The following is a 121896-nucleotide window of genomic DNA, read 5'->3' on the forward strand; positions in this document are numbered from 1 at the left end:
GGTGTGCCTCAGGGGTCGGTCTTAGGACCCATTTTGTTTTCCTTGTATCTGCTTCCCCTTGGACATATTATCCATAAATATGGCATTTCTTTTCATATTTATGCTGATGACACACAAATATACTTGCCCGTCAGATCCACAGACCCTGGAATGCTGAGTTCACTTAACAACTGCCTTTGTGAACTTAAAAAATGGATGTCAAATAATTTCCTCCAGCTGAACTCAGACGAAACAGAAATCCTGGTCATTGGGTCCCAGCAGATGGCAAAACAAATACTGCCATCTGCTGGTTCCCTAGTAAATCACATTAAGCCTGTGGCAAAGAACCTTGGTGTTTGGTTTGATAGTAATTTAAATTTCGAGCAGCAAACCACAAAGCTTGTTCAATCATGTTTTTATCAACTTAGAAATATAGCAAAAATTCGATCTATGTTAACTTTTAAGGACACCGAGACCATTTTACACGCCTTCATCTCATCACGCCTGGATTATTGCAACAGCCTTTTCACCTGTTTAACCAAAAATCTATTGATCGACTCCAGACTGTCCAGAACTCAGCTGCCAGTCTTTTAACCAGAACAAAGAAATATGACCACATTACTCCTATTTTAGCTTCACTACACTGGCTCCCAGTATGTTTTAGAATTGACTTTAAAATTCTATTGATCACTTTTAAAGCTCTTCATGGCCTCTCGCCTTGTTATATTTCTGACCTTTTAGTCCCATACACATCAGCACGTACCTTGAGATCCTCGGGCAGAGGTCTGTTGTCTGTTCCAGAGTCTCGACTGAAAACTAAAGGGGACAGAGCGTTTGCTGTCAGGGCCCCGAGGCTCTGGAACAGCCTGCCCGAGGAAATCAGGTCAGCTGAGTCAGTGAACTCTTTTAAGTCCCTTCTTAAAACATACTTTTATTGGAGAGCCTTTCCCGATCTTATTTGACTTTATTTTATCCCTTTTATTTTATTGTATTTTACGTGTATTAACGTGTATTTTAGTCTTTTCAATGTTTTCATGCTTTTATCTTGTATTGTTTTTATATTATTGTCTCTCGGGTATTATTGTCTTTACACTTGTTAAAGCACTTTGTAACTTGATTTTGAAAAGTGCTCTACAAATAAAGATTATTATTATTATTATTATTATTATGAACACATACATTTCTGACAAGATATAAAAGATTAGATTTAGATTTTTAAATTTAGGCCCAAATATTTAAAAAATCATATTTATCTCAGTTGAATTGAACAAGGAAACCAGAGATATCACTGTAAAAGCTAAATGTAATGAAATCTAAATGAAGCCAGCAGCTGTGTAGACATTGATCTACGATTTAAATAAATTTGATGATATAATGAATAAATGTGCACACATGTATTGCAACTGTAATATCAATTACCTTGCATGCCTGACTTTGTGCAACACATGACGTAGGTTTTGGGATATTTATGTAAGGTATCAGTCATCTTGATTTGTGGATCGATGTGTATTACCTTCATGTTCACAGTAGACAAACAGAGAAAAAAACAGCTAAAAGCATATCATAAATGCTCATATCGAGGAAACTACAAAGCCACTGAAGTAGAACGCTAACAGAAATTCAATTCAGAGGCAAATGTTGTACTTCTTATTCCACTACATTTATGTAATAATTTTACCTTGTAGATTCAGATTAATAATACAAAATATAATCAGTCAATACATTATGATATATAATATAAACACTATATAAAGTAATTAAAATTAGCTCACAATGAACACATAAAAGCAGCAATATTTATAATCAATTAATAAAGTATACATTATTCTCAAAGGGGCCTTTCTGTATAATGAATACTTTTAGTTTTGGATTTGATGCTAATACTTTTGTATGATTCTGAATTTAGTATTTTAAATATATGAGCACTTCTTCCACCACTATGACCTTGTCAAGCACATTGTCTTCTGTGAATACAGTTTTTACTCATTGCTTGAACACTATAGGCACATGCTTAAACCAAAGTAACATAACTTGAAGTTGTTGTTACTTTACCTTAAACAAAGTGTAACCATACCTTAAACAAAAGCGCTGCTTTGCACTTTAGTTGTAATTCAGCAACATACTTGCTCCTAGACATTACACACTACTTCATACATAAGACACTTCAAAAATGAAATCTCGGGGTTCCATTGGGAAAACACATTTATTCAAAATACAACACACATTGGTTAATTGAAAAAATGACACACACCTAAAAATACTTACAAAATTGAACACCAAACAGCCAGCTACAAAAAGGCCTCAGTTAAGCCATTTTGAGAACTTTGCAAGCATGGGTCCAGGGAGAGCTAGAGGCAGAGGAAGAGGAAGACAGAGAGAGAGAGACAGAGAGAGAGGGAGAGAGGAGGAGAAGGAAGTGGTCAAAGAGGCCATGCAAGGACCATTATTTCGGATGAAGAGCAACTGTGGTGGACCGAGTCATAAACCATGGCCTCTCCATGAGGGAAGCTGGGCAGAGAGTCCACCCTAATCTAAGCCATTTCACAGTTAAATCCATAATAAGGACATTCCGACTGGAAAACAGGTATGTCTTCAACTCTCTACTCCACTCAGACTGTACATAGAGTATTTACAGTACTGTACCATCACGTCACCGTATCACATGTTGTATTGCAGGGTGGCTAATGCTCCTTTTCCAATAAAAGTGGTAGTTTTGTGAAAAATACCGTGATAACGTGTTGAGATGTTTCAGTACTGTAAAAAAGAAGTAAACAAGAACATTTTGTGGTAGCATTTTTTCTACAGAATGGCTAGAAGACCTACTGGGGGTTCACCCAACAGCAGGAACTTGCCATAGTGAACTTAGTCAGAGCAAACAATGCAATCCATCTCCACCAGCTACAGCAACAAATACTTGCAGATAGGAAAGTATTCAACAACATTAATCGAGTAAGCATTACTATCACTATCACTATCAGACGCATCTTGGTAAAGCACAGCATGACCATGAAGCCATTGTACAGGGTCCTATTTGAGAGGAACAGTGTCAGGGTCAAAGAACTTCAACATGAATATGTACAGGTGAGTGTTTCAGTCCTTTACATTTACAATCCAGAATGGGTGCAGTCCAGTAACAGATGAATATGTACCACTGGATTAGTACCACATAGATTCATTCAGAAAGCTACACAGGTACCTGTATGGTGGGGTGGGTCGGTTCTGTATGTGTAGTAGTGTAGGTGTGTGCTTTTAGTAAAGCCATCCACAATATGTATTTTTTGTTACAGAGAATCTTGGACATGGATGGAGCTGTCCAGCCGCATGAATGTATTTGCATTGACGAGGCTGGATTCAACCTTAGCAAAAACAGACGACGGTGACGTAATATAATTGGTCAAAGGGCAATTGTGCACGGAAATATCACATTGTGTGCTGCCATAAGTCTTCGAGGGCTACTGCACCATCATGCCAAACTGGGTCCCTATAATGAGCAACACATAACCGCATTTCTATATGCACTTCATGATGCAGTTGTACAGGACGGACCAGTTTGTTTTCCATCGGGCTGCTCTGGTCCAGAACTGGTTCACCAACCATGATCAATTTGAAGTTGTGTACTTGCCCCCTTACTCGCCATTTCTAAATCCTATAGAGGAATTTTTTTCCGCTTGGAGATGGTGTGTGTATGACTGCCAACCACATGCCCGTATGCCTCTGCAGGCAATGGAAAAGGCCTGCGGAGACATTGAGTTAAGGTCAATCCAGGGATGGATTCGGCACACAAGGGGATATTTTCCCCGATGCTTGGCGAGAGAAGACATTGCTTGTGATGTTGATGAGATCCTGTGGCCAGACCCCAACAGACAGCAGGATCCATAAGCCCACTTGCGTACAATTGTGTTTTTCTGTGTTTACAGCAGTGTATTGTTTGTTTTATTTTTGCTTTCACTGAATTTACTGTACTGTAAAATACACTACTGTAGTGTAATGATTTTGAATTTTGAAAACATGCCCTCTGTGGAACTGAATAAAAACAGTGAAAACGAAAGACTGCAGTGTTTTATATAAAGTAGACTAGTGTGTTGCTGCTGAAAGTGTATTCATATGATGCACGTGGGTATCATTTTGTCATCACAGTGACATTTTGACAAAGGATTGTTAGGTTTTGATAGCAGAGTTTCAATTTGACATAGATGTGAACGGTTTATTTCCCAGTGTTGTGTCTTACTTGCTTGTGTGTAGATTTTTGACACAATGTGCCAAGTTTTGCAAAACAATGTTCAAGCAACGGGCAAAAACTGTAATAATAGCTATAGTTTGCCTTACAGTTGTAACATATGTACATTTTTACATATATTTATATTTAATTTTCTTGACCTTTTATCCTTTCTATTTCTTTACTCAATGTTTTATTTTTCACACCAGTCTTTTAGCGCAGCTTTGCATTTCACCTCACATTTAGCTTGTACGTGTGACCAATAAACCTTGGAAATGAGATGAATTTCTCTCCTTAGCTTATATATGTGTCATGATTAGATTATAGATATTTCAGTGTAATGAAAAAACAAAACAGTCAATACAAAACAGTATACAACAGTATTCATATATAATATTCCTATAGTGGAAAGATGGCTGTAGTGCTCAATTTCATATATTTATTGCACCATATCTTATATTTACAGGCACCGTTTCTCTTCTGGCTTTACTATAATATTTCATACTCCTGCAGACACTTGTTTCAATATTAATTAATAATTCCACCCCACCTTCGTCAGAGAAATAAAGCTGCAGTTTTGTATTTAACCACCAGATGGCATGAGTGAAAAATCCCAGCAGAACCGTCAGACAGATCTGTTTGCAGAATGGTTTCCTGCTTTTGGTTCAATTTAAACGTTTACGTCTTATATGAATGTACAAAATTTTAACTATGACTACATTGTAACTATGACTAAGTTTGCCGTCTATATGAAGATAAAGAATATAGATAATGAAGATAAATGACATGATTCACTTTGACACTGACCAAATACTCATGTTAGAGGGAACGGAAAGTGGAGTAGGGACTTTTTGAGATGACGCTTACTGTTTTGTGGTCTAGAAGACTAAAGCAGGGGACAGGAGGGAGCAAAAGGAGCCTTATGGATACAAAAGAGCTTGTGCAATAGAACAAAATATAGAAGCTATACCATACAAAAGACAAACCACTTACAGTGACTAATGGCATGTGGTTAGCAGTTGTCAAGGCAACTGGCCAGCTATCCACCAAGGGCACAGAGACAAACAGGAAGTAGAGTGTGAACCGAGAACAGCAACTGAAACTGAAACAGCAGTTAGTGCTCTGGTTTAACTGAATGAGCTGTGTGTGTGTGTAAATCTGTTTACACTGTCACATTGTGGGGACTCCCCTTTTGTAGTCCCCATAGAGTAGATCATTTCCATTTTAGGGTGAAGACTTGTTTTAAGGTTAGGGTAGCTTTAAGTTGGGGTTGGTCTCCAGGAAATGAATGTAAGTTAATGTCTTGTCCTCTGAAGTGACAGAAACATGACTGTGTGTGTAAAACAAAGACAAAAATCTGAACCATACACAAGTATTTTCCACTCTGCACACACACCCTTGATATTCTTGTGTAGTCATTACGTGCAAGGCCTACTCATTTGCATATTTCCTATCAAACTGAGCTCTAACCCCATTTATCCAGTAAGGACAGGCAACATGTCCCAAACATGGAAGACGTTTTTACAAGACTTTTTTTCTTCATAACAGCAACAGATATGGAAGAGTCTCAGAGGATCTTATAAAAGTACAAAACTGGACTCTGAACTTTATGAGGGCACAAGATAAAACTGTCAGCAATATGAATTCCTGCTGCATGTCATAAAGCACGTTAAACACCTCAGAATAAATACAAAAACAGTCTTTATTCAGATGTTGATTCACATGTAGTTTTCATAATGTACACAGAATAAACAGGTGCGATGTGATGCAGTTAAAACCTCTTCGCTGCATGGCTAGCAGCCGAGCTAATCACTTCTGTCTTTGTCCTTTCAACTGACTGGTAATATTGTCCTTTATGATGCGCGCTGAGCGCAAGATGGAGACTCGGTTTTAACTGAACGGTAATTCAGTGGCTCTGAATCACATAAAGCAAAAGCAGGTTGGAAAGATCAACAACTAGATGACGGATCAATTATTGATAACATAATTATATTCCTCCCGACATACAACTTTCACTGTTGACTTCTGGCTGCAATGACATCCCTTTATACACATAACACAGAAATGGACTTTACTTAGAAGTGCACTTTAGTTATTCCTTGCTAGACCTCTTTATAATAACATGATCAGGGTTTTGAGGCAATGTGAATTATAACGAGGTCTAAATATTTCATTATTCAAGTAGAAGTCTTGATCATTTTGAACTCAACCCATGCGTCAGTTTTGAAAAAATGAAATTTAATGTAATGTTTGCACTGGTGTTATGGCCTAATATGGATCATGCTGTTTAGGTCAGGCCACCGTCAAGTAACACACATGTAAGTTTGCACAACAGCATCTGATTTGGTCATTACAACGACAGGGTTGTACAATTCCCAACAGCTATTTTTAAATATCACGCTCATTAAGGATGTGAACACTATGACGTTGCTGAAGATGAAAAGACTCACATAGACAAATGCGTTGTTATAAAGGCAGGTGTTTGTAATGGCTGTTGACAAAATGCACACATTGCTTTAAATATTGGCCGTGTATTGCAGCCTGTTGAGCAGCCTTACCATCGAGAACTATCATGAAGTGTAACCATGCAGAAATAGAAGCAACCTTTCAGTATGTGATGCAAGTCTCAAACAATAAAAAGGCACATGGAAGAAACATTTGGTAAAGCAAAGCATATTCCGCGTCTGCTATGAAGTAAGGCCAAGCCTGTTTGATTCAATGAGAATCTTAAATAAGTTCACCATGATAGTAATGTGCGTCCAGTGTAAATCTCTAGTGGTTTAGTTCAAAAATCACGGCAGATTCCTATTCGTCCTATTGTTTTCCTACAGGAACTTTTAGAGCTGTTCCCACTGGAGCTCTGCTAAAAGGCAGGCTGGGAATGAGGACTGTGCTTTAGCCTGCTAGCTGGAAATTACATTTCTTACTAAATAATATTGAAACCATTGAGCTCGCTCCAATAATGGCACGTAAAACAGACATTAATACAAGAAATGTCTTCCATTTACAGCCATAGTGCATCATTCTGTGCATGCATTTGCACTTTAAGGTGTGTCAAAATAAGGATTTCATCTTTAACACATGAGGATTAAGGCTAGTGGCTATTGTACTCTAAGCTAGGGAAGACATGGACCGCGACATCTGTGCACTAAAATCAACAGGGAAATAGGATGTTATGAGCTGTGAAGAAACTGTAAAAACAAGTGTGACTTAAAAAAAAACAAAAAACAACAGAGCTCCACCTCTGCGGGAGAAGCAGTCTTCTGGGATGGCAAGATATTCACTTTGAATTTGCAGAATTAACTGCAGATTGCACACTTCTGTGAAGTGTTAAGATTAACCTCGGAGACTCGATTCTCTAGCCCAATGAGCTTAAAGAGAAATATTCTGACATATGAGGATAACACGTTACTCAAAGACTGTGAGTGCATAGAAATATGGCCACACGCCGCCTGCGCTCAATCCATGTTGGGCCCGAATAAAATGTCTGAAAGCTACCTACATGTGATCCTAGCAGACTAAAGCACAGAGCCAGCCGCACTCTATCAAAGGCACATGTCTTCAATAAGGCTTTTTTCCTCTCTCTTCTCACACACACACACACACACACACACACACACACACACACAAACACCAGTGCTGTCTGTAAGGTGCTGAAGCTGCTTGCAGGCATACATACATAAGAGCTATGTACATTATTAACACCAAGAGGCTGAAGAGAGGAAAAAACATGAATACATTTTTCACAGTCTGTCTATCAGCGAGTCTGTCATTCTGTCTGTCTGTCCGTGTGTTGGTGGGTTCGTTGTCCTGAGGTCTCCAGACAGACAGACAGACAGACACACGCCTGCTTTCCACTGCAGGGCAAATCAGGGCTCGATGAGGATATTATCATTCTTTATCTTGACAGAACAACATGCTTTTGATTCTATTTGCAACTTGCTGCCGGTAAAGCTGGTTTGCCAACAGAGACGGAGTTTCCCATATATTGTCGTGTGCATCGCTTTGTTATGAACGCAGATTGCTTCTGGTAAGACACAATCTTTGTTCCATCCGTGTGTCCAAGTAAAGCATTTAGTGCAATGTTTCCTGCTGACCCCAGAGCTTGCACTGTTTTGAGACAGCAGGTCACAGGTTCTAATGCTTCATAGTGAGTAATCTTTAAATGGCACGCGGCGATCTCGCAATTTTATGAAGGAGATTCAAACAATGTATATGAAATGCAAAAGGAACTTCCTGTGATCAACTATTAAGGGACTGTTTCACATAATAAGTGGCTGGAGACTCTATACAACTTAAAATTACAACACACTTGGTATGAAGACACAGTTTCAAACGTACAGCTAGGCAATACCGACTGAAAGATAATTCATTAAAAAAATAAAATAAAATCACATATGTGCTGGAGGTTGTGCAATAAAAATTTGTTTTTCTTTCATATGATAAAACTGGTGAATTTCATTCATGTAGGCTAAAATGTTAGCGCAAAGAAGCATAGAATATTAACTACCAGTGACACACGGATGATTCTGTTGTCTAAGAGGCCAGATGTAGTCCGAAAACGGATGTGGACATGGACAGGCACACAATGTTCTATTTATTCTGTCGTGTGTGTGGTCTCCGTGGTTATACATCTTGAGCTGCACACGGATGGTCCGCTTACCCTTGCAGACATGGGCAGATGATGAACTTTACATCACACAGAACCTCGCATCCATGCAGATGCAGAAATAATAAATTGGGCTCGCCAATTAGTGGACAAGTCAGCATTTTCTCCAATTAAAAAGTAAAACTGAGAGAATTCATGGCCCAGACAGAAGCTACAATAGAATCAAAGATTTTGAAGCTCGCCCTCTTTAGACTCCACGCTGCCCTGATGGAGAAAACTCTCCATTGTTCTGATGCCCTGGAAGCAGTGATGATAATCCCTCATCTGGGGGTTCAGAGGTCAGGAGGAAGTGACATCAGAGGTTTTCATGATGACACTTGCGCGCATCTCATGGGTGTGGCTGCTCGCCGCAGACAAAGGAGAGTTCTGGCTGTAGGCTGGCGTCCAGCCGTCGGTGTGGTAGCTGATGAGGGGGGCCGGGTCTCGCGTGCTGGTGACCCTGAAGTTGGGCTTGCTCGCACTGACAAAGGTGGCCATGCCAGGAAGAGAACATGTGGGAACCCTGAGAACTGATGTGTTATAGTCCCGCCTCCAGACAGCACCGACACCCTGTCAGTTAAAACAATGAAAAAAGGAGAAGAAGAAGAGGAAGGTAACACAACTGCATACACAAAACTACAGTCAGAGCCACAAAGGCTGTGGTTAATTTCTGACGTATGTTGTGGTGAAAATGTGCTGGATTACTGTGTAAACACAACATCAAACACACCACCGCAAAAATTATCATCCATCTGAATCAACACCTCTGTGACACAGTCAAAACATCTGTACATTATAAGCTTCACAGGCTGTTGTTATGGAATGCATTAGATATAAAAGTGCCAATGTTACTGTATCCAACAAAGACTGCACAGAAAATTCAGATTAGATTTAAAAGGATGTTTTTACATTTCTACATATGTTTAGTGAATAGAGTCTGGTGCCTTTGAACAGGTATATAGCGACTGTTACGGGTTAAACAATTTGGATCTTACTCTATAAAAAAAAGTTAACTCTCTGTTGGGATCCTTTCCACACCGCTGTCAAACACTTAAAAAAAAAATCTGAGCTTTAGTGGACATCCTTTTTACGATGCAGCCCTGTTTCGCTGCTGCAGACTACAGCGCACTCGCTCAATACTGGACCACTTTCAAAAAATGTTTTCCCAGTTAGTCACAAAAAAACATGGGAAAATAAGAGCCAGGCTGAAAAATACTCAAGACTGTACTGTTACTAATGATGAGAGGTAGAGTGCGTGCGTACACTGTGGGCACAATGTACTACAAAGGGCAACCTCAGATGTAACTGTTAATGTTTGACAGCCACAGTTCCTGACAGGGCCCTCCCTTTTCTCAGTGTCTCGCAATATTACAGGAAGACACACACACACACACACACACACACACACACTAGCAGTAATGGTTGAAACAGGTAAAAACCTGTTTATCTGCAGATCAGAGCAGTTAATAATTGATGCATCACTCTCTCCTCTGTGTATACATGTTTATTAGACCCACCTCTTTAGTGTCCTCTGTGTCACTGTCTGTGTCGCTGCCTGTACAAATAAAGACACACAAACAGTTATTATACAGTTCAGGAAATGGCAATTTTGCAATAAGTCGTCAGTACAAGGAGGAAGAAAAACAGGCAGAGAGAAATATATGGAGAGGGAGAAAGAGGAAGAGTTCAATAAAACCTTGAATTTAACCAGAAAACCATCCTGTCAGGCTCAAAGCCAACAGAGCATTTTCCTCTGTTTTCAAAGTTCAAAGAGTGCAAACATGTGCACACAGTAGCAACATGTGTATGTTAAAGTCAGTCAAGTAAAACTCATTTTTGGGGATTTTAATTTGAAAACCCTGGTCCCTAACTCTCCAAATCATGGCAGTGATTGAGAAAGAATAAAACAGTAAGGAGGATGAAAGTGTAAACTGGTAAAGCAAACTCTTCTTGAATGACTGGTTGGGAAAGAGAGAAAATGGATACATGCAGGGCACTGAGACACACAGACCTCAGGGTGGTAGTGAAACGATTCTTTTCACTACACTTTTTTGAACTGTTTAATTAGTAATTAAATAGTTTTAAAAAAGTAATTTAATTCTAGAAAAATCCATTCTGCTGCCGTTTCAAAGTTGAACAACAAGTCAAGTCAAATGAAATTACTGTCTGAAGTCATGATCGTCTTTTATGTTTCACATCTATGGTTGGTTATTGTTAACATTCAGCTGGTTTGCTGTTCCCTGCTTAAGATAAGATCTGGTAACTGCAGACACTTGGATGATGTAATAGGGGATGACGTAATGACATGAGATTAACAGTTGATGGGGAAACCATCTGAATCACAGTTTTGGGTGTTTTTTGCTGGCTACTCAAAATGAACACCAGAATGAATCCAGACCCAAAAAAAAACAACAACAACAAAAACACCTCTTCTGAGCCCTACAGCCAGATTTAGCTGTGTGTTTTAAACACACGTGTACCTTTAACCACACCCTCATAAGTTGTTCCACTCTGTGTGTGGTTACCACCATGTTCCAAAATGACTTGTTGATCTAAACTGTGTTTCTGAAAAACATCCACAGCTACTGCTTCTACAAACCTGGTCCCCATGTTAACTAACCTACTCATGCTTTTTCTATTAACAAAATGTGGTAAAGCGTGGTGTGTGAGCATGTGTGTGTTGTCTCACCGCAGCATGAAGACACAGGAGAGATCTGGAGCGGATAGGAGTGGGAGGAGCTAACAGTCTGCTCTTCGTTCTCTGTGGTCACTTCAATTGTCTGACAGACGAACGGCAGCTGCTCGTTGGTGATCACGTAGTCTTCTACTGAACTGTGAATGGCTATGAGCGGACAGACATGGATCTGTTATGACAGGCTGAACACATGAATTCACTCTCACGCAGTAAATGATTTACTACTCAAAATGGCTTAAGTGTGTCGCAAGATCTAGTTACACATCTAACCACTGTTGCGAGATAAAGTGCACCCGTCTACTATTCGTACACATCAAAAACCCACATGTTATTCAACATTTATAAACTCAAAGAACTGCTTTGATATATAGCTCAATGCCACTGTGGTTGCATGGCAAAGCTTTTAATTGCAATGATTCCTAGATGGTGGAAAACATACCTATTACCAATACAGGAAAACAGCAGATCCTGCATGTACTAGTACTCAGTTAGACAACCAGACTGCCAGAAACATTGAAATGTAAATAGCAATATGTTTTCACATGTCCATATGTAACACATCCCAGCAGAAATATAAACATAGGATGGACCCTAAAAAGTTACAAACTATTAATAAAGAACACACTGGTGTAGTACCTGACGCACTGTCAGTCACTTTAAGCTCTACAGTTTCCTGCTTAACCGCTTCCTGTTTGGTAAAGTCAATAGGTCCAACATGAGCATCAGGAAGAGTCCTGTCTGGAGATGGAGAGGCTACCTGATGGTCAGAAGTGGAAAAAGAGAAAGACAGTTAGCGGAAAACCTTTCATTCAAACTTTCTAAAACACAGAGGTTCATTTCTACCAGTCACACACACAGTATGCACAATAAACTGTGTAATTTAACTGTGATAGTGACAAACTCTACTAAGACAGGTGGGATGTAGTGACCCAGGGCAGAGACTTGTTCAGGTATTAGGCTATAAAAGTGTACTTACTCCAACTACAGTATCTGATGCAACCTGATGTCTGGAGCATGTCAGGCATGTAAACGCTCAAATGATACTGACCAAAACATACAACTACAAATAATCAACCAAATATTAGACAAGCACTCCTCATTCCTAAAAACCTAACTAAAAAAAGTTGGCATCTTGTACGTCAGCATTCCTGTTTAGCAGACTGAAAAGTCTGAGGGGGGAGTGTTGGGATTTCATGCTCCTCTAACTCCTATTACTGATTTCCATCCATTTACATCTTCATTATTTCTTACATTAAGTATATTTAAGTATATCTTATATTTATTATTATAATGAATAGGAACATTAAAATAATTTAATTCAACACAATTATAAAGCCTTTAATGTAATATGCCTTTCGTAATGCACAATTCCCATATGTAAAATTATATTGAATTGACAGAATATATGTCATATAAAAATAATACTACTAATAATTGATAATAATGTCAGATTAACAAAGGGAGGTAGCAGCTATTTGTTTTTCTTGTGCACTGCTTGGAGAGACGGAACCAACTCCCTGGCAAACGTCTGTGTCATGTGGCAGCCGGAGCCAGCGATGACTGTTCATGTTAGATACTCAGGACTGAGGAAGACTTCCAGAAATCCTTTGCTATGCTTCGACATGCAGTCAAATGTTTCTGTGATGTCATCAAACTAGTGCACAATTCATTTATGAGACCTGAGTGAGAAATCGGAAACTCTTCTTTTGTGCAGTAATTATTCTCATCATGCCGTTGTTCTTCCCCACTTATTGTGAGCAGAAATAAAATGTTGAATGAATTTTAAAAACTGGTTAAGTCACATGTGAACAACCTCTTGACTATCCTATCTTGCAAATGTTGTGTGTTTCAAGTGTAAAGTGGCTTTTACGTGTGTAGCTACCTCTTTGTTTCCCTTGGGCCTCCCCTCCTTATCTGTCTTCTTCTTTCCTAAATGGACATTCAGACAGAAACACTGTCTTAACACAGGAATTATCAAATTATAAATATGTTCTTTCAGGAGACATATATCAAATCTAGAAAACTGAGAGTTCTTAACACTGAGGATCAGCTGTAGTACTCACCTTTCTTCATGCTTCTCTCTGAGGAGGAGAGCATCTTATAGACTCTGAAGGCATTAGTTCCCTTTTTGATGCTTTTATCCTTCACCTCCTCGATGTCTGGCAGGCTGTTCATGGCACAGCGGAAATTAGCCTTCCACGTCTTGGGATCTGGACGGTCTATGCCTGGCTGGTATTTACCTTCACAGAAACAGAAATCAACAAAGACTGACAAAGTGCTTCTTTATTACTGCAGATGGCCTACGTCACAAAAATAATATTTGATTTATGATTTTTATTATACATTAATCAGCTTGCATTTGCTTACGATTCTGCTTTCTGTACAGCAGTTTTACATAGCAAAAGTTCTATACAAATAAAGTTAGTATTATTTAGTTTGACAAACCTAAACTATTTAGTATGATCAAACCTTTTTTGATTCAAACAAAACAAATGTTTAAAAAAAGCAAGCAAGACTCTAGCTTAGTAACATATTTACTGATGCAGCAAGAAATTGTGGGATGTTCTACTCTCACAGAACCGCTGTGTGCTTCCTAACAAAAGGTACCTTAAGGGAAGCTTCCTGTGGCCTAACAGAAAGGGACACTCCCACATTATTTTGCTTTCTTACCTAAAAATATTATGCAAATCAAAAGTTTGTTTAATTTCAGAAAGAGAAATGGTGGGGGGGTCTGGGAGACATGAAAATGAAAACCACTGAAAAGGAGAACCACAGAGTACATCATTAGATCTGTGTCTTACCAGTATGTATGGCCCATCTCATGAAGAGCGGAGCGTCCTTCTCCAGGTCCCAGCCGTGACGCGCAGCATGCATCCATGGGATCTGGAAGATTCTCTTTTCCTGGAGATATTTACAATTTGTCAGCTCATGAACCATAATATAAGTGTGTGTGTGTGTGTGTGTGTGTGTGTGCATCAGTGTGCACTTACTTTGTTTACCCATTTGAGCCCCGGTATCTGACAGGAGTTGATCTGTTCCTCCAGCCACGGTCGCATCCTCATTCTCTCTACTGGCATGGTGTCCTGTGAGCCAGACAAATTCAGACACAAACAAACTGTCATATATATATATATATATATTTATATCAATACAAGGATAGGTAACGGTGGAGAAACTAGCAAGAGACTGCTAGATTTTCAGACTAAATGAAATGATTAGCTGGTCTTATTACAGCCCTGTTACAGCCACAGATACCATCCTTTTCAATTTTGTGGCTGAACATTGGATTTATTGATTGCTGTAGGGATGTAAAGAGAATTTCATAAAATACAACTTCTAAAGCTAAACTGCCTACCCCAGCTTTAAATTTTAACAGACAAAAAGGGTTGTAATTAGCACAGGTAATGACACAAATACCAAAACATAATGGTGTGTGGCCTACTCTGCCAACCGATGTCAGAGGAAGCAACCACTTAAGGTCATTTTTCATACAGCTGTCATTCTTTGTGAGCAAATCAAAGGACACAGCTGAGTCCACTTTGTCTGTGTTGTAAAGATAAAAACCTGTTCTTCCCAGGTTTAATTTGTTTTATTAAGGACAGGTGTCATAAAATCTGCAAAGAAACCTGTCAAACCATGTCTGTAACTGCCACCACGTAGGCCGCTCCTATCCACAACCAAGGCCAAGATATTAAAGATAATATTTTAAAGGAAAAGACAAGAGTAGGGGGAGGGGCAACAGAAATAATTAAATGACGATAATAAATGTAGGACGGTTATTTCAAAAAAGGGTAAAGCGATCTTCAGCCACCCCGCTGAAGATCGCTTTACCCTCTGTTCTGAATTTCAGTTCAGAACAGAGGGTACGATCCCTGTAGTCTAATGTGGTCGAAGTCTGGTGGACCAGATCGGCCGGTGAGCGCAACACTCCCCATGCCTGGTACAGTGAGCCACACTGCCTACTGACATGACAATGAGTTCCCAAACAGGTCAAACAGGGTGACATGGCACAGCACCAAATACAAAATATTATCCCTTGTGAGCCACAGGGTTGAAACTTCCAGCTGCATCCTGCTTACTGCTCGGTGAAACACTGCATAACAGTAGAGGCTGGCTGCAGTACAATACCATCTACTCTATATTACTCTGGCCAACATAAGTTTACAAAGGTAGTATTATAAATAGTGTATGGCACGGTAGTTAAGTATGTTGAATTGGAAATGTGTATGGCTGTATTAGTGATAACATATGTAATTAATTTTAGGGTTAAAATGCAAACAAGGTAAGAAATCATGAGGGTAAGGCATGAAGTCAGCCTAAACTAGTTTCAGACCAACCCTGCTGGTTATAAAAACTGTGTGGCAATGTGTTTTTTCAGAGTGCACAGTATTTACTATCCCTGATTTTCTTTAAAGTAGGTAAATGACATCCGTGGCCAGGCTGTATGAATTCTATGAATATTGAATCATATGTACAATGGCTTCATGATAGCTCAACCCTGTGATAACTCACACAGTTTAGTGGTTCCTACATGCACTCCAAATAACAGACTTCAAAGGCCTGAATAACGTTACAACATGAATAAGTCCATTTCTCCACGCATAGCAAAACACAAATATAGCTTTCAAAATGTCAAACTAAACAAAAGCAGTCCGTCCGACACTACACGTTACCGACATTTAACAAATGCCTCTGACTTTCAGTAAATCCTAGCAACAGGTTTAACGTTATTTGGGATCAAAGTTTGATTTCGCTAACAGCGTCGTGTCAAAAGTTAACGGCGGTCTATTTGTCTGCTGTCTGCCAGCGCGCTGACCCTAAAGCAACAGAGCCAAAAGTGAAAATAAATGCCATAGCTAGTCAACAAACGCAGAGAAAAACTACAGTACTACTTTCACTTACACAGCAAGCTCGGGATCCGTCATGTCGTCCTGTGGGAAGCCTGTGTGTGAGCGTAAGTCAAAGGCGTTAATATGCGGAAATAAAATGTTACCTGTTCGGTTTGGACGGCCTGTAGCTTCGCGGTCCTGCTGTCACAATAATACGCGCAGCTGGAGTTGGACGTTAATTTATTTGTGGGTTTTAAGTGGAAAAGGGAAAGTGTGGCCGTCGTTTATTTCTGTTTCTGTGTCCAGACCGAAAGCAAAACAACGGCTGCTTCGGGAAGTGGGGGCTCGAGCTGGAAATCCCCCTCCTGCCTTCGTGCTCGCTCGCTTTGGGTCGTTCTCGAGCGCCGTCGCGGAAGTCTCTTGGCTGCGTGCGCGCTCCCAAGGAAAAACCCATCACGAAGAGTGCTCACTCTGCTGTGCTTCTTGGTACCACGAAAATCAACACAAGCCTCTTCCCACGTTTTATTTATTTAGTTGCCTCGTGTACCTGTATATATATATTTGCTACATTATACTCTCAATACTCATTTATGCAATTCAAACGAACCAACTTCCCAATGTACATTGGATCGTCATTTTTTCCACCCGTACCTTACAGACTCTGGTTATATCAGGTTTAGGAACACGGTGGATATTACACCTGTACGCAGATAAAATACCGTGCTAATTACTGCAAATACTACTAAATAGTCTACCTACCCTTAAAAATATATATGGTTGAGTGAAACAACTTAAGAGCGTGAACAACTATTGATAAAGTAGGGGTGTATGTTGAAACTTGACGGCCACTTTTGAATCGCTTTCTTCAAAAAAACATAGACGATCTTTGGGCTGGATTTCATTTTCACTTCCTTCGTCCCCCATCACAACCCTCAAGTCCAGTTCTGCGCGGTTGATGCCAGAAACGAAACCAGAAACTTTAAGCTAGCAGCCGCCTATGTGTGAATAAACATCCCACCTGCAGTTATTTGGAAAGGGTTTTCCCTTCATTTGCCTGCGCTGGACTGATGTCCTGCAGTCAGAGTGCTTTTGATATTGTACGACTTTCAATCAGGACGCTAAAACTGCACCTTTGCAATTTCTGATGAAAATGTGCACATTATTAAACATGCAATTGTATCTAAATAGTTTATTATGATATTGGTAATTAAATCACGGTTAGACTGACATTAAGCATTTTAAAAGGTTTAAACACGGCAGCGTACAACCTGCCTAATATTATGACTTTATTTACATGTGTCCTCTTTAAAATAGAGATATATGAATGCATGCAGCTCTGAAAGCGTCAAATCTAAGTCAAGGTTAAGTGCTCTTTTCAGATGAATTTATGACCATGAAATTAATAATTTCTGCCACTGTTCGGTCCTAACATGGCTCTTTCTAAAATGGGTTTTGAAGATTAGGCTACAGGAACAGATAATTGGTTGTTGTTTTTTTTGGGAGGGGGGGGGCGTTATTCTATCTGCAAACTAAAGACGTGTAGGCTAAACTGCTCGGGCATGAGCAGCAGAGATCTGCATAAGGTCTGGGTTATCTCTTTCTGACACACACACACAAACATGCGGCAGCTGGGGAGGTGTCTGATAAACTAAGACAGACAAGTTTATACTTAAACAGCAAGACTGATGGGCCATGACTGAAAGCAGGCATATAGACAGGTAAAAGGACAAAGCCATACTCTACATCATACACACTGTGTGTGTGTGTGTGTGTGTATGTGTGGTAAACATACAGGAGGGTGTTACCCCCCTTGTTCAAATTATTGAGAAACACATAAACAAGAGTGACAGCAAGAATCAAACACAGCACAGACAGAAGCCATGGAGAAAACCTTATTTATCTGTATTTGAACTGTTTAACCAAATGGTCTGCTCTGTGCAATCAGGGGTTAAATTTAGAGTTTCAGTTCCTGCAAGAGTGTACATTTGACAGACTGCTGATTCATTAAAGGAACTCAGAACTACACTAAATGTTTCTCGGGCTTCCCCTAGTGGTTGAAACATGCCCACATACCTGCCACTACCATGCAAAACAATCCCATGCTGTTAATCATTCATATAAACAGTATTTGACAATTTTCCAAAGCAAAGTACATTCTCATTACATTTATCAGTCTCGATAACAGGAACTCTTGGTAGTGAGTTGATATTTGACAACAAGGTACACAAAAGTTAACAATGATAACAAGACCCAGATTGTCAAGTCTATGACCTTGGAATTAAACCATAAATTTTTTTGGACAACATTTGGAATTAAATAGCCCCCCTTCCCAAAAAGATCTTTGTGACAGTATCTGAGACACTTTTAATTCCAGACCTCCACTTGTCAATAGGCTAAAATAGCTAAGTCCAACAGCTCTGCAACAGACTGCAACATTTAGCATTCTTGCTTGGGCTTTAGTTCAAGGACACATTGTTGTGCAGCCACCTTTCGATACACAAGTTCACAAATCACTAAAATGTGAGCTTATAATGGGTGTGTATCTCTGTACACACTTGCAGCTGGCACATTCTCAAAGATTTTCTTTGGAAAGAAGAATTCCTTAGGTGTCATTTACAAACCAGAAAAGAATGCGGTTTCCGGTTACACAACCCAACTATTTCAGTCATATCAGAGATAATTATGCAATAACAGGTAGCCAAGTCGAGCAACTGCAGCGTGGCAGGGTTTTTTGGACACTTTTGGGAAAGAAACAGTTGTGAAATAGTGAGTTCAGTTTGTTTTGTCTTGCCTGACTTGTATGTTGTTATATTTGTCTCAAAATCCTGAGTATGCAATGGGACATTCTGAAGGCGGACAAATGTTTTTGTTTTTGCAGACACAAGAATAATATTTATCATGTAAGGAATAATTTAATTTAAGCAAACCAAAAAATTTAGTTTTTACTCAATAAATTAATTTCTGTGTTTGCTATAATCTACATACTGCTATAACCTCCATAGGTGCTTCCTTTCTATGAGACAGATTTATCGCAATATTATTTGTGTGAACAGATTAACAATTTGTGTGTAACTGTAATCTGTAAATATAAAACACATTCCACAAATAAAAAAACTGTAAACTAAATCTTGCAAACATATAACAGATCTGCAAATACACAAACAAATTGCAGAAAAAATATCTGTGAATGCATTAAATTAGTTCACAAATAAATGAAAAGCATCTATGAACATCTTCCTAACATTTACAACTGTCAAACAGGCATTTGTGAATCCAGTTTTGATTTGTGAATGTCAATTCTACACTTTTTGGATTTGCATTTTACTCCATGCCATTTTCAGATGGCTACAGTGGACATTTATTTGTACATAGAACAAATAAACACACCCTTATACTCACTGTGTCACTTTTACATGATAAAATAATGAATGCACGTCACATATCACAGATTTTTTTTAGACTGATAAGACTGCATGCTCTTATTTTAAAACACAAAAATTACATTGTCAGCAGGCGGGCATGGCCTTGTGATACAAGTAGTTTTTTGTTCAGACTGGCATAAAGTTTGTCTCAAAATGCTGTGTGTGTTAATAATTTGCCAAACCTAAATGTCACAGTTCTAACCCTGCATTGGCTCAAATGAAATTATACTTCGGATGATAATTTCTTAACAAAATGTAATTCATAACTGCAAAACTAATTTCATAGACTTGAAGATCTGTCATTTGTACTGTTTCCCTTGTAACGAGGACCACACTGGAAATACATTTTAGTTTATGTAAGGACTGGGTGACTACAGTTTACCTTTATTTACCTTTATCATGTTTTAATCCCCAAAGGTGGAGTAAAGAGGCAGTGAAAGTAGGAATGTAGTAATACATGAACACAAAAACTACCACCCCTCCGGTAGATCTATGATCATCTGAAAGGGAAAGAAATTCTAGATATTCTGCAACAGGACTCCCATTTAGATTATTCATTCTTAGCATTATCATTTTGTTGCTCAGCTCAGTATAGGTAGCTTTAACTCATCACACGGCTACTTAATAATTACCACATTTCTGAAGAGACAGTGATCTGTTCCAAAAGCCAACCTTTTTTTGGTCAAATACTTTGTGATTAGTTTTTTTTATGTGACAGCTGATTAGAGACTCGGAAGCTTAATAACCTATAAGGACAAATCACAGTGATCCATTTGTGCTTGTGCATTTATTGCATACCAGAACTGGTAAAAAGCAACAAACTGTATGTAGTAAACTAACTGTTTATCCTATAAATGTATTCAATTTTATTGATATAGCCCGATATCACAAATCACACATTTTTCAGCAAACAACATTGCCCTTGATTCAAAAGAGGAGAACTCCCTAAAACCTCTTTTAAGGGGGAAAATACTACAGCAAGAACATCATTGGATACCCTCTTCCAGGACAGACATGCAATAGATGTTGCTTGTACAGAATAGAACAACATAGTAAGAGTATTGGCACTGGATTATAAACATATAGTTTATGATGAATATGGATCCACACCACCTCCTCTCCACCAACATACAAAAGTCCACAGTTCTATGCTTCTGCTACTGTTAAAGCGCATAATCAGTGATATGGGCTCATTGAAAATGAATCATTGGAAATTGTCCCAACACCCTTTAGTATCCTGTAGGTAAAACAAAAGAATCTGATCTTAATCTAGGCAGGCAAGTAGAATTCTTTGGTCAACATTGAGACAATGCAGGGGATCTGTTTCTTGCCACTATATCCAGGAAGGTTGGAGGCAGATTCAAAGTGTAGTGCCACCTTGCGGTTGACTCGGGTCATGATCTGCATCAGCTCCAGCTTTCCTCTGTAACAGTACAACATCTCGCACAATGACTGCATAAACCAGGAACCGTTGGCTGTGTTTCTCCATGAGTAGTAGCCTGCAGGACAAATTACTGTGCTTACAAAAAGGTGCACACGGTGACACACTGCTTTACCACTTACACATGAATACCAGGGTTATAAACAGATATCAGCCAGTTATCCACGATTCATTTAGTGAATATTTTCTCAACGGGCAGTCTTTTCTACCACTACTATTATTACTTACCTGGAGCAGTGGAATAAGCATACAGGAAATCTGCTTCCACAGGAATCCTCTCTGTTTGCTCTTCTACACTGTCTGTCTCAATGAAGGCGCCGTCATCCAGGTCTGTACCACGGCACGCCTAAAAAGGACAGGAAACCCCTGTATATGTACATTAAGTGTGATAGTGTTTCACAATAGTGCTGGGACTCTGCAGACAGGGCCTGTGGATTAAAAGATACATTAACAACCAACGGTGGTTGTTCTAATTTACTCCAACAAGTTGATTTTTCCTTAAACGAGTCACATCTGACTAGGTGTCATAATGAGCCCAGAGTTTTGACTTTTGTACTTACACATAAAATTTAATTCAAAGCTTGGAGTCAAATAGTGAAAAAAAAGAACAAGATATTACTATAAAACAAGCATCTGCTAGTATGGCATTAGCCAGTGCACCGCCCACCTCATTTTTGAAAATGATTTGATTAAGAAAAATTATTTTCATCTTTTTTCTGTATATTTTATTTTCTGACATGACGGTCTAGCTTCCTCAAAGGCTTCTTCCACACCACCAGGAATAAAATTCTGGTGGAGAAATATCCTTTATATATTTATATAAAAACATGTATTGACCTAAAAGTAGGCAACTTTGAAGGTTTCATATTATGAAAAATGTACATAATTTATCTAATGTGTCTAATGACCCATTAACTTTTTCTCCTGCTCAGTATTTTCAGAGTGTGCAAACACACCGTTTAATTTTTGGCTCCCTTCATGACATCATGGAGGGATCTGTGTAACATAGGACCGCCTCCAGCCCTTCAACGCAGTGGACAGCACCACCCACTGAACACTGTGCTAAATACACCGCTCTCCGTCATGCCCCCACCGTCCAACACAACACCATTGCTCGGCTAGAGATGGAGATTGTTCAGTGTCTCGCAGAAAGTGCTTTTACAGTTACGAGGAAAAGTTAAATATTTTCTGTTTTTTCTTATGATATTTCATTCAGCTGCTCTGCCTCAACTCTTTGTGATTTACGGAGTTACCTGATGGACAGATAGCTTTACTTGTTGCTAACGCTACAGTAACCGTATGCTACTGATAACTGCTGTTATCAGCTGACTCTGCCTGAACTGGGCACTCCCAGCGGTCCAGAGCTCCTGTACTAGAGGTGTTAGCCCCAACGCACCCCCGGCCCCGGAGCACCAAGCTTCCAGTCCGGGCACAGTCAGCTAATAGGACGGCTAGCTGCACGGCAGTTAGCAGGTAGTAGTAGCTGCTAAACTGCTAATCAGGAAACTCCATAAATCCCGGAAAGTTGAGGCAGAGCAGCAAAAGAACATCCGCAGGAAAACCATAAAATATTTTCTCCATAAAATAAGATCCAGCTTCACCAAAATCAATGAATAAAATTATAAAATTGTGTTTTTGTACTGTAATCAGTGCGGCCCGGCTAGCAGCGGCATCTCTAATTCTTGTCTCATTTGTGGTTTGATAAACAGTAAATACATCATATTCTGTGCCTTATGTCCAAGCTAAGTTACTGTAACTGTCATAGCCCTTAAGCACACCGGCAAGAGGATGAGGCGGTGTGGGCCTCAAGCATTGGCTGCTGCAGAGTCTCACATAGCCAGACATATCTCCAATCTTCTTTTCAGGGCTATACCAGCTAGTTACTGCCCCTTGGGAGGATTCTGGGAAGTTGGCCAATCAGAAGAGAGCGGGCTTTTAAGGAGGGGGGCCTTAAAGAGACAGTAGCTAAAACAATTTGAGAAAAATAATGTGTTTTTGAACATGACCAACAGTAGCTAGCTGCAGCCCTATACGAGCATCTCAAGATACATTTTCCAGGTGATAATACAAGATGAACAGTGGCTACATTTAACGAACCTGTATAAAGAAGAGCTTTGGTTTCCCCACAAGACTCTTACAGTGATCTCCTTTGAAGTATTTTGTCAGGTTTTCAATCTTTTCATAGCCGTCTGTGCCATATATCACCCCCTCGTCTCCATGACTTAGCAACACACATGCAAATGACGCACTATTACTGTGGTCCTCCTTGGATACTAGAAACACACACAAGAACAGATAGAAAACAAGACAAGGTTACATTACCAGCTCGGATACATTCTCCTTTCTCATTTTAACTGTTGGGCAACATTGTATCTTATGGACAGTGCTGTTAATTTAGCATCTAGCAGTTTTAGTTCTCAGACTGCAATACACAACAGGTCTGACATGGATGACTACTTTAAAAGTCATTCCAGTTAATCAGGGAATAAAACAGTAACCACCCTCAGGCGCTGCCATCTAGTGGTTGCTGCGAGCTCCTGTGGAAGTGCAGTCAACAGAACTGTCACCTGATGAATGATAAATGAGTACCAACACTGGTCCCTTTCAATAAAGCGTTAACATGACAGTGAACAGCCATAGTTGTAACCTAGAATGAATGAGATCAGTTGTAGTTTTTATTACCACTTAACATCAGCTGTTTCATCTCCTCCACAGTCTGATCATTGACATATCTTGTCTTATAGCCCAGATCAGAGAAGGTCTTAATAGCAGAAGCAGCATCAACATCTGTCCCATTACGTTGACTCATGTCTAGAGAGACACACAAACACAAGTAGAATTGCAGAAAATGTTCAATGTCAGCACCTATTATGGAGCAAAGACCAGCGATGCAAATTTTCAAGCACTAAGTCTATAACCGGAACCTTCTGAACTCACTTTCTTTCTGCAGACCCAAGAGAGCAGACAGTTTAGACTCTTTAGACTGTTAGACATATCCGGTTGCTGTGTCTTGTCTAACTGTGTGTTTATGTAATTGAAACAGAAAAACAACTGTGGCTCCTTTTGGTAAACTTGGTGACAGAGGAGGCAGATGTGACATGGGTATATTAATGCTTTAATATACATTCAGGAGAACTGGAACGTTTTCTTCTTATTTGGGTCTACTTACGCAAGCTTCGTTCAAAAATACAGAGCGGCAGTATGGGAGGAGCACGTCTATTAGACAGGCCTTGTGCACAGCCGACATTTTGACTTGTCATAAGAGGAAAAGCACCGATGTTACTAATAACTATACCTATGGTTTTGTTCTATTCAAGTGTCAGTCACCCCAAAACAGACGCAGCTAAACAGAATTCTGCCATCACTCATTTAGTTTAGTTTAGTTTATTTGTTTATAATATCGTGGACAGTCCCTTTTGATAAAAAGAGCAGCTTTAGCCTCTACGGCTAATTTCCAGCTGTTGTCCCCGGCCAGTTGTCAATAGGCATACATCCAATAAAATACATTACAATTATATTTACAACAAAACTAAGCAGAAGAAAGTAGACATACTAAGCGTTTGACACACAATTGAGACAAACACAAAAAACAATTCATGCATTAAAACAGTACAAATCAAAACAAAGAATATTCACACAAATGCCACATTGAAGCATATACAGGGCATAACATTGAGGCAGTCAGCAGAAGTGAGACTTGTCAAATGGGTGCATTTACTTGTGCTTTGGTGGAAGTTCTTATTGTTGATAACCAGACAGGTTCCGAGGCAGGGGTAGTCCATCTTGTAGCAGTAAGGGTCGGAGCCTGCTGCTCTACTGCTTCTGGGAACCACTTCCTCTGCAGTCTTCCTATTGCCTGCGGGCGCTGCATCTGGCCTGAACATTTACATACACAAACACACAGACTCGTAAACGCACAGTAAAAATGGCTGAAACTTGTTCAGCACAATCTCACTAGAGCAGACGTTTTAACACTTTTGAACAGCTCAGTGGTATCTAAACTTGTTCTGCATCAGTTGGGGGTTTTAGCATCTGTTTGAGTGCTCATTCAGCACCTTGTAAATGAGCTGAAATAATGTCTGCCAATGGTTCACAACCTACACGGTGGCAAACTGAATAACAGACAAAGAAGTCAAACTGTTACCAGATTTCCCGTGTGGATAAATATGTTATGAAAAATATTTGCTAAAGAAATGAATAAAATCTCATTAATAACATGAAAAAATACAACATAAATAATATAATTGGAGAGATTACATATTACCCTACAGGTTTGGGTACATAACATATGGGTAATCAGACAGTAACCAAAGTACAATTACTTCTTTTGAAATTTTAAGGCGTCCACAGAGTCCCCACCACTCTGCAAGTCATCGTCACCTTGAAGACCAGCCATGTTCCTACAAGCACAAATGCATAAGAGGCAGTGACGTAGAAAGTGGAAACAACCACCAACATAAAAAGATTCACATCGATTTTTCTCCTCCATTCCCTGAAATTCAGTATCTTGCATTCTCTCAAAGAAGTGCAGGCAACATCTAATTACTTTCAGTGCCATTTAAAACAAACCTTTCCTCACACCAGCTAAAGCAACTTCAGAACCACTGACTGCGATAAACATACAAGGTACAAGGTTGTTAGTCATTATAACAAAACAAGATTTGTAGTTCCTTCATGCAACCACATGATAATATTAAAGTTTCATCTTCACTATAAACAGTCTGACATTTGGGAAACAGAGTCCATCTTGACTGCGTTTTTGCACTAAAACATGCTTTGTTAACTTCATCTTTCCATGAAATAACAGTGACAACTGTTGCCTGACCTCTACTGGATACTTCAGGGAACTACAGATAGCAATATTTAGGAGTTGACAGAGATCTACTAATACTGGCCCAAACAGTATTTCTTTAACATAAACACACTACATAAACAACAATGTCAACAAGGATCCATTTGACTCGTTGTTTAAAAACAATTGTGACCCAGATTGACACTAAGCAGGACATTTTACAGTCGAAAAATCAACGTCCCTCTGGCGAACAAATAAAAAAACTTCATAATGGAGAAAACAGCATCTGAAATACCTAAATCCTAATTTGGCATTTCTGCACTGCAATTTCTTGTTAGAAATAATGCTATGCAGGTTTCCCCCCGGGAAATAGTTTGGCTGGGGTAGAAAGTCTCCTAGTTACATAAGAGTGGTATTTTTTATGTCTTTGTTTTAGGTGAGGTGGAGAAATCGCAGACTATCCGTTTAAATGTTATATTTTCATATCATTGCATTTTATTTTCTGGGTAAAGGCTTTATTCCCCCCCCCCCCCCCACATCATAAAAAGAAAAAAAAAAAAAAAAGGGTTCAGCCACTGATTGTGATTTTTACTCGGTAGCAGAAACTTGCGAGTCAGGACGAGTGCCGCGTTTTTGTTCTCATATTGATTCCAGGTATTTTGACACAGGATGTTTCATCAGACAGCCGTTGTTCAGGGAATCCAACTTCAACCGCGATGGTTTCAATCTGACCGCATTAACCAGGTGTTCGCGTTATTGTTAGGAGCCATGATGAAAGTACTGCATCATAGTACAGGCTATCATACCAAATATCTTTAATGTATCAAAGTCATAATAAATCAGTGTAAGGAGTGTCAACACTGTAACGTTAGGACGATCTAATTGCGAAACTCCATGGATGAAAAACAGGAAATTAATTACGCTCTACATCTCTTTGAGGAAGCAACGTTATTACATCGGTATCATTTACTAACGTTAGATAAAGTTAACTTTACATTACACGTGGGATTACGTGGATAGAGATGACCGACGAACACGAGCTGACAATTTCCTTTCAGTAACTTATCTCCCATAACATACATAACTTGGCCACCGACATTCAGTTTTAAGTACCCAATGAATTCACAACTGCCTCCAACTTAAAACTTAACTTAGCAGAAATCTGAAATCTCATTAGTCAGGTGTTAACGTTTCCTTACGTAAACTAGGCTGTTAAAAAGAAACCTAGTTACAATGAGTCCAGGTTTTACATGTCCCGTTAACTAAGTTACAACTGACAGTCACGCTTCGTCAAACTGTAGTAATAAATATTATAATGCTTCTTCCATAATAAACATACCTTTTTGTGTAAGACGGTGTTACAAATACTTACTAGCAGCTCCTCGTACTTTCTATAACTTCAAGGAAATGTCTCTGAGCCAATCAGGAACACTGACCCCTGTGTGGGCAGAGAAGCTATAAAACGTCAGGCGCACCTTTGACCAAAGGGCGCAGCTGATTGGCTTAGAGAACAGTGGCGACGTCTCGACATATCCCATAGCATTACAAAACTAAAAAACAGTGGTTAAGGCACTTTTTATACATTTCCTCAGAAAGTTACTTTACAGAACTCATACAAGGGAAACCAATTTGACCTCAAGCATTCAACATGACCTCAAAATAATATTATTTTGTTAAGAACACACAAAACATGACCCCATTTTGCATTTATTATATGTACAGTATTGTATTTAGCAATATATTTAGCGATGATCCAAGATTTGGCTCATATACACAATGAAATCAGAACCACAAAATATAACATACAATCCAAATCATCATGCTTCTTTCTGTATAAAGGCCTTAAAACACTTCCAGCAGATTTTGTATTGCTCATAATATAGTCTTTGAGTCTTTAACCTGTGTATTTGTGTGGCATAGCACATTATTTCCTAGTGCTGTTCTTCTGTCTTATCCCCCGTTGGTTATCGATTCCTCTCAGCTGTTGCTCTGCCACCTGAATATGCCTGGTCTCCAACAGCAGAGCTGGCAAGCTGGACGCCCCATACTGGATCGGAATAGGAGAGGAAAGGAGTCTTTACATCACCCTTTTACCCTTTTATTCAAACTCTTAAAAATCATAATCTGTGCATTAAAGTTCCAGTAAGATAAAGATGTATCTATGATCAACACACACAAATAACAAGACAGTACAGGTCATACTTTTTATTATTTCTAAAGTCAATATTCACATCATCAGTGAGTATGTATGCATGTATACCGTCTCTTTCTCTTTGGGGTGTTTGTGTCGGTAATCCAGGTAATGTCCGTAGAGCTCTCTGATGTCATGCAGGAAGGCTTGGCCGCGCTTCAGATCAGCTAATCGGAGTTTAAGTTCAGCTTTCTCCTTTTGCAGCAACCACATCTGCCTCTCTGCCCTGACCAAACACACCCAGTGGAAAGGTCATCTTGAGGACTTGGTTGTAAACAGCCTTTACATGAAGTGTTACTAATAATGATTGTTTTTAACACTGAACACAGGTTTGGGTTAATTATGTATTTAGCTGGCAACACAATGGATGATTTAAGGACTCATTATTTTAAAAGGGATTTTTTTTAGTTGGTTAGTATGGACACTAAAATGCGACAGTAATCTGAGTTTGTGGAAATGAAAACTGGTGTGTTTTTGACTCTAAACTCACCTCATGAGCTCGTGTTTGGCATCCAACAATTTCTGTGTCTTTGTGCGGATCAAAGAACCCACCTGACATACACACAGACATACACCAACGAGACAGAGGGTACAGTAAATACAGGCTGCCAACAAGACCGTAGTATGTGTAACAAGTCCACAGCAATGCTCGCTGCTCTGTGAGGTTAAGCTGTGAGCTAAATGCTAACAACAGCATGCTAGCGTGCTCACAATGTCAATGCTAACAGCCGGATATTTAGCAGGTACTGTATAATGTTTACCATGTTAACTGTTATCCGTATAATGTCTGCACCCAGATTTATGGGAATCCAACCGATAGTTGTTTAGACATTTCACTCAAAACCACAAATGTCAACCTCACGGCAGAGTTAGATGAAAAGTCAGGGATCACCAAAGTATGTGGGATTCATCCTCTGTGCACCATGTCTTGCAATTCGTCTAATACTTGTGATTTATTAAAAAGCTGGTCGCAGTAGTTACCTTAGCGTTTTCTCTTTTTAGAACTTTAAGCTCCTTGGAAGAAGAGATCTGGAAGAGAATAAACACCAGTGGATAATCATGTTTGATTAAAAATACCGATACAAATCCGTACCATTCACCTCTGTTTTGCTAGATATGTTACCGTATGTATGATCACATTAAAAAATCTACGCAGGCGTCTTGGTGGCTCATTTTTGGGGAAAAACACTTTAACAACTATAATTTGTTTGTCACATTCTTTGCATGAAAAGATGGTTGTAAATCTTTAGTTTGGTTGTAAATCTGCAGTTAAAAAATTCACTGTGGTCAAATCCTTATTGGCACTTTGGATCAAAAACACCATTCGTTCACATCAGCCTCAAAGTAACCACTCAGATGATTTAAAAATCGACTGTTTCACAATTTCTTATACAACAAAATGCTTAAACAGTTTACAAATATGGTTGTAATTCTGTACTAGATGTTCTAATCGGCACCTATTGGTTTATAACTATACTATAACTAACTATACTACAGATGAAAATGAGCTATTTAGCTAACCATGGCAAATTTACATTGAAGTTTTACTACGGTGTTGATTAATGTGCATTGTCCCTGTTAAATAAAACAAACATTTTGAAAACAGCGTCCAGTTGCTCTTTTGCTTCCTCCTCCTTACCTTTTCCAAGAGTTGCTCTTTCACATTGGAGGAAAAAGAATCAATTGACTGTTTGACCACTTTAGACTCCACAGACTCTCTGCAAAATAAATACAAGACGACAAAGAATGTAACCGTCTCCAACTGCAATAAAAAACGTTTGTGAATGCAAGTGGTTCTTGTGTAGTGACATGATATGATGATCTTAGTTTACCTGTACTGGTCACAGAAGTCAAGGAAAGCATCCAGCACCACATCTAACTCTGTTCCTCCCTGACGACCTCGTCTCTTCCTCTGTTTATCGGCGCTGGCCTTGTCTGGGTCGGCAGACGCACTGCCTTCAGGAGGAAGAATTAGGTTGTCGTGGTTGAAGTTTCATGAAGAATAGTACAAAAAACCTTTTTACATCTTGTGAACAACAGTTTGCACTAAGACTTTTTGACAGCTGCTAGCTCATTATAATACTTCCTAGATTTCCAAAACTCTTATAATACTTCAGCTGCACTCAAGATGCTTATTTCCTTTCCAGTGTTTTGCAATGTATAATGAAATACTAAAGAGAAAACAACCTCAAACGTCCAGCTTATGCCAAGAAGATACATCAAAAAGTCTGGACTTCACTTTTGAAGTAATAGCTTTCTTGCTGATAATATTCAAATATTTGTACGTTAAATTATGGAAATAGAGCCCGGGGACAGTTCGCTTAGCTTAGCATTACGATTGGAAATGGGGGAAACAGCTAGCCTGGCTCTGTCCAAAGGTAAAAGGTAAAAACAACACCACCACCAAAATGCCTACGAGCACTTCTAAGCTCACTAATTAACATCTTATGTGTACTTTTTTTGAAATATGAAATAGTCCTCTACGTAACACCAATGTGAAACCACAACTTGTTGATTCATTCATTTAGAGGTTCTTTATAGATTTTAGCCGTTTTACCCTTGTTTTTGTTATCTTTATGCTAAGCTAAGCTAATCGCCTCCTGGCTCCAGCTTCAAACTGAATGTACAGATATGAATGTGGAATCAGTCTTCTAAGCTAACTCTGCTAGAAAGTGAATAAGCATTTTTTCTCAAACTTTGAGATTTGAAGTGTACAGCGACATTTGACTTTGCACCTCAGCCAGAAGTCAAAACTGATGCTACTCTTTCCACTTACCCGATGAAGACTTCCTAGTTTTAGACTTATCAGACGCAGATTTTCTGGTTCTACTGAAATTGTAGACCTTGGCGTTCTTTGGACTTGGTTTCTGAAAATAAATGACATAAAACCAAAGATGAATACAACCCAAGACAATGTAGGCCACATTCCTGTGGATGCTAGGCTCCTGGCGCCAGCAGTCAGCTGAAGTCAGTCCATACCCAACTTGTGTCCTCGTCCCCGACCTCTTCATCAGAGGACAGGATTTTCCTACGTCTCTGCTGGGCGGTGTCTGTGTCAGAATCCACCTTTAAGAAAACAATATGTAGCATAGCATTGTCTCAGGATATGGACAGTCTCCACTTTACTAGATGTTCCTTTACTAGTTTTTTTCCCTTAATGCTACTTTCATTATGACGTGATTACCACAACTGTGATATTCAACAGATGCTACCATTGTTATTGGAGGCATTATCATTAACTTCCTCACTTGTGACTGAGGGTCACTGGAGTTTCCACTTCCCGATTCACTCTGTCTCTTCTTGTCCTTCTTCATCAGCTGGTTTTTCACGGGCCTTGATGGGACGCAAAGACCAATAAAGAATTTAATGGGAAGACAGACAGATCTAGGCAGTGTTATGACTGGATATCAACAAACAGTAGAGAAAATTGACACAACAGCCAGACTATTATGTGTCACACAACAATTTCTAACCCCTTCCCCTGATCCCTTGAACCTGGAACAAACTATTTTTTTAATCACAGTATCTTATACTGGATTTATGACATTAGTGTTGGACCTCTTGGTGGATTTTAATGCAACTGCTGTACATACTCTGAGTGTTTTTGTCTTTCTAAAAAGGGACATTGCCTCTACTGACTTTTCCTGTTTTTATCCAAGATGTTTTTGTGGAGGTTTACTGATCTTTTAGAGCTCATGCGGGTCATGCATGCTTGTAAAGCCCATTGTAACGTGGTGCATGATATTGAGCTGTAAATAAAAAAATACTATTATTACTAATACATTTGTCTTGATTTCTCCAACCAAAAGACCCATGTAGCTATGGCAATGTAATTATTCACTAAGGAATGTGTACTTCTTTTTCAAAGGAGTTGATTTATTCTTTCAATACTCATTTAATTCATTAACCCCTTTGTTTCTACCTTGGTGTAATTTCCTTCTTTAACCTATGGTTTTCTTCTCAATAAAGTAAAAAAAAACTAAACGTGTCTTTATAGACAAAAAGCATTTATCGGGGACAGGTGGAAGGCAAGGTAAACCTCACCTCGCTGCAGTCATCTGTCCAGCACTCCTCCTTTTAGCGGGCCTTTTCCCAACTAAATGTTTGAGACTGCCGGCTGCTGAGGTCAGCTGGTTGCTTTTCTGGAGGTTGGAGCTTGGGTCTGGCTGATCTGGCTCCTTCCTCTCCACAGCTAACTCTCCCCTTTCCCTCTGAGGCGCTCCCTTCTTTCTCTGTTTCTCTCCTGGCCTGTTTAATTCAGACAGAAGCACTGGAGTTAACTAAGTTCTAAGGAAAAGCTGCATTCACATCATAACACAGTAGTACCAGTGTGGAAAGTAAAGTCCATTGACCTCACCTGGCTTTGACCTTGCCTCCAGTACTTCTCCTGCTCTTCCTCTTCTCCTCTTCCTCCTCCTCACTGTCTCCATCTCTCTCTGTTTTCTTTCTCTTCACAGCAGCACTACGCTGTTTAACAGTGGTCTTCGACGTCTGAGGAATATCCTTCCTCCCAGCTTTTCCTTTGTCCATCTGTCCCTTCTCTAAGACATTTAAATCTTCCTCCAATGCGGTACTGTGCAGAGGGTTACCTGGGCAAAATAAGAGTTTTCTGGTCAGCACAAGATTGGTGGTTTGGAATTATGCTGGAAAACAAGGTGACCTAAGTGAAGAGAGGGGAAAAAGGAAGAAGTAGATGTAGGGACACACAGAGGAACACATGGAGCAAACTGTTTGCCAGTGTTAATGTGACATCAGCTTGAAGTGCTGCAGAAAAATAATAACAAAACAGTAACACAAGATAAGGAGTAGAATAAAAAATATACAACAGAATGCACTGCTGATCCACTTATAATAGTAATCATATCATGGTTCATTAATAATTTAATTAAAAATGAGAAATAGGTCTATCCAACATATAGTTTAGCAACCATGTTTGCTGTGTTTGGCTTCAACTAGCACATTCAAAAAATACATTTGATTATTTTTAAGATGTTAAAATCGAATGATCCATTGCCGTTTCTCACCTTTTAAAGACTCACAGAGACATGATGACACTGGCAGGGATAAAAATAGAGCCGTACAGTGAAGACTCACCATGACTTGGCTGCAGTCCCTCCAGGAAGCTAGCTCTCTCTATAGCAGACAGGTTGGGAGAATCCGCATGATCAAAGGATGAATCCTTCTGAATTTGAACACAATAGAGAACAATACAATTCAAATTCCATAATGCTGTGCAATGCAGCAAGGTGTAATAACCATAACACAATTACAGACAGACATCAGAATGTGGTATGGAAATTCCGCCATGCGTTTTTTACTGAAAGGGGGAGAAAAATATATACATGTGACAAGGTGACGACCAAATCATAGTGCACTTCAATTTTCATCAAATAAGTTGTGCAAATGCTACAGCGACCATTAACCAACTCACTTGACTCTCTGGCACTGCGACCACTTTGGCCCCTCTGCCCTTTTTGGGACTGCGGAAACAAAGAAGACAGGGCCACTTCATCATCATTGTCAATATTTCTGCCACCGCCACCCCCAGGTGACACCTCCAACCAAACCACTCTCATCTCTGTGTCGTTGAGCATCCTCCCCGCTGAAGTGACACTGAGTTTCCATTCCCTCCAGGCTAATGTTAGAGTTTAGGGAGCCGTTGTGTCGTTCTGTTTCAGCTGGCTAACCTCAAACCAAACTCCATTCAGTAATGTGGCACATTAATGTATTTGTTACAACCCTTATAAAGTACTTTCTTGAGCTGTTTATAGCTCGTTATGCTTCTATCACCACCAAGCAACGCTTAAAACAAACAAAGCCCTATTTGTTTCAGCTAGTTTGAGCACTTTTCTCACAAACACCTTCTACCATATTAACGTTATTAGCCTAACGTTAACGTTAACTTGCAGTAAGTTAAGTTGACGTTAAATGGCGGTTGCGAAGAGTTATCAATTAAAAAGTTGCTACTTAGCTCTATTACATGCCGACACTAGCAGCACAAAAGATTACAGACATGTAAAGTATCTCAAGCGGCATAATAACGTAAGTTAACGTTAACCTGTTATCGTTACATTTACCACTAACGTTGGACAAGCAGGGCAACGTTATATCGTCAGATTTTCAAATGGAATTTTGACTTTACCAACATACGAGAAAGCAGTGTGTCGTGGATATGTGTTCGGATTTCGGCTGGACTATAACTCATAATTAATATTTTTCTCACCCCATGTGGAACAACTGTAGTTTAGCGTTGATAAGTTTGTTTTGTCAACACTCCGCAGCTCGAAACAGCTTCCCGCAAAATGTTTCAAGTTCCGGACTGTACCATTCCAGATACACGGGGGAGGCAGGCGGTACTACTTTTTACAGCGAAAACGTTACAGCTCAAAATGAGGTAATGGCGTGGATAAAATTACACTGTTTTGTACTTAATTTGACAGTGATATCGTCTGGACAGATATACTTAAAATAAACATTTGCACAGAAATTTTGTTAAACTGATCTAACCCGAGAGGTTTCGTATACATTTCGGGTCCTACGGAGAGCGACAAAGTTCAGTATCCTACAACACAAACAATTATTCGTTCAGCACCTAAGCTAGATAAAGGGATGTTTCTAAATGTTAGTCCAATGCATATTTCTTTTGTGCAGTCTATGATGTAAATAAAAAAAATCCATGATATAATATATAAATAGAGGATAAAATGTGCCTTGAGTAGAAATAAACTGAGCTACATACATTCATGTGTGTCCTGTGCACACAGCACTGATGAAAAAACTGACATGAGCTCACAGCGTTTTGATGATTTTTTAATTAAAATTTTTACAAAACAAATCTGAATTGATAGTTCAAACAATTATAGCAAGACCAAAGTTTATCTCCATGAAATTAAAATTATAAACATTCGAGAGGATTTCATTTATCACCTACTATAATAATTGAGGACTGATTCCTTCAACAAACTTTCCTTCCTGTTACTCTCATAAATAAATTAAAATGTGACACAGCTTCCATATGTCCCAAATGTTCTTTAGTACCTGAATTCCTTGTGTAAAACTAGTCTGTAATTGGACTTTAATTGGACCCAAGCTTATTCATGAAAAGATTTAAGGACCCAATAGAAAAAATCCTGTTCTCCATTGTGGATTGCGGATTTTTCTACTGAAACTCAAGAAACATCTGACAAAATAAACTCAAAGACACTTAAACATTGAAGTTGTGGTGTATGAAGCTGTTCGGCTCCTGACCATTGGTGAACTTGTTTTGGTGGTCTGAGTCTTCCCTCTTTATCCTTAAAGTTAAGAAGTTGTGTGCGTATGTGAGTGTAAGAGGTACTGTGTGTGGTTCTTGACATTAAAGTCCTGAGATATCTGATGCTATAGAGCTGCACTTTGAGATTTCCCTTTACAATGCCCATAATGGAGTTAATATCACAAAACGATTAGAATCAAAACATCATCAACAACATTTGTATTGTACATAGCATGGGCAAAACTACTTCATCAATAGACACATTGATTTTAAAAATACAATCAACTCTGGACCCTCACAGGTTTTGTGTTTGGTGCCATAGATCATATCAGGCACTGATTTTGTTCTAAATGCTCTGAATCAAGTTCCATTAAAATCTACATGACCTCCTGTTCCTGTTATTTCTAGTGTGGCCAGGAGGACTAAACAGTCTGATGATCTTTTTGGTCTGAGAAGACCCCTTCATTTCCTTCCCCATGTCTCTGCCTCCTCCTTTTTTCTTCATCTGAAACACATTTGGAAGGGCTCTTGTGTTCTTTCTTTTTACTCTCCTCCTCTCCTTCTATATTTTGATCCCAGCGTACAGCTCGTCTATCTGGGATCTGAAGTGCTGTCGTATTTCGTTCCTCTTGGACTTCAGTGTTGGCGTGAGCAGGCTGTTCTCGATTGAGAACAGCTCGGTGTGGATGTAGATTGCCTTCACCTAAAGGACACACACACACACACGTTGGCAGGTTGTGTTAGAGAGGATAATAATGTTTCTCTTCCAGGATCAGCATCTCCTGCCTGAAAAAAAGTTTGTAACACTACTAGGTCTACAGAGCTAGATATTAAACATAGATGTTTCAAATCTTTGCTGAATAATAAGCGAGTGTTGTACCTGCTCGAAGGACTTGAGGCCTCCTTCTTTGCCCAATCGCACTATGTCCTCCAAGATAGCTGCCTTGACTTCCTGTACAGACAAAATGAGAGGTACCTCAGAATAACAAGCTCTATTGGTTAACAGTTGGTACATGGTCTATGTTTTTTATAACATTAAATAGGTGTTTGGACTAACTCACTATTTTTTCTGACATGTCAAAATTCTCACCGTAGCAACACAGTATATTCTAAAAAACATTATTCCAAGGTAGTCTGTGTACAGTCATTTTGTGCACACACACCTTACAATACAGTGCAATCCAATACAACACCACCACAAACTACCACCTAAAAAAATTGCCATAGAGTTTAATTGTTATCTTTCTGACATGGTCTTAGTTAAAAATGTAGTTCAATAAAATTTCACAAAGTAGTATTAGTAGTAAAGTATTAAAAGTATTATAAAAGTATTACCGCTCTGCCACATAGTTCCTGGTAGCTGCCCTCCAGTCTCAAGTTCCTCTTGGTCCAGCCAGGCAAGAAATCAGGGTCAGGAACCACCACAGCTACCAGACATGCCTGGAGATAAACACAATACATTCAGAATGACTGAACAGCTGCATTATAGTGTAGTTAGGTTTTTGTTTCATAATGCACCAATCCCACTGATTGACACACTCAAATTCCACTAAAGGGAACAGAGGTCAAAAGGAGCCAGGAGTAACTTTAAGGGCCTGGCATTGTGCTCAATGGCTCAAACCACAAAATATCCTCTGCCTACCTGCAGACTGTCCCCGTGCACAAAGATCTGTGCCACTGCTTCACTCCTCAAGTAGATATTCTCTATCTTTTCAGGAGCAATGTACTCCCCCTGTGCCAGCTTAAAGATGTGCTTCTTCCTGTCCACAATCTTCAGCGTGCCATTCTGCAAACACAGAATTGTACACAGAATGATCTTTTGTCCACATATTCATGAAACGCATACAGGCTGACAGAGATCCAGAGTAGGGATGAAACGATTACCGGTTTAACGGTAAACCATGGTAACCGGGTACGGTTAACCGCGCTATTTTTGGGCTCATTGCAGTTACTATTACTGTCTTCTAAAGACTTAAGTAATTGTCCACAGGATCATTGTATTACCTATAAAATATAAAATCTTGATAATGCACACTTTGATGATTTTTATTTGTTTACAAAAGCTATTTGCTGTTATTTTATTTTTTATGCAAACAAAATGGCAATTGTATTTGTAGTTTTCAAAGTAAAACTTGTTGAAATGGTTTCATTGTGTGTATCAGTACACTGTTATAATTTTGGTCACTATAATCGCAATTTGAAATTTTTATACCGTTTCATCCCTAATCCAGAGTTTTATCTAGCTAAGTGTGATTTGGTTGAAATGAACAAAGTGAGGTTGATAAAAAAAAAATAACAACGTGTGAAGTTGAATCCAAACAACAGAAGCTAACCTACCGGAAGCCATTTTCCAATGTCTCCAGTGTGAAGCCATCCATCTGCATCAATAGCGTCCTTAGTCTTCTCGGGGTCCTTCAGATAGCCCTGGAACACGTTAGGACCACTCACACACACCTGGACACAAACACAGTTATGAATGGCATACATGATTAGAAACATGTTTAAAAAAAAGAGTTTCTGTGACAGTGTTTGTTTGTCTTTGTGTTTCACCTCTCCCTCCCCGTTTTCAGCCAGGTAGTTCATCTCAGGCACATCCACTAGTTTAATTGAGTTACAGGGCAGAGGAGCGCCAACATGACCTGTTGACATGAGGTCAAGTTAAGTTCTTGTAAATCAGCCAGTTCATCACTTTTACAAGGCTAAATGCCATGAATTACTAAGAAATTGTTTTTTTCCGGTTAATTACAATTAGTTAAGTCAAGTAGTTTTGTTATTTGTTACCTGCACTACAGTCCCCAGGCACGGTCATGGTGCATCCAGCAGTACACTCTGTTTGTCCATAGCCTTCATAGAACTGAGACAGAGAAAAGAAAGTATTACTCACAATTCTCATCTACTACTCCTTCTACTACAAACACTGGATTATGCAATGTAGATCTGATTGGGAACAGAGAATGTGGATGAGGAAATGTCACAGAGAATGTGGATGAGGAAATGTCACAATCACAGATCAGATGGTGGCATTTCTACACATTACCTACTGGTGTACATTGATAACTCCAGTAAAAGGTGGTGGAACATGAGCGTGTTTGTCTTACCTGACAGCCTATTGCAGCTCTGAGGAAGGTGAGGACCCTCGGAGAGATGGGGGCAGCTCCTGTTATCATGAGACGCACACGACCTCCAAGGCTGGCCTGTAGATGGCAGCACATTACATACAATACTTGACAGCTCAGTTAGATTATATAAATAATTAAAAATATATTTGCCTAATAGTGTCTAATCCCTCCTGCTTCATCATTAAGACTGTTGGAGGATGATACTTTCCTGTATGTATTTTCCTGCGAGGATGTTAACCTGTGCAGGCCTTTAACAGGCACTAGGAGCCCTAGGAGTTAAGCATGTGGCTGCAAACGTTACATGTCTTTACACAATGTTTGTATTGAAACCAAGTATTGAGTACTGAATTTAGAGTAAATAACAAAATAAAAATGCTTTTCAAGAACCAACTAACCCACTGTCTATTAAATTCAGACATTATGTACACTTTAAAACTACACAAATCATGTATAAGGTGAAAAACAAATTACAACCTAAAAGTAGCCAAGAGCTGTTTAAAATGAGGGGACTGTGTTTCTTTGAGGGGTGAATTTATTTGGCTGTTGTAGTGAGGAACTGAAAATGTGTGGCAAACTTACATAAAATAATTTCAAAGACAGCTTTTTAAAGGTCTCATCCGAATAAGTACTGTAGGGCCAATGAAGTCTGAAGTTACTTTTGAACTTAAACAGGTAGTGTTTTGTAAAACAAAAACAAATAAATAAACTTCTTCTTTATTCTTGGGGTCAGTTCACAATTTGTTTATTGCATATCACACTGTCTTCTAACGGGTCTTTGTAGTCGTTTTCTGACACTTTTTATCTTTTGACACACTTTCCAACAAGAAATGTTAACAGCCACTTCCAACAGAGGTTCTGGACCAGGGGCCCCTTTACCCCTTGGCCCCCTGTGCCTGTGCCCGGTGGGTCCGTTCAGTAAAACCTCCATGTGTAGCACTCAACCAACTGTACTGGCTCTGTGTACCTGGACCTTCCGGAAGATGAGTCGATCCCAGATACTGTCTGTCCTCACGATGCCCTTCATCATCTCTGCCTCCTTCCTCCTGTAGGCAAATCCCAGCAGCCAGCGCTTCAGAGAGGTGTTGGCCTGCCCAAAGATCTACAGAGGCACACACACACCCACATGAAGGCTCATTTATGCTGCATTCATCAGCACGGGCATCTTGACCATTAACCAGTTATAAGTGACGTTAATATGAGCAGCGGCAGAGAGTCTCTTGGCTAATACTCCTGTTTATAAGGCTGTCATCATCGTGCCCACCCACCTTATCATACATCCTGTTCAGGAGTCGGGGTACCACAGGGAACACAGTCGGTTTCAATGTGTTGAGGTCATCTGAGAGCCAACGAATATCTCCCTGGAAATAGCCAATCCTGGCTCCCTGCACGAGCATCACTCCCTGTCAGAAAGATACAGAAGGGAAACGTTAACAGGTCACCATAACTGCTCAGTGTGTAATGAAAGAGAGGCTGACACACAGGGTGTGCAGGACTATTGATCTGCCTTTAACAAAGGGTGACTATGGGAACTAAGGAAACATACAATACCTGCACTACTCTCTCAAACATATGAGCCAAGGGCAGGAAGGAAATATGGACATCACTGGGACACAATGGACAGGAAACCTAAAACAGGCGCACACACAGACAGGGACGCACAGATATACAAACACACACCAATGACCACAACCCAGACAAACAGACAGGAAGGGAACACAGTCAGTGTTAATGTTTATACCTCTACCACCCTCTCAAACATGTGAGCGAGGGGCAGAAAAGACAGCATAACATCTTCTGAGGTGGTCTGAGCGTAAGACTGGAGAGAAGAGGAAAGACTTAATCACAGTCCCCCCCCCCCTCTTCAAACAAATGCAGATAAAGTTTTAGCATTTTATTAGTATTTCTTCCTCTTCAAATATGGTGGTACTTCTGGATCCATCGTTTGTTTATTACTGCAAATATGTTCGAGTTTAATAGACACAAAGAAGTTTATCACCAACAATAAATGTTCAACTGTCTCTCACTTTGATTAATCAGAAACAATTATCAACGTGTTAATTAGGTCTCCCCGGTGTCAGCACCTCAGTGGCTTAAAGCGTTTGCTTAGCCTCTTCAACAAGGTTATAATATGGCAGAATTAAAGACACACTGAAATAAAAAATAAGCTCTACACCACACTTAACTCGTGGGTCGTAGAAGCTAGTACAGCAGTATCAAAGCAGGAGCTGTGTGTTTGTGTGTATCAGTTGACAAAAATAGATTTCCAAAAGAGGGTTGAGGTTTTTATTTATTCATTTCTCCCTCATCATCCACTTCCTGACCTAACAACACAAAAGAGGAAGGAGGAGAAAGGAGGAACTAGAGAAGAAGAGGAGGCTAGAGGAGGATAGAGAGGGGGGGGAAGGGGAGGAGAAACCTGAGAAGGAAGTCGTCCTTTGATTTAAATCCTTCTAAAGACGCTCTAACTGTGGTTCCACTGTGACTTTAACAGTTCAAGTATTACATCAGTGCCTCACCTCTGTCATTTTGATGAAGGCGGAGCAGTTGGACACAATATTCCCATGTGTTAACATAGCTCCCTTTGGGTTTCCTGAAAGTACAAACACACACACTTTAAAGCCTTTTAACTTGTTTAACCCAAAAATCTACTGATCGACTCCAGACTGTCCAGAACTCAGCTGCCAGGCTTTTTACCAGAACAAAGAAATATGACCACATTACTCCTGTTTTAGCTTCATTACACTGGCTCCCAGTGTGTTTTAGAATTGACTTTAAAATTCTATTGATCACTTTTAAAGCTCTTCATTTATATAAATATATACAATTATATTTCTGACCTTTTAGTCCCATACGCGTACCTTGAGATCCTCGGGCAGAGGTCTGCTGTCTGTTCCAGAGTCTCGACTGAAAACTAAAGGGGACAGAGCGTTTTCTGTCAGGGCCCCGAGGATCTGGAACAGCCTGCCCGAGGAAATCAGGTCAGCTGAGTCAGTGAACTCCTTTAAGTCCCTTCTTAAAACATACTTTTATAGGAGAGCCTTTCCCGATCTTATTTTATTTTTATTTAACTTTATTTTATTTTTATATATTCTATATTTATTTTAAACGTGTATTCTAGTCTTATAAATGTTTTCTTGTTTTTAGCATGTAACTGTTTTTATGTGTTTTATTGTTTTTACACTTGTGAAAACACGTTGTAACTGGTTTTTGAAGCGCTCTATAAATAAAGATTATTATTATTATTAAAGTTTTAAAATATATATGTAGTATATACTTCAGATACTCATGGAAAGTATATTGGGTTCAATTTACTGTGTGTGGGCGTCACCTGTTGTTCCGCTGGTGAAGCAGATGACAGCCATGTCCTCAGGTCGCGGAGGCTGGTGGGATGGGAGTCAATAGTCAAATAGGGCAACATGACACACACTGTATGAACATGAACACTATTGTATTGTATTGAGTGACTGGTGAGAGGTAATTAAACCATTTACTCACCACTGGTAGACGATGGTTGGCCTTTCCGATAGCCTACGCAAAAGAAAAGCACATTAATAAAGTCACTGTGGATTAAATGACAAGAAAGCAAATAACAACACAAAAAACACACACACAAAACAAAAAATTCCTCAGTGCAATAAAGGAACTCTAAATACAAAATAAGACTAGAATGAAGACAAGAAATGAAATAAATTTACATGACAACAAAGCAATAAATCAAAAGGAAGTACAAACAAATCAAGGTGTCAAATGAGGAAAGACACAACAGCAAGATAAAACAAAAAACAATGCAGACACAGAAAAAGGTTAAGGAGAAATAAGCAAACAAGAACGAAAGAATAACATGCAAAAAAGAGAAAAAGGCAAAGCTTGTTAAGCAAACAACACAGAATGTTGACAGAACTAAACATAAAAAAAGAAAAAAGTCGAAGAACTGATTAAGGAATAAAAGAAAGACGGAGGTGAGGACAAAAGCTTGCGGCCGACCTCCATATCCTGCAGGCTGAGAATGTGGATTCCAGCCTGTTGCCCCCTGTTGACCAGTTCGGCACTGGGGGACTCCATTAGAACGATGATTTTCACAGAGTGTTCCCTGTCCTTGACACAGGCCAGTACCAGGTTGGCTTTTTCTATCACGTCACACACTATAGTCGAGATGGACGCTGCAGAAACAACATCCAAACAAATGTAGACAAATCGAATAAGTCGTAGTTCTCCACCAACAGAAACGCCGGCATGTTAAAGTGTTTGAGTTATGTTGCTGCTGTGGTTTACCTTGGTCTATAATGTAGGCGATGGCTTCTGTTCCCAGTGTGTCGTACAGAGGGACTGACACCAGAGAATAGGTGTAACATGCCAGCTCACTGATGGTCCACTACACACACACACACACACACACACACATTATAAGCTTATCCATTTACTCTGTAAAATTGTAGACTGTATATAAACTCCTGTGCTGATCAGGTTAATGTCATTATTCATGTCATTTTTGACAATAGAAAAAAAGGTCTATCTGAGTTGACAGACACTCTGTTTAACATTTAAATTAAATAACTGAGAATCACTAAAGCTCTAACCCCTTGGCTTTCTTGCTGTGGTTTCACTCTATTTACTGGCTACATGTATTAGTCCAACAAGCCATTTAATGTTATTTTCAGAGTAAGCTGGGCTACCCAGAAGACAAAAACTAATAAAACATTTTATGCACCTGTTTGTCTGCAGGTTTTCAACACGTGATTGGGACATTATGAGCCGTAGTAATGTCAAACAAAAATGTTGGTAGTAAAAACTGAAAGACGTTAATATTAATGGATTTTGGCATTCCAAGTATATTTCTTTGTTAGTTGGGCACTTTGTGTCTGTACCTCGGGTCTGTTCTGAGAGAAGATGCCAATGTGGGAGTTGGTGGTCTTGGAGTGTCCTTTGTGAAGAAATGCTGAACCCAAATTCTCTGCTCGCTCCTTTACCTAAGACACACACACACACACACACACACACAGAGTTATACTGTAGAGAATAATGCAATTGAATGACGTCACTTCTGACAAACTGTACCCCACTCTCCCTTTAACACCAGTCACGTTCTGAAATCTAAAGCATAACCCAATGTATTTTTCTATTTCATTAATTTATTAAAATTCCATCTAAACAAACACATTACTGTCTAAAATAACCATGTATCTTAGACTGTACTCCGCATGGAATAAAGAAATTGTACATGACTTTTCTTTGTTTAGATATTCGCATTATATATCAGCCACTGGCCTCCCTGCTCTCTAAATATCGGCCTCTGAAAAAAACATTTAAGTTAACCACTACTGAATATCTTGGGTTGTGGACAAAACTGGTGAAATACACCTTTTATTATCAAAGGCAAGGTGAAACACAGTTCTTTAAATATGCTACTTTAGAAACATAAAGACATGGACAACCCACAGAGGTCCTATTTGTCTCACCTTGCCGCCGGCTTTACCAACACCACCACCTGTTTATGCCTTGTGAAACCTTTAGCTCTACTGCTGTCAAGCTGTGGGCCGTGTTTTTATGTGGTGAGCTGCTCACTGCGACTCTTACCTCTCTGTAGGAAATCCATTCATAGGGCTGTTTTGGTTTCCTGGAGCCCAGACAGGGACCGTTATCTTATAGATGAAAGGAAAGAGAGTGGGGAGAGAGAGTCAAAGACAAAAAAGAGAATTTTGGTTACACTTACTTATCAAATACTGTACATACTAAACCTTGCTACCCTGTATGCAGTATGCGGCTGCTGACAAACAACACACCTGTTCTTTCTTTGAAAAAAGATGCTGTGATGTGTGAAGTAAAGTACAGGGTAAAAGCAATAACAAGGCTGACGAGTAACTCTACAACTAAAGATACATATGCTCTCAATCATATGATATGAATGTATTTGTGACTTACTGGAGACTCTGGCCCCTCTGAGGAAGAACTCATACAATGTTCTGGCATCATCGTAGCAATGTGTCAAGTGACAGTCTCCATTCAGCAGAACTGATCGGCGTGCCAACTCTCCGCCCTGACAAAAGAAGCAAATGTGGCTTCGACAAACACTTTCCTAATGAGTTCATGTCTCAATAGCTAGTTTCAAGTCTTCTTCAATACAGCATGATGTTCATTTTGTAAATTATGGTCCCATTTAGAGTAAAATAATAATAATAATGCATTACATTCATATAGCGCTTAATCATGGAAACTCAAAGTGCTTCACAGAGAAGGGGGGGACGGGCGACTCACCTCATAGACTACAAAGCAGGGAATGCTTTAGGGTGTGACTACCTTGTGGCTGAGAAGTCACAACCACCACAACCTGTCGATCAGGACAGAGGCGACTCGTATCCACTGCATTGTGTACATTTAACCAGCGCCATTGAAAAAGCTTATTTAACTAGCCTTTGACAGTTTGTTTTCAGTTCATGAAAATGTCTTGTTCAGTGTTTGTTTGTACAATAACACACTCTAAGGAGTCAGCTTAATAATTTTTCAGGTAAGTCCATTTTTGTTTTAAGCCATTTTTTTGCTGGCCAAAATTAGCATCACAGTCAACAGTGATCCGTGAATTATGGATGCACAGTGATGGATGAAATTTACATTCAGCATTACCAGCAAACTGAATTTGGAGGACCAAATTCATGGCTATGTCATCCCTCGCTCCTCCCCAGCTCAACCCTCTTGTCTGAATATGGCCAATTGTAGTTCCAAAAAACTAAGATGGCAACGGCCAAAATGCCAAACTGAGGTGTCAAAATGATAGTCCACAATATTACAGTCTGTGCCTCAAACTTACCGGAACCTCAACTGACTGCGTGTCGGGGTCGCAGACTGGTGGGAGGGCCTTGGGTCGTGTTGCCAGGTAGAAGGTTGTCGCAGCAGCCATGGCCCCCATGCTGACCAACACGGGGGTGGAGACATTCCTGATGTACTGGCTGACGTCATCCAGCTCTGGAAACCTGAGCTTCTGCAAGAACTCCTGGCTCAGCATGATGCTGCCGGCAAGGTCAAAGGCGAGTGTGTGTTTGTGAAAAGTGTTTGTGCGTGTCAGTGGAGTGGTAAACTTGCGTGAGTGTGGGCGTTAGATGAACGTGGGGCTGAAACAGTGCCAGTAGAGTTGATGTTAAGAGTGTGTGTGTGTTACAGGAAGGAGTGTGTGGAGGGATGCGGACCAGGAGGGGATCTAGAGAAAGCAGGAGAAAACAACTTCACAATTATAACTTCTAATTACAAAACATATGTACACTTGTGTCCTGTGTATTCAGGAATGAGCAGAGCTACACCGGGACCCCGTGGTTAATAGTATTTCCAAGTCATGTTAAGTCACTTTATTTATTAATCACATTTAACAACCAAAGTTAAACAAAGTTGTGTGCTAAAAAAAACACACCAATCAAATAAAAACATATAACAATAAATAACGTGAAAAATGCATACAAAAAACATTAAACAGACAGCATGAGTGTCCCTAAACAGACTCGGACGCCAACAGTTAAAAATATCTTTTAAGCCGGTACCTTATAATTATAGGAAGTTTATTTCACAGTCTTGCGGCTACATCCAAAAAGGCACAATCACCCTTTGTTTTCATCTGACTGTAAAATGGCTAAAAGGAACTGGTCTGATGATCTAAGGGCCTACGGGAGTGACGCAACATCTGAAATATGCAATGGAGCCAAACCATGTAATGCCTTAAAAACAATTAGCAGCACCTTAAAATTAACTCTATATTTGACTGGTTCCCAGTGAAGAGAGGCCAGTATCAGGGAGATGTGGTCCCTCTTCCTTGTACCAGTCAACAATCTAGCAGTTACATTCTGAACAAGTCGCATGCATGATAATGGTGAGTTACAGATTCCAGAGCACAAAGACTTACAATAATCAATATGGGACGTTATAAGTGCACGTTAAACAATCTCCAAGTCCTCGACAAAGAAACAAGCTTTTCAACTTTCGACTAGCATATACAAGAAGAATAAAAAACCCAGAATCGAATCTTGAGGTAATCCACATGTGATTGCTGCCGACGAGGAGGAAATATTTCCAATACTAACCGGGGAAAGTTCTATCTTTATAAAAAGGAGTTGAACCACTGTAGAGCAACACCCTGGATACCAATCCCTTGCTGGAGGCGATCCAGGGAGGATGTCATTATTAACACTGTCAAAAACAGCGCTAAAGTCAAGCAAGAGGAAAACAGAACAATTTCCAGAATGAACGAACAGCAACAAATCATTCAGCAGTGCTGTCTCTGAGTTATGGTGAACTCTGAAACCGGACTGAAAGTTGTCCAACACATTATTATTAGTTAAAAATGAAAAGAGCTGAGAAAGAACAGCCTACTCCAGTATTTTGGACATAAATGATTATTTAGTAATGGGCCTAAAATGATTAAAATCTATAGGGTGTAGACTGGGCTTTTTATTAAGAGGCTGAACCACAGCATGTTTAAAACCGGATAGAACAGTGCCATTTATGAGAGAGCTAGCCTATTTATTATAGACAAAAGACCGCTTTCAAAAGATGTGAAGGAAGAGTGTATGTAGGGGCAAAAGTAGGCTTCATGTGTGAGACTATAAAACATCTCTGACTATATCCATCCATGAAAATGGAACAATATCTGTTTGAACATCAGCATGCTAATATGCTGACTACGACAATGCTAACATGCCGATGTTTAGCATGTGCTTAATCACTTAGTTTAGCCTATTGCTAGCTGCGTGCTAAAACCTGCTTATTAGCACTAAACACAGTACAGGTGTAGCTTTAGTGAATGGCATTAGTTAGCAGGCATTTGACCATAAACCAAAGTATTGGCAAAATGGAATTTTGACTTGCTGGTGGTGCTATATAAAAAATCATGAATGGTGTCATGAATGTTTGCAGCAAATTTCACAGCAAAACATAAAATAGTTATCAAGAAATTCCACTCTGACCCACAAAAGTCAACCTGCTAGTGGCACCACGAGAAAGGTCACCAAAGCCAGTACTCATCTTCTGCGACCATGAATGTAAGTAGCAAATTTCACAGCAAACCATTCAATAGTTTGAGATATTTCAGCCAGGAACAAAGCGCTGGAACGCTAACAAGGGCCTCTTGTTAAAGTAGTCCGAAAAGCAAGGACAAAAATGCATAAATCTGTCATGTGAAATAACCAAAACTGTTCTAACTTTGGCAGAACATGTTGTGTTCATGTAGGACCCCAACTCTCAACTCTCAGTTCTGGACAGGAACCACCAAGGATCAAAATGGGAACTCAAGTTTGCTGAGTGGACTGGAGTCGCACTTAAGCCACACATACAGAGACTTAACTTGAGACTCATCCTTTAAAGACTGGTGAACAATATTAATTTTATTTTTTGGCGCATTTCCACTAAGTAAATATCTGAAAAGCTAAACAGCAATCCCTCCCTTATTATCACGCCTTTCCTTACGCCACATCGTGATTGTAAATCTGCAGCAACAACGCCATCATGAGCACACTTGCAGCTGCTGTGCCATTCTTCAATACGTTTGGCTATAATAACTTCACACAAAGCCCAAAGAAAAGGATCTCTAAATGCAACTCTTGTTGTATCTAAAGTAAAGGATGCTGGATCAACCACATTTTTACAGGCACCTGAAAACACACCCAGACAGGTGAGTCACCTGAACGGTTGGTAAACATGTAAATCGAGCTCAGCATCAGCTATCGAACGTTAGCTTGCTAGCAGTTCTGTAGCAAAGGGAGCATAGATTGATTACATTTGGCATTTGCTGATTATTTTGTTTTGTTGGACGGTGGGGCTTTGTTATGAGCAGTAGGTGGGGCTGTCTACTGCGCTGAAGGGCTGGAGGAGGTCCTATGCTACACAGATCCCTTCATGATGTCAAGAAGGGAGGCAAATTCAAAGCGTGTGCTTGCCCACACATTTACTGAAAGACTGAGCAGGAGAAAAACAGAGAGGATGGTTTATTCCCTCATAGTTTGGGGGTCTTTAAACACACCGGGGGCACACATTTAGGTTGGAAAGGCATGAAAAAGTATATTTTCTATATTTAAAGGAAATTAGCCATTTGTTGGAGATCCAATGTAATAACGCAATATGGTTGTATGCCTATACTGTAGCTGTATGTTCATGTTACAAGGCAAAATAAGTCAGTTAATAACATTAAAAGGAAAGCTTTCATTGTCTGCTTTTTCATATTGCACTTCAATAGCCTATTTAAAGCGATTCATAGACCAATAAATGCTGATACAGTATGCTAATAGATCAAATAAAAATACAGAACATGCTTTCTTTCATTACTTGACACGCAGTTTTTAAAATTCATTCTTCACTCAAGGTTAACCACCAGCAAAACGGTGTTTCTACAGCCTACTCAAAGACAAAACTTGGCTGGATGTTAAGCACAGAGACCTCCGGCACTTTGTAGTGCTGCTTCTACTGCAGAATAATAGCGGCTCATATTGTAGTGCAATTAGATCATATAACATCTAGCAGATTCTCTCTGGAGATGTTCAGCAGGTGAGGATAGTTCCCATGGTAAGTGTGTGTTTGTGTTTAATGAGTGGGGAATAACACAGTCCTCAGTGCTGTAACCGTTGTGTCTCTCTCTCTCACACACACACACACACACACGAGGTGATAGACTAGAAGAACTGTTTAAGAATTAAGAAAAACAGATTAGAAACAGAGTCTGACAGAATCAGGGGCAGGTCCACCTCCATGGAAACCTTGAGGATGAAGAGAATGACCTTAGGCCCAGATTCCAAGTTAACAATCCAAACTGAGGGACAACAATGATCATATCAAGACCAAGTGGTACTGACGGTGTTGATTTGACAGAGAACCTTAGAAAATCAGATCAATCAATCATCCATTAGCAAATGGATCTCACAGCCACAAGGCATCACTGCTCTTTTACTATCATTCCCCACTTTGTTGGAATGAAAAAACAAAGATGATGATAAACATTTTGATGTGAAAAGCTTGGAGGGCCCAATTAAAGTCTCATCTACCTTCTTGGTTTACATAAAAGTATAATTGTTAACAAAGATATAGCTTCATAAAGGGAGGATTTTGGTGCAAAACGTAATGCAACATCTGTGGTCTACGATCCTAGCATTTAAGTCAGCCTATGTGACTTTTGCATAGCAGCAGCCACTGTGGCCAGTGACAATTATGAGATCATGATACATGCTAAAATGTAGTGTAGAGAGTCATATCTCTAGTAAACCGACTTAGTTATTTCTGTTATAAGCTATAAAGTTGGCTAACATTACAAAACATTAGCCACCAGACCAAGTATGACTGTTGCAGCAAAAGTGTACCGCACTGGACAAGTCCTGTTTTAAGTTCTTTTATTTTTTCATATTGCAATTTTTGTAATCATAATATACTCCCCTTAAAATACTCCTGTCTAATATCTTGGATTGTTTCCAACTTGCTTTTAAAAAGTTGGAATTAAAAAAACAACATAACTTATAGCTGCTGTATTTCATGGCACATAATTTAAGACTTTTCCTGACGTTTGCAAATTAGCCTATAGAATTGAATTCAGAAGAATCATCACAGTCAGAGTGGTATTTGTTTGAATGCAAGTGCCACACAAACCTTCTTCCGTCACTGAGGATAACTGCAAGTTTACCGACCAGAAACACTGCCAACATCTAAGCTGGAAAAACCTGTACAATAACTGCACACAAACCGATGACAAGATGGCCATGTTGTCTCCACCTTCTTTCTACTTTCTATTCCTATTGAATTTCTTCTCCACTCACCTGTAACAGAAAGCAGCCAGGTCAGGTTTTCAGCTGAACATCCAATCAAAGCAACCCTGGGAATGCTGTTGTTAGTGCTGCTACAGCAACCGCCAAACTCAGCTTCAATGAGAAGGATGCGCTGATATACTTCTGGCACAGATTCTTTTACCAGGTGATTTGTAACCTTAGATTATCTACCAATCAAAGGTCGGACCGGCTCCAGGAAGGGCTCTGATTGGCTGGTTGTGGCAAGACAGCCGGTCTGGCTCAAGGTCGGTCTGACTCAAAGACTTGTAAACAATCAATGAACTTATCCACAGACAAGATCACTGAAGTAGTACAGGCTGGGGGACCAAATCCCTGTTTATTCTAATTGCTCTCTCAAAATACAATCAAATATGTTTAAAACCACAAAACTCCATCAACACACCCCTTTGTCTTACACATCGGTACCATCTGGCTTACTGTAGATTCTATTATTCTATTAGACATGAACAGAAATGTGACATCCCTAAGTGCCTTGCAAAAGCAAACACGTTCAAGCAGTTGCTCAGCCTCTTCACCTTTCCCCCAGTGGCCTATGACCTCTGTGTAGTCAGCTGAGATGATTAGACAGAGTGTGATAAATCTCAAAGGAAAAACTGCAGAATACAGAGGAAGCTGGGCTGTTGACTCAGTGGCATATTTGGTGTTTCTTTTATATTGGGTCTGTGTTAACAAGACTCCACTGAATAATTGTTTGAGCCATTACATGTCTTTAAAAATACTGAACAATACCCATTACAATTTTCTCAGTCCTAAGGCAGCGTCTTGAAATTTTTTGTTTTATCTAACAGTCCAAAACCTTAAGATATTCAGTTTATTGAAGGAAAAAAAGCAGCAATCCTCACAATCAAGAAGCTAGAACGAGCATTTTTGGCTTGATAAATGACTTAAACAATAATTAAATAAGTAGCAATTAATTATCTCTCAATTGACAAATCAGTTATTCAACTAATTATTTCAGCTCTGACGACATTAGCATGTAAAATCGCATTAAGATTTTGGAAAACATCTGATGTGTCCAATTGGAAAATGGCTGCATTTGTGTAACAGATCCACTCCATGAAAAATCAAAAAAACAAACTACCGCACACTGATATGACTTACTACTTTATTTGTGAGCAACGCGTTTCGCCCATTGCTTCTTCAGGCTCACATAGTGAAATTACGAAAGTACTTACAGGTGTGTTAAGTAGATCCTGTGCAGGTCATGTGACCAGCACAATCCATGCATTACATGACCCCCACAAAAACAACATCTTATACAAAGTGCCATGATATAAACGGCAAGATAACTAATTATATATATATACACATATACATACATACATACATACACACACACACACACACACACACACACACACACACACACACACACACACACACACACACACCATTTAAACAAAATTAAACATAGAACAAGACCTTATAAATATCATAAGGACAAATAGCCTGACATTCCTACCTTTAGCCTATATCCCTGGAGGGGAGGGGAGGGTATTCAGTATCGTAACTTTCTCTGAAGGAAAAAAAACACCTCAGAGATAGATATAATAATCAACATGACAGGAATGGGCTCAAATCTAGTGTCTCATTCAGTCCATGAGGTTCAATTGTGTTCAATTCATGAATCCAAAAAGCTTCTCTTCTCAAAAGTTGGTTGATCATGTTACCCCCTCTTGGATTAGGACTCAATCTTTCAATGCCAATGAATTTAAGAGAAGTTGCCGAACCATGGTTTTTCTCTCTATAATGTCTAGCAATGGCATAATCCATGTTCCCATTTCTAATGGCCGCCTTATGCTCTGCCACTCTCACTTTGAGATTCCGTTTAGTTTGGCCCACATACATTAAGCCACATGGACATTTCAAAACATAGACAACATGGGTAGACAGACAATTAATAAATTCTTTTATGTTGTATTTCTTTCCTGAATGTGAATGATTAATTGGAGTATCCTAGAATGTGACCCGAATTTGAATCATTTAGCAGTGTCCAGACATCGTTTTTGCTTCAGTAGAGGCAGAAATATCAGACATTTGGTTGTCAGTTCCACGTATAAAGAACCCACTCAAACTAATTGGCTTTAATTACAGCTTTATGGGAACTACAGGTGTGGCAAAAGTGCACATTGTTCAAACACATTTGACATTAAAACATCTAATCATCCACATTCAGGAAAGAAATACAACATTAAAAAAAGTACTTTTTTTACTATAATTTCACTATGTGAGCCTGAAGAAGCAATGGGCGAAACGCGTTGCTCACAAATAAAGTGGTAAGTCAGATCAGTGTGCGGTACTTTGTTTTTTGATTTTTCATAGACTTATCCTGCTATCTACCAGCACCTCATTGTTGTTGCTGTGCTCAGGGAATTTTTTGTTTTATAGATACATTCCAATTTATTATTTTTTCTCTATCAAAGGCATTTTACTTTTGTTTCTTAAGACTCTGGTATCACACGCATATCTCAGCTCAATCAGTTGGTGTTGGCAAGCCTTAACTTGACCAGCTGAGTGAGAGATAAAGGAAAAACTAAGATTACATTTACTGTTCCACTCACTTTATGCAAGATTGAATTATCGACCAGGCAAAAAGGGGTTGACTGTGTCTACAGCATGATAAAAACTGAAAGGAGATCATCTAGTGTTAACATCTTTAATATTTCCGTTCCAATAATTCCAGCAGAGGAATACTGCTTGGTGATTTGTGAGTGTGTGTGCAATGGAACAGCGAGCATTTCTCTTTTATTTTGTATCTTGATAGATAGATATTTACATATTTGTATGATCTGAACAATGTTCTGAATAAACTTTGGCATTACTGTATCTCAATATGGTTTTTTAATCCAAAACATAATTGTGGAAAATATGTACTTTTTGAGGTGCTTTAATTGAGATTTCCCATTTTATGCTACTTTATACTTCTCCAACACTTTATCTCACTGAGAAATATTGTACTTTTTATTCCACTACATTTATTCAATAGCTCCAGTAACTTTTCAGATTTAGACTTAACAATAAAACACATGATCAATGTATAAAATACTATGCATTGTTAAAAAATATACATCAAAAGGTTCCTAGCCAACCCTTACAAAATATCAGTAAACAAACAGTGTCTGCTAGGGGCCCTTATCAGGTTTCAGATAAGAGCTGTCAGCAGCTGCACCAAAGAGAGACTTTCAGTCTGAACTGCTCAGATGGTTTCAATAAACGATTGTTTGAGGCGCAAAGACCTTAAATTATCCAGCAATTTACAAAAAAAGAAAAAGGCCAGAGAAAAGTCCAAACAACTAATGCAAATCTGTGTAGAATTTATTTTTTCTTCTGTCCTCTGCCGTTAATTATCTCACCAAACCCAAATTTGTCTTGTGACCCTTCTCGGAGGGTCCAACCCCCTAGATCAGGAACCACTGGACCTATGTGTATAAAGTAGTTAGAACTAGCTCCACCCCAACCAGCTGAATGTTCTATTTAACAGTCCAATGATGTAATAGATTACATGATATCAGTTAGATACTAGTACAGCACTTGAAATTGAAGCATTTTCCTGATAACTCTTGCTTTGTGTGTTTTTACTCAAGTATGATTTTGTATGTATTGGTACTTTTACTCCAGTAAAGGATCTGAATAATGCAAGTACCACATTCAATAAAATACTTTGAACTCCCCCATGTGGGCTTATGCAAACGCCACGTTACCACATCCAAGTACACTACAAAAGAGCTTCAACTCTTATATTACCATTGTTGCAAAAAATAGCTCATACATCACTCACTCAAGCTCGATAAGCTCAAGTGGGGAGGCAGCTGGAATAAAGCGGATCACGTGCTTAACAGCAACAACAGGCTTGCCATAGATGCATGGCTTGAGTAGCCCCCACAGAAAGACAGAAAGGGGGCAGGGCTGGACAAGAGCCGTTAAGGAACAGGGGGGGGGGGGTCATTGACATCAGCCAATCAGAGACAAGTCACCTTTCACCTCAAAAGCTGCAGTGTCCCACGGATCTCCACCACAGGCATCCTTCACAGTGTCTGTCCACCTGCCCGATATTTGCCGTACACAATCACTCTGCAGATTATTTATTCTACTTAATTATCGAAGTCACAGCATTAACGCATACCACCCCACACACAAACAATTCAGCCACCACAATGCAATTCTAGGAGACACTGGTCGTTAATCAACAACACTTTATAATCGTTAGACTTTAAACTTAACTGACCTCAATGCGGCATTAATAAGCAGAAACGTTATAACAACACATCACAGAGAAAGTAAAGCAAACTCCATTCAAAAAACACTTGCATTAAAGCTCAAGTTTTTAAAAAGGGGGAGACAAATCGATAATCCTTTAGATTTGACTGGAGCCACTTTTACGAACAGCCAGTCACCCCGAGCAGCACTTTAACCTTTTATCACTTAAATGGCAACTATTATCTACAAGTGGTTAACAGTGCAGAGTCCGCGGTGTGAATTATTGTAGTGAAAGATGACTGTGTGCATGAGAAACCTTAACGAACTGAAGGATGCACACAAGAACAAGCCATACGATGTTAACGCCGGATTTAAAAAGTGCGTAACGTTAGGACAAAACGATTAACTCTCGCCTATTCATATTTTTCCATTAACAATAACTTACCATTAAACTGCCAGATACTTCAATAGAGTTCGGCGGACCTTTTATTTCAGTAACGTTACCACTGTACGTAATTCATTTCTACATTTTTAGCACGTGTTATAACAATGACTAAACAAACTACTGTTTGGTTCCATATGAAACCAACAACTAACTTATTTAAAGTACTTCCCACCTCTCGGCGGCAGATCTCCCCGGCTTCTTATTTTTGACCACGCGCACCTTATTGTGGTGGTCTTAAAATGTGCAACTTCCGGACAAACGTTTCAAAATAAAATCCGTTCTATTCACACAAGTTTCTTAGAACTACACGATGCTAGAGCCAAATAGTAAAATAGTGTACGTGCATAAAACATTTCATTGGGAAAAGATTTTGAAGTAAAACTAAAATGCAACTGTAGTCTTCAACGATTTTATTTTATATATATATATTTACACCTCATTTTGAAAGCAAACTTGCCTGATTTCCGGTCATAATCATCATAATCATCTTTGTCAGCTATGTGTACACATACGAGCAATTTCACTCAGGATTGTACATTGTTCACGATGTGCTTACTTACAATCACACACAGGCTACAGTATAAAGAACTACGACGGAGTATTAGGGCCACATTAAGAAAAAAAATTGAGGATTGAAGATTTTTTATTTATTTTGCATTTCGAGAATAAAGTCGAAATGTCGAGAATAAAGTCAGCATGTCGAGGAAAAAACTTGACATTTCAAGAATCAAGACGGGTTTACCCAGAGCCTACTTCCACAAAATGCCTCATGTTTATGATCTCGTAAATTATACTTTAGAATCGGTTTTAATAACAAGGAAATTCTTTCTCTTTTAGCGCATAAACAACATACGAGTCAAGCCAGGCCATGGTGTGATAGGAGGTTGCCCTATTTTGATGTACACACTTCCAGAGATGTATGGTGCTGAGGACAATCTTAAGACAGTTGACATGGAGGAATTTGCCCTTTGTAAGGAGGAGTGCACCCCCAAAAGCCAATACCCATGTGATGAAACCGTATTTGATCACTGCTGTCTTCTGATGCAGGAAAAAGGATGGGATGCGCCCAGAGATGCGTTTTCCGCTGCTGAACTATACACCTTATTGAGAACTGAAATAGGCCTACTGCTAAATATCTGAGGGGTGGACAACTCTCTGCAGTAAGGTGGATCATTGGATCCTATGATAGGCTACTATGTAGGCCACACAGTGAAAGCATAATTTCCTCTAAATGGGCCTGATGTAGACCTGCACTTATGCAGTACACATGTGGTGCCAAGACCATCTTGGCCAACTTTGTAGTGATTATACACAGTGATCAGCACTTTCTTGTCACGTGCGCACTTGACTGTACAGCCTTTATGCAGCATGTGTGATGGACTCATGCAAGGAGTTTGAATGGCAGCTCATGAGTATCCTCACTTTCACAACATTTTGATTTTTACCAAACTACTCTATAACATTGTCTGTAACAATGGGCGTAATGTGTTATATCTAACATTAAAGGTTTTGTTGTATCAGGGATAACAATATGTACGTCATTTCTCACCAAATTAATCAGGTGCTAAACTAATTACTGCATTAACCAGTTAAACTTAAATGTTTCACTAGGAATGCTGTAAAGGTGCTTGACACTTCTGAATCTTACCCTTTAACTTAATGAATAGTTAAACACCATACGCAATGAAATAGGTAAACTTTTAATATCAAATTATGAACATGCCTTGGTCTATTTTTGGGGGTATAGAAACTGCACCCACAGAACACTCACATAACAAGTAAACTCAGATGTGTTTTTCAATTTCTTTTTGTTTGACATCTTGTGTCTTATCCTGTAAAACAAACATCAAACAAGCATGCTTTAACATGTACTATGCCTGTAGAGGTTTTATAAAATAAAATAAAAAATATTAAATCACAAGAAAACATTTGCACAACCAGTTCAAGTTCCCTTTTGTTGTGAAATAATTATGGCATGACTATGAAGGGCCTGTGTGCATGAAGAGCTGCAACCATAAAATGCAATGTCACTACCTACTTGTTGTAATAAACCCCAGCTTAAGCTTACTCAAACTGTCAATACACAAAGACAAATATTCTTTTATTGTTAACCTAGAATATAGTTTTTGAAAACTGTACTTGAATTGTCCTTATACAAACAGAGACAGAATTAGGGAATAAAGTCAAAGACATTTGCAAAAAACAACAAGAGCCCTTACTTACTTACTTACTAAATGCAGAAAACCTGAAGACAAACTGCACCTATAAAAGGCTTTCAAAGTCAAAATAGCAGCTTTTTGTGTCAATCCTTTTAGAAACCTTGGCTTGGCAACAGTATGGGCACAATCGTGTTTAAAAGGCCACATATTGTGCTACACAATGTTCATCACCCAGACGTTGCTCTCAAGGACTTCATTGAATTCAGCACGAAAGTCAGGGAAATTTTCATAGCAGTCAGGTAGCTGTAGGAACATTCCACATGTCCGTCCAATTGGACGTCTTGTGAAATCAGTCATTTCTGTAAATTCAACAGTGATGGTGTCTCACACAATCAAATCAGACCCTGTGCAGAATCTCAGAAACTTCCCGAGTTTTTCTTCATCCAGTTCCCTGATATACCTTCTGAGCTGATGATGTTCGACCTTTTTTTGCTTTGCCCTCATATCCGCTGGGAACTTCAACAGCCTTAACACCTTCTTAGATGTGGGTTTAAGGTCAGCATAAATCTTTGTCAGCTTCTCATAATTCAGACTGATCTGTGATTGGGTGATCTCCCTCCAACAATAAATAATGAACATTGGCTTTTGAACAAGTTCTTTTTGGGAAATTTCCATCAGAATTACTGGAAGGGTGTCTGCTGAGGCTTTTCTTCTACATTCATAGTTATCGAGGACCTCCAACAGGTCATCAGGATCAACCGAGGAGAAATCTTGTGAAGCTTGCCTGAGGAGCTCTCGTTCTTGGCGGCTTACAAACTGAAGAAAGGCTTCTGTCAGATCACTGTACACTGCTCCAAATAACATCTCCTCAACAAAAGGAGGTGCAAGCTTGATAGGAAGGTAGTGGCAGTCTTTGTATCCTCTCAGTAAAATTCTGCCGATAGCTTTCCAAGTGTCAGCCTTGAAATCATGTCTGATGAAGGGTACTTTCATTGTTGTCCGGAGTGTGCAACGGTCATAGAATTCTTGCCAAAATGCACTGAAGACATCTCTCAGAAACCCTCACCCGCTACCAGCTTCCTCAGAATTATCTGGGAGTAATCGTGTCACTGCCAGTGGTCTGGTCAGAGTCTCGGGATCAGAAAATGCTTGAATCATGTCACTGAAACAATTAGCATGATTTATAGTAATCAGTTTTGTTTGGCGCTGTCAGGTGTGTCAGGCTGATAAATCAGTGTGTCATCTTAATCAAATTCTGCCTCTGTGTGTGTGCCAGATGTAATTTCAGGGTCAGAGATATATTGGTCATCTCCTAGTGTTACTTCTTGAAGAACAACTGCATCCTCCTGCAATATCTCTGGTAAAATAAAATGGATCTCTGAGACCACTGGGTCATCTGTGATGACTGTGTGATTTGTAGCGATTGAGCGATCTGTGGCAACTGGGTGATGCCAACCGGCTTGATCCTGGTCCTGTGCTGAGTAACTGGACTCCTCAGACATGGATTGGCCGTCAGAAAAATAATTTCATCCACCCCAAAGTTAGATTCATCATCTTTGTGTTCAGACTCGCTGGTAGAGGCATCTTCATCTGATTGTGGTTTTGGCTGAGTGGCAATGTAGAAACGCAGCTTGGGTAGCTTGACTGTTTCATAAATTTTGCCAATTGAGAGATCTTCAGAAAAAGAGTTTTGTTTAAAGTCCCATACATTAAATGTGAAGTCTGATTCATGGCCTTTACTTGAAACACCATTTGGGAAAAAAAGATTTTTTTCCCTCTTTCAGGATTTCATTAAATCCACTATTGATGTCCATAACAACCTTTCTAGTGCCCCCCTCCGTGTTTTGCTCTAACCTGTTTAGTTTCACATTTGTCTTGGTGTATCCAACCTATCTCAATAGTCCGTGTAGTTTGCCTACATCTGGCATTTGGTTTAGCGGTTTGAGGCTTCTCTTGACTTTCTGTGGTTTCCCTTCTTAGTTTAATTTTCTCCCTCAGCTTTTCAAGAAGACCCATTTTTCGCTTTGAGACTGGCTTTTGATGTTTACAAAAATTGAAAAGTGCAATCCTGTCTCCATATGAAGGAATGTATTTAGCCAAAGCTGAATCGTCCATATGCAGGATGACATCTATGTCGATCTGTGAAACAAAGAAAAACCATGATAAGGGAGAAAAAATACAAATCGACCAAAGAACAGTATAACATTAGCCTATTACAGTATTTGTTACTGTACTGGACTCTACAGGAAGCTCCATGTTTAAGCTCCATCTAATTACTTTGGATATGAAATTACACAAAGCTTTGTCATTATAATGCCAATTACCAGTTTTAATTTTAGCCATATTATAATCATCAGTTTAATAACTACAGCCTATTTATGATCCATTCCAGGGGTTCAAAATTATCTTCATTAAGTAAATTGTTTTGTAGTTATAATTTTGTCATTCTTTCCATGTGTGCAATAATTTAGTGAGGTCTGCAATCCATTCACATAGACTCTTGATATCTTATTCAGGTGCTCCTGGACGTTTTGCATGTCAATGTATCTGTAAGTAATCAGCTGACTCTGCTTGACTCTATATGATCACACTATACTGCTGTATAGGAATCATGGTTGGCAAGATTAATATCAGTAAAGGGTCAATGTTATAAAAATCAACCTTGAATTCACATTATAACCAATTGTATTGTGCAAACCATGCCCATCAAACACAGACAGATTGAAGAAAATGCTTTTTAAGAATTTAAGTTGATAATTGACCCTGGCCTGGAAACAGCCACTGATGTTATTAATGTCTATCTTTAAGCTCTTTATCAGGAGCATGATTAATTGAGGTTAAGTCAAACTGAAATATAAGTAGTCACAAATCTCAATGCAATCGATAATCCTGTTTAATTAAACGTGTTTTCTCAGAGAATAAATGTGTTAATACTGGACTTCTCCCTCAGCCCTATGCACCTTTTGCTCCTCCATTAGTGTGAGGGCTTCTTCTGGGACCGCCCGATCTCGTAGGAAATCTGTCACGGTGACTGACATTTTTGCCAGGTACAGGGAACCGGTGTTCTAGCGAATAGTGGTCCTTTAAAATTGATACAACAGTCACAAGAGGTTCACATGATCTAGTAGTTTATAGTTCAATGGTAACGACATATTTATGTCAAGCATAAATAAATAGGCTTTACGTGTTTATTTCATGCGGCTTTCTCTTACAGTTAAGAATAAGGTAGCATCTCTTCAAAAACTCACCTTTACACTCCAAGGATGTAGCCTAACCTGTGTCTATGGTGTTGCGCACATGGCAGCTGGCATAGCGGACAGTCGCTCCAGCGTGATCTGATGGACTGAAGGAGTTTACTTTATTCTCGACATTTCGACTTTATTCTCGAAATGCAAAATAAATAAAAAATCTTCATCCTCAATTTTTTTTTTTCTTAATGTGGCCCTAATACTCCGTTGTAGAGAACACATATATATACACTAAAAACAAAAACAATACAAACAGATTGAGACAATAGTGCAATGAGCAGAGTGCACTCTGTTTGCAGGTCACAAGCTTTTTATATACAGTCTATGGTCACGAGGCGATTGTACGATAATGTGAAGGGCTTGGCTTTGTTCCTCTTCCAACTGGTCCAATAGTGGTAGGTTCATTATGGACTGAATTTAATTATTGCTTTGTCTGAAACCTATACATGAACTTCAGCAATCACGTTGTATATAACAGAACTGCTTGTCAGTGTCTAAGTGTTTTCAAAAAGTGCAGTGTTTCATTATGTCTCTGCTTTGGATTTGCTGAGTAGCAACTATATCTAACTTGAAGTATCCTGAACTTACTTGTGGCGTAATTACTGTAACTTTAAATTTACAGAATGAACAGACTTCTGCAGGTTTTCACCATAACGGCTTTACAGGTACATCTGCTGGTTGACAGCAGTAGAAGCAGTAATGTGAATTGTAGATTTATCTAAACAGTACATTAATGGACAAGAGTGGGAGAGTTCAATGCTCAAATCGTGATTGTTTAAAAACGACATACCATAAAGTGTTAACTGAAACATAACTTTGAAATGATTAATGAATAATCATTCACATTAAATGAACTACTCACAATGTAATGTTAATGTTAATGTTAATTTCCATCATATGTACATTTTAATAATCAGTCCAGCAACAGTAAATTAAGACTGAAAACAAAAGCTGCACCATTAAACTTTCTTGGAGTTTTTATCTTATCTCATAAACACATAATTAAGAGCCGTGCAGGCAGATGCATTTATCTCCTTCTGTTGGTCACACAGACTGGTGTCCATTTTAAACATGACTACATTTTCTTTTAAAACTCATTAGAGAACAATCTAAAATTAACATCTGAACTGAGTGTATGGCTGTTTTTACATGTTTTTCAATTAACTTGTTCTGACATCAGCTGTGTTTTTAAATATTTTAATGAAAACACAGGAACTGATCCTCTCCCTCAAAATGAAGATCACAGGAAGAAATGACAACAGAAATGTTGAGCTTTAGCTTAAAAAGAGACATAAATACATTAACATTTCAAAGGTAAGCAGACAGGTGCGTGCAGTCTGAATGTTATTAATTATATTACAAAGAATGAAAATAAATAATGTATATAAAAATAAAACACAATTCATGACTAACAGTTTTCATTTGTGCACAATTTTTCACAGACTAGCCAATTTGGAAGAAAATTAACAAGGTGCAGTTGTAAAAGAAAATCGGAGCTCTTCGGTATAAAAAAATGCTACCACTTAAAACACACAGAGAACTAAACAAAGTATTGTAAAATTGTTATGTTGCTAATTTACATTGGAATAATCAGATGTGCTAATACATTTTGTAGTATGGCACAATATTCTGGAGATAACACTGAACCAGCATCTATTTTAACACTTGTAAAAAGAACAATAATGAAACTTAAGTTCCAACTATTTAAAGCCTGCTCCAAAAGTGTCCCTGAAGACATCTTGGACTGGTGCAGATCAATCTACATCTGGCATCTGTAATTGTCACATTTCTCTGTAACTTAGAGCCATTTGTTCCAGGGTTAACATAAATAAATAATATACTGTACTTCTTAAAAAATGCATTGGAAAATATTTAAAACCACTCAATTTGAAAGAGGACAAAATTATATAAATTATAACCAGTGGAGGAATGGTTTGGTTCAGTTTAGCCTGATACTACAATTTTAACTCATAGTACCAGTAGAACTATCATGATACAAATAAGACAATATTGTATTACCATTTGAAGAAGTCCTAAAATCAGCAGTGGGTGAGGTATCCATGTACCATATAATATTTATAATCCTATCAGCACAAGGTGCTCATTTGGGGTCTATAGGTTGATATTTCAACCACCTGTAATACATGTCTGCAATACTGAAAATCAAAATTATTCATTTTCATATGAAAATGTTTTATCAGCAAAGAAACTTCATTCATTGGTTGGTTTACACATGTATGGGTTGGATGAATGTGAACATGTAATGGCCAGCAGGTGCTAATATTACCAGTCACTTTTGTCATTATGTCCTTTTCTTCACAAAGCTCTCTCACCTTGTATTTCTTTTCTTCCTTTCTTCTCACATATTTATAAGTCCTTTGGTCTTGCTACTGTCTTCGTGTACAGTGTGTCACTTGTTTTTAGAAAAGCATTTTACAACAAAAAGGGAAAGTACTTAATGCTCAATGTTCTCAGGGTCACCTGGGGCAGAAGGAGCAGTGAATGCCCCCCGTCAGGTCAGTGATGGCTCCCTCTCTTACTAAGCTTTGTAGCAGTTCGGTCTCTCTGTCCACATTGTGCATGGTCTGCTGCAGCATGGAGCTCATGGGAAGGTGGTCGTAGTAATGCAGTGGCGCTCTCTGCTGGGACAGGTTGTAACCAAAGCCTGCCAGGCTGACTTCGTCACACAGCACACTGGCCAAATTCAGCGCAGACACACCTATGGTAGGCACGTTCTGTAGAAGAAGAAAAAGACACTATTGAGGAGGAACACACTATTGTCGTCATTTTCCCCAACTGTTGTTTCTTCCACTCCTGACACAACCTGTTCCAACACAACACCATCAGTAGCCATGTTTCCATCTAATTGTCATGTGAAGTGGACTTTTGAAATGTCGCAAAAAAGAAAAAACAGTTAATGCGAATCCATCAGCTGGTTTGGAGCGAATAAACCAGGCTATGGCAGGCGTCGTTACGTCAGTAGTTGACGTCACACGTGGCTGTAATAAACAAGACGTATGGGTTCTAAACCGGAAACAAAACTATCCCCATGAACCTGACGGCCATTGATCTTAGAAAAATGGAGAGAGGTCCGTTTCCATGGAACATGGCAAGTAATAGTCTGTTAAGATTCTCAGTCATCCAGGTCAAAGTTATCCAAGGAAGATTAAATGCAAGGGGCAGCTGGACAGGTGTAAGATACATGAAGATGTTTCGCCACTCATCAGTAATAGTCTTATCTTCTGAAACTGCATTTGTTGTTTCTTGTACTATCTACTCCAGTACTACATACAAAATTTATTAAGGATCAAAGCAGCTTTGCTTGGGTTGCAAATTCCACCCACTACTCAAAAAAAAAAAAGAATAAGAAAAAAAAAAAGGCACTCATAGACCTCATGGTGGTGCTATAACAATCAACTTTACGTTTTGGCAATTATCTCGAAAACGGCTTTGTTTAGAACCAAACTTCTTTCATCATTTTAATCTCTGGATTAATCTGCATCTTTTCTCCAATGGTCTTCTGCTCTAAAAATGTCAAATTATGTAACTTTTTATCACTTTTCTCAAAAACCTATTTTTGGCAATGGACCTGAAATTTGGCAGGATTATCTACGGACGTCACTGATCAAAAGTTATCAAAATAATTTTGATACGTCAATCTGTTTTTTTCCCATAAATTTTTACTTTTGTGTCTTCATGAACAATTTTACATAAATGCCTGTAAATTCAACCAAAATATGACAAAAAGGTGATACAACAAAAATGTAAAGAGGACAATGTATACAGATGGGGTTGCTCAGTAAAAGTCAGTCATTCCCACTGAACATGTTTTATAAACTCCAAGAGACAAATATTCGGTTTAAATCTTCTATATAAATACAGATACAGTGAAGCAGGGAAAGGATCATTACTCATTAGAATTTATAATTATCATGGGCAAAATAAATGGTTAGTGATCTGTATTGCAATATCCAAAACCAAACACAGGGGGGAGCCTCTCCTACACAACAGACTGTGGGCACAGCTACATGTGGTGGGAAAGTCCCCTTCACACAGAGGAAGGAGGAGAATGTCATGCTTTGTCTGCAGAGACAGAAAGACAGCCAGCAGACAGAAACCTGCTGTTTTAAAAGAGTAGCACCAGCCAGAGTTCATAATTTCATTTAAATAAAAAAATAAAAAAACTCAAAACAAATTATTAACTTAAAAACGTCAATAACGCACGTTAATCCCTAGTTTGGGTAGTGTGTATTACCTGGTCACTGCCCCACCAGAGTGATCTGGGTGGAGGGTATTTCAGTAGGTCTAATGCAGTCTCTCTGATGACATGCGGGTTTAGAAGTCTGAACTGGCTGGGCTCAAGAGGAATTTGATCTGGAACCTTCCCCCAGAAGAAAAGCCAGTCCAAGAGAGGCTGCAACACAAAGCACAGATGTGTCCTAGCTCTGACCTTTAAACAGATCACCTTTTGAATCTTGATCCCTTAAAGACTATGTTCTGTTGCATCAAGATTAAAAAGAAAAGGCCAACATGAAACAGGAGTGACTGCTAACTGAAATGGAGACCCACTCAGAGGCAAAGTTCCTAAAGCATGCAGGGGTTGAGTCAAATCTAACAATTGTTACCCCACATTAACTTGCAGCTTTTTTTTCTCCAAAGTTACTGTTGAAACTATCTGTGAAGTTGTGAACAACTGCCAGGAAGTGAAATTTTCATTTTGGCAGCATGTCGGTATGTATATCATACTAACTGTATTATATTTTCAGCTACATTTATGAAATTAAGTGTTTTAGCTATTTGCTAAATATAACATTACTGTTTTATGTTTTATGATGGTTGTCATCAGTAATTCAGTTTAGCTTAAAAATGATTGAAATTGTTTAGCTTTTTTGACTGTTTTTTGGTAGAAATGTATGAATATATCAATCATTTACTCTTCAGTGCTACAAGCTGTTGTAAAACACTGCTATGTGCAAGATCATTTCTTGATGTTTTTGTGCTTTTTGCTCTATGAAAATGACCATTTTCATAGTTATTGAGACTTTATGTTTAAATAAACAGCATCATAGTTGGATTTCTGACAATACAAGTTTTAAAATAACTTCAACACAGACACACAGACTACTACTCACCACAGCGAGCTTGTTGATCATGGCAGAGATCCAGCTGACGTCTACACCTTTATACACCACAGCAACAAACAAAGTGTGTGGGTCTGTGTCTACCCAGTGAAGCGGAGTGCCCTCTGGGTAACTCATCCTGATGCTGGTTCGATTTCCAACATCAGCTCTGAACTCTCCCAGAGGACCGCTGTTCAACCTGGAGGAGGGCGACACAGAGATTTTCAAAGTAAATCATATGGCTTTGTGGCTGACTTTGTGATGATAATCATTACCAGAAACTCAAGCGTGGTATTGGTATCTGGTGTATCTGGTGTTCCGCCATAGTTTCAAATTGCACACAACAACATTACAGACCTCTAACGTTGTGTTTTGTGGGCGCTGCTGTGAGCTCGCATGCTCACACACTTTGGCATCAGACTTGAGACAACCACTTTTCTTTTGAGGTAACTACGGTAACGTTAACTATCTGTTTCTGTCACTCGTTTATGAGAAGGCGATTAAGCTAGCTGTCTAAATTTGGAGCGCACAAATATAAAAGCCATTTTATGCTAAACTCACTGTAATGGACCAGTGCGAGCTGACAGGCAGGTTAGAGACTTTATCCTGTCAGTTTCTCTCTTTACAAAGACAAGTGTTGCAGTATGAGAGACATGACAGAAAGTTCAAAACATATTACATGTGTACATTAAAAGAAAAACAACTACAATAAAATGTAAGGTAAATTACTTTGCACTTTACTACTAGGGTTGCAGGGAAAACAAATAAATTTGTTGACTTGTGTTGCTGTTTCATCACCATTTATAGCTCTACAAGGGGTTTATGATCAAATAGTTTACTAGAGCACAGCTTTGTTTACAAGAGTGCAACGTTCTTCATATATAGCCTCTATTTTGCACCAAATGAATGCATTTAACTTTCAAATGTACAAAATTTTCTTCCGGGGGGAAGCCAACCCAGCATAGCCTCTTAAAATCCTCCAGGAAACACTGCTGCAAGCAACATTGCTAATACAGTAACATCATAGCATTAGTATTTCTGACCTGATAATGGTGTCAAAACGATCAATCAGTGGGCCCAGATCCAGGCCTCTGAGAATGCCTCCATTTCCCATGACCACACAGCGGTGACATTTATCTGACGTCTTTCTCGGAAGGGGCGGGGAGTCAGAGTCTGGCAGCTATAAATTAAGACAGAATTTTTAGGTTTATGCACTGAATAGCACTTCCAGGAACATAAAGATGCACTTTTATTTCATCTTTATGTTTTACTGGACTGGACAATGTAGAAATTAGCAGTCAATGTTATTATTATTTAAATCTCACCTAAATCAAATTAGCTTAAACTGCAGTTACATACTGCACTCTTCTCTGTCTGTCTTTGCCTAACCTTTGGGAAGCACCGGAATTGCATTTGCTAGCATGAATTTGTAAATAGCAGACCGGTTCCCTATAAATTACAGCCTATGAAACATTTCAGACTGGATTAATCTTTTTCTGTCATTAAGTGCGTTTGTAGCCACTTTTTGCACATTTTCAGTGCACCCTATTAGTTAGCATCTAATCAGAGATATCCATTTTTCATTTGCTTAGTCATAAATTAAATATATCTGATATGTGAATCCATTCAAGCCATCATTGTATTATAAAATGTTTTCATGATGTTTATAATGTCATTTGGAGTAGTAAATTAGTAGAAGCAGATTTCTTGAATTATGAGTCGTATGTCACGCATTATCAATAATATCATCCTTATTGTTATCAAATATCTTGCATTATAATTGTGATTGGTCAAATTGTAATTATTACTACAAACTACACTTGTGGAATTTTAAGAAATAATTACTGTTACAGTTGTATCAACTGCTGAGGTGTACCACTATTATTATTATTATTATTATTATTATTATTATTATATTATATGATATGTGGCGGCTTGTCTCATGTACCACTGTGAATATATAGTGACAGTTTCATCACATTTGCCAAAAAGTTAAAAGTGACCGACTTAACCCTTTAAATTAAATTAATATGGTTACACCATAAATAATTATCAAATACTAACTAGATAATTAATATAACAGAATGAAAGAGAAAAAAGAAGTTGCATTCACCTGCTTCAGCAGGTCCTTTACTTTATCCTTAAGGCCTCTGAACCCAAACGGTGGTGGATACAGGAAGAGGTCATCAGGTATTGGGCCGCCTTTCCACAGGAAGGGCTGACTCATAGAACTGGAAGCAGGGAGTCGAGCCAACAAGCTCTGCCTGGCTCTGCCAGTAAGACATTGACCCTCCAGAACTCTGAGCACGTGGTCATGCACCAGCTTCAAGTTAAACAGAGGATACGAAAACAAGCAATGTACAAGCTCCAAGGCAGTGACATAATGACAGTGTGACTAACAGTGCCAAACAAACTCACTGCTGTTTCACTGCAGAATATCTTTCTGATATCTTTAGGTGACGTTAGTTCAGACATGTGGGGGTGGCTTTAATCAACCGTGTCACTTGTACAGAACTTCCTATATGATGACATGGTGTCGTGCTTAGTTGCATCAGCAGGCAAACAGGTGGTTAGTGTGTGAATGCTGGTATTGAGGGATTTATGTTATACATTAAGGTTGTAAAGGACAGTTCTCAGCGCAGGCGAACAGGCCAAGCCCCGCCCCCCTTATTTACTGTTGCTAAGTTTGTCAAACTGTCAGACCTGTCGGACTTTTATCACAGCACTGCCACTGTCTATAACTGCACTACCTGGAGAAATGTTGTCCAATTTTTGGAAAAATTAAAAACAAACAATCTCATAAAGGAGACAGAAAGATTTGCCTTTTACATTTGGAGGTTGTATTCAGGCTGTCAAACTGATATGAAACAAATAAAGACAGAAGCTAAAGCCTATCACAGAGTAAAAGTGAACCACTGCATCACCTGATGACTAGGACAAAGCAAAATGATATTAAGGATTAACTTTGTTCCTGTATAGCTGGGTAGGTCTCTGTTCACTATTACAGTCATTAAAAAGCAGAACAGTAGGGCTTTATAACGTTATTCAGTGTTATGTTAGCTAGCTTAGCTAACTAACATTACATTAGGAACAATCCACAGCCTACATTTTTTTGGATTTGTTTTAGGTTTTGGAAACTGAATTAATCGTACCTCTCCTTTCAACCTCCCTGGGTAGTGATTTTATTACAAGCGTCCAGAAACAGCGTTTGACCATACTTTGGAAAAATACAGCAAAAAAATTTAGAAAACGACTCCTTTTGCATTAGAGTCATTGGAGCGCAGCCATGAAAGTGTCGGACCTCAGTTAGAGCGAGTCCTATACTAAGCTGTGATTGGCCAGCTGCGTAATCGGGGCGTGGCTTAGTTAAAGGTCAATTGGAGACATGGCTTTTCACAGAAAAGGAAGCTGTTCATCTTTATGTTTTGATTTCAGATCTAGTTGTAGTTGTGTTAGCTTATCTTATGATTTTGTTATCTTTTGGCTTCTGTTTCAACTTCAAATTAAACTCTGGTTTTAATCACTATTATGAAACCTGTGTAGTATCTTTAGGCAAGGCAAGTTTATTTGTATAGCACATTTCAACAACAAGGTAATTCAAAGTGCTTTACATAAAAGCAACAGGGAAATATAAAAAAAGTTTAAAAGAACAGGCAGGTCTCCCACCTTTGCTTATTTTACTCCTTTGATTCCCCATCTCCCACTCTATCCCCTCTTTAGTTACTTAGGGACTCTAACCCTTCTTTAGATACAATCATCACTGTAAATCCAGATTGTCCACGCTACAAACTCTGGTAAAAGCGCTGTCAACAAGTTAACAGCGGACAAAACAGGGACTCTAATACTTGTAATTCTACTCGTCTCTGTTAATGGAGGATCAGCCGTGTGAGATGGTAGAATCAAAAGAGCACTCTAAGCTTTTTATATAGTGTTAATATCTAAAAACAAATGCAAATGAAAAAATTCAAAGGATATTTCAAGTCTGGCTGGTCTACAGGGCATGTCAAAACTGAGAAAAAAAGATCGCAATTTACATCATGATTCAGGTTAAATAGATTTTTTGACACTATTTTTGGGCCAGATTGCCCACCCCTACTTAACTCTCACTTTTTTATGTGCAGGGTTGACGTGCAAGTCCAGAGGTTTGCTTGTTCCTTTCTCAAGCCACGGTAGGAAGACGATCATCAAACCCAGCAAACCTAAAACCACCCACGGTACCAATACACGCCTTGAGACACACACACACACACACACACACACACACACACACACACACACGAAGGAGGGACAAACATTTCTGTTAAAGTATGAAGCACTGCATTTAAATGCAGTAATTTTAAGGCTACACCACAAAATATTAATCTGAAGAAATGTATTGCGCATGTGTCAACACATGTGTCTCAACATGAGAATTCACCTCTAACTTTTAAACTTGTATGACAATAATTCACAATATTGTGCATTTGCTGATAGTTTGCTTCGTTTTGTTTGGATAAAAGTACTGTTGTTGGCACTAATCTGTTCTGGTCAAATAGGCTAAATTATATTGCACTGTCCAGAAAGCCAGCTGCCTCTCTGCAAGTTGTGGTAGTTTTAGGCCCTGACCAGAAAGACCAGTTTTTGCAGTGAGAGGCAACATCATTTTTTTTCTTCCCCCCAGAGTCCAGACTGTTATTATCTATGGTAGTTCAATGGAAAATCCTGTTCATGTTTTTAACAATGAAAGTGAAAATATCATGGGACACTCTTTGCTTATCACTGCTGTAAAGTTTAACTTTCGCTCTCTGAGGTTTTTTTTACTTTTTTCACCAACACCCTTTCTCCCCGCTGAAAAAGATTCCTATATGGAAAACATGTAGAGCATCTCTTTAAATACCACAAGTTAAACAGACAGATATCAAATCACATGGAAAAAGAAACACAACTGTATGAACTTGCAAAACCATGAACCACAGTTGTTTCAGAAATGTCTGACTATGAGTACAGCATTTAATTTCATGTGGGAACATGATCAACCTGCTTTCCTACTGGGGCTGAATGATGAAGTAAAAGCTTCTCCGTTCAGTGAATTATATATTAATTAAGAGTGATTTTTAAAATCAACATCATGAAAAGTGTTCTCAAAACCCCCAAAATCCCCTCCAAGCTCACTTTTTACAAACTCAAATGTAAAAGGTAACGATTATCATTAGGTAATAATTAATGGGAAACACTGATGACTGTTGAAGTCTTATTGGCAGATGAATCATATGCCAAACTTGTGTTTATTCAGCCATGTGAAAGGTCAATGCCGAAGAGCATGAACTCTACAAATACACTGGTGAAAACTTTCAGATGTGGGGATATTTTGCAAATGTTTTTTAAAATTATTTTCCAACCATAATCCAGTATGGTAAGTTACATTGGCTTTTTAGGAAAAATCTTGAGCTCTTGTACCTTATTACCTTACCCTTCCGGACATAAATTTAAGGAGCTCAACTCTTTTTGGTTTGTAATTCGGATATCAATTCATGTGTCCAAGAGGACTCAATTACAGTTTGCCTGACAGTAATTAGGTTTGCAGTCAAGATCCAACATACACAGCTATTTAAAAGGGCAGGTGGTATGGTTGGGCCATTAGACGATGCCATCGTCCATCAGCGATGGCTGGCAGATGGTTGAGTAGGCATCGTGATTGTAAAACACCGTCCCCTGGCAAACAAAATATTACCACCATGTGAAAGCATGTTTTAATCACCACGAACATTCCTCGGAATTGTCTTCTCCGCACACTCAGACACACAAGGGGCCTACACCTCATTTAAACACATATTCACATTTCAGTGAGGAATAATAAAAATATGCATTTATTATTTGAAAACATATTAAAGCTAACATACAATTCACAGTGTGGCTCTGTGAGGAAACCCCCTGCTTCCCCCCTCCCAACGTACGTGCATTTTGAATTAGCGGGAGATTCCTGGTGGCAATGCACATATCAAAACAAAGCAAGCAGCTCAGAATGCTCCAAAATGGACATTAGAAAATGGTCCCAAACCCTAATAAACTGTTATATAAATTTATCATTCTTAATCATTTTATTAATTATCCTTACTTTAAATCTTTTTACCTAGATGTGCCTTGTCTTTACTTAGATTGCTGTATTGTAGACATGAATACAGTAACAAGCTCACTGTGGTTAGATCTTTGAGTAGGAGTATTGACTGCAGACGCTGTAACTATGCACGCCTTGTTCTACTGTTATCTACTGTAAATTATGACTAAAGGAGAGGCAGCAGGTGTCCAAATCTGCTGACGCTGTGACTGTGTATGTTTTTTCTACTGATGTTAAGACTACATGTTTAATTACTGATTAAGAGTTTGTTTGATTATCAGCTTTCAATCTCTTATTATTATAGCCTGTGTGAACTCTGAGTGAACTTGCTGAACGAAAATGCGACAGATAGATGATGAACTAAAACACGGCAGAAACTGGGTGAGCAGAAACGCGACAGACAGATGGTGAACAGAAAACAAGACAGACTCAGCCAGCACTGTATCAAGACTACTCTATGAAATCAAGAAATAATGAAAGATACAGCAATTAAATGTTATTGTTGTATTAATTTTTTAAGAAATACAATTTTGTGTCAAATTATGCCTGTATAACTTTTGAAAAAATACGGTGAGACTGAAGTTGAAACATAATGGAGAACTTCTTTTCCAGTAATGTAAAAATATAGAAAGTCAACACACAATAATGAATAAACAAAATGGCAGCAGAGGATAAGAGGTTTACCATAAGGAGAGGAGTAGTTAAGCCAACACAGAGGTGAATATAAGGCGATGTCTGCTTCGACACCATCCTCTAACCTGCAGGGATGTCGGTCGGGTTTTTCTGTCCTGTATTGTAATAAACTGTTTTGCAACGACTCTTGACAGTCTCCAGAGAAGTTTTTGACTGAAAACTTATAGACTATAGTAGAAAGCTAATAAGAGTATTTTTTAACTAAGTTTAATAAGTTGGTGAGGGTGGGGACCAGGCTTTAACTGGCCCAGCCTGGCCGTACAGCTGACCCAACAAAACCCTAACACTGAATCTTAAATGACATACAGTGGGTACGGAAAGTATTCAGACCCCTTTAAATTTTTCACTCTTTGTTTCATTGCAGCCATTTTCCAAAAATCAAAAAAGTTCATTTTATTTCTCAGTAATGTACACTCAGCACCCCATCTTGACAGAAAAAAACAGAAATGTAGAAATTTTTGCAAATTATTAAAAAAGAAAAACTGAAATATCACATGGTCATAAGTATTCAGACCCTTTGCCGTGACACTCATATTTAACTCAGGTGCTGTCTATTTCTTCTGATCATCCTTGAGATGGTTCTACACCTTCATTTGAGTCCAGCTGTGTTTGATTATACTGATTGGACTTGATTAGGAAAGCCACACACCTGTCTATATAAGACCTTACAGCTCACAGTGCATGTCAGAGCAAATGAGAATCATGAGGTCAAAGGAACTGCCTGAAGAGCTCAGAGACAGATTGTGGCAAGGCACAGATCTGGCCAAGGTTACAAAAAAATTTCTGCTGCACTTAAGGTTCCTAAGAGCACAGTGGCCTCCATAATCCTCAAATGGAAGACGTTTGGGACGACCAGAACCCTTCCTAGAGCTGGCCGTCCGGCCAAACTGAGCTATCGGGGGAGAAGAGCCTTGGTGAGAGAGGTAAAGAAGAACCCAAAGGTCACTGTGGCTGAGCTCCAGAGATGCAGTCGGGAGATGGGAGAAAGTTGTAGTAAGTCAACCATCACTGCAGCAATCCACCAGTCGGGGCTTTATGGCAGAGTGGCCCGACGGAAGCCTCTCCTCAGTGCAAGACACATGAAAGCCCGCATGGAGTTTGCTAAAAAAACCTGAAGGACTCCAAGATGGTGATAAATAAGATCCTCTGGTCTGATGAGACCAAGATAGAACTTTTTGGCCTTAATTCTAAGCGGTATGTGTGGAGAAAACCAGGCACTGCTCATCACCTGTCCAATACAGTCTCAACAGTGAAGCATGGTGGTGGCAGCATCATGCTGTGGGGGTGTTTTTCAGCTGCAGGGACAGGACGACTGGTTGCAATCGAGGGAAAGATGAATGCGGCCAAGTACAGGGATATCCTGGACGAAACCTTTTCCAGAGTGCTCTGGACCTCAGACTGGGCCGAAGGTTACCTTCCAACAAGACAATGACCCTAAGCACACCGCTAAAATAACGAAGGAGTGGCTTCACAACAACTCCGTGGCTGTTCTTGAATGGCCCAGCCAGAGCCCTGACTTAAACCCAATTGAGCATCTCTGGAGAGACCTGAAAATGGCTGTCCACCAACGTTTACCATCCAACCTGACAGAACTGGAGAGGATCTGCAAGGAGGAATGGCAGAGGATACCCAAATCCAGATGTGAAAAACTTGTTGCATCTTTCCCAAAACGACTCATGGCTGTATTAGATCAAAAGGGTGCTTCTACTAAATACTGAGCAAAGGGTCTGAATACTTATGACTATGTGATATTTCAGTTTTTCTTTTTTAATACATTTGCAAAAATTTCTACATTTCTGTTTTTTTCTGTCAAGATGGGGTGCTGAGTGTACATTACTGAGAAATAAAATGAACTTTTTTGATTTTTGGAAAATGGCTGCAATGAAACAAAGAGTGAAAAATTTAAAGGGGTCTGAATACTTTCCGTACCCACTGTATGTAGCAATTTGTCATACTGAAAACATACTGTATGCAGGAAGTCACTGGCTTGAATAACTATAATTGCAAGCAGAAAAACCACAAGTTCAGTAAGAGGTAAATTAAGAAGGCAGCAGGCCCCTAAAATGAGGACGGAGTGTGATCGGTGTGTGTAACAATAAGCCGATTGTTAAATCACAACAATACCTTTTTTCTTGTCCTGCCTCCAGTAGTAAAACCAAAGTGTTTATTCCTGTGGAGTACATTCTAGTAGCCCCGTTTCCATGGATACCCTGTTTGGTTTTATATGGATATGGTACAAGTCAGTTAACCCCTTCTACCTGCTCTGTCTCCACTGCCAGAGATTAGCAGAAACGTGAGAATGGGAACAGGTATGCAGAAAAGTCCTGGGATGCCAAAGAGTAAAATGTAGAAGTAACTTACTGGTATCGATGGCCCACTTCAAGCAATGCCTATTATCAAAATTGACACCACTTATCTGTGAAGCCGTAGTCCACAGGTTTATTACATTCCGACAAAAATGGCTTTGTTATGTTGGCAAAGGTCCAGACAATCCAATCCAGTAAAATATTTATTCTAAAACACATTATTATAATACACAGGGACTGCTATTGCGTCGCTTTATAATAGCCTAACTACAGTTGGCGTGTAAACAAAAAAGCGTCGACACGTTGACCTTTTGAGTAACACCTTAATTGACCCAATAGAATCTTCCATGCCCTGTTCACAGCCTACAATAGCCAATGAGTGTTCACGTAGCCAGGAAGTGCCAGTCTCCTTTCTTCCGTGTATACACTGTCAGAGCCACCGAGCCACCAATTGTGCAGAGGAAGACTGGCGCTTCACACACACACACATAACACGCGGCAGTTAAAAAAATATGCAAGAATATTTTCCACAGACATATTTATATATGTTGAATAAAAAATGCCTCGTGCTGGAGAACTTTAAGCTCCGCGAATACAACCTCCGTCCACACCAGCAGAGTGATCTCTGTCTAATTAAAACGAGTTGTTGTTCACGTACAATGGGCATGCCCATGCCAGTGTAAACATCAAGTTAACGGCTAAATCTAATTATCGTGGCGGACGACAAAGCCAGGGAGGCTTGTTGGCATCGCATTGAGTAAATCTGTAGCCTAATTATCTTCACAGTGTTCTTAATGTATGTATTTTATGGCTCTTCTTTTATGTGTAATATAAGATGTACAGGTACAACTGCACACAATGTCCATTGCAATAGAAAAAAGGAGCCAACGGAGAGGGGGAATAATCCGAGACAGAATTTAATTACCAAGATTAATCTACAAGTAAAAAAACTTATAGTCTCTGACATTAGAGTCACACATTTATGAGAATAACTTCACTTTGCAAGGCTGCAACATCACACACACACATTTGCCGTGTAGTAGGTTATGCATGCACTGGAAAGTTATATTAAACTTTGCAATTGGAATTAGCAGTGAGGAAATACTCCTGAGTTTAGCCCACAATCACTATCATGCACCTTAGAGACTTTGCCTTGGATTGGCCGTATTCAGAAGAAAACACCAGAGTGATTGAGTTTTTATGAAATTAATTTCAGGGAATTTCCGATTTTTCTTCTTGTAAATTTCACACTTTCATCTAGGATTTTTTTTTCTCGGTTTATTAACCCTCACCCTGGCTCCCTATTCTTTGGACAGGTAAAATAGTCTATCTAAATATGTGAAAACACTTCAGTTATAGCCTAGAGATGGGCTACATCTAAGAAACTATCCCGTTAAGTAAGATTCCTCTTTAAAATCACAGAGGCTGCAGGGCTCACTCTCTGAACGTAATGCGAAGCGATGTGTAGCCTATTAATATCCTACTTCTCATCATCAACACTGAGAACAGATGTGGTGTGTAGTCCCGTATACAGGATAACCTCGAGTTAACCACAACAAACCTGCTCGGAGCAGTTTAGGATGCGGTGTAAATTGCCATGGCAACAGACCTCGGGTAACACCTATCCACCTTTCGTAATACGGGTTAACCGGGAAGTTACACCTTACGTCACGAAGTTACTCCTGAAGTTACCTGATAAGCCAGTTACCCCGCTTCGTAGTACAGGCTACAGGAGTCTTTGTGGTGTGTTATGTGAACGTTACCTGTGTGCTACCCATCGTTTTGGAAGCCTCATATTGTTCTCATTTGCAGTGGATTCTGTGAACTCTCTGTTTTCTCTGCTGTAGCCTGAGGCCCTCTGGCTCTCAGAGGCAGTGTCCTGCACACACAGGAAAGTCAGATGCAATATTTTAGCCACATTAGTGAACAATGCAAATTGGGATACTAAAACAATCAATACTCATTGTTTTTATAAAGCTCAGTGACTGCATGAAACAGTGGCTCTATGTAATGCTGACAGTTGTGTCGCAGCAGTGCAATTTCTAACGGTGGAACATACAGACCGATGTCATTGAGTACTGTGTTGTACTGGAAAATATTGTAATTGGTACTGTATGTAGTTTGGCCAGAGCTAATGTCAGCACATTATCATGAGAGTAAACCTATGGGCAAGGCACTTAAATCAATTTTGCAATACCACAGCATTAAAATAATCTGTTACAAGTAAATGTCCTCTATTCAGAATATTACTTGTGAAAATGTACACACGTATTAAAATAGTAAAATATACATACAGTATCAACAGCAAGACTACCCCCCCCTTAGTTTAACTTACTTGCTTAGTTTAGCCCAATTCCTGGATGCCTATAGGATCACCATTATGTTAGCCTAATATTGCTGTTTGAAATAACTTCAGACTACACCAAATATATAAAATGTGTAAGGTTAATTGCATTTATTCTGACAAAGTGGGAAACACAGTTTGCTTCCCCAAAACTATTGTATCTCTGAAGTCTCTTTAGTCAAATCACACACATTTAGGCTATTCTGTGATCTCCTTTCGACAGATTATGTAATAACCAATATTAATATTATAATATATAACGTTACACTGATGTTTTTCACTTCCATTCACTGAGCCCCCTGGGGAGGCTAAAAAGCAGCATAAACTATAAATACTCCAGTGCAGTAAGCCTACAGGCATCTAAAAAATTATTTAACTTGCAGTACCGTTTGCTACTTGAGTAACGTTAGTTAAATATACTTTCTCTGGCCAGTAAGCTAGCTTTCACTAATGGAAATGTCAGTAACTCTCTCCCAAGACAGCTCTACCATCTCTTTCTATTCAGCTTGTTTTTTTATTAATAACACCACAGTTGCTACCACCGAATATTTTTGGGAGTATCGGCCAAAAAGTGGTTAATTAAAATAGCCCCTAGCTAATGTTTTGTGATAAATGAATTAAGTTAACGTTACTGTAACATTAACGTTAGACCCCTGGCCGCATGGAGTTACAGGGAAGCATGTTAGGATAATGTTACCCACAAAGCGCATTTACTTAACTTCTCTAACCCTAAATTGGTGATACTGCTGATGGACACCAGCCGAATAAAATAACGTTACTGCCACGTTCGCACTTGATTATCAAAGCGTCACTTAAGTGCCACTTTTTTTTTTTTTTTTAATAAAATGGCCTTTGAACATGAAATGTCTTCACGCATCGGGTCTCGGCAGTTTGGGTTATTTGAGGTCATTTAAACCAATCCAGACCACCCCAAAGAGGGGTAACGTAAACATAACAACGTTGGATAGCAGAAAACACAACGAATATTAAAAATGCCCCTCATATAGTTTGTTCCTTGGTCATTCACGGTGGAACCGTTAGCCACGACCAGACTGTCAGCCCCGTTAACCGCAACCGTAACGTACTCAATTCTTGCTTCTTTATTTTGACGTTTTCAATTAACGTTATTCACTTACCTTTCCATGGATTCCACAGTTTCGTCATGATATAACGTTAATCGCCCAGCTATAACGTTATCCCGTGGCTCGTTATCCCAGCTTCACTTATTCAGTGAGGTGGAGCCAATCACCGGCCCTAAAAAGTCGCCATCATTTCCGCTCTTTTCGCAATAAAAGCCCAAAACCATCTCCCTGACTTGTATCCCGTGAGCAGATGCTAACCCGCAGTGTGTTCACAGATCCAACACAGAAATGAACCAGTTTTATGCACATTTTAACTTTCATTTTATTATTAAATACAAAGACAAAAACAGATAATTTGTCTACCACATTTTATGCTTTTAGGAACGCCACCGTCTGTGGATATTGTGAAGAGTTTTTGTGTTGGGAACTCCCAATATGTGTCCTTTCATAGTCACTGCTGAGTATTCTCCAATAGGGAACTTTGATCACTTCACAATGCCAAGGTTACATTCATTTTCAAATAAATTCATTCAGGAACAATATTCTTTAAAACACAATAACAGTTGTCACATCCACCACATTCAGTAGGGATTGAGATAAAGTTGTTATTCCTAATTATTTGCCAGAGAACATGAGTTTGCCATGGGAGCTTGAGTCAACAGAACTGGGAGTGAATCCCATCCAGTTCTGTGATAATAAAGAGAATCCCGCCAGGTGTCCTTATTTGTTACATCCAACCAATCGGACTGCGAGCTGTCCTCTCCTACTGCAGAGGTTGTTTCAGTTCAAACAGTCCTGTTCCACCTTTGACTACCTTCCCCACCACCAGGCAGGCCGAGGGGGACACCAGCTGATCGTGTGACCCTGAAAAAGGAAAGAAACACACATAAACACAACAACAAGGGCAGTGGTGGCTCTGAGGTTAAACGTACGACTTGTGATAGGACCAAGATACCGACTACAGCAGTCATTATAGTAATATTATAGAGTACATAATGGAAAAGTTTAGTTACTATTGCCATGAATTATGAATCCTGCTCAAACTGGATTTTATAGCCTATTTTATTTCAAAGTGACTTTTGCTCCACTAAATCTCAAAAAGTGGAAAGCTGATTTTAGTAACTGAAAATTTTTTGTAAAAACCACACACAAGCTTCATTGTCCACCGCAGGAACGCAATGTGTGTTGTATACATGCACACATTACAATCACAATTGACGCCACTGCCAACATGCCCCAGAGAGTAATTATAATCTATATAGACCGTCTTCTCCTGAGCAGTGTTAAGACGTCCAAGAAACTAAACAATGAATGCAATCAAAGCAAAACATGTGACAACAAGCTTCATTCTGGGTTCCGGGCAGTTGAGTTCTTGCAGTAGGAATGATAAAGATGGAAGGATATACAAATAGACAAATTCAAACTTGCCCCTTTAAGTATGACTGAACCATCAAACCTGATTAAGCAATCCACTGTGGCACTAACTACCTAGAAAAGCTATGCTAATACCCTCAAAGCTTTGTTCACTAACCTTGATTGACAGTCTTTTTTCACATTCAGGCATGCAAGAACTACAAACTCAAATCAATGTGTAGCAATCGCTTTGCATGTTATTTATCCTGGCATTATCAGGAATATAGTCTGTTCCTCACCCAGCATGGTAGCCTGTTTGAGGAATTTGTAGCTGGTCTCGAAGGTCATCTGCTGCAGAGGGGAGGAGTTGGACTGGATGGCATGCCGGTTTAAGGGCTTATATACACCCTCAAAACACATGTAATCTGCTACGAGTGACAGATGTCTGGGGTCCACCTCGATACCTAGAGACAGACACAAACAAAACCTGAGTGGTTCTGACAGCCATGTGGTCTGCAATCTGTGCAACTGGTGTTTATATATGCAGGTGGAAATATACGGTTGTCAGTCTTTTAGGCGACTTTATAAAACATACTGCTGATGGAGAAAATGGAGCAGACGAGGCATTGTCTATCGGCCCAACCCTAGTGTGTGTGTGTGTGTGTGTGTGTACCATAGACGGCAAAGACATCTTTAATCTCCTTCTCTATGACCTTCAGAGCCACTTCAATCCCATAGGTGTTAGCCATGGCATGGACCTCATTGGAGTACAGTCTGTTGATGTCCAAGATCTGGTGCAAAAAACATTTCTTAAGCAATTAACCCTAACCATAAACTCTTTGATTTTTTAAGTCACAGAATTTCATATTGTTTATGTGATTTACAGTCAATTCATCTGTGAACTCTGTATATTATAGTGCTTAACCACACTATCCTGCCCACACTTACGTCACTGTGCTTGAACATTTCGTGCATGTTGATGCCTTCTGTGTTGAGAACGGTCTCTTTCTCTCCAGTCTTTGTGGTGGCTTCGTTCAGCAGGCAGCGTGTCAAGCCTCTGGTCTCCATGATGACGGCATTGTGGGCCAGTGTTGACAGAAGTGAGGTGAGGTCGAAGTGCACCTTGCTCACCGGCAAGACCAGGTCAACCTGTGAAGGGGGAGACGAGATTTGGGAGGAGGGATTGAGGTTCAAACAATATATAATATATATTTATAAAGTGCTAACACTTTGAAGACATCTGAGAGCTGCAGTTTGTATAGTTTAGAACCAGCATATTGCTAGTTGCATAGTGCTAGGTTTTTCTTTATCTCTGCAGCAGGCTTGATATAAATTATAAATAGCTGCAGTAAACAGCTTCATAGAGTTGTTATATAAGTAAGTTCTGATGAACAGAAGGTGGTGGATCCTTTTATGTGTTTTTAGTGTTTTAGTTGGATGATAGCAGGGTTATGTGACTATATAAGACTGTGGCTGCACAGACCAGCTGTAGGACAATGATTGTAGGTTGCATCCCATTCACAGCTTCTTCAGTGAAGTCTAATCTGAACAAGAACGTTCAAAATCTAATCGTTCAAATCAAATCTGCTTGTGTAACACGTGCAAACTCACCTCACACCAGAGTTCATGCTGGACATCGTAGTGATATCTCTCTATCGCCGGGTTGGATTCCAGAACAGAGTTCACTCTCATCTGATTCAGGGTCTCCTCTCCTTCTCCTCGCCCTCTTTTTGCTCGCTTCTTCTTCTTCCTCTCCACTCCTGCAGTCTCCGGCTGGGGCTCCTCCGCGTTCTCCTCCGCCCCCTCCTCTTCGTCACCCTGATCTTTATCCTCACCATCATCCGTTCCATCCTCCTCCTCCTCGTCCTCCTCACTCTCATAGTCCACCTGCAGAGGAAAGCAGAGACGGGCGTTAATCGTTCTATAATGGCTTGAGTGTAATGGAATAAGGTTTCTTTATGTCAAACAACAGATATTGTTGTTTTCATAGCAAACACTTCATTAAAAAAAAAAAAAAAACTAGGTGAGTGAAATCAGTTTACATTCAGACTTGAAATGTAGTAGGACTTAAGTCATTTTGCTTATCCAACTGGCAGATCTTTTTAGTCATTATAACCAAATCATATTGTAGTTGTTAAAACGCATCATCACACATTATAATGTTCTGTAATATGTTGTGTAATCATGATGTTTTGTATGCTTCAGTATTGACAGTAGAAATGTATTTTAAGGAAATGATTGGACATGTGAAAATATTGTGAAAATGCTTTATATGTTACTTCTTCCAAAATATTTAGAATGATAGAAGGTGACCTTGAGTTGTAACACTTGGAGACTAGGTACAAGTTTGATTTATTTGTCACAATACAGCAGGCTGTAGAGAATTTAAGTTTGTAACTCCCTTCTGCTACGTAGCAGACAATATACAGTAATATAGAATCAATTATAAAAATGGTAAACAGAAATAAACTATAATCAATGGAGCAGTGCTGAGGATGAATTAGAGTTTAAGAGTCTGATAGCTTGGGGGAAAAAGTCTGGTGGTGCGGCAGCTGAAACTTCTATATCTCTTCCCAGAAGGCAGCAGGGTGAACAGGTTGTGGCTGGGTGGGTACTGTCCTTTAGTATCGTTTGGGCTCAGCGTAGGCACCTCACCAATGATCTTCAGAGCAGTTTTAAATCACACACTGCAGAGCCCTCCATGACGGACATGGTGCAGTATGACAATAAAGTCTTACACATAGAAGTATGGGGTTAACTGCAGTTATAACAGGGGCCTGCATCTCACAGGAAGTGAGCCTTTTCCCTGTAGACACAGCATGTGTGATGGTTTTTTTGCCTAAATGTGTGAGGTACAGTATGTTAACAAGTTATCAACTTGATGTTTGTGAGAAATACATTATAAGTTGCTCATTTTTAGAATTTCACCGCAACTACCTTGTGAGAAATTAGCATTGGTTTCTAGACGTTACGATAAACGTCTGCTGGTATGTAGGTGAGAGTTTTATCATAGACCAATTAAGAGACAACATCTGATGCCACATACATTTGCATTTCCTTTCTTAGCTCAGGAAGAGTTTTTGAGTGTATGCTAATACTCTGCCATTTGTTCATCCTTCATCTACCATTTGCTGGCTGTTGTTTTGTACTTGTTCTGTACTTAAGGAGAGGAAATGCTGAGTTCGGGAGAGTAACCATGTGTTCTCTCAGTGGCCACGTTACATAAAGAATGATTCAACACATCTATTTGACTCCGTATTCTTTGGAAAGGTATTATTTTCCCTGACATGTTTCTAAAAATATAATAAGGATGATAAATTATTTAAAATGATTGAGGATGCTAAATTACAATTTTTAATAATGTGTTTTGCCTGAAAAATAGTATCAGTATAAATAAAGTTTATAACTGGTATTACCGGTAACTGGTTTAATCATTTGGTTGATGTAGTTTAGCTTTATGTAGCATTGCTTTAAAGTTTCACCATATTATGAATGTGACTGAGGGTGTGAAAATAGACCGTAGACAAGTGATTTTGACATGAAGTCTTAGATTTTACTGATTTACTTTAACATTACTTTGGCATCACAATAGGTAAATATGATTGATTTGCTGACTTATTATTACAAATCTATTACACGACTGATTTACTTTAATTTGAGTATCATGAAAGTGCAAATATAACAGTATTAGAGTGTGTTGCCCATAACAAGTGAACTACAGTCACATCCTCTCTGTTTTCAAATCAGGGAGGGTTATGTTTGGTACTAAGGTGGGACCAGATCCTTGCAACCAAAACTATTCTGTTAGCAGGTCACTGTAATGGAGTGGGCACAGCACGCTAGACAGAGCATGACTTCCAAGAGTCTATGTATCTCATGAAAATAGGATATCGTGGAAAGGTTAATTGTTTCTGTAATTTAAGTCAAAAAGTGAAAGTTTCATATTTTAGATTTATTACACTTAAAGTGTAAATTAAGGGAAAAAAATGTCTTTTCCCACAAGACGCAATATACATCTACTTAATTGATTGTAGTGCTAACCGATAAATCACTTTCAGGGTCACGCTGCAGCCTCTGATCTCTGTGTCGGGTCTGATCTCTTCCACATTCTCTTTGCTCGAGCTGGTGACTACACTCGTTACTGTCAGTAAGTGCTGTTGTGTATCCACAAGTATGATATATATATGATGATATAAAAAAAAAAGAAATAAAAAAACAGAATGAACCTTAGTTCAGTATCCTAATGTTTAAATATACTTGCAAAGAATATTATGTAACACAACATTTTCATATAAAGACATATTTGATAGAATTGGTGGGGAAATGTTATTAAATGCTTCACTTTGACAGAAAATATAGCAAGAGAAATCATTTTTTGATTATTAATCATTTTATTTCTCTATTTTCACCCTTTAAGGAATCATCTCGTAAGATAAAATTGCTTGTAGCAAAACTGCTGAATACATTGCATCTTATTAACTTATGTTGCTGTGTGGTTGCTCAAAGACACTTCTTAATCACCATTAAAATAATGCTGTACAAACATTATGTTTTGTGAGAGATAGCAATCCTTTTGACTGTATGACACATATACAAGCCATATAGTACAATGATTTGCCTTTGCTTAAGCACAAATTTTGAGAAAGATGTTTCATTTGAGATACTGTCTTTATTTCTTTAATAAGTCCTAAATCTCTTCATCTCTTGTACCTGACTTTCTCTGTGTCGGTGCATGCTGAAGTCTCAAAATGAAACGCTAGTTTCCTCAACACTCTTTCGCTGTAAATAAACCACAAATTAAAAATACGCCCTGACGACAGATGTGTGTATCTCGCCCATATGAAGGGAGGTGTGAAATCAGTGAGTCATGCAGGATTTGTACTTCTTAACTTTATTATTTTTGTTAAGTTAATAGTAATTTTTTAGTAAACTTTAAAACTTGTTTTTGTAAGTATGTCCCATATATGCATCCCCAGATGATGTCAAAATAATTGTTTTGATCTGCAAAAAAGGCACTATATGCTAATGTGGTATCCACTGCTGGAAAAAGGCAAGCCTCCTCATTTTGTGCAGGAGGAAGGCCTTTTCTCTCCATCATAAAGTCAAAAAGAGAGAAAATAAAAGGGGAAATGAGTGTTGACATGAATTGGTTTAATGTATTCTGAAAAAAATATTATACTAACATGATTTATAGAGATCTGCATGATAGGTTTTATTTCCTTATTTGGTAAAATATTTTGAACTGAGGCAAATATTGGACAGAAGGACCATCTACTCATAAAAGGAAAAAGTAATGTAAAAAAAATCAATGTGATGATCAAGTAGCTAATCTCTTCCGAGAACACTTCCTCTTATATCACCTCTAACTCCTAACCACTAACATGCACTTCCTGTGCTCTTCTTCTTCTATCCCCTTCAATTATCTTGTATTGACTGCACTTTTTGTTAACTTCCTTCCCTAGGTATTTACCCATTGATGTTATATGTACTATGAGCTCTTACTAGTATGTATTAGGTAGGTCTGTATTTGATGCTCTGTTGATGCTTGTATGTTGTTCCTCAAATGTAAGTCGCTTTGGATAAAAGCGTCTGCCAAATGAGTAAATGTAATGATCAAGTTCTGATAGCCACTGATTGTTTGAGAAATGGGTGGGGTCCTCCCTGTCTTTTTCTTTATTTAAGTTGCTGACCCTAAAGCTCAGGAGGAGTAGAATTAGTTGATGTGAGTTGATTTTGGTTGAATAGAGGAGATTGCTCTGCTGTTTATTAGGGATCCAAGCAGCGAAGCCCTGTTGTTTTTTTCCCCTCAATATTCTTTCTTTCTATCTTCTTTTCTCCACTAAAAGTGTTTAGGCAGCAAAAACTGCTGGACGAAAACTCACCAAAATTGGCACGTAGGTTGCAAATTCCATCCACTACTCAGGTAAAAAATGGCACTCTTGGACCTCATGGTGACGCTATAACAATCAACTTTGCGTTTTGCAATATTCCTCGAAAACTGCTTTGTTTAGAGTCAAACTTCTTTCATTATTTTAATCTCTGGATTCATCTGCATCTTTGCTGCAATGGTCTTCTGCTCTAAAATGTCAAATTACATGACTTTCTACCACTTTTCTATAAAAACCTATTTTTGCGAACTCGTCCCAGACAGTCTCGCCACTTGACTTGAAACTTTGGCAGGATCACCGCTGATGAGGATCGTTGCTGATCAAAACATATCAAAAGAATTTTTGTAACTTTTGGGTCTTTACATAATAATTTACCTAAATGCCCATAATCAAAATTGGATTAAGCTATTGTAACCAAACTTCATACTTCGTAATTCGCTGCATGGATTCGTACAAAATTCGGTTTGTACGATCTGGGGTCACTAATCAGTTCATGCATAAAATTGGTAATGATTTTTCAAAGTGGGCGTGGCTTATTACAAGAAATGTACATTTCTAGACATTTCTCATTCCAAACTTCAATAAATCTAAGAAAATCCCCCATTCGTCCTAGAGAGCTGAAATGTTTTCAGCACATCCACTGATGTCTGACTAACGTTTGCCTCACTGCAACCTATGGTCAATTCAGAAGTCTGTCACTCTATATTTTTCAGAATATGCTAATTCAATTGACATCTATATCTCCACAAGTCTTTCTTCAAACGCTACCAAAATCTACACAGTCATCCTCTAGATGGCAGATATCAAGTGTTTCAAAGGGTTTTCAGATCGGTCAAACGGCTGCAGGGATATTCAGTATCTTGCTGTAACTTGTACAGTATGAACAACAGTTTCTTTTTTGCTCAGTGTTGGATCAAACGCCACCAAAATAATTGACAACACACCTAAAACAGCAGATTGATGTGTGATTTTTTTCAGAATTTTCTTACCAGCATTTTGACTGTTGTAACTGACAAAATTATCCAGGTGTGGCACATGTGAGAACTTGTGACATAGTGTGTGGCAACATACTTTCACCATTAGCTCAGTCAGTAAAGGCTCGTGCAGACTACACGACTTTCAGCATCAGCAGGTCGCCTGCTGTTCACACTACACAACTTGCCGTCTTGTGACGGGGGTCTTGAAGTCGTTGTGGCGTTCACACTATGTGACTGATCGGTTGATCGGTGTCAGGGTTCACACACTACACGAGCAGATAGCGGCTGTGTCACCCGACGCTGGTCTCCAAACCACGTTTTGTCAAGAAAACACGTGAAATGTGAAACGGGAAATCTCAAAGACTAAATTCTTTCATTACTTTAATCTCTTAAATCATCTGCGTCTGTTCGTCCCTGAAAATGTCGAATGTTGCATTTTTTACGGCTTGCTTGTATCCTGATTAGTGCCGCTTGCAGCTATATTTCTTTTTGAATACTAATATATACACCTTTTTTAAAAGGGAGGACGTTACCTATTGCCTGAAGGGTCCAGGTAGAGCCTAGGATATTATAGAGAATGTTTGTGAGAACTTTGTAAACACTTTTTAGCATTTTTTGAAAATAAATATGTTTCTCTTTGGGTGAACGCCCAAAGGAAACTAAAAAGAAGTATCCATCCATCTTCATACCTCCTCTTCCTGTTTGTCTTTGCGCTTGGCGTCTGAAGCATCAGCGTCTCCTTCGTTCGCCTGGTCATCAACAATCTCTCGCTCCTCTTCTCCATCCCCGTCATCTACCTGATGAATGTCAACAACAACGACAAACATACTTCAGTTTTTTTTTTGGAATTAAAAAGAAGGGAAAGCAAAGTTCAGATAAAACATTCAATGACGAGTGACAACCTAAAAAAGGGGATAATGAAATGAAGATAGGCCAATTAAAACAAACCCCTGCTGTGTCAGCGGTTCCATCACCAACGGTGTCCTTATCTCTGAGCGTGGCCTTCCTCGTTTCAACGGCGATGGAGGCCAGCTTGGCGCTGCGCTTCTTAATGCCTTCGAGGAGAAGACGGAAAAACCTGGGAGAACAGGCAACCAAACAAAGAGTAAAAACAGACCAGATGAGAGGTTAATATGAGGTTATCATTTCATAATGGATTCTGCTACAGGGAAACTAACAGCCCTCACACACCCACCCACACACACCCACCCACCTAGTTTCCATGTAGTGGAGGATCTGGTCAGGTGATAGCAGCTTATCGTCACAGTAACGGTCAGGAGGCAGGAAGTGAAAGGTCACCTTGAATGTCCGCAACTTTTCGTGATTTTCGATCCGTAATGTCTCTACAACATCAACCTTTTGCAGCACCTGCTCTCACACCACACACACCCACACACACCCCACAAAGTTGTGGTGAGTTCTAGCTTTTACTTCCCCACACACTTCTCAAATGCAAAAGTGTGAGGTAAGCACACGGGTAAGGACATCTCCAAACACAACTAGGAACACTACTATTAAGGGAAAAAAGAAAGGAAGGGAAAGGGAAAATTCTAGTGTGACTAAACCTGACAAAGAGACACCAAAAAAGCCACAAACAGAACTGATAGACATGGGAAGATGAGTCAAGCAAAAAAGGGATTATAGAAGTGTAAGTAAGTAGAGTAAGACCAAAACAAGGAACAAACACAGGAGAAGCTGAAACTTACCTCAGCCAGACAGACTCTGGTGAGTTTCTTACGGAGCATCTTGGCTCTCTTCAAGGCTTTCCTGTTGTTTAGCACGGGAACGCTCATCATGGGAGTTTTAATGTTGGAGCTGGCCACCATCAGGATCTCTCTCAGTCTGCCAGACAGATACACATGTATAGAGAGAGTGAGGCAGAGAGGAGAAGTATGGTGGAAGGCTTGATGAATGAAGCAGGGAAGAGTAAACAAGACAAAATTAGGAAGTGCTGATGTCAGAAAGGTGTTTCAGTAAAGGCTTTTTGTACAATTAACTCCAGAACTGCCCCGCTATGAGATTTGCAGAGCCCCAACCTGTCTTGCACACAACACGACAAATTCACAGACTCCAAGTTAAAATACAGGCAGTGCAAAAAGCATAATATTCTCAGAGAAAAGGAAAAGCAAAGGGAACAAGAGAGACATATCTAATTACAACTTTATTTGATTTTAAATATGCATTCATGAGCCTGTTTCAAATCTTATTTGTCCCTAACAATTTGAAATGAAACCAACTTCTAGGCACTAATCAGTGAGCATCACTAGAGATGCACCAATCTGACACTGACTCAAAGCTGGATCAGGTGGACCTGAACATTTTGCTAGGACAGCTAACATCGCTTTTGTTTCACAAAGTTAGGAAGCTAACTGTTTAAGTCTAGCCTGGTGTTGCCTTACATATAAAAGAATGATTCTCAGTCTTGTCCGCACAGAGAGGAATACAGTTATTTATTTTACACTGGTATTGGATCTGTACTCTGCATCGAAATAATTTAATTTTTAACGGATTTCAGGGTGTCTGGTGCTTTAATCTTTTGTTAATTTTAAATGGCAACAAATGCTTCTTGCTATGGAGGCTACAGCCTTGGATCAGTATTTAATTACCTTTAATTTAATTTCAATGTATTCAAACCACATGTTTGGCTAAAATACTGTGCAGCTACCTAGACTTGAATTACACAATAAGAGCAGTTTATTATCAAAATATGATAGGTTACACATAAACTGTTAAATGACTCATGCTCACAGTGCGGCAGTAAGGAGGAGCTGTCGGGCCCAAACTTCAGATTGACTGTGATGCTCTAACACGTAGCCTGAGGTGAGTGGTAACACCACTGTATGGTGCAGACTACTGACAAGCCTCTTTGAATTTGCACTTCACAGCTGATCTTTCTTTAACCAGACTGTTGCACTTCATGTTCACGTCCACCCTTTCTTTTCATAACTCACTGCTGTAAATAGGACAGGAATAGTTACATGGGGCATTTCCCCTTTTATTTGACAGTATTTGATTTCTTTAATATTTATTTATTAGGCAGTACATCATGTGTACTATTACTGCACCTAAGTAAATTCAATGTCTACAGAATACTGGTGGGTAAAAGTGGGGTAGGGGGCATGGTTTTTTTTTTTTGCAGCAATGGAAGGTGTGTTTTAATTATCTTGCGGAGGAACTACACACATCTTGGTGTTTGCCCTGGATAACGTGTTCCCATGTACATGAAAAGGGAAAGAACGCGTTCGGCGTGGAGGCGACTTTACCGAGGTATTCCCAAAGTGACGTTCATCTCTCCTCTGCCAGCAAAGTGGAAGGTGTTGAGGGTCATCTGGGTGGAGGGCTCACCTATGGACTGCGCTGCCAGCAGACCCACTGCTTCACCTGGATCACACAGCGAGCGCTGCCACTTATAGTGCAGAAGCTGGCGAAGGCTGAGATCGCACAGAGAGAGACAGGGATTATTTTAGCTCACACAAAGGAAAAACTTTTTGTAGCCCTGCCAAAAAGATTTACTCTGAGCATCTGATGGTATTATTAATTATGTTTGTAAAATTATCAAGGTAGAGGGGAATCCCTGAAATGACCAAATAAAGGGCAGTAATATGCTCCCTTGTTTTATTGTGAAAGCAAGCGCCCCTGCAATGTCCAGTGCTATGGCGAGGAGTCCCTTCGACAAATCCAAGGTGAAGTGTCACCAAATCTAAATCCTTACATGCTTGCATATTTGGCTTAGGAATACAAAAGGGAAGGAGTTTTCCACTGTCATTTCAGTTTTAAGAAAGCTGTATTACGTTTCCTTACAGGAACAGATATTTATTCAGTACCTGTTGGCATCCAGGCTGTTGTGATTCACCGAGCCTCTGTCCTGCAGGTACTTGTCTGTGATGTCGTGAAAGTTTTCAGATACTGATCCAAAGCACACGTCAGGCCTTAACAAGCCCAGAGAGGGCTCAGGGCAACGGGAGGCCTTCCTGCTGTATTTTGATCTGCTGGATTCATCCAGGGAGTGCCACTGCTGAACGAGCTGCGGAGGAAGCACGAGTTCAAATGAGAGTTTGGTTTGACTAGGTTAAAGGGTCAGCAGTCCACTTCATACTGTATGACTGTAGTGTACTGAGGCTGTGAGTGTGACACCAAAATGGGCACATTTCTCAGACATCTGAATTTTGTTGGGCATAAATACCTGCAGTGCAGCAGCCCTTCTGCTGTGGACATGCTGTGGCTCTGTTCTTTGCTCTTCTGTTTGTTTCAGTTTGGCCAACTTCTTCTGGGAAAAAAGCAAGAACGCTCCTGACACGGAAAACAAAAACACACATGCCCAAACATTACAGACTGACGTTCACATAGGCAATGTACAACCTTCAAATTCATGATCTACTGATCTAGAAAAGCTCATTGTGAGTTTTCAGACCTATCTTATTTAATATTAGAAACTGAGTTAGATAGATTTCCAAACAATTTATGCATTTTAAATCAACTTAAATACACTACAATATCTCAATATCTGATTATAAATCAGACAGCAGCGAGACGTAAGAACAAAATGTACCTCTGCGTGGACATGCCACCTCCCTCTTTGCTCTCCAGCGCTGGATGGCCCCAAAATGTTTATTAGCAGTGTGAGGATCCAAACGTGCCAAAACCTCATCCAGACCCTGGGACCTCTTGATGACCTACCAGGAATGAGGAAACACTTGGTTGGTGGCTTTTTTTGTTTGTTTGTTTTTTTTTGTTTTTGTTTTTTTAAAACACTGTTCAGGTTACTGTTCTACCAAACGGCATATTTTATTCAAACACAAAGACAACAACATTGTTTAAAAGATATGCACAGCTTCCCTTCTCTGTGCTAAATAAAAAGACTCGACTGTGTGGTGAGCATTAACCTCAAACCGCACCAGTAAAACACTGAACTACAGGGAAGTGGTATCAATCTTGTCATCTAACGTTTTGGTTTAACATTTAAAAGGAACAGCTTGCATTTTCTTATACAAATTTGTGTTGTAAAAGGACAAATACATTATGACATTTACACAGTTACAAGATTAACATTTACTTTCAGTGATGAACAACTGGAGAGTGATATTCACTAGTTCAGCTCGTGCCGCTTAGTGTTTGTGTGTAGTACATATTTATCCCCAGTGGCCATGTTAGAGCACCATGGGGCCCATGAACTACACCTTCACTGTGGCAGCCATTTTGGCCAGTGGCATCCACTGAGGAGGAAGCACTGAATTTGACAAGGCTGCGATTTTTCTAAATACTTATTTACAGCGGACTGTGGATTAGTCCTCATGCTCTGTCATTAGCATAGCTGCAGTTTAAAGTCTGAGTCAGGTTTACACCTCTGTTGTCAGGAGCAGCAGCTGTGCTTGTGGTTTAGCCTACGCTCGATCAGAGTCTCTGAGGCTTCTTTGAAAATCTGAAGCTGGTTCACTGCGTTACCTTCACAGAATTCAGTATAAAGGCAAATTTCTACAGCTTAGGTAATTTTTAATGCTTTGTAAAAAAAAAAAAAAAAAAAAAAAAAAATTTCATCTGCGTTATTTCTGTACATGTAATTATTCACGACATGATACCAACAACAACGCGGTTAGTGTCTTGCTCCGTTTCACCTCATAGTTGTCCTCTATGAAGGGGAACTGTCTTGGCTGCAGGAACTGAGTCTTGGGGATATCCAGCCCGTCTTCACCGTACAGGAACTGGACCACAGATCCATCGCTGTCCCTCACCGTCAGATCGTACTGCACTACCAAACCCTCCAGATGCTTTATGACACATCTGCGCAGGAAGAAAAGAGGGACAAGATAAGTAGAAGATTGGAAGAAAATGTATTCTAGCAGGAGTGTCTTCATTTGGCGGTGGGTTTGCTCCCGTTCACATCATGGACATGTTTCTTTGCTCCACTGGTTCAGATATGTTTCACACTGTAAAATGATTATAAACGATTCCTTATTTGCAAAAGCCATAAGGGAGCAGCGTTTCCCTCCTAAATCACTTCGTATTTGGTGCAAAATATCTTTTTTAGAAATATGTTCAATAAATTCCCCCTCCCAATCACAAAACGTTAAATAACGTAAAATAAATTAATTATTTATTTTTAACACTATTTTAAAGAAACAAGAAATGCTGAAAGATATGAGAGTCCACCGTGAGAAAATTAGGAGCATTAAACACTTAATTTCCTGCATTCTGGAGACATTTTCTGCTCCAATTTATGGTGGAAATGTCTAATTCAGCCAGCAGGTGACAATTCATGAATATAAAAATATAACAGAATATAATTCACTGATCAGCAGCTTGTCATGTTTTAGCTTACTTTTTTTTGGACATTGCACATTTGTTTCTTTTATATTTAAATTTCATTGCATGTTTTCTTATTGTGCAAATAAACCTTTCTCTAGCATTTTCATTTGTTAGTTAACATTTCTTCGTGGAAGCTATTTTTCAGAACATTTTTAACAAATACTGCCATCAGCCATTTCAAAATGTCCCCAGTGTAAATGACACCTATGGCCTTCTCATTGTTACTGAGGAAGCTGGAAGCAAGCAAGCAAGAGTTGCTAAAGTTCATGGACTCTGAAACTACATGCTTCCAGGAAAGTGTAGAGAGAACTTGGCCACGTTAATGGCAGCTATCACTGTTTCCGTTGGTCTGCTTTAAACTTGTTTATACACTAAAACTACATCACACTCAATCTCACAAACTAAACACAGCGCCATGCGCACATACACATCAAATAGTTACTCAGAACAAGGCGTATTCTGACAAGACAAGGGCCTGTAAAACTCACAAAAAATTAATACAATGTCAAAATGTTATGAGTAAGGTTATATTATGTTGTTTAGTTAAGAGTCTAAACAATTTTGCAAATTAAAGGTTTGTGCAATTTAACTACACTACAATTTCTGCTTATATTGGCCGTGGTGATGGCGCAATGGATAAGACTATGCCTTTGGTGTGAGAGACCCGGGTCCAATCCCATCCACCATTGTGTCCCTGAGCAAGACACTTAACCTCTAATTGCTCCAGAGGCGTGCGACCTCTCACATGTATAGCAATTGTAAGTCGCTTTGGATAAAAGCGTCAGCTAAATGAATAAATGTATTTGCAGCACATTACAAAGGCTATGGCTCCATCTAGTCGATGAAATCTGCAAAAGCCTTTCCTTCCAGAAACCTTTTTATTGGACCTGGTCTTTTATTAGGCTGCAAAAACTCAAATAATTGTTTAAGTATTTTAAAAATGACATTGAGCGTGTTTTTGCATGTATTTGTTAATAGACTATAGCTATAACTTCAAAAATATAACTGGTAATATTTGGAATTTAATTGAGCAGCCTACAGGCCATGAAATGATGCTACATTGTTGCATTATAGATAGAGACAACTTGAAGTTCAAGACTCCCATCTTTAATTTGTTAACTGAGATAATATATTAAATACACAAAAATATTTTCCCCACATTTGATGCTGCCATAAATGTTTTGTTTTCAAATGTTAACAATTTTAAAAAGACAGTGAGAGGCAGTTTACCTGGCAGAGGGGCGGCGCTGCAAATTAAAACATGAGAACCAATCAAAAGCTTCAGAACAGCATCAAACTTTACTAAACTGAATAAGCATGAAACACAGCTCTAATGCTTGAATGATTCATTTTATAAGTAACTGTACGCACATTATGAGTAGTGGATATTTATAGGACAAAAATGGGGCGGCTGTGGCTCAGGAGGTAGAGCGGGTTGGCCGTTAATCGGAAGGGCGGCGGTTCAATGCCTGGCTCCCCCCTGGCTCCCCTTGGTTGCGTGTCGAAGTGTCCTTGGGCAAGATACTGAACCCCGAATTGCCTGGCGGCTGTTCCGCCAGTGTACGAATGAGTGTGAATGTTAGTTTCCGTTTGAGCACTTAGGCTCAGTGTATGAATGTGTGTGACTGGTGAATGCAGATGTAGTGTAAAAGCGCTTTGAGTGGTCTAGACTAGAAAGGCGCTATACAAGTACAGAGCATTTACATTTTACATTTACAAAATAACAGTGACTCCAAACAATAAGCACAACACAGACAATGCACTCCAGAGTTCCTAGTCGCCACAAGAATAAAAGCATTTAACACAGGCTGTGTTGGTGTACTGGTGGTGACGTACTCAGTTCAGATGTATTTAATAGGTGTATATTTATACAGGAAGTCGCCGCCGGTCTCCCGTCTGCAGTTCCAATCACTCCCTTTGAAAAATCCACACGGTCTGGCGGCGACGGCAGGGTAGACTGCTCCTTATCCTTCTCCTGGTGATCCTTGCTTTGGCACTATCCACTCGCCATAATATGGCGACACGCCATAACCGAGAAGACTCTTCGGCTGCATCCGAAATGTCAAAAAAAAAAAAATCTCCTTTCCTAACCACCTTTCCTTGACCTCGATGGAAAACGTCATGAGGTCAAGGAAAGATGTGAAGGAAAATCCGTAGGAAAAGAGGACGGCGGGTCTAAGAGAATCCGACTGCTCTTTTCTAAGCGACTTAATTATGCGACGGCGGATTTTACTGACATGACCTGCCGCGATGAAACTACAATGCGCCCCGTGTTGTTGTAACGCAGGCCATCTAAAGGTGGACACCACGGTGGAATATATTACTTAATAACCAAGATAGCAAAAAGGCAGATAAGGTAGCTTACCAGTCACCAAATAATGGACAGGGTTGTCACATTGAGAATGTTTGCTCACACTCACCCTCCTGCCCACCCATAGGCGTATTTATCAACATGAATCCCAGTTGTATGTAAATACAGTGTTTCCCACAAATTAGTAACTGTGCACAGAGAGAGAGAGAGAGAGAGAGAGAGAGAGAGAGAGAGAGAGAGAGAGAGAGAGAGAGAGAGAGAGAGAGAGAGAGAGAGAGAGAGAGAGAGAGAGAGAGAGAGAGAGAGAGAGAGAGAGAGAGAGAGAGAGAGAGAGAGAGATGCTGAGAGAATATATGTGCTGTGCAGCGCTCCGTCATCATTTACGATTTTACCCATTTTAAATAACAAAGTCAATCGAAAATCAGCATTGATAATGTGGCAGGCCGCCACAAATAAATCAGTGTGTGGGAAACGCCTACTGTAGAGGTTATCCAGCTTGGTCTTTGCCTTTATTAAGGCGAGGGTGTCAGCATCTGTGACTGAAGTATGAATTTGCTGAAGGCTGCAGTACATAACGTGAGGCTACACGCTGCAACATTATCCTCGCTTTGATCATGTTACAAGACAGCTGACATGGGTCTCAGTTATTGTTGACAGTTTAAGATATAGGCTATGCATATTAGCAAGTTATGGCATAAGAGAGAAAAGGCTTAATAGCCAATGGTAACTTACATGGTGATCAACCTCCTTTATCCGTCATGGTTGGTGATTTATTTATTTTTATTGTAGAAAATACTTAATGCAACTACCAACAACAATTCAACAAAACGAAACATAAAACGGTGTTGAAACAGTATCAGATTACAAAAAAAACAAAAGAAAGAAGGTAACTGTGAGTCTTATTAAAGTATCATAATGTGCATCTGTATTGCAAGGATCTTGCTAAATGTGGTTGATGGATTTTATCATTTGAGTTTGAGAATGTGCGCCGCTTTAAATGTTGCTGCCGCAAGGAATTGTGGGACGTCATTCTCCCTTTCCTTTCGTAAAGGATGGTCAGATGTACCCTGTGCTAAAGGAGATATGAAAGGAAGCATTGAGGCACCTTTCCTTAGCTTTTAGAGAATTCGACCAGCTCTTATCATGGCTGCCACTGTAATACTTCCTGTTCACTTCACTCAGTAGGAAACTTCTTAAGCAAAAAAGACTTTTGAATGCAGCCTTCATCATCCACAGAGACACGACATTACGCGCCCCCTCTTCAGATGCTCCGGTGTTTCCAGGAGAGCTCAGCTTTGCTGCAGTTCACGACCTTTCTGGCTGAGCGAAGAGTGAAATGCTGCAACGCTCTTCGCTGGCAACGAATTTAATAATCTATTTTTGTCGACTATGCTGATTGGCTGTTGCACCCCTAGTCAGCACACTATTAAAGCAGCAGTTGGTAACAATTGAACGTACAATGCAAAACATTAAAAAGTTATTTTAGAAAGAATTTACCTCTGCAGGTATCCTGATCTAGAGGTTTTCACGGCTGTGTCGACCAGTCCCTCTCTGCCAGCCATACAGTGAAAGAAAAACTCCTGAACACAACAAGATTACACAAAGACAATGAAAGAAATGCATTATGAAGTGACAATAATCTGTATTAATGTCTAAAAGTATTACAACATTTAGCTCTGAATTCAGTTAAATTAGATTTATTTGAGGGGAAAATGTTAATGTATTTAACATTATTTACATATAATAATGCTAATGCTTAGTATTTCACTAGTTCAGCTCGTGCCGCTTAGTGTTTGTGTGTAGTACATATTTATCCCCAGTGGCCATGTTAGAGCACCATGGGGCCCATGAACTACACCTTCACTGTGGCAGCCATTTTGGCCAGTGGCATCCACTGAGGAGGAAGCACTGAATTTGACAAGGCTGCAATTTCTAAATACTTATTTACAGCAGACTGTGGATTAGTCCTCATGCTCTGTCATTAGCATAGCTGCAGTTTAAAGGGACCCAATTATGTAGATTTTCAGCTCTATATTTTTATTCTGGGATTCAAAAAAATTTTGACTGCAGCCTCCAGCCACAACTTGGAAGAGGAAATAGTATGAGTGTATCAGTATAATATTACAAAATTAAGGGAAGAGTGTCACACACAGCTTTTCTGTTTTATTAAATCGCACACTTTTTGCAGTTATGTAATCGCACATGACGACATCGTGATTAATCGTGCAGGCCTAGTAATTATAGTCATAGAATGGGTAGTTATTAAGGACAAAGTTATTTCATGTGTGCAATTTGGCATCCCAGTCTTCATCAGGACTGTAAATACAACTTTGAAAACGAGTCCGCTACATATCACAAACACACACAGCCCTCTTCATGTACCTGCGGTTTGATGCCTGTGAGGAACCTTCCAGAAACGAAGCCCCCGGCACCAGGTGCGGGGTCATATGGCTGGAAGCACGGCAAGGATTTCCCAGAAGGCATTAGTGGAGGCCTACGGCCCTCCAACTCGATCTGACCTAATAGACACGAAATCTGAAATGCACACATACACTGACAGGTCAGGGTATCTGTGGGTTAAAGGCCTAAAGTTGATGGATGCAAAATTAGTACAGTACAATGTGAGAAAAAAAGTACAGGTGAGTGAGTGGGGGTACCTGCATGGTGTTAACAGTAGATCCCTTGGCTCCTGATTGGACCATCAGCTGGAGGTTGTTGTCAGGGAAGGAGGTGTGGAGGCCAATTGGCATGCACACCTACGAACACACAATATTTCCCCGTCAACATCATTGTTATTATTAAGAACTGCGCAACATGCACTCCTTTTTCTCCTCCTTCTCTACCTTACAACAAAAGTCTGTCAGACTCAAATAGGGGACTTGCGAGTGCATGGTCAGTGTCTTTAGGCCACCAGGACGCCCCAAAATACACTTTAAAAAAAAAAAAAAAAAAAGATGTATTTTGGACCCTGAGAACAGCTGCCAGCCGCAGGCCTGCTGTTCTGTAGCTGACTCAGTACAGGAGTAAACGGATGTGAAAGCAACTGACAATAACAGCCCTTTGCGGCTAAAACATTCAAAGTTCCTTTTGTGCATATCTGTTCCCATCAGCGAAGATTTGGTAAAATAGGGTCAATGACAAATTACATAACAACATTGTGGCATTTAAACAAAATTTGAAGAAACGAGGACACAACAACAGTGTGTTGTTCTTTGTAATTTCATTGGCATGACATTTTTAAACCCAGAACTAATCTACAGAAATTAAATTAAACACTGGTAAAGTTCCTAAAAATGTTCTTGGTTCCCTGACAAAGAGGATGTGGAGGAAACAATCTATGTGTTTCTAATTCATTTCACCATGCTGGTATTATGTGTGCCAAAACTAGTAAGTTCTAGTTCAGCTCCACTGAACTGAAGAAGGTTGAATCTTCAACCTAGTCCAGTTGCCCTTGATTTTAACAGTCCTTCACCTGAATTACTGAGAACCTTCACAGACAGCAGTAGTGGCAGGTTACCTTGTTAATGTCATTGTTCACTTGGTTGGCCACTTCTTTGAACTTGTGGTCGGCCATGCTGAACTCTCTCTGGTCTGGGTTGAGGTGAGCGTCCTGCCAGCGGCTCTGAGCCTCAGCTTGATCCACATTGGAGGGAAGGTTGAAGGCTGCCTGGAGGGCCTAAGAGACAAAATGGGGGGGGGGGGGTTTACTAGATAAGACCACCACTCCTTTCACCAAGATACCTTTTGATTAAATGATAACATGTGACAGTGATGAACCTACAGAAAGTTATCACCCGAGTCTGCAGCTCCCCTCGGCTTTACAGAGCTTTATAGAGTTTTAGCTCATTGTTTAGCTGTCTGGCCCACAACTTTGCTGCTTCGATTCACTCTCAGTGCTCTCAGTTTCATTTTTAGCCGCAGAAGGCTGCTGTTTTCAGCAAAAGTGGTCTAAAAAAAAAAAAAAAAAAAACACAGCACACTGCCTGCTCAGCACTAGACCGCAGGTGCAGACAGACACAGTTAGTGACTAACTGGTGAACAGAGCGGAGCATTTAGCAGCTATGGAGCCAAATATTTTCCTTAGGCGAAATCTGTTATTGCAGGTATAAGGTTGCATGTAAAGCCACAATGTGTTGAATTACACAGAATTAGAAATAGTCCAACTCTGGCGCCCCCAAATGGCACGGCAGTATAAAGATGCAGTGGTAATGGATGCTGCCATCCCCATGACCTTGGAACAGAGAGATAAAGAACCAAATGCAACAAATGGACTGCATCAGTTAAACATTCAGTTTACAGAAGTGGTTGTAGCTCAAAGTTTGTTTGTGTGTAGTACATATTTATCCCCAGTGGCCATGTTAGAGCACCATGGGGCCCATGAACTACACTTTCACTGTGGCAGCCATTTTGGCCAGTGGCATCCACTGAGGAGGAAGCACTGAATTTGACAAGGCTGCAATTTTTCTAAATCCTTATTTACTGTGGATAAGTGGCATCCAGGGCCTTCAATGTAGCTCATGTTAGATTTTACATCATTAAAGAGGTGGTATTATGCTCATTTTCAGGTTCAAAATCTTATTTAGGGGTTGTACCAGAACAGGTTTACATGGTTTAATTTTCAAAAAACACCATATTTTTCTCATACTGCACATTGCTGCTGCTCCTCTTTTAACTCTGTGTGTTGTACGCTCCGCTCTTGAGCTACAGAGTGATGCATCTTACTTGTACAAAATCTTTGTTGGGAGTTGCACATGCGCAGTTCCCATGTTAAGGACTACTAGCCAATCAGAAGCAGAGAAGGGCGGGTCGTAAGAAACAAGGTAGTGTGATCCAAATCAAAGCCGCTTCAGACTGCGACCGTAACCTAGCAGATGGTAAAAGTTACTCACAAGTCCACAACATCATTGTTCCACATCTTACCATCAGGACTAAACGTTGAACTGTTGCCGGTGTTCTGACGATCTATGCTGCCTTGCCGAAAAATGCTACCATGGAGCAAATCAATAGACTCGACTCTACTCGGCCCTGCTCTGTTTTCCATTGCAGATAGTACCCAGAGACACACACACCAGCGATCCACACAGCTTTCTCTTTTTTAAGTTAAAATGTTTCAACCTTCATCAGAATGTAACGACAGATAAGCGGTATGAAAAGCTTCCAGCTGTGTTTTCCTCTGCCGTTGTTGCTGCAGCGGTCTGTGTGACGGCGGGAGCAGAGGGCTCTGTGAGCGGGCGGCAGGCCGGCCTCACACACTCCTCCCGCGGGTTGGCGCAGGCTTCCCCCACAGCCACTTGTGGAGCTCCTCAACTCCGACAATATTCATATTATATTCATATTATTATTATATATAATAATATATTAATATATAAAACTTTCTGTTGCTGGCCTCTGTCTGGTGCAGCAATGATGATGTAGTGAATAGTGAATATTCTCTCTGACCAATCAGCAGTCTGTCGTGTTTTCACGTTACATTTAAGTATCTCTCAGCTTGCTTGGAACTTCGACAGAGGTGAGGTGATACGAAAAAAAGTACCTGGAAGCAGGTACAACATTTCTACAATGGAAAACCAAACAAAGGCGAGTCGAGCTGGTACTGTGCAGTGGAAAAGGGACTTAACTAAAATCAAAAGGGCCTCCGCTCAGACTAGCTTGGTTTGAGGGCGTGCCTGAACCCGCTAGCCGCTTGGAAAGCTTTATGAGGCGTTTTCATTTATCGTCACAAGTAAAGGAAGTGAAGGGCTGGACTACAAACGAGCTGTTTTCAGGCCAGAGCAGAGCTTTCTGTGGGAGATGGGAACTCCCTTTGGGCTGGAGTTTGGGCTTTTTCACTTTGCAAACCTGTTACATGCACAAAAAAGATATATAACTCAATAAAGGAGAGGGGTAAAGCCAGAAAGCATAATACCACCTCTTTAACGCTCTTGAACCTACGTTCTGGTGCTTTAACTCACTTTGGTGCCAATCTTCAGTGATTCTTCAATGATCTTCTTCCTCTGCCTGTTGGCGCCCGGTTTCACCAGGATATCTTCCACACCTAGGAAAAAAATAAATAAATAAAAAAATTATATATATATATATATATATATATATATATATATATATATATATATATATATATATATATATATAAAAAGGCGTTTAAGCATAACCCCCCTTCTCTGACTGACTAATGATGCCGCCTGTGTCAGGAACAAATGGCTCAGCATGGCCATTTATTTACTGTACCTAGAGTAAAGCCTCTGTACAGCTGCAGGTAAGCAGTGAAGAGTCGAGCCAGACAGCTGAGCAGTTTGCCACTGGTCTCCCCTCCGTACAGCTCATAGCAGCAGTGGACCAGACCGTAGGCTGAGGAGCCGTAGTGAGCTTTGTCCAGAACCCCCACCAACAGCTCCCCCTGACGAATCACCACCTGGGATATAAACAGAAAGAGAAGAAAGAGGGATTAAGAAATACAATTAAAAAAACATTAAAAACACACAGTGAAATCTTTCTACCTTGTGTGTGTGTGTGTGTGTGTGTGTGTGTGTGTGTGTGTGTACCTGTGAGTCACACATGCTGTCAGGTTTGTATCCTGGAGCAGCCCGTGGTGGGACTTGGATCCACGCTTTGCTGGGGATTTTCGATTTGCCCACCAGGTTGAGAGGCACGGCCTTCTGTGGGATAACATTCAGCAGGAGTGTCGACACCACCTACAGGAAACGCCAAGGAACAACACAACAGTACAACTTCAATTTGAGTGCATTGTGGACAGCCATGTTTTCCTTGACAGAGACAAAAGCTGAACACAGTGAACTTCTAACTTCAACTTTTGGGCTAAACTGACTTATCATTGCTTTAATTGGTTCTTTCGGCTTTCCCTGAGTATCTACTGAAACACGGACTAAAATGTCACCGGTTCATTACCTGCTTTCCTGTCCACAGTTCCTGTGGCTTGAGTATGGCCGGCGGCAGCAGTTTAACTCTCCCCGGTTTGTCAGTCAGTCCTCTGTACACCAACTCTGTGTACTGGACTCTGTTGAAGAAACAGCCCCGTATCGTCATCCTCGTACCCGACACCATGTGGTCCTGGATCAGACCTGCTAAAGGTTTACCGTCCTAAGGATAGAGAGAGAAACTTGAGTTCTGACCTGTGTGCGTTTATAAGAATTCATCACTTTAATGACTCATCTTTGTTACTATGCATGTACTTTCTTTTAAAACAGCACATTTAGATAGTTTTGAGTTTTATTCAATTCAAGACCTTTATTTGTCCCCGGGGGGGCGATTAGTTTTGCCGCAGTAGCAAAGAATTTGAAATATGTTTTTTTATGTTAATTAATGTGTCACGCATGTTTTTTGGCTAGTTAAGCTTACGCTCCTGATTTTAATTCCTCATTTTACTCAGCACGGTTATTCAGACAACTATGTGAAACACAACCGTGTGTGTGTGTGTGTGTGTGTGTGTGTGTGTGTGTGTGTGTCCACCTTGGGGACGAGGTACTGCTGGTCAGTGCTGACTAACGTGTAGGCCTCTGCTCTGCTCAGCTCACTTTGAGGGAAGTGCGCGTTCATTTCGTCTCCATCAAAGTCAGCATTGTACGCCTTGCAGTTGGCATAGTGGAGCCTCAGTACCTGTGATGTCAAGCGCAAGCAGTTTAATATCACGTGCTTATGTCGAAACACAACGGCGTAATCCCAGCCTGCTTCTATAATATATCACAATAAAACAAATTAGCCTGGAGCGATCAGATGGTACCTTCTCTCCTGGTAAGATCCGTGCGCAGTGGGCCTGTATGGAGGGTCTGTGCAGAGTCGGCTGTCTGTTCAGTAACAAAACGTCTCCGTTCTTGATGTGACGATTCACCTGGGTAGACAAAAAGGGAGAAGAGTGAGGGGCCGTGTCACGGACGATGAAAGTTTATCCTGCAAAGCGTATAAGGGTTTGTTTTTGGGAATGACCGGGCATAACATCTGACTTACGATCTTCATGGGCATCTTCTGTGGACCAGGACTGGGTGTAAGCAGTTGCTTGGCAACAGCTTCTCTCTGGGCGAGGTTGGTAGGTGATAGGATGGTTCTCCTGCCGTCTTCGTTTATCACCATGGAGGCACCGGGGTGGACGTTGGGTCCATTGAGAACGGCCTGACGAAGCTCCTTGACGTTCCATGGAGTCACGGGCTGGGGGTAGGTCAGCTTGGTGGCAAACACCTGCACAAGCATGGAAGATTCTGGATCAAACTTGGAGCTCTGGTGATCATTACTGATGTTATTTCCCGTTTTTTAAAGGGGGAGAAACACAGTCATACGAACCATAGGTATTCCTATCTCGTTGGTCCCTATGTACATGTCTGGACAGATGACAGATCGTGCAGCGTAGTCCACTCGTTTTCCCATCATGTGTTTCCGGAACAATCCGTCCTTCTTCTCCAAGATCTGGCAGGGGAGGGGGGACAATTAGGCAACTGGGATGTCTTTGACAAAATGAAAATAAGGGATGGTTATTGCATTGCACCTGTCTGATTCCTGGGTATTTCTCTGTCATCATTTTGTCCATGTCACTGTCAAAGACGATGTTAACGTGGGTCTGTAGTCGCACCCAGATGTTGTAGAGTTTATCTGTTAATGTCTGTCCGGGGATCCCCGACAGAAACGACTGGTCCGCCTGTTCAGGAGCCTGAGGAGGACAAGAGAGGACAGACTGACGTGTGTTGTTCACAATCACCATTTGCCGCAAATATCACACAGCACTCAACACACACACGTCATCTTACCTCTTCCTCCTGAGCAGTTTTCTCCCCTGCTATGAGAGCCAGAAGTTTCCTTATGATTACACAGTCCTTCATGACAGCCTGCATGTTGACTGTCTGGCCGTTTGTAAACATCTGGTCACCCAGTCGATTGATGGGACGATACCTGACAGGGAGGAGGAAGGGTGTGACAAGGCAATAAGGTTGCACCACCTCTGCTAACATCAGTACATTTGGTATTAAGGTTTTGCTATTGCTGAGGAGGCCACAACTGATATTTGAGTAATATTAAACTTCCAGTGGTTCAAAGAACAGTATGTGAGGGTGTCTGTTCACACAGTACCTGCAAGGTGGGACCACCAGTAGCTCCAGGAAGAAGAGGTCTGGATAGAAAGCCTTCTCTCCTTCCTTTGTGGCCGTCCCCTCCTCCAGCCCAGAGAACAGACACTTCAAGAAGAAACCTGGGTGAAAAGAAGGGCGATATGAAATATGATGTGGAATAATATTTAAAAGGTTATTCCTTCTTACAGCTAAATGTGAATGAGTTTTTTTCTTTTATTTACTACACTGCCAATTTTGCATTCTCAAAAATATTAATTTCTACTTTCTAGAAAAAGATACAGTGATTAACATCATTACTACTGCACTTTTAATAATTTAAAGTGGTGGTTGACCCATATGGGTTTTTCCACTGATGCCGAAATTTAGAGAGCAGGGCGGCCCATGATATAATGTGAAACTCAAAACAAAGAAGTGTCCTGCATAATTCCATGCAGATTAATGTACATGGTTATTTTGGCCATCATGTGTTGGTTTAGATGGATAAACACTAGCCAGTAATGGTTTTATATTAATTGTCATTTAGGATGGGAGAAACGTGTTACCATTTAGAAAAGACGACAGTGACTGACGGAATTTAGGACTCTTTCACCACAAAAACCCACATGGGGAAGAGCTACCATCGTTTCATAGCAGCCACACTGACAAGACTGCCTGCATGTGTTTGACATTTTTTGTTTGTGGTTGCCCTTCAACAGTCCAGTTTTATGCATATGGTGGTGGGATATCACTGTTTTTTGGCCTACCTTCTTTCTCCCACAGTTTGTTGGTGTGTTCTCTAGCAGTACTGGCCGTCATGTAGACTCTCTTTCCAGCCATCAGATTCTCTGCACGAAGACAAAAACAAAGTCCAGATAAGATCTATTTACTGTGTGTACATAATGTAAAAGCAGGGTTTGCCCAGAATGTGCAACGGGCGCCATGTTGGTGCAGAGTAAAAGGTAACACAGACAACAAAAAATCCCTCAGATGTTAACAGTGATTTTATTTTCAGTCTTGTCCAGCCTGCATACAGCTGTTGGCACAATAATGACCTGCATATGTACAAAAGATTATCTAATTTAACTTTAAAATATTACTTACCATCAGTATCACCACTGGTTTTTACTCCTGATGGCATTGTGACAATCAGCTTACTGTTGTGTTCACGGCGCACCGTAGACCTTCCACTCCTACACACACAAACCATAATCACAGCGTTAAATGGACAATTAGGAATTTGACTAATGACTGAGCAAAGAGGCACTGCATCAGTATGCCACCTACATCTTTAAGCCTGTGGTGGGATTTTTCAGTAAATAACAATTTGCATTAGTACGGTTTAATTCATTATAAATCATAACACAGAGTGGACAAGGCCGAACAAATGAATGGTTTTACTTATGGTGGCCAATAGGAGATGAGTCCCTGGTTTGTACACTACCAACATATTTAAAACACATTCACCACATACAGTACTGTATATACAGTTTATACTTCTGTAAGTATGGCTGGCTCCACACGAGTAATAATAACAAGGTAATAGATGGTTAAACTTATGAAGGATTTTAGAGCACTATTAAATGAATGAATGAAAGTTACCCGCAGTAAGGACACTTCCTAGTTTTCATGTGGGTCTTCCAGAAGTCATTTATCAGACTGCTCTTTTTTTCAACAAGATGTTTAATCTGAAAAAACACACACACACACACACACTTAAAGAATTAAGGCAATGTGCCTCCACACCCTAACGGACAAATTGAATGCATATCCATATTTTAAAATCATATTAAACTGTCCTAAGGTGATTTTAGGTATGTGTATGTTTGGATTTGAGTGTCGTGTGTCTGCATGTCTTTGCACACTCACCGGTTTGGTGTTCTTTGACCCTTCAGTGCTGGCTCCGAGTATCGTGTCTGTAAACGTCTTAAGCACCTGCTGAATCTCATCTCCAGTGGCTTTGGGATTCTCCTCCAGGTGCTAACACACACACACAGTTCACACAAATGACCAAATGCTGTATAAACAGAGAACTGGTTGGTCTATGGTGATTACAAAACACCATGAAGCTACATTAATTAGAAAAGCAAGCTTAAATCGGGTGAAAGACAACAACTTAGACATTGACAATGAAAAAACCTCTCCAAACACATTCACTCACACACAAATAATAACATCACAAGGATATCAACGGATAAATAATTTATTTTTGGATAGAGCCTGCTTTAGTCCTGCCACGATTCGTTTCCACAGCATGTTTAAACGCACCTGGTTGATAATTTGTTCGACTTGGTAGACCTCCTGCATGGCTCCATGCTCCACTAACTTCAGCTGGTTCAGCAGCAGGTGGATGGCAGCTCGAGGACACGTTAACATCTGACACGCCAGACAGGAACCACGAATCAACAGGTAGAGTTTCTGACGAAGGCGAGTGGGAAGGATACAGGAGAGAAAAGGATTAAAAGAAAAATATTCATAACAGCAAGTTGACTGGATACTGATTCATATAACGTGAGCTTTAAACGTGTGTACTGCATTAACACGTGTGCGTGTGTGTATTTGCGGACATGCTTACATCAAAGAACAGTGGGTTGTATACAGGTAAAGGTAGGTCTACATGTCCCAGGTGTCCTGGACAGTTGTTGAAGTCCTGACAGCAGGTCGAACACACCTGGTCAAAACAATAAAGCAACACAGGAAAAAGGTCATTTTATATACTTGCTGAAACGTGCAGAGGTACAACCACAGGCCAGGAGCAGACTGTTGTTACATGAGTGCCATTATAGTACTGTACAATAAAAAGACTGCATGGATTTTGATTTCAGTAGAGATGTACCTCTTTGCTGTCTGCTGGTCCCAGGGCCAGATCGTACAGGCTGTTCGGGGCCACATTCCCAACAGCATCGAGGAACCTGAAGTTAGTGATCGCCTTCACGCTCAACTTTCTGGACAGTGAAAATGAGAAGAGTGCATTAATACAATTACACTGGATTCTTCGCAACTCTTTGGTCATTTTACTACTACATTGATTAACTGGTAGCTTTATCATATGGTGTAATCTTGATAGGTCCATACGGGATCAAGCCAGGGTTCAACCTGATCCTCAAGGACAAGCGAGCCACAGTTGAATCAGTTAAAATGACTTCTATTCCTATATAAAAGACATTTCCCATATTAGTATCATGAGAATAAACAACACAAGGACTGGGTATGGACTTGAAAAAGAGGGTAACTTAACAGTTAACGTTATTTTCATTACTTGATTGACATTCACAGTGGCTGCCAGAGGATCAGGTTTGTTGCACAACAAAATAAATATATAATATCTATCATGCACGTGAAACAGCAACTTTTACTTAAATATGTGCGTAATTTGCGAGAAGAGTACCGGAAAATAATGTTACAGGATGCTGCCACGATCAGGCATGTTGTTTTGAACTCATGTTTAGCTTAAGCCAAAAGCTAACACGCTGTCTCTCACCTTATCTCCTCGGCAGAATACATGCCAAACGACATGCCCTCCAAGCGCCGCCATGGCACTTCTTTTGCAAACAACATTTTGGAGAATTATCCAGACTTTGAGCTGTTTACTCATGTAAATTCATGGCGCACAGTTAAAGCACATGCGACGCAAAGTTGCTCCTGTTTCACACGTGGGACCGTCAGACTAAACTTCCTGTTAGAGGGGAGACACAAATACAGGTGACTAGGCTTTCCTGCATAATCAGCGGGTGTTCTACCTTTTAAATAACTAGTTCAATATTCAAATTGGAGCTGGCTCGATATTAAGCGTGGACGAAGTGTTGTATTTCTGGAAAATACAAATTGTTATTATTTTTCTCTCCCCCTTTTCTGAGCTCACATGGTTTCTCCCTCCCAGAAGCCTTCAGTCTGTAACAACATGGCGGCGCCCGGTTGGCACGTAGGGCATTACATCCAGAGAAACAGCCGGTTTTTGCTTAATAACTTCGAGCAGTTATGGAGTCACAGGTGAGGCACGTTTTATAGCTGTGTTTTAAACTAGAAAATTTGCCAGTCGGCTTTATTGTCATTTAATTTTGGTTGCTACACGAGTGTGAGACCTGCAGCTAGCATCATTTGACAGGAGGTCGTGTCTTCATGAAGGCAAATTGCGTCGCTGTAGTAAGTTCTGGCAAACTGTTAGATATTTAAACAGATGTGTGTAAGTGCCAGGCATGTAAACGACATTTTGCCTCAAGGCTTTCATACGGTTTATCTTGCCCCGTTGAAAAAACACAACTACAACAGGACTAATGCTGCCTGTCAGTCACCCTCTGTATATCCTCCTTTAACCTCTGTCACTGTTCAATAATGTTTGTCATGATGTTGTCTTGGCCACGTCCTCCATCAGCAGGTTTAATAGATGCGGTATGTGCAACACGGGGAGATACGAATAACACAGCCTACCAGAGGACTGAACTGTGTTTTGCTAAATGTAACGTTACACCTTCTTTTTAGTTGATCAGATTTCTGTTTTTCCCAGGGGTTTTGGTTGGACTGCAGCCCTGCGACAACAAGTTGCAGAAGCTAATAAAGGTAATTTGGAATAAGACTTAAACACTCTTGTCAGTGCAGACAGTATAAGTGTATCTATCTTCTTTATGCTTTTTTTTTCTTTGAAGACAACTTTATTTGTATAGCATAATTCAGACATCAGGGCAATTTGATGTGCTTTACAGGGTACAAAACACCCTAAAGAGAAGGAAGTATCTCATAATACTGGCTGGTGAAAGCAGCCAATATGTTATTTGTTTTATTAACATCTGCATACCCTACTTTTAATATACAGAGCCTGTAACAAGCACATCTGATTTTCTTTCTCATTAATATGACTTTAATCTCAGAGAAAACATTTTTTAAAAAAAAACTTTAATTCTGTGTTTAAACTCAGATTATCACCCCTTTCCCCAGGCTCTGTAATTTTTTTAAATAGCTGGAATTTAAATCTGCTTCCCACTCAGTTTTCCAAGGCATAAGACTGACATTTTGTAATAAGCTTCTGTAGAAGGCTGCATGATAAGGACTTGTGTGTGTGTACCAAGTCTGTACATCTGCCCCTCAGCCCTTGTAGAGCCAGCGGGGAGTATGGCAAATGTTAGCAGCCCAGTAATAACGCTTCTCGTGTTCTTTTAATAAGACATCTTTAGCGGGAAGCAATGGTCTGGGGATGAAAGCCAGGAACAGGGTTTGAAAGTTGGAAAGTATTGAGAAATGGTCAAACTTCTTGTTGGTTTCTATCTTCATGTGGGGTTGTTTAAAAAAAAACAGACTGATCTTTTAAATATTTCGATTTATTGGAGCATTTAAATTTTTAAAATATTCTCCCTGTTCCATTGGAGGCGACGTGTTATTTAAAAGTGATTGAAATATGTGAGAGACATTAAAATCATTCCCTTTCCTCTCTGTCTTTGCAGAATCGACAGAGACTATTGTCATCCCCAGGAAGAAAACATGGTATGTCTCCAAATCACAGTTGTATCAAGTCTCGAAGATTCCTACAGTGCAGGCCACGCTGCATACCTTATTGTGCAGCTCAGAGAAACCTCATTTACATAAAGCTTGTTTAAATCGACTACCCAGTTTTAAATCATGTCATCCGAGTATTGAAGCATCAACAAGACAGTGAACTAATGTCACTTCTTATGAACAGGAGCAAAGAGGCCGTGCTGGAGGCTCTGGCTTCAACTGTCAGCAGGGTGAGCGCTCCTCCACGTCTTTCTGATGCTAGTGTGGATCTTTCAGTATGTGCGTTTGCTTGTTTATCTGTCTGTCTGTGTGAACCCCCTTTTTTATTTATTTTATTTTCTTCTCTCCTCCAGGATCCTACAGCATATCCCTACCAGTTCCAGGATGATCCTTACCTCTCTCCCAGGACCTCTGCTGAGTTTGTGCGTCTAAAACATGCTAACCTTTACACTGACATAAAGTTACTCAGCTAGCTCATTTTTCACTATTCACTTTTCTACTGTCATCTCTCCTTTTATAATGCAGTTGTCACTTTATAATGATAGTTTGAAAGGTTACATACATCTCAAATTTATTTTTAAGTAGCCAAGTTAGTTTTGGTGAATACTATTTTACGTTTATAAGATTGTTTTTCACACCCACTATGTATTTATGAAAGCACCCACATTGAGAGGATATTAAGATGTAGTTATGTAAACATAAAGCAGCACTGATGTGAACTATAGGCTGACATTTTTACTGGTATCCTGTGGGATTCTCACGTGATGCTAGTCAATATCACTGGGACGACACAGGGGGGTACAGGAATCATAGATCATTTTTTCAGTTTTAATATGAATAAATGGAATTTTCTGATAATTAAAAAAAAATCTAACGATATGGGACAGAACAGGATTAATTTTTTGTACTCTGTTCTGAGTGTTAGGACGGGACGGAGCATTTTTGTGGGACTGGGTTTGGACAGGAGTGAATAATGTAGACATAATGAAAGAGTTCTGTTTGTATCCATGATCAAAGTAAACTCTAGTAGTGCACTCTCTACTGTGGGATCTATGGGTGATACATTTTCTAGCTGATGTGTCGTTGTTCCCTCTCTCTGCAGAAGCTGTACTCTCTCTCTCAGGAGTCTGGCATGTCTGCAGCCAAATACTTTGTCAACAGCAATCCCAAGTTCTTCACCAAAGACTTTGCAGAACCACATATACCAGTAAGAAACACACACACATACTGTTGTGGGAATACGCAGAGCCAACTGGAGACTATATTATCACAGGTGCAGGAGGGGTAGAAATGAATAAGCCGCGTTTTCACCCCAAGAACTTTACCCAGGAACTGGGAACCTTTCAGCGACCTCAATGCTAAACTTTGGCAGGTGGGGTTTGCAGTTTCGAACATTTCAGATTTCTTGAGTAGACGCTTCTTGCAGAAGTTTTCAACCACCATTTTTAAATGTCTGCGACCATCCTCATACAGCATACAGTAAAGGAGTTAGTAAAGATGTTTATTGTGCTTGACACATTAACAGAAGAACTTACGGACAAGAAATCAAACAACAGATGAACCGACAAAGTCCAGACCTTATTGACAACTTGAATCTCCTCCATGGTGCTGCAGTGGCGGATAAATGTATGGTGTACGGTGTAATTTGCGGACTAATTTGCCTATATTCACCGGTCTTTAGACCGCACTGGAAACATACACAACAATGGGCTGAAGGAACCTTTCACTCCATTGAACAGTAGATCCTAGGACTAAAAGTTTTGGTTTCTTTTGGTGGAAATGCAGCTATACAGAGAGCATGCTCAAAGAATTCAGTTCAGGAGAGTTAAAGTGTAGCTTTACTCATAGCACGCATCTTGTTTGGTTTTACTTTAATGTTGGTGAGCTGATGAGTAAAAATACCCAGTAACGATTTGGGTCTTGGACAACAGTATTGTTTGATACTCATTGCATGTTTGTCGTGTGTGTGTGTGTGTGTGTGTGTGTGTGTGTGTGTGTAGTGTCTGATGCCAGAGACGGTGTCGCTGCGTCTTGAGGAGGTGAGTGAGGAGGCACTGAAGGAGCGAATCAGCTTAAGGAAAGTTACAGCTGCTGTTGACATGTACGATCAACTACTGCAAGCTGGTGAGAACACACACACACTCGCACATGCTCACACACACTCTGTTTAAGGAGCGCTGCTTTAATCCATCTACATCGACTGTCCAATTCTTCCAGGCACGGCAGTCTCTATGGAAACGACCCATGAGCTGTTAGACCTGATCTGTCTCTACTGTGACAGAGACCCTGTCCAGGAGGGAGGACCGCAGACGGAGGACGCGGTGAGTCATCCCTGATCCGAACCTCAGGCTGACACAAGTACAGCAGCAAGTAACGACGACTATTTATTTCCATAACGATTTTGATTAGAGCAAAACAATCGGAGAAGCTGGACTCGACTAATCGTCCCAGCTCTGGACACAATAAACTCAAAGTTGGGTTTTTGAGATAATACATTGGCCACATTCAGCTGGACACTTCAGGCATCATACTAATCCTACAGTATAAATGTATGTTTGCTTTCGTACGTGTGTTTCCAGGAGGGGTCAGGAGAGGAGGTGAAGAGAAGGAAAGGGAGGGTGCGTCGCGCGTCAGACTTCCTGAAGTTCACCTGGAGAGAAAACAACAACGCAGAGAGAATCTTTAACCTGCTGCCAGAGAGGGACACTCGCTCTGACTCTGCTCTGATCAGAGGCATGGTGAAGGTGTGAACTCGAGCTCATTACTGGAGTTGCTACTGCAGGAAGGGCCTCCTCGTGTTTGTGAAGAAGGTGCCTTTGCACTAATTGCTTGTGTTTGTCTCTCCCCAGCATGGAGCTTACGCAAAGGCCTTCAGCATGTACACAGACATGCTGAACAACAGACAGACCGGTAAGAGACATTAGGAAGAGAAAATAGCTGATTAGTTGTTGCATACAAACACTATTTTAAAAGGCGATATTTGGAGTAGAAGTTGCAATGATGTCTTTTGACGTGTACAGTTTTAATAATTCATTCTTGCATTCATTGCATTATAACTGTGGCTAATACAATGTACATCTTTTGTCATACAATTTATAAAAAAAAAAAAGAAAAATTCTGTCAGTTTTATTTCAAGAAGTGGCTGTTTAATTGTGTTTTAATCATGTTTAATTTAAATGTAATGGTAAAAGTCATATTTTGTGAATGGCATGTAGTGTTGTCACAGTTAGACATTATGAATCATCCCACAACTTACTCAATTTATGTTCAATTGAAAACACTGCATGTTGGTTTTGACCTTGTGTATTGCCGTCAGTCATAGCGTTGTTCTTTATAGTGCCAGTAGGTGGTGCCAAAGAATTACAATTTCGAATCATAGTCGTTTTAAAAATTTGCTCTTAAAAGCCGCAGATTGTCCGTCTTTCTAAACTATAATTGGCTTAATTTCGTATTGTTAAGCAGATGCCTAATAACCCAACTGTCTGTTTTTCAGCTGATGTCCACATCTTCAACGCTCTGATCTCAGCAGCTCCAGATGTCCGAGATAAATACAACGAGAGATGGGACGTGATCGCTGTAAGAGCCTTTTCACTATTTTACTCAGTGTTACAGCTGTTGTACAGATCAGAAATACACATTGCCAGGTTTCCTCAGAAAGAGGAAATTCAAGAAAGAATGTCCTATTCTAACATCAGTTAGTTGTTTTCAGATAAATTAGTATATGCTTTTGGAGCCCCCAAAAATGTTTTAATTGTATTAAAACAACAACAATATTGAGAAAAAGAAGATGATAACAAATAACTACTTGTGTAAAATATAAAAATAAATGAAATTGAAATAAGTGTGAAATAATTTAAAAACATTTGAAATGTTATTGTACTTTCTATTATTTTTAAAAGGATGTTTTGAAAGGAAAAAAATCTAATCAAATAAAAGAAGCACCACTAAAACCCTGTAACCTTACTATGAGATGATGAAATGCCACTTCATAGTAGAGGTTGATGTATAGTAATTCCAGCAAGTATTGATTCATGTTTGTATTGTACACAGTGTATTCATGTGACTATTTCATAATTATTTCTTCATTTAATATTGAATGCTTTGGGGCTCCATATATGTTGACAAGAAATATGAAAAGATAAAACCAAATGTCATTATGTCTCATCAGAAGCATCATTTGGAACGAAAAAACTGACTTTACCCCTCAAATGAAGGCAACATGCATACACTCTGATTCTGGTTCCCTAATGTGGCCAGAAAGCCTTTTCTCTTATTGTCAGAGTGTTAAAAGCTCCAGTCATGTGTGTGTGTGTGTGTGTGTGTGTGTGTGTCTCTCTCTCTGCAGGAGCTGCTGAACCAGATGCGTCAACAGAAAGTTCAGCCCAACCTGCTGACCTTCAACAGTGTTCTGAAAGCCCTGAGACGCTGTGGCTCTTTGGCCAGAACCCAAGCTCTGCACACTCTGAACGAGATGAAGGCTGTTGGAATAGGTGACTACACACACACACACACACACAGACACACAGACACACAGCTGTAAGAAGATGATGATCTTTTGTTAAAAATCCACTTTGTGTCTGTGTGTGCCCGCATGGTCAGCTCCCAGCCTGGCCTCCTTCGACCACGTCCTTGCGGTCTTTTTCAAAGCAGGTAAGCAGAGATCGGTGTCACATCACATTTGAACATTACCGGTTGGGTGCCGCTGTCTGTATAATAAGTTGTATTAAGTGGTTTCCTTTCCTCTCCAGCCACCTCCGGCCACGGCAACACTGACATTTTACAGGAAGTGATGTCAGAGCTGGCAGGAACCAGCTTCACCTGCCAGGACCCTGATGATGGTATGTTGTGGTGTATCTGTAGAGTGATTCAGGAAATAAATCCTACTTATTTTATTTAAAATGGATTTAAAACACACAAACAATTGTGGTCACATAACAAAGCAGAGGGATTTATCCATCAGGATGGGGACTTTAATACTGGCTTTGTATTCTCTCTCTTTTTCTTTGCAGTTCTATTCTTCTCCAGCGCAATGAGAATAGTAAGGCTTTTTTTGTTCCATGTTTTGTATAAATATTTATCAAGGATGGTCTTGTTCTTTCATTAAGCACTTGTGTTTGCCAACATCTAGATGTATTTTATTAGTGAGGGTTACTTCAAAAATCTATCAAATTTTGTACTTATCATCCAGTTCAATCAATACATTTTTTAAAACTATAATTAGTACGGATGTGACAGTATGCTTAGATCACTAGACGAGACACGATATTTGGTTCACGAGAAGGAGACGATATTTTAACACTGTTTTTAAATAATCTTTAGTGGCGAAATATCTGACCAGATAAATTGTCTTTTATTCGACTGAAAGTCACACAAAGCAAAACAAAGCAGGTGCATTTTGAAATGTTGCTTACATATTGTTGGTGCCTTGTCTGTCACGCTGTCGCTGTTCATTGTTTCCACCGGGTACCCAATATGCTGGCACACAAACGATTTAAAAGTAGCATCTTCTATGCTGATTTTACCCTCACACTCCGTCATGCTAATACGTGGCACAGCTTTTCATCTCGACGAGGCGTATCGTCACATTTTAATAGCAGAGATCTTGTCACACCCCTAACAATTAGCTATTGTTTATCAGATGTCAGCTGGTTTTGACCGCTTTGTTACATTCCCGCTAGCATGTAAGGGTTTTTAAGAGGTCTTAAATTTGTCCATCTGACCTGTTTTCCTCTCTGCCTGTTTTTGCCATAATAGTGTTTGGATTGCAAAGATCTGGAGCTGGGATATAAGGTCCACAGTCTAACAGAAGTGGGGGAGAACTGGAGGCTTCTGGGAGATTCCTACCAACAGAGTATTTACTAGTAAGTGAAAACCTTCTGGCGACCTAAAACACATCCCCTGGACCTCTATATGCTAACCTCAGGGTGACTGGGAGGTTCTAGTATCTGACGGTTCGATGATGCAGTTATGGAGATGATTTTCAAAAGGTTTGTCCCGTGTAACTGGGCCTCTCCTCTCTCCTCTCCAGCGGTCGCTTCTTCAACCTGCTGTGTATGATGGAGCACATTGACGTGGTGTTGAAGTGGTACAGACGGCTCATTCCCTCGGTCGGTACATCTCTGCCTCTCTCTCTCCCTGTTCAGTAGTTCTACTCCAGACCGCATAAAGGATTATATGAAGAATCAATAATACCTTAAGATATTATAAGCTGCAGCTTTTCTACAGTGTGTGTAACAGTTGGGTATTTTTCTTCTAAGATCCATTACAAAGATTAATCTAAGAGAGTTTTCTGTGCAGTTTAAGGTCAACACTCTTGGCTTCAATTTTACTCTGGGACTTGTCTTGCATAAAAATGGATAATCTCTAATGAGCAGTACTTTTGATTGTGTTCTGTGTTTGCAGTTGTACTACCCAAACCCCCAAGGTCTGAGGGACCTGCTGCAGTCGCTAGACACGGACAGTCGCCTGGACTTGCTGCCCACTATATGGAAAGGTAAGTTTAAAGATAATGTCATGGTTAAATAAATCTATTCTCACTGAGCACATGTCCTGAGTGGTTGATCACTCATAAAATCTTGCTTCCATGTTTATATTGTTAGAAATCCTGCCCTTTTACATTTCAGTTTTAGACTGAGAGACACTGAAAATAAGTCTGCCTGCACTCCGCCTGTTTTCCAGATATCCGTTCTCTGGGTCATGATAATAAGTCTGATCTGGTGGGGGAGCTGCTCACCCTGATGGCCAGAGACAGACACAGTCCTGAGGTCAGTAAGGCATGGACATGACTGCTTTCACTGATTCTTCCTCGAGGAGACTGTGATGTTTATCAGTTGGAGATAGTCAAGCATAGTAGATAATTACATCAGCGTGTGTGTGTGTGTGTGTGTGTGTGTGTGTAGATTCAGGAGGCCTTTGCAGCATGTGCTCTGGATATTAAGCGTGTGTTTGATGGAGACAGAGGGAGGCCCAGTCTGGAGTGGAGCACCTCCTCCCTCTCACACATCACTTCCTTGCTGCTGCGAGCCAACAAGACCCAACAGGCCTGGTAAGAGAGACAGCTGTCTGTCTGTGAGTCCATTTACAGGAGAGCTTTTCCTGTAGTCTGACTCCACTAATGCTCACTGCCAAATGATGTTATAGTGAAATGCGTCTGTCTCTGCAGGGAGATGCTGCAGCTCTTCAAATCCAAGAACAGAGTACCTGCGTAAGTCTCAGTCCAAACTGCAAACCTAAAGAAGGAAGGCTTATATATTTACCACATTACACAACTGTTCTGACAGATGAAAGAAGTTGTAGGAATAAAGTGCAATCACGTTTTAACGCTCCTTCTGACGTGCCACACATTTGGCGTAAACCGTGCATTTCCTGCTGTCTTATCTTCCCCAGCGAGGGGCTGATAGAGGACTTCCTGTTGGTGTGTCTCAACAATGGCTCTCCGCAAAGGGCAGTGGAGCTGGTTCAGCTGTCTGCAGCCTTCTGTCTGAACGCAACACCGAGACTGGCGAAGCGAACGTTGGCTGAGTTTGATCTGACTGAGGAACAAAGGTGAGGAGGTGGAGAGGAATTCTAGTACGACGGCAGGAAGCATGTTTCCATCTGGGACAGTCTGTCATCTTGTTTAACGTAATGGGTGAGACAAGAATAACAGAAGACAAACTGTCATTGATAAACTGAAACATTTGTGTTTATTTTATTATTAACCAATTACATGAAATATATAAACCAAGTATTAGTAGCAATGAAGTCTAAGGATATCTCAAAAATTGAGTGTGGTTTCCAAACGTCATCACATACTAAGCTCAGAGTGGGGGGAAATTAACTACACACACACACACACACACACACACACACACACACACACACACACACACACACACACACACAAGGATTAATTTTTAGCACCCTTAGGTCAATCACTGCCATTATGGAAACACCAGGGGCCAGTTTCACAAAGATAGACTGTGACTATTGCTTAGATCTCACTAATACTCAGGCTTCAGATAGACGTCTAAATTCATCTGTTCGCCAAAGCTCTCTAGTTCTTCACTGTCTAAAATGGGACTCATCTTAGATGATTGCTTTGTTAAAGTAAAATCTGTCTGGCACAACATGGTATCCAGCTCCTCGTACTGCATACCAGGCTGCAGGACAGGTTCAAAATAAATAAATAATATGGGACTCATCTGCTAGGAGTTCTTTGTAAATGGTTCTTAGTCTGCCTAGTGTTAGGGTGTCTATCTCTTTAAACTTAAAATAAGTCTGTCTTTAGTCTAGTTAGACAGTTTCAGAAATAATCTAAGAGCAAAAGAAAGACTAGCCTAACACTACAGACCAGTCTAAAATAGTTTTTAGAAAACCTGACCATAGCTTTTGGTGCAATGTATTATCTTCAACAGAATCCCATCTATGGAGATGGCAGGTGTGATGGATGAGCAAAAGGAAAAATAAACAGGGACCAATCGATGCCCTCAGGGACAAAATTAAGAAGAGTAGTTTTTCTGTCAGGACTGGACGGAGGTTTTTACCCAAAGCAGCTCCACATAATACCCTGCCCTTTTTAAACACAGGAGAAGCATCTTACATTAGTGAATTAAATATTTAGTTACACTGCTGGGAACTACAGAGGAAAATGATTTATTGGGATTGATGATATGATGTATCATGTGTTTTTTACTTTTCTGAAAAATCTTGTTTTTCTGTCTCCATCCAGATCCGTATTATCTGAACTGGAGTCTGCAGGAGAGCCCTCTGACTGATACAACAATCTGGCAAATCCATAGAGAGTGTACTTGTTCCCATATCTGTGTAATAAAAATGTATGTCACATAACTAAAATCTAAACCCCGCCTAATGCTTTTCTTGTGTGTCAGCTAGAGGACGCTATTTGTCCTTGTTCAGGGAATTCTCAAGCCGCTGACTTTACAGGACTTTTACCACCATGTGTTGTATTTTACAGTTTCTTTCCCACCTTTTATGCATTAGATGATTCTTTGCAGCTCAGTTTTTGTGGAAACCAGACTTTTATAGTGCTATAATAAAGCACAATAAAATCAGGAGAGAAGAGCATCATGAGCCCATAAACACCTGAGTCTGATAACATGAGTGTGCACTTCACTATCATGACCACAGATGGGAGGTCTATTTTCTGCATGAAATGTGGCTTAAGGAGGAAAGACACCGATGCGAATGTCTCTTAGTGAAAGCTGATCAACTACCTCATATTATGGATAAGCTACTTCCTCAAAATGCCGCATACCTGTAAAAATTTAAGTGGTCTTGCATGCTGGATTGAATATTTGAGTGTCCCATTTTATCCTTGCAGACCTCCAGCAGGGTCCGAAGGAGCATATAGTCCCTTTTGTCAGCAGAAACCGATAAAGAGACAGTGGTGTTTCTGCAGATGCAGGTATGCACTGTGTGTGTTTTTGCAGACAGAGGATTTTTATGAACAGCATGTCTAGACAAGATGGGGGCCTGAGATGTGAGGACATTTTCAGTTAAATACATAATAAAGTATAGGTACTGTGTTTATTGAATTGCTTCGTCATTTTAAGCAACAATCACACTCATTATCAATGCATATATATAGGATTGCTATCATGGATTTACCCGTGTTTACAGTTTGTGTGTGTGGGGGGGCTCATGGGAGATGCTGAGAACAAGCAAGGGTGGGTGTGTGCAAGCCTGCACAGGTGTGTTTCTCAATCAAAATGTTTTTTTCCCTTCAACCAATCACCAGCTGAGCTGTCAGCACGACCAAATAAGGACAAGTGGGCTACCTTGAGCGGAGGGGGGAAGGGCTCTTGAGGATGGGTGTGGTCTGGGGACGGAGTGGATTGTTTTCCAGAGGACCTGCCTAAAGCTGCACACACTGTCTCACAGTTGTTGCTTCCATGAGGAGTACTGCAGGTGTAGTTAAGGGTTAGAGATGCCCTAAATGTACAGCCTGAAAGACCTATAATAGTGGGAGAAGTGAAACGTGTACAAAGAAAACAATGAAGAGTTTGATTCGCCTGGATGAAAGGCGAACGCGCCACAAAATAGCTTGTGTTCCGCAAGTTTGCATAAAACCACACTGGAAGTGGCCGATCACAAGCATTCCTTCCTCCTACTCCTTTATGCAACATGAATGTACTGTACTAGAGTGGAGGTCAGAAGTCAAACCTGTTCACAAACACAGGAAGTGATGGAACATCCTCGAATGCTTTTAATACCTCTCCCCACTGCAGATGTTCAACATTTCTTACTTGATGTCAGGTTAAAATGAACTCGAGTTTGCTGGTTCTCGACAGTAAGAAAGAGACAGTTTACCTCTCCTAAAAGGAAGAGAAGGGAGGTCATTTCAGACAAAGCTGAGAAAAAAAAGAGGTTGACATCTCAAGTCAACCTTCTTGCACCATCTACCCACGACAAGATTTCATGGTGATGGACATCTAGTTATTGGCAGGCAGCACTGCCAATCCCACACGCTGGAAAAGAGCAAAAGATGAAAATTCCCCAGACCTCGAGTCATACTGGCTTTTGGTCTGGGCTCACAACATTATTTCCTCTCTATCTGGAGCTTTCAGTCTCAATAACCACTTAAATCCCACTGTTATTTACCTTTAATACCACAACCTTTTTGACACCTACCGACAGTGTGTTACATCCACTAATCAGAGAAGCTGTGGAGCCATTTGGAGCTGGCATGTAAGACTCCGGAAGCAAATAAGACTTGCTAAAGGATACTTTGGCATACGCATGAGGGACTGAACCCAGGCGCTCCGATTAGGGTAAAGGGGATGACTTCACTAACCACCAGGCCATCTTACTTACGTTGTTTTTAGAAATAATTTTACAAAACCCATCTATCTATCTAACATAATTTTACCATCTGAAGAAAGATCAACCAGGGGATAGTGTGTTAATAAAAAAAATAACGCTAACATGTCAGTTGGTCTGCCAAATTCTAAGATATCGCAGACTCAGAGAAAATCATCCCAAAATCTCTTGAGCTTTTTCACAGCATTGGAGCTGCTTTTAAATTAAAATGTGTAGGTTTCAGTTATAGTCTTTCCACTTTTCTAATAATCACCAACTCTGGTTTGAAATAAACCCTTAATTCACAGAGTTAGATGTGAAAATATTCAGGCTCTACACTCTGACACTGCCTCTCTTGCTTAACACCTCCCTGTCCATGCCTGAACCGGTCGTATTTTCGTTGTCTCTGGACATGAAGTTTAAAGTTGTGCAAAATTAACGGTTACACAATCACTCTTCAGAAACCTATGGGTGACATCACAGAGACTGTGTCCATGTCTAACTAAGCTCAGCTTTAAAGTTTAATTTGAGGTTACTGAAATGTAGACTAAATTGTCATCTTAGATCAGAGTGTGATAAGTCATTATATCTACAGTTACCTACTGTGATTCATGGCAGTGACTTAGTCCATGGGGATTGGCTTGAGGACTGGTTCAAGTCCTGTATGGACCAGTTGATCTGGATTATGGACTGGTATCTAGAGAGGTACTAGTTCACTATGCAATCCAATCACTCTGACATCTCTCCACATCATATGCATGTGTATAGGTTTCGGTGTGTACTCTTACATCTGGGTGTGTGTGAAATTACCATCAGAGTGAAACTTGTGTGTGTGTGGTGCAATGGAACACATGACATGAGAGAAGTTAGTTTGGTGAAACACGCGAAATATGCCGGATTTCCTCAGTATGCCTAACCATCCTCACAGAGTCAACTGTTGTTTTGACATAGTGTGTATGTAAATATGAATATATTCCCTGGTTTGATACAAGGAATGTACAACATCAAACATGTTAGTTGTGAATGTGGAAGTTGTCACTATTGGCAAGAACATGTATATTGAATGTCAAACATTTTGCCCCACAGCATGGAGACTGGTAAAAATAAATTTCCCCATAATAATAATTAGAATTCGATTAAGATTCAGAGGGCTGTGATTCGATTATAAAACTATTATCGATGCATCTTGATACATATTTTTTTTATGTGACTTCTGGATAATTACTATGCATTTAATTTGCACAGTAAAATCTGAAAGAAACCTTAGCTTAAAAGGACTAACTTGCTTCCCTAATACTTTACTGACCACAGCTCCTCCTGGTCACAACCTTCTTCTCTTTAATAACCAGTTTTCAGACTATTCTGAACTTCTAACTTGTACCTGATGTTCTTAACCCTGGACAAGTAAGTACTGATGGCATACAGCTAACATTAACGTTTACTTTGTTACTGATTAAAACAGGGAGCTCGCAAAGCGTTGTGTCACCATGCTCGCAAAGTGTGCGAGTTAAAATCATCACTTGCGCATTGACATTAATGATTGTGTGACATTTAAGTAGGCTGGTTATTCATTCCACAGAGGTGGTGTGCCAAATACAGGGGGAGCGTTCCACAGACGTTCCGGGCACTGCACTTCTGCGAGTTCCGCATTTCGCTTTCC

The 121896-nt window shown here is 39.8% G+C and overlaps 7 protein-coding genes and 3 non-coding genes across 15 annotated transcripts; 1 reads left to right on the forward strand and 9 right to left on the reverse strand.

The window, feature by feature from the left end:
• Positions 1-5879: 5879 nt before the first annotated feature.
• On the reverse strand, positions 5880-16758 carry irf2 (interferon regulatory factor 2). Of its 2 annotated transcripts, none has more exons than XM_038699028.1 (9): positions 16441-16758; positions 14529-14621; positions 14340-14439; positions 13602-13778; positions 13421-13467; positions 12175-12295; positions 11533-11685; positions 10361-10398; positions 5880-9413 (listed from the first exon to the last, which is right to left on the reverse strand). In XM_038699028.1, exons 2-9 carry the CDS (start codon positions 14613-14615, stop codon positions 9144-9146), a joined length of 993 nt encoding a protein of 330 aa, XP_038554956.1. In that variant the 5' UTR covers positions 14616-14621; positions 16441-16758; the 3' UTR covers positions 5880-9143. The 2 variants fall into 2 exon arrangements, with proteins under 2 accessions (XP_038554956.1, XP_038554955.1); XM_038699027.1 differs by having other exon boundaries at positions 16532-16757.
• Positions 16759-20557: 3799 nt separating this feature from the next.
• Positions 20558-27481, reverse strand: LOC119888653 (caspase-3-like). Of its 2 annotated transcripts, none has more exons than XM_038699323.1 (7): positions 27362-27481; positions 25553-25630; positions 24949-25106; positions 23913-24041; positions 23328-23503; positions 21459-21576; positions 20558-21288 (listed from the first exon to the last, which is right to left on the reverse strand). In XM_038699323.1, the coding sequence occupies exons 2-7, from the start codon at positions 25624-25626 to the stop codon at positions 21059-21061; spliced, it is 885 nt and encodes a 294-aa protein (XP_038555251.1). In that variant the 5' UTR covers positions 25627-25630; positions 27362-27481; the 3' UTR covers positions 20558-21058. The 2 variants fall into 2 exon arrangements, with proteins under 2 accessions (XP_038555251.1, XP_038555252.1); XM_038699324.1 differs by having other exon boundaries at positions 27395-27478.
• A 231-nt stretch (positions 27482-27712) lies between these two features.
• Positions 27713-34575, reverse strand: cenpu (centromere protein U). Its single transcript, XM_038699321.1, has 14 exons — positions 34437-34575; positions 33645-33693; positions 33308-33395; positions 32571-32802; positions 32258-32461; positions 31462-31546; positions 31193-31279; positions 30990-31080; positions 30046-30169; positions 29853-29931; positions 29195-29242; positions 28704-28765; positions 28283-28439; positions 27713-28069 (listed from the first exon to the last, which is right to left on the reverse strand). Exons 1-14 carry the CDS (start codon positions 34439-34441, stop codon positions 27947-27949), a joined length of 1434 nt encoding a protein of 477 aa, XP_038555249.1. The 5' UTR covers positions 34442-34575; the 3' UTR covers positions 27713-27946.
• A 1189-nt stretch (positions 34576-35764) lies between these two features.
• On the reverse strand, positions 35765-55218 carry LOC119889088 (long-chain-fatty-acid--CoA ligase 1-like). Of its 4 annotated transcripts, none has more exons than XM_038699954.1 (21): positions 55200-55218; positions 45387-45773; positions 44504-44618; positions 44159-44223; positions 43450-43551; positions 42857-42956; positions 42569-42744; positions 42080-42112; positions 41913-41964; positions 41101-41174; positions 40133-40210; positions 39850-39984; positions 39549-39683; positions 38564-38659; positions 38247-38319; positions 38016-38104; positions 37803-37919; positions 37108-37251; positions 36801-36905; positions 36346-36417; positions 35765-36168 (listed from the first exon to the last, which is right to left on the reverse strand). In XM_038699954.1, exons 2-21 carry the CDS (start codon positions 45579-45581, stop codon positions 36028-36030), a joined length of 2097 nt encoding a protein of 698 aa, XP_038555882.1. In that variant the 5' UTR covers positions 45582-45773; positions 55200-55218; the 3' UTR covers positions 35765-36027. The 4 variants fall into 4 exon arrangements, with proteins under 4 accessions (XP_038555882.1, XP_038555879.1, XP_038555880.1 ...); XM_038699951.1 differs by lacking the exon at positions 55200-55218 and adding an exon at positions 55028-55181; XM_038699952.1 differs by lacking the exon at positions 55200-55218 and adding an exon at positions 50356-50496.
• A 6397-nt stretch (positions 55219-61615) lies between these two features.
• st3gal5 (ST3 beta-galactoside alpha-2,3-sialyltransferase 5) lies at positions 61616-78260 on the reverse strand. The gene is made up of 8 exons (XM_038699336.1): positions 78128-78260; positions 76411-76526; positions 69662-69782; positions 67668-67877; positions 66598-66734; positions 65567-65753; positions 64690-64848; positions 61616-63169 (listed from the first exon to the last, which is right to left on the reverse strand). The coding sequence occupies exons 2-8, from the start codon at positions 76440-76442 to the stop codon at positions 62912-62914; spliced, it is 1104 nt and encodes a 367-aa protein (XP_038555264.1). The 5' UTR covers positions 76443-76526; positions 78128-78260; the 3' UTR covers positions 61616-62911.
• Positions 78261-78530: 270 nt separating this feature from the next.
• polr1a (RNA polymerase I subunit A) lies at positions 78531-107620 on the reverse strand. The gene is made up of 37 exons (XM_038699047.1): positions 107431-107620; positions 106786-106894; positions 106525-106620; positions 106218-106367; positions 105819-105929; positions 105552-105637; positions 105054-105142; positions 104717-104797; positions 103975-104092; positions 103656-103797; positions 103397-103558; positions 103195-103317; positions 102865-103092; positions 102641-102748; positions 102370-102516; positions 101809-102000; positions 101445-101594; positions 101131-101314; positions 100857-100939; positions 98423-98581; positions 97563-97661; positions 97288-97440; positions 96403-96485; positions 91904-92069; positions 90841-90964; positions 90475-90581; positions 90116-90315; positions 89555-89722; positions 87998-88133; positions 87505-87659; positions 87240-87369; positions 86981-87088; positions 81038-81313; positions 80375-80575; positions 80100-80217; positions 79726-79890; positions 78531-78937 (listed from the first exon to the last, which is right to left on the reverse strand). The coding sequence occupies exons 1-37, from the start codon at positions 107505-107507 to the stop codon at positions 78837-78839; spliced, it is 5085 nt and encodes a 1694-aa protein (XP_038554975.1). The 5' UTR covers positions 107508-107620; the 3' UTR covers positions 78531-78836.
• Positions 91402-91538, reverse strand: LOC119889470. The gene has a single exon (XR_005442063.1). It is a non-coding gene; the product is annotated as a small nucleolar RNA SNORA5 (small nucleolar RNA).
• On the reverse strand, positions 96697-96833 carry LOC119889468. The gene has a single exon (XR_005442061.1). It is a non-coding gene; the product is annotated as a small nucleolar RNA SNORA5 (small nucleolar RNA).
• On the reverse strand, positions 99227-99363 carry LOC119889467. The gene has a single exon (XR_005442060.1). It is a non-coding gene; the product is annotated as a small nucleolar RNA SNORA5 (small nucleolar RNA).
• A 195-nt stretch (positions 107621-107815) lies between the features above and the next one.
• Positions 107816-118277, forward strand: ptcd3 (pentatricopeptide repeat domain 3). The gene is made up of 23 exons (XM_038699049.1): positions 107816-107939; positions 108454-108506; positions 109385-109424; positions 109621-109666; positions 109790-109858; positions 110539-110643; positions 111437-111560; positions 111654-111757; positions 112016-112180; positions 112286-112346; positions 112930-113012; positions 113782-113926; positions 114036-114086; positions 114185-114274; positions 114446-114474; positions 115191-115297; positions 115465-115543; positions 115839-115929; positions 116115-116200; positions 116336-116481; positions 116599-116640; positions 116823-116981; positions 118147-118277. The coding sequence occupies exons 1-23, from the start codon at positions 107851-107853 to the stop codon at positions 118190-118192; spliced, it is 2010 nt and encodes a 669-aa protein (XP_038554977.1). The 5' UTR covers positions 107816-107850; the 3' UTR covers positions 118193-118277.
• Positions 118278-121896: the final 3619 nt, after the last annotated feature.

Source organism: Micropterus salmoides, unplaced genomic scaffold (genome assembly GCF_014851395.1).
Source record: "Micropterus salmoides isolate LMB-PRFRI ecotype aquatic unplaced genomic scaffold, ASM1485139v1 Ms_hic_scaffold_5, whole genome shotgun sequence".
Classification (NCBI taxonomy): domain Eukaryota; kingdom Metazoa; phylum Chordata; class Actinopteri; order Centrarchiformes; family Centrarchidae; genus Micropterus; species Micropterus salmoides.

Bases quoted from the DNA above. Each gene is read 5' to 3' on its own strand.
- st3gal5 (XM_038699336.1), bottom strand. From the start codon at position 76,442: ATGAGGCTTCCAAAACGATGGGTAGCACACAG. The intron at 64,849-65,566 runs GTGAGTAGTAGT...TTTGTGTTGCAG, and splicing joins TGATCAACAAGCTCGCTGTG to CCTCTCTTGGACTGGCTTTT. The intron at 63,170-64,689 runs GTAATACACACT...CTTCTTCTACAG, and splicing joins TCTGGTGGGGCAGTGACCAG to AACGTGCCTACCATAGGTGT.
- polr1a (XM_038699047.1), bottom strand. From the start codon at position 107,507: ATGTTGTTTGCAAAAGAAGTGCCATGGCGGCGCTTGGAGGGCATGTCG. The intron at 81,314-86,980 runs GTATGAAGATGG...TTTCCTCTGCAG, and splicing joins AAGACAAACAGGAAGAGGAG to GTGGACTATGAGAGTGAGGA. The intron at 80,576-81,037 runs GTGAGTTTGCAC...CCCCCTTCACAG, and splicing joins AGCATGAACTCTGGTGTGAG to GTTGACCTGGTCTTGCCGGT.
- irf2 (XM_038699028.1), bottom strand. From the start codon at position 14,615: ATGCCAGTAGAGAGAATGAGGATGCGACCGTGGCTGGAGGAACAGATC. The intron at 14,440-14,528 runs GTAAGTGCACAC...AAATATCTCCAG, and splicing joins GGCTCAAATGGGTAAACAAA to GAAAAGAGAATCTTCCAGAT. The intron at 13,468-13,601 runs GTGAGTACTACA...ATGTCCATTTAG, and splicing joins AGAGAGAAGCATGAAGAAAG to GAAAGAAGAAGACAGATAAG.
- LOC119888653 (XM_038699323.1), bottom strand. From the start codon at position 25,626: ATGGCTGGTCTTCAAGGTGACGATGACTTGCAGAGTGGTGGGGACTCT. The intron at 23,504-23,912 runs GTAATAAAAACT...GTGTGTTTCTAG, and splicing joins GAAACAGCTGATGTTAAGTG to TATCCAAGGAGGACCACAGT. The intron at 21,577-23,327 runs GTTCGTTAAATG...TGTCCTTTTTAG, and splicing joins CAAAGCTCTTCTTTATACAG to GCGTGCCGTGGTACAGACCT.
- cenpu (XM_038699321.1), bottom strand. The intron at 32,803-33,307 runs GTGAGTCTTCAC...TATTTTGCCCAG, and splicing joins GGGACTGCAGCCAAGTCATG to GTAACCCTCTGCACAGTACC. The intron at 29,932-30,045 runs GTAAACTAAGAT...TTTATTTTGCAG, and splicing joins GACTTCTGTGACCAGTACAG to AGAGTCTGTGGAGTCTAAAG.
- LOC119889088 (XM_038699954.1), bottom strand. From the start codon at position 45,581: ATGCTGAGCCAGGAGTTCTTGCAGAAGCTCAGGTTTCCAGAGCTGGAT. The intron at 39,684-39,849 runs GTGGGTGGGCAC...GTGCCTCTGTAG, and splicing joins TGAACAGGATGTATGATAAG to ATCTTTGGGCAGGCCAACAC. The intron at 36,169-36,345 runs GTACAACACTCG...TGTGTCCTTTAG, and splicing joins GCCTCAAGTCCTTCGAGCAG to GTGAAGGCAATCTACATCCA.
- ptcd3 (XM_038699049.1), top strand. From the start codon at position 107,851: ATGGCGGCGCCCGGTTGGCACGTAGGGCATTACATCCAGAGAAACAGC. The intron at 107,940-108,453 runs GTGAGGCACGTT...TGTTTTTCCCAG, and splicing joins GAGCAGTTATGGAGTCACAG to GGGTTTTGGTTGGACTGCAG. The intron at 116,482-116,598 runs GTAAGAGAGACA...CTGTCTCTGCAG, and splicing joins AACAAGACCCAACAGGCCTG to GGAGATGCTGCAGCTCTTCA.